We start from the raw sequence: 122,711 nt of genomic DNA on the forward strand, positions 1-122,711 counted from the left end.
GGCCCAGAAAGCCGGCATTTTAAATCGGCGCAGCTTTTTTCTTGCTACGGCTGAAAACCGAAAAGCATGTGTTTCAGCTTTTCACCAACACCGTTTAAGTGTTTTGTGGCAGGACCTCTTAATGAGCTGCAGGGTTTTGCAGCTGAAGCTGAGTCAGGAAGCCTCTCTTAGATGAGAGTGCTTGCTTGCTTCTAACAAGCAGAGGAGACCCGAGAAACTGCTGCTACCAAGAAAACATGCTTCACTCCATTCTTTCCCAAGCTTTTTCAGGCTTTTTGTGGATTCAGTTAGCCACACGTCTGGGCGCCACCTAAATATAATAAAGGTAATATACAGCAAGCTGGCAGCCAACGTCAACTTAAATGGAGAGAAACTGAAAGGAATTCCACTAAAATCAAGGATGGGACAAGGCTGCCCACTCTCTCCATATCTATTCAAGATAGCACATGAAGTTTTAGCTAGAACAGCAAGGCAACTGAAGGGGATCAAGGCGATACAAATTAGAAAGGGAGAAGTAAAAGTATTGTTATTCTCAGTTGATATGATCATATACATAAATTACCCCAAAAATTCTACCAAGGAAATCCTACAGCTGATAAACAACTTTAGTGAAGTGACTGGATACAAGATTAACTCAAAAAAATCGTAAGTCCTCCTATATACAAAAGGTAAACGGGCTGAGAAAGAAATTATGGAAACGACAACCTTCTTAATAACCTCAAACAATATAAGGTATCTTTGGGTAACTATAACCAAGCAAATGAAAGACTTGTATGTCAAAGAGACCAAGTCTTTGAAGAAAGAGATTGAAGAAGAAGGAAAGATCTCCCATGCTCATTGATCAGTAGAATCAGGATTAACATAATAAAACAACCATCTTACCAAAAGTAATCCACAGATTCAATGCAATCCCTAGTAAAATCCCAACACAATTCTTTACATACTTTGAAAGAACAATATTCAATTTCACATGGAAAAACGAAAGCCCAGAATAGCTAATACATTCCTGTAAAATAAAAGGACTTCTGGAAGTATCACTGTCCCTGATTTCAAGCTCTACTACAGTGCTATAATAATAAAAACCATATGATATTGGCATAAAAGTAGACAGGTGGATCAATGGAAACAAAGACCCAGATGTAAACCCCATGCCTATGGACATCTGATTTTTGACAAAGAAGCCAAAATTATACAATGAAAAAAAGAAAGCATCTTCAACAAATGGTGCTTGTCTAACTGGATGTCTGCATACAAAACAAGGCAAATAGATCCATATCTATCACCCTGCACAAAACTCAAGTCCAAATGGAACAAAGGCCTCAACATAAAACCAGATACACTGAACCTCACAGAAGAGAAAGTGGGAAATAGCCTTGAACTCATTGCTACAGGAGACAACTTCCTGAACAGAACACCTATAGCACAGGCACTAAGATCAACAGTCAATAAATGGGACCTCGTGAAAGTAAAAAGCTTCTATCCATTTGCCTTCAAATTTCATGGTGTCCTTGTTTTTAACAGTCGAGTAGTACTCCATTGTGTAAATATACCATGCTTTCTTTATCCATTCTTTGGTTGATGGACATCTAGGTTGTCTCCAGGTTCTAGCTATTACGAATAAATCTGCCTTGAACACAGTTGAGCAAGTGTCCCTGTGGTAGGATGGAGCATCCTTTGGGTATATGTCCAGAAGTGGTATAGCTGGGACTTGAGGTAGGTTGATTACCAATTTTCTGAGAAACTTCCATCTTGATTTTCAAAGTGGGCTGTACAAGTTTGCACTCTCACCAGCAGTGGAAGAGTGTTCCCCTTCCTTCAAATCCTCGCCAGAATGAGCTGGCATTTATGTTTTTGATCTTAGCTGTTCTGACAGCTCTGTTGATAATGATAATAATGATGATGATGACAAACAATGTACGTTTAAAAGTATGAGTATTTCTGAGTGTGATGACTTATGCCTGTAACCCCAACACTGAGAAGCATGAATCAGGGAGATTGTTGTGAGTTCAAGGCCATGTTGAACTACACGAGAAAACCTTGTCAATACACATATGTACGTACATACATACATACTAATATTGATATATTTCTCTAGAGTGATGGGCAGGAGAGCCACAGGATTGCCACAAGAAAGAGAAGAGTTTTCTGTCCCATGCTTCCCTCTCTTTCCCCTTTCTCCCTTTCCCATTAGGCCTTGCAATTCCCAGTGTGGCAGGGAGTTGAAAGCAGAACTTTGCCCGCTTGCTCAGCTTCCAGCCACAAGATGGCAGAAGAGGATCAGAAATTCAGGCACAGGGGCTGTCCCTGAGGAAATCCGTCTCAGCTAGCTGGACTGCTAGCTCTTAGGAAGGGGGGTGAAGGGGTGAGGGGTGTTGCCATGTAGGAAGATCCTCCCCTGCCCCGGCTTTCTTGGTAAAAGTCATCTGAGGGCAGGCTAAGGCAAGAGGGCGCTGCAAAGTTAGATCGTGAACGTTACCAACAGGAAACGGCTACTATGATGTCCTTTCTTCCCTTGCCACTCTGTCTACAAAGTTGGCGCCCTGCTGTGACCAGCCTCACTGTGTTAAAGCGAGTGAGATTGAGCTCGGGAGCTATGTATGTCTAAGAAAGAGATGTTGTGTGCCATGCTGCCTGTTCCTGCCCTCTACCACAGACGCAGAGATCCTGGCATCTCAGTACCAATGGACCTTGGGAGGAGTGCCAAGCATACCTGGAATCCCAATGTCATCCCTAGTATGGTAACCCAGTGTCAACACTCGGGCAAAGATGATCCTTGGCAGGTGCCAGTCAATTAAACGCTGTTTTACAGGGAGAGACATTGAAATCTTGGAGGTGTGATGGAGATTTCAGAGTGGTTTCCAAGTCTGGTCGTCTGGACCTCTCCAGTTCAGCAGGAAACTAGGCAATGTTGACCTGAGGGAACCACACTACAGGCTGTGGGTGGAGGGAGAAGCAGTCATTCATCTGAGGGGGCTTGTACATCGTTATGTGGAAATAATGGACTCCTTCGCCCTGGGGCATTGGAATGAATGTCACCCTGAGGGTCCCCATCAGGGCAACGTAGGGGTCCTATTTTAGAGTTGACTCACCACACTAGCTGAGAGGTGCTGCCTCTGGCCAACCGTAACATGTATCATGGTTTCTTGGTGTCTTGAGCTGTGCCATGTAACTGTATGTTTTCCTTTTATTCGGGCAGTTCTTGAGACTTCCCCAACGGTCTTTGAGTCCCCACTCGGCCCCTCCCAGGGCTTCATGGGTTGTGGCCAGGAGGTAAAAAGCCATAGAGTCACTGCTTACCAGGATGGACACTCGAGAGAAGGAGGCAGAGTGCTCAGAGTTGGTCTGGGGGAGCCAGGCTCCAGAGGCAGCTGTGCTGAGGTCTCAGGTGACTCCAGGACAGAGAACAAAACCTGGGGAGGTTTCTGGGCTGTGTATGTGGGAGCGGGAATCTAGGGCCAGCCTGATGCTTTATAAGAAAAGGACTTGAGAATGGAGGCAGGCCACTGGCAGAGCACTCTGGAACAAGTGAGGCATGTTCTGGAAGACTGCAATCAGACGCACAGACCAGCTGTTGCCTGCACAGAGATACCCTCAGGGTTGGCCGTTTTGCAAAGATCCAGAGGGCAGTGGCACTTGGCAGCAGCAAGAGTAGCACACAGCTAAGGGGTTAATGACGATCCACACCCACAGAGATGGAGGTCAAGCAACTCTCTGGATGCTCCCTGCAAGGATGGCAGGGCCCAGTGGCACTGGAAGTTTGAGGAACGCATTAGCTGCAGTTGCAAAGGAGACTAACCCACCCTAGGTAATTCCACGGTTCACACAGGCAAAGCAGCAGGGCAAACGCTTGCTGAGGCCTCCGCTGGCGGGCCCCATTTCACCTCCCAAGGTGGTTCTGAAGTTTTATGCTTTCAGGAGAGAAATATCCCAAATCGTGAGGCTCGTTCGTCCCTGGGGAGAGACACTGTTCAGTAACTATTCAGTTTCTTAAAGTTATGCAAGATTGGGATGGGGAGGTGGAGCTGGTGGTAAAGCCCAGAGGGGATGCTGGGGCCGTCATATAAAGCTCATCTGTTTCAGAAGGACATTCTGCCACGTGTGCTGGCACGTGTCTCTAAGCTTGGAGCTCGAGGGGGGCACTGCAGCAGGAGGTAGCAAGCTGAAAGTCAGCCCTGGCTGCATAGTGAGACCCAATCTCCAAAAATCAAAATAAATAAATAAATAATAAATAGGGATCTTCTTTAGCATATTCTTTTTAGTGACAATGGGTATAGTTCAGCTAAAGGTAACACATGGAGGCCAGTGTCTGCTAAGGCCAGTGGTCACTAAGGCAGATGCATAGTGGCTAGTGGCCACTAAGGCTAGTGTCCACTAAGACAGATGCTCTGAGACCAGTGGCTGCTAAGGCCAGTGGCCGCTAAGGCAGATGCACAGCGTCCAGTGTCCACTAAGGCTAGTGTCTGCTAAGGCAGAATTCCTTGCTAGTGAGGAGATGCCGACATGTTTTTCTTAGCTTTGTTTCTAATGAAAAGGAAGCAAGGAATGCAGGGACAGATAGATTTGGCAGTCAGATAGAAAATATCCTTTGGGATTTTTTCCAAGTCTTCTTACATTCAGGAACCCTTTTGGTGTTAAAGGTGCCAGTACTCTCAACACCGTGACTTTACTTTATTTCCATTGAGAGAGGGAAACAAGACGGGCTGTCCTGCAGCCAAGAGTTTTAAGAGTAGAAGTCACACTGAGTTCTGGTAACTCAGTTGTAGCATTTTCTCCCCTCTTTGCACAGAGGCACACTTGGTGAGTTTTCTCAGACTGCGATTGCATTAGGCCCTTGCCAAGGACTTCATACAAGTAATGCCACTTTCTGTGGCTCCTGCAATGCACTGATTTGATAAAAGGCCATACGTTGCTTTTAGTGGCTTACTAGTGGACAGCCATGCATCCAGTGAGATCACAGGTGTGGGGAGGGTCCAGGGATCAGCCCTCCCTCCTTTCTTCCTACCCTCGTCCTCTCATACTTCCTCGGCATCTGCTCTGTGAGTCTCACCAGGACTACCACACACTGTCTCTGCCTGCACAGAGCTTCCAGTTCACACCAGGATGACCATACTCTGTCTCTGCCTTCACAGAACTTCCAGTTCACACCAGGACGACCACACTCTGTCTCTGCCTGCACAGAGCTTCCAGTTCACACCAGGACGACCACACACTGTCTCTGCCTGCACAGAACTTCCAGTTCACACCAGAACAACCACACTCTGTCTCTGCCTGACAGAGCTTCCAGGTCACACCAGAACAACCACACACTGTCTCTGTCTGCACAGAGCTTCCAGTTCACACCAGGATGACCATACTCTGTCTCTGCCTGCACAGAGCTTCCAGTTCACACCAGGACAACCACACACTGTCTCTGCCTGCACAGAACTTCCAGTTCACACCAGGACGACCACAATCTGTCTCTTTCTGCACAGAGCTTCCAGTCCACACCAGAACGACTACACACTGTCTCTGTCTGCACAGAACTTCCAGGTCTTACCAGGACAACCACACATGTCTCTGCCTCCACAGAGCTTCCAAGTCACAGGGCAACAGCCAATATAGCGCTTATCAAAGAGACCTCAAGGTGCTGATTAGAAATAGTTAAAGCATGAAGAGCCAGTGAGGACCTAGGAGCTTGACAATGCTTGCTTAAGAAACTGACCAACCTAGCCCCAGATTACCAGGGCTGGGATCCTCTAGTTCACCCCCTAACTATTTTTTTCAGTCTTTATTTTTGAGAATTTCATACATGCATATAATGAAATATGATCACATCCACCCTCAATTTCTCCCTTTTTTCATTTATTTATTTTACATCCCAACCAGAGTTTCCCCTTCCTCCTTTCCTCCCATCCCCTCCCCCAATCTTCCCTCTGCCCTCCCCCATTCATGCCTTCTCTGTTTCTGTTCAGAAAGGGCAGCCCTCCTATGGATATCAACAAAACACGGCATATCAAGTTGCAGTAAGACTAAGAAGCTCCCTTGTATTAAGGCTGGACAAGGCGACCCAATATGAGGACTGGGCTCTCAAAAGTCAGCCAAAGAGTTAGAGACAGCCTCTGCTCCCACTGTTACTGGTCCTGCATGAAGACTATTCTACAGAACTGTCACATATGAGGGCCTAGGTCAGTCCCCAAAAGGCTCCCTGGTTGTCAGTTCAGTCTTTGTGAGCCACTATGAACCAGGTTAGTTGATTCTGTGGGTTTTCTTATGGTGTCCTTTGTCCCTCTGGCTCCTATAAATCCTTCATCCCTCTCCTCAGCAGGATTCCTAGAGCTTGGCCTAAAGTTTGGCTGTGGGTCTCTGCATCTGTTTCCATCAGTGACTGGATGAACCCTCTCTGATGACAGTTGGGGTAGGCACCAATCCATGAGTATAGCAGACTATCATCAATATGTTGACTTTTCCCCCTCCAGTTGTGTCTGGTTTCTGGGCCATTTAAACTCTGGGTCCAGGTCCCCCAGACAGTGTCAGGAGTGGGCTCACTCTTGTGGCATGGGTCTTAAGCTGAACCAGTCACTGGTTGGCCACTTCTACAATCTTTGAACACCCTTATCCTAGAAAATTCCATAGGCAGAACAGACTGTAGGTTGAAGGTTATGTGGCTGAGTTGGTGTCCACAATCTCTCCACTAGAAGTCTTGCCTAGTTACAGGAGATGACCAGTTTGGGTTATATATCTGCTATTGCTAAGACTCTTAGATGGGGTCATCCTTGTAGATTCCTGGGGGTTTTCCTTGCACCAGTTTTCTACCTGACCCTGAATGCCCCTGCTTTTCTAGTCGTCCCTTTCAGTACTTTCCTCCTCCACTCCCTTCCCCTCCTGCCCCCTTTTCACCCACAAAATCTCTTCTGTTTTTCCTTCCCAGGGAGATAATGAGAATCCCCCCTGAACCCTCTTTGTTACCCAGTCTCCCTGGGTCTTTTGATTGAGGCATGGTTATCCTTTACTTAGCAGTTAGTATCCACTTCTGAGCAAATGCATATCATGTACATCTTTCTGGGTCTGGGTTACCTCACTCAGGATGATTTTTTTTTCTCATTTCATCCATTTGCCTTCAAATTTCATGATGTCATTGTTTTTAACAGCTAGTAACACTACATTGTGTAAATGTACCACATTTCCTTTATCCGTTCTTTGGTTGGTGGGCATCTAGATTTGCTGTGGGATAATGATCTTGTACCCTGTAAAGATTTGTCACTCATATTGGTTTAATAAAATGCTGATTGATCAGTAGCTAGGTAGGAAGCATAGGTAGGGCAACCAGACTAGGAGAATTCTGGGAAGAGGAAAGATTCAGTCTACAGTTGCCACCCAGACACAGAGGAAGCAAGATGAAAATGCTGCCCTAAGAAAAGGTACTAAGTCACATGACTAAACATAAATAAGAATTAAGGGTTAATTTAAGTTGTAAGAGCTAGTTAATAATAAGCATGAGCTAGTAGGCCAAATAGTTTATAATTAATATAAGCCTCTGTGTGTTTCTTTGGGACTCAATGGCTGCAGGACCAGCCAGGAAAGAAACTTCTATTAACATAGGTTGTTTCCAGGTTCTGGCTATTACAAATAAAGCTGCTATGAACACAGTTGAGCAAGTATACCTGTGGTAGGATGGAGCATCCTTTGGGTATATGTCCAGGAGTGGTATAGCTGGGTCTTGAGGTAGGTTGATTACCAATTTTCTGAGAAACTTTCATCTTGATTTTCAAAGTGGGCTATTCAAGTTTGCACTCCTACCGGCACTGGAGGAGTGTTCCCCTTTCTTCAAATCCTCATCAGCATGAGCTCTACCTTATGTTTTTGACCTAAACTGTTCTGACAGCTATAAGATAGAATCTCAGTCATTTTGATCCCATTTCCCTGATGGCTAAGTATTTTGAACATTTCTTTAAGTGTATCTCTGCCATTTGAGATTCTTCTGTTGAGAATTCTTGGTTTAGATTTGTACCTCATTTTTAAATTGAATTATTTGGGATTTTTTTGATGTCTAGTTTCTTGAGTTCTTTATATATTTTGGAAATCGGCCCTCTGTCAGATTTCTGTGGGATTGGTGAAGATCTTTTCTCATTTTGTAGGCTGCTATTTTGTCTTGTTGACAGTATCCTTTGCCTTGCAGAAGCTTTTCAGTTTCACGAGGTTCCATTTATTGACTGTTGATCTTAGTGCCTGTGCTATAGGTGTTCTGTTCAGGAAGTTGTCTCCTGTAGCAATGAGTTCAAGGCTATTCCCCACTTTCTCTTCTGTGAGGTTTAGTGTATCTGGTTTTATGTTGAGGCCTTTGTTCCATTTGGACTTGAGTTTTGTGCAGGGTGATAGATATGGATCTATTTGCCTTGTTCTGTATGCAGACATCCAGTTAGACAAGCACCATTTGTTGAAGATGCTTTCTTTTTTTCATTGTATAATTTTGGCTTCTTTGTCAAAAATCAGATGGGAATGCCGATGGAGGAGTGGGATTCTGAGAATGTAAAGAAACAGAATCAACTGGTTTAAGTAAGAGGAAGCCCTTGGGAGAAAGCCTTTATGAGCAGAAAAGTGTGGCGGCCTAGGTAAAGCAGGGTGTAGATGAAGCCAGAGCCAGGCCCAGTCCTCCGGAAGGGGCTTGCTGGGCCACAAGCAACAAGTTTCAATGAAGAAATGAATGATGAAGAAAGAAGACAGGATGTAGTTTTGAGATGATGTGAGGACAATGTGGTCCAAATAGTTGGACAGACCTTTAGTTTCCTAAATGAGGAGACCTTTATCTTCTTTACAGGGATACAGGACTTCACCAAGAATGAAGACACACAGATGCTTCTTCTATAGGCTGAGTACATAATAGCTAAATGTGTACTGTGTCAACCCATTGTTACTAAGAGAAGAAAATACAAAAGCGAGACAATCCAATTTGTGTAGTTTGTGTATATGTGTGTGTTTGTGGTGTGTGTGTGTGTGTGTGTGTGTGTGTGAAAGAGCACAATTCCTAGTGCTGCTGAGGATGTGGACAAGAAGGATGCTCACATGGCACTAAGGAGCCGTAAACTGGCACAGCCTCCTTGAAGAAGAATCTGGCTCCAAGAAAAGTAGAAAATACACATGGCTACATCTAAATACATGATAAGCTCAGGCACACAAACCACGGAAAGCTCAGATCAACATTGTTTGCAGTTGTCATAATAATCCAATTATCCATTAATGTTAAAATAAACTCACCATGTATAGATCACTGGCAGACATTGTATGTATTATTCATACAATGGAGTACTAAAAGACAATGAAAATTAACACACTGCAGCCACATGAGTGAAACTCACAAATATAACTTAAGAGAAAGAAATAAGACTCAAAGGAGCATGTACAGAATGAAAATTCATATGAAAATCAAATACAGAAAGCTATAAAGAAAGCACAAAGGTTAAGAGAAAAGCTAGGAAAAGGTTTTGGGGATGCTCAGCTTGGGTGCTAGTGATAGTTCTCTGTCTTGGCTCAGGTGGTAGCTATACTTAAGGTTCTTAAAAATTTGTGTGTGAGGGGGCTGGAGAGATGGCTCAGTGGTTAAGAGCATTGCCTGCTCTTCCAAAGGTTCTGAGTTCAATTCCCAGCAACCACATGGTGGTTCACAACCATCTGTAATGAGGTCTGGTGCCCTCATCTGGCCTGCAGACATACACACAGACAGAATATTGTATACTAAATAAATATTTCTAAAAAAAATTGTGTGTGATGTGTATGTGCATGTGTGTAAATTTGTGTGTGCATGTGTTTGTGATGTGTGTGTGATGTGTTAGTATATTTGTGGGTGTGTGCATTGTGTAGTATATCTATATGTGATGTGTGTGTGGTGTGTGTCTATGTGTTTTTGATGTGTGTGATATGTGAGCATGTGTTTACATGGGTGTTTATGATGTGTATGATGTATGTTTGTGATGTGTGTGCATGTGTATGTGTTGTGCATGCTATCGCTGTGATGTGTGTGGTATATGTACATGTGTTTGTGTTGTGTGTGTGGTATGCTTGTGTGGTGTGTATTTGTGATGTGTATGGATGTGGTATGTATGGGAATATGTGTATGATGTGTGTGAATCGGACAACTTGGTGGAGCTGGTTTCCTCCTTCCACCTTCGTCCTGAGTCCCAGGCTTTGCAGCAAGGTCCTTTGCATGCTGTGTGCTCTCACAGGCCCCACTTACCTGTTCGCTTTGTAATCATTCACTAGGCTGAACCATTAACATAAACTGAAAACTGTTTCGCTATTTTCTATATATGTATATATATGTTCTATTTATTGATTAAAAAGTAGGGGAAAGTATATATTGATGAAGACAAGAGGACCTTCCTCAAATGTAAAAACAACTGAAAATGCATGTCTTAAAGATAGCTTGATATCTTTGATTTACATTGGGTAAGCTGTGATTTAAGGACAATAAACTTGTTTTATATCAAGAGAAAGAAATCTCCTTGGGAAGTATGGCAGTATGGATTTTAGGAGGAATTTTCCAAGCTGTCTCCCATTGCCATCTACTAAGTCTGCCATGGATATAAAGAACTATTGACATAAACTTTGGCCTGACCACTCTGATATAGACATACAGTTGTAACAGGGACGCAGGCCCTAGCTTAACACATATGCAGACTAGTGTCTACTCTTTTGAGAAAGAAGTGCTGTTCTAATTGTTTATTTAGAGGCACAATTTATCAATAATATTACATTTATGAGGTGGGGGGCCATGTGTCCTCCTTCAGACTGGACCTCTGGTTTCCTCCAAATCCAGTCTGAACATAGCAAAGGAACTGGATGTTGTCAGTTAATCCAGAGAGTTACCAGGTGTGGATGAAACATTGGTTTCCAAGGTCACTAGTTTGTCACTTTGGCTTTTTTTTCCCCTGCTGCTGTACACTGAAAAAAGTCAGTTTATGGAGCCCACACCTCTTTCCTTTCCAAATCCCATCTGTATCATGTGGGACCTTCGGATCAGAGTCGCCATGACAACCCACTCCCTCTTCAGTGATGTATTTTTGTGACCAACAAGTGAAGAAAATAAAAGACCCACTTGACTATTTATGGGTTGGCAAAATCCCTACATTCCAAGGGTTTTCCATTCTCAAGAGGGCAGCAAGACCTGATTCTGAGTGGCGCCACAGGACAGATGGCCAGTCCCTAAACACGCCAAGGCCTCTGGGAGTGCACCCACTTATGGAATTCGGCTTCACTGTCCATTTCAAATATAGAATTCAAAAGCCATCTTCAATGAAAACCGAGCCTTCCGGTAATACAGTTGAGGAGAGTCTACAGTGCCTCCAAAAGCCGTGGGAGTGTGGGCAGATGGGAGACTGTACTTTCATAAAGTATTGCCTCCAGTTTGGAGGGCCTGACACTTCCTCCTCATGTAATCCTACTTGGTGACTCTGCCATCCACCTCAATGGCCACTCTACTCCTCATACTTCTGTGCCAGGGTTTGCTATCACGTAGGCATGGGTTTTATCTGGCTAACAATTTAAACTGAAGTTAACATCGTACACACAGACTTGGCCAAACTTCATTTTTCCTCCATCACCTTCCTGTTTACAGGCTTATTCCATCTCAAGGTGTGGGTTACAGGCGAACCCCAAATCACACCCCATGGGAGCTTTAGTATCAGACAATTCCAGAAAACTTGGTATTAGTATACACACCAAATTGCACTGAAGAGACACAACTTATCCTAAGAGCAATGGTCTTGACATAAGGAGCACATAAAGTAATTTGTATTTAAGGTTACAACAGCCGGGCATTTAAATAGATCTAACAAGTGGACAGGAACACATGCTCGTTTCTCACATTTTCTTAAGATGAGAAATGGAACAGAAATGGACCACTTACTTACAAAGCCCACTGCCTGCTGGTCGGCTCCCGAAACATCACGTTATCGTTGGCCTCACATCTCAGCTCCTGTCTTACACAAAGTTTTTGACATTTTTATTTCTAAGATGTGCTTACAGACTCTGGATTTCAGAAGGAAACTTGAACACTTCCTTTCTTTACTCAAACGGTTACAAAACGTGTGGATCCTGGCTCTGTCTTCAAGGATCTAGACCCTAGCTGGGCAATGACAAGGAAAGCCAGAGCGGAGTGGGGTGGCCCAAGCTTTCATTCCAGCACTAGGAGGTTAAGTGAGGAGAATGGCAAGTCTGAGGCCAGCCTGGGCCACATAGCTAGACCCTGTCACAAAACAGGACAATTCAGTTTTTAAAAGAAACTTGCTCCTTTCTTGGACTTTCAAGCTTCTCTTTTATTTTAGGTTTTGGTTTTTCCAGACAGGGTTTCTATGTAACCCTGGCTTTCCTAGAATTCACTCTGTAGACCAGGCTTAGAGATCCACCTGCTTCTGCCCCCCAAGTGCTGGAATTGAAGGCAAGCACAACCACCACCAGGCCTCCCCACCCCCTTTAAAAAGAGAAGTACACTTGCTGTCTCTCCATTCCCATACCCACTTGGCTTGTTGACATGGCTTTTGTGTCTGCCAGCTCTTACACAGAGCTAAGTTTCCTTACTTCTTTTGTTTCTCCCTCTCCCTGTCCTTCTTCTCATTCCTCTCCTTCCTCTTCCTCCTCCTCCTCCTCCTTACTCCACCCTACAGAAGTACTTTAAACACAAGGCTAGATAATGCAGTCAGTTGCTAAGCAGAGTTTTTTTTTTGGGGGGGAGGTGCGGGGGAGGTTGGTTTTTTGAGATAGGGTTTCTCTGTGTAACAGCTCTAGCTGTCCTGGAACTCATTTTTGTAGATCAGGCTGGCCTCAAACTCACAGAGATCCACCTGCCTCTGCTTCCCAAGTAGTGGGATTAAAGGCATGTGCCACTACCACACAGGTTTTTTTAAGATTAAAAATATGATTGTTTTTAAAATTCCATGTAGGCATATGAGTCTGCGCATTACTGCAGATGCCTTTGGATGTCCAGGGTTTCAGATCCCTGGAGCTGGGTTGCTGTTATGAATAGCCTGATGTGGGTGCTGGGAACTGAACTTGGGTCCTCTTAACTGCTGAGCCATCTCTCCAGCCCCAATGTGTGGTTCTCAAAGTGTGCTTGTGTCCTTCAGTCTTGCCGCCCCCACCTACCCACCCAAGGGTCCAGCATGGCCTCCAACTATTGATCCTTCTGGCCCACCCCATGTTGTGATTACAGGCATGTGTCACTACAGCCAGCTCTTATCCTGTCCTGTCTATTGAGAACAAATTTCCAGTTCAGAATGCGAGACAGCGGCCAAAGACATCCTGGGTGTCAGTGCATCAGCTAAGGACCTAACAGAAAAGGAAGGAGGATGGGAAGGAGGCAGGCAGGCTGGATTTGCTGCATGTTGGGGTGTAAACAGCCCAGTGTCCATTCCAAACTACAGCACAACTGTCTGCATGAACTGCAATGTGCCAGGTCCACCCATAGCAGAATGTCAGGCACAAGATGGGGCGCAGATAAGTTAATGCTCGGTGACCAGGGAGGATGTACAAACGAGAGGAAAGGGCCTGACAGAGTGAGCTAGGAAGCAGAGGCAGCCATGGTGGGGAGTGTGGGATGCTACTGTTACTAGATTTTCTAATAACTCAAGAGTTGTAAAGCTGGCTTTCAAGTAAAATCTCTCTTCTTTAAAATACTGGCAGCAACATTAGAAAACACCCAGGAGAGGGCACCAAACAGCCACATGGGGGCAGATTTGGCCAGATAACCCACAGCTCTGGAAATGCTATGTGTGTGTGTGTGTGTGTGTGTGTGTGTGTGTGTGTGTGTGAAGTGTCCTATGATTCCTTTGGCTTCAGCTCACTTGGTCAAGGCCAAGTGGCTGGTCAGGCTGCAGCTCCTTTTCTCTGGGCCTGTGACTGGGGAAACAAAGCAAGGCTGAGAGAGACGGACCTGCCATGGGTTCTGACAGACCCTGAACAAGATTCTGAGGTGGCCACTCACTCTGTGACCTGAGGTAAATTTCTATATGACAGGGATGGTCTCTGCCCTGGCAGGTTGTTCTGGAGACAAACGGAGGTGGTTTGGGCATGGGCCTGCCGCCTTGAGTGGAATCAGATAATAGTCATGTTTGGTAGGAACCAGTCACTACTGTGAGTGCACATGAGACGGAGCGAGTGGCTCCTGCGTCAGGGGTTTCCAGCATGCCTTTGATCTGCCTAGCAAATGTTGAAAAACTTAAAAGCCAGACTCTGCTCTCAGAACATAAATGTAGTTGGTTCAAAAATGGAGCCTGGCTATCTTATAAGTTTCAAAAATAACTTTTAAACATGTATTTATTTAGTGTGTATATACATCTATGTGGGGGCACACGCCTTTCATGGTGGGCATGTGGAGGTCAGAGGTCGGACAAGGCGCAGAAGCCAGTTTTCTCCTTTCATCACGAGTCTAAGGGACCACAGGCCATCAGACTTGGCAGAAAGTGCCTCTCTAGGCTGAGCCATCTGTTGCCCCATCTTCATGCTGAAACACATTGAGTATGGTACCAATCGAACCCAAATGCTTCTGCTACAGTGTCACTTAGCTCAATCTTGAACTGGGACTTTACGGATGAAAAACGTCCCCAAAGTAAACAGGTGGTAAACAAAGGAGCCAGACTAAACTCAAGAGCTCGGGCTCTCAATCTTCTCATCATTTAGCACTATTGAACCAATCTCAGACCAACTCTGTGAGGCTTAACTTGCAAAGGGAGTGCCCGGCTCAGGGGCCAGAGCCCATTCAGTGACAAAAGGAGGTCAGCTGCTGTCACATCCTAATCCCAAAGCAGAACACAGCTCAACTTACCATCCTCCCAGTTTTATCTGAGGTGGACACTTGTTGATGGTGCCTGGGCTCCCTACCCTCTTCGGCCACATTTGCCCTCCAAATGAACTATAGGCAGTCACTGTCACAAGCAGGGAGGCTTTTGTCATCAGGTCAACCTGTGGCAGCAAATGGGAAGCGAGAAGGTAGGAGACGCAGGTGCTCTTGGAGAGCAAGTGATGACAAAGACTGCCTGGAATGACCCCACGGCACAACCACTGTGTGCTTTGGTCCATGATGTTCAACTAAGGCATTTGACTCTGACGGATTTGTTGAGAGAATACAGGAAGAGACAGGACTAGGGAGCAGCCATACACCCGAATGTTGGGGACTCGCTCCTTTTTAGCTGGGTCACATATTTGTTGAGATAGCAGAAGCGCAGAAGAAAAGTGAGCACTTTCTGGGGTGCAGCATGCTTAGCACTATGGATTTGAGCTTGGGGTTAGAGGAGCACCACAGCCTGCCTTTCGGGAGGACTCTGCTAAGCATACAACAGTGGTCCCCGAGGAAGCTGAGCCTGTACCTCTTCCCAGGCCCCTCAGAGAGGTGACCAAAGGCTTTTATTCACCTTACTCAGGTTAAATTTAAAATATTGTTCTTCTAGTAGTCGAGTTTCCAGGGCAAAGGATAATCACCACCTTAAATGGAAATACGAGGTGGGGAAAGTTTTGATTTTTTTTTTAACCTTAGCTGAGTATGGTGGCACTTATCTGTAATTGCCACTCAAGTTCAAGACCAGTCTGGACAAGGGACCCTGTCTTAAAAGCAAAACCGGAAGATATCTACCTTAAAGATAATGCCGGCACCCAACTGGGTCAATACCCACCATACTTCCTCAGCTTTCCTATAATAAAGTTTAGACGGAAACAAGGGTTGTAGGAGGAAATAGCGATAGGGTTAGGTTTGGGGTAGGAAGGTCTACAAGGTCAGGTGAAACAGAATATTTAACTATGCAAAGACATACATCCATAACTATGTGAAGATATACATGTGTAACTATGTAAAGATATACATGTACAACTATGCAAAGACATGCATGTATAACTATGTAAAGATATATGTATAACTATGTAAAGATATACATGTATAACTATGTAAAGACATACATGTGTAACTATGCAAAGACATTCATGTATAACTGAGTTATGTAAAGATATACATGTATAACTATGCAAAGATATACATGTATAACTATGTAAAGATGCTTTGCACTTGTTTAGTTATGTAAAGATATGTTGCTGGTTGCTGTGCCTGCCTAAGGCACCTGGTTGTTCTAATAAACTGAATGGCCAATAGCGAGGAAGGAGGTAAAGGTGCAACTTCTGGGCAGGAAGAATTAGTAGGAAGAGGAATTAAGGCTTTGAGAAGAAAAAGAGATGCCAGGGCCTAAGCAGACATGGAGGAAGCAGGAAAGCAGGGCATACAGAATGAAAAAAAGGTTTAAAAAAAAAAGTGAGGCAAAACATAGAGGAATGGAAACAGGTTAAATTAAGTTAAAAGACCTAATGGAACAAGCCTAAGCTAAGGCCGAGCTTTCATAATTAATAATAAGTCTTTGGATCTTTATTTGGGAGCTGGTTGATGGCCAAAAGAAAATTCCAACTACAGAAAGGCAATACAAGGGAAGGTTCAGGGTGTGTCGTCAAAGTTTTCCCATAGGAATAAACTCTCTGAATGAAGCACACACAGACACCCAACACTACATACAGGTCCTTGATTTGTCTTGCATTGATTTCAAACTCTTTGACATATTTAACTGATTATGGCACCAGTTAAGACCGCAAGTTTTTGAGATACATTGCATCGTATGCCTGGTCCCCATTCCCTACTCTTCAGGTCAAAATGCTCTCAGTGAGTCCAGACTCTTACAGCGTCCCAAATATTTGGATGCCCTTGGTTGTGCACTCTGTAAATGGACACTCATGTTCATGGTGAAAATCTAAGGGCTCAAGAGCCCAGCCAGTGTCAACACATTCTTTCTACTTTTGCAGGTGTGCACTCTAGTGGGACAGACTGCTTAGATTTACAGAAGGATTTATTTCATAGGATTTTTTTTTTTTTTTAAACAGTGAGATCTTTGGAGTTTGACCTGGGCACAGAGCCTAACACCGGACTCTGGATAATAACCCCTAACCTCTCCACGAATCCCCACCCCTATTTGCAGCACAGGCAATAGAAGCTGAATCTGGGATACCACGTCATCATCTACATTGCCAGGCTGAAAATTAAAATCAAGCTTGGGGCTTCTCGGTGGAGAGACCGGAAAGGCCAGGAGAGGATCCTAAGGTAGCTAGCAACCCTAGAAGGCAGAATCCCTTTCTTCACCTTCCCTTCCCCAGCCGAGGTGATGGAAATGCATTTATTTGTACGTGGGCCGAGTCACGCACCCGAAAACCTGTACTTAAGGACTGGGGATTTTCGGAGCAAGGGCACAGACCACGCAGGGTCCACCTCGTGGTCCAGGAGTGTGCAGCAGCGCGTCCCTAAGGCTGTGGCTTTGTTCTCGTGAAAGCAGGGGCCCGCCCGAAGAGCACACGCGAGGGCGGCAGCGTTTCCCGGCTGCTGCCTGTCGTCTCCGCAGCTGCCGGGGTAGCGCGGGAACCTCGTAGTCGCGACGCGCGGCCCGAGCCTCCGGCTATGCGGGAAGAGCAGACCCGGCCAGCCGGGCCTGCTTCGCCAAGCTGCGCTCGGGGAGGCCGCGGCGAGCGGGCCTCACCTCACCGCGTCCCTCCGCCGACGCGGGCGGCCCCACGCGCGCCAGCCGCGCCGCCAGTCCCACATTCCATCTCAAAAATAATACACACGTGTGCTGGTAAACAAGCGCGCGAGTCGCCGGGGCCGCGCGTCCCGGACCAGCCCATGCAGCGCGCCCCCTCCTCCCGCACGTGTCGCCCGGCTCCGCCTGCGGGCTTCTGCGCAGCTAGGCCCCGCCCCCGCCCTCCGGGCCCCGCCCAGTCCGCCCCCCCCCCCCCCCCCCCCGACCTGAGGCCCTAGCGCCCGCCGCACCGGCAGGCGCTTCTCCGCCGAGGTCCCGCAAGTTTCTTGCCCTGCCGGAGCGAGCCGCCCAGGTCCGCTCTCTTCCTCCTTTCCCTTCTCCCCGCACGATCCACCCTCTCTAGTCCTCCCGCCGTCTGCGCGCGCCGAAAGCTGTCTCCTGGAGCGTCTTCGTCCCCCCCCCCCCGTTCTTCCAATTTTACTCGATTGTTTATTATTTGCTGGGGGCGGGGGCGAGGGGTAGAGAGGGGCGTTTGGGGCCCGGAGACTTGCGGCGGCCAGTCAGCGCGCGGCGTGGCTTGACGAGGAAGAGGCGCAGCGAATGGCGACGCGGCGCAGGGGCTCCGGGGTCACGCGCGTGTAGAGACAATGACATCATCTGTTTGTACGCGTCGAACTAGCTTGGTGCAGGGGCGGGGCCGCACGTCACTGAGTGACGGGTCGCGCGCAAAACCTGGAGGCCGGAGTTCCAGGGTAGGCGGCCTTTGCAGGCGCTTCTCCGCTGGTTCCCCCCCCCCTCCCCCCGTGGACTGGGTTGTTACGGAGCCCCGACTTTTATCTGCAGTGACTTGAGAGGATTTTGTTTTGAAAGTGCACATGTATCAGAATGGGTAGACTTTTTGGTATGCATGTCGCATGTGGTGCGGGAAAGCACACGCGAACGGTCTAGAGGCACGGGCTTGCAAAAGTGCTAGTTGAAGCCTAAAGACTTAAAAAGTCAAGCCCGTAGTCAGCTGCTTTACCATAATAACACCGTAGCCCGCTTCCAGTTCGGTATCTGCTCCCGCTTTCAGGACTGGGGCGCACTGCACTTGTCTTCCTGAGTAGCACTTTGCCCGGTTTGCCTTGATATCCGTGAGAAGCGAAGCGCGACGGTGGTTGAACGTCCCAGGTGAGAGTCCAGCACACACCTTTCGGTGCCTATTGCCAGGCGCCGCTGGCCTCGCTAGCCAGTGTTTCCACGCCAAGGTAACCCTTGTCATCTACGGTTAGAGTCTTATCTCGGGTGTTACCGGGTGTCAGGTTCTAAGGAGGAACCCGATATCAGGGCGGGCTCCTAACCCGGTGTCCGACGCGCAGGCCAGGGACCCGCGAGTCAGATGCTGTCCCTGGAGCGGAAAAGCACGCGACTGCGCACCTCGGTGCGCTCTAACTTGCCCGTCCGTCCCGGGCCGGCGTGGTGCCGTGCTGTCGCTGAAGTTCCCGGGAGCGAGGAAGGCGGCGAGAGTCGGCCGAACCCCAGTTCGCGACGCGCGCCCGCCCCCCACTCCCGCAGCCCCGCGCAGGCGCGACTGAGCACACACGCGCACTCCCCCACGCACGCACCGCAGCACTCCCGGCCCCCGCCCCAGCCCTCCCCCTGGGCGGGGACCCGCCCCGCCGTCAGCCTAGGTTGAGGCTCCCTGCGTGTGTCTATAACTTTGTGCTGCTGCCGCGGCCGCCCTGCTCGGGGAAGGGAGGAGGAGGAATGTGGAAGGCGGCGGCGCGCAGGCTGACAGGAGGTTCCTCCGGCGGGCTGCTGCGGCGGCCCAAGCGCCCCCTCGTCGCCGTGCCCTGGGCTCGCTCGGAATCGTGCGTCCTCCCGCCTCGTCCCTGAAGGGAAGGAGCCGAGGTAGGCGCTGGAGCTGTGCAGTGGGGCAGCCGCGTTCCCAGTGACTCCGGATCTGTTTCCGAGCTGGGCCAGGCGCTTCCCTTTCCTTCCCCGTGACTCGGTGTATTCCCCCCATTCCCTCCCGCTAGTGTCTTTAAAGGACTTGAGGGAAGGGGGGAACTGTCAAGATGGCAGCAGCGGGAGCAAGGAGGTGATGAACGTGCTGGTCCGGGTTTTCTGGCAGCCCGGGAGATTTGGCGCTTCCCGACCTGTTGGAAGATTTATGTTCCCACTTGCTTCCTCCCTCCGTTTCTGACCGGGAAGGGGGCGGAGGGCCCCACGTCCCCAAGAAAAGACACCTCAGATCCTTTTGATGGTCGCTCCTGCGGGGTCGGCCCTCTCTCTCTCTTGTTGGAAGTGACCCTGGCCAGTTGGCGCCCAGACCCCCCACGCTTGCCCTGCTGGTCCTCGGGTCGAGAGGAAGAGACGGGAGTTGCCTGCGCCAGCCTTAGTCTCGGGCCACTCGTCTGGGAGGGGTGTGCGGGGGGGGGCAGTCCAGGGCCCTGGAGGCGGGGGAGAAGAGCTCAGGACTCCTGTGACTTGGGCTGCGCCTCCGCGGGAGGCACTTGAGCGGGTCGGTGCGAAACATAAACAAACGCACGCACGCTCGCCCGCCCTCCGATCGCTGCTGTGTTGCTGGGGTCTGGAGGTTGCCCACTTACAGGCGCGGGCGCCCCTCCCCCCGCCCCCTCTGTTCCTTCCCTTTCCCCCCCCACTACCCCCACCCCCCGCCACCTAGCCCGGCCGAGACCTGCAGATCTGGCGACGGCCGCGGGGGAGGGGGCTGCCCGGTGCGCGGCCGTCGATTCGCTCGCGTCTCCCGGGCGGCCTGGCCAGGGGGCGGCGTCTGCTGCGCCAGGTTCGCGGGACGCACGTCCCCAGGTCCGCCCGTTCTAGGAGGAGGAGGCGGTGGTGGCGGGCCAAGAGTCTCGGAGGACTAGGGTCCCGCACGGGATAACCAACTCTCTCTTGGCGCTTCCCTAGGCAGCCGGAGCCCGAGCCTTCGCGGCGCCCTGGTCTTCTCCCGCCGCGCCCAGCCTGGGCGCGAGAGGACAGCGCGAGAGCCCGAGCCGCGGGCGGCGGGCAGGCGGCGAAGATGGCAGAGGCATCAGCCTCCCAGGTCCCGCTCTCTCCGCTGGAAGTGGAGCTGGACCCAGAGTTCGAGCCCCAGAGTCGGCCGCGCTCCTGTACGTGGCCCCTGCAGAGGCCAGAGCTGCAGGCGAGCCCGGCCAAGCCCTCGGGGGAGACGGCCGCAGACTCCATGATCCCCGAGGAGGACGACGATGAAGACGACGAGGACAGTGGCGGCCGAGCCAGCTCGGCCATGGTGATCGGTGGCGGCCTGAGTAGCACGCTGGGCTCAGGGTTGCTCCTCGAGGACTCGACCAGGCTGCTGGCTCCCGGAGGGCAGGACCTCGGGTCCGGGCCTGCGTCCGCGGCAGGCGCCCTAAGCGGGGGCACGCAAACGCCACTGCAGACCCAGCAGCCACTGCCACCGCCGCAGCCGGGGGCGGCTGGGGGCTCCGGGCAGCCAAGAAAATGCTCTTCTCGGCGGAATGCGTGGGGGAACCTGTCCTACGCCGACCTGATCACCCGCGCCATCGAGAGCTCCCCGGACAAACGGCTCACTTTGTCCCAGATCTACGAGTGGATGGTGCGCTGTGTGCCCTACTTCAAGGATAAGGGCGACAGCAACAGCTCGGCGGGCTGGAAGGTGCGTACCTACCAGGGGCTGGCGGCCGGACCTGCCAGGCGCTTATTGAAGCGGAGAGGGTTGGCAGGGAAGCCTCTGTTGAGGCTTTTGACGGAGGGGGGTTCTTTTCGCCCCTGGAGGAGGAAAGCCTGGGGGTGGCCTCAGAGAGGGAAAGGAGGGTTCCGAACAAGCCTTGGGCATGCCTAGGTGAGGAGGCTGTGGGCAAGGGGCACACACTAACGAAGGAAGAACGGGGACATTTGTATTTGCTGGATTACCCCTACTGCGGGGAGGAGGTAGGTCGGCGGCCAACTTTGGAATGGAGGGAATTTAAGTGGGCTGTAGCGAGGACAGTGGGTGGAGGGAAGGGGCGTGTGTGGGGGAGTGTTTGGGACTGCGTTCAAGTCAGTGGCAGGAGCCTGATACTAGCAAACTGAATGTGGATCCTTGGGTCCAACTTGTGCTTGTGGGTGTTGACACCGACAGGCAAATCGATCCCATTAAGAAGGCAATGATGGCTGACCGTCCTGGCCGGCTCACTCGCCTTTCCTGCTCCCACCTGTATTCTTTAGAGCTGTCACTCCTGCAACCCTGCCAGCAGGCAGACTCTGAAGAATGCTCCGGGGCTTGGAACAGACTGGGTTTGTCACCCCAAAGCGTACTGGCTACACTTGCTGCCCCAGCGGAGGCCTATGCTGCTGCAGGCAGTATTTGAGGCTGGTGTCACGTGTTGGGGACTCGGGGCTGAGCTTTACCTATGTGGGAGGGAGGGGGGTTGATAGCTGGGTTGGGCCATAATGGCTTCTACTTATAAATGAGCCAGAGAGAGACTTCTGTTCCTTTTTAGCCTCTGGGGGCACCCACACGTGGTAGGGAGAGGTGAGGAAAGGCGATGCTGTAATGACTTCCTGCACTTGGGCATCCAATCCTGTGCCCTGCTGGGCTGCCCTGCTCTTCTGGCACCCTTCCCCTGAAAGCGGCAGCAGAGTCCCCACGTTACTGGAGTTGTCACATACCCCTTGCTTTTGCTTACAGTTTTCTTTTTTCCTTACTTGGCTCCCTTGTGGATCCCTGACTTCTGGGTCTAGGTTTTGAGGTGTATAAAGTAAGAACAGTTCCTCTCTGTGGAGAGCTGAAGTAGAGCTGTAAAAGCCTGGCAGATGAAGGTCTTCTAAGACGTGCACGGTCCTGAAGAGAGGCCTTGCTTAGACGGCTTAAAAGCAAAATGTTCTGCAGATCTGTCTGATTCCAGGTGATTCAGATGGTGATGGGACAGGGCTTACGTTTGATTGGATTCTATTGTTTTCCAAAGGAAAGACAGGAGTGTGAGGTGGGCGTTGTTCCCAGAAGGGATGGGCTTCTGATAGAGTCTTGCTGGTGTGATAGCTCTGAATGCTGCTTTGAAGTGGAGGGCAAGGGTTTGCTTCCCTGTACACTGGAAGGTGTGTGTGGAACTGAGCAAAATGCACTTGGGAGTTTAGAATATTTCTCAGAAAATTCATACTTGAAATTAAATCCTAAGTATTTGAATTAGCTATAGAGAATCTTTTAGGTGAAGGTTACTTAACCGTAAAAATTAACATAGGAAAGGGTTTTTAACCTTTTCTGATGAGTGTGTGTGTGTCTAAGTCCTCTAGAGGACAACTCTTGGGAGCAGTTTTCTGACCTTGTGTATCCTGGGAGTTGAGTTCAGGTCATTAGACTTGGTGGCAAGAGCCTGCACCTGCTGAGCCATCTTACAGCCCCTTTCCTCTGATTTTTAGGATTACAAAAGCAGTTTAATTCCATAAGTAGTGTTTCTTGCTATTGTGTTTATAAAAATACCAGTTTTGTATGTTTGAATTTTTGATTTTTCTAAGATTTATTTCAGAAAGTGATTACCAAAAGTAGCTATATTTTTATAAAGATTTGAGGATTTCAGTAGAGCCAAGGGGAACATAGTCATTTGTGGTTTTATAGCTGTTTATTTGTTTCAAAATCTTCTTTTCACTGCCATCTCTGACTAAAGCTGTATAAAATACTGCAGATAGAATATTTCAAAACTTATTATGTACTTTAGGGCATATGCTTTATAATTATTTTTACTTTAATCCTAATATGTATTAAGTAATCCTTCAAGACTTGAAGGAATTTAATTTAGGAAGTTTTTGCAAGTTGACCTTCATCAAAAGAAGCAGCCATAGGATTGTCCATATCTTTAATGACGGAGACAGAAGACCCTTAATGCAAGGCAGGCTTTATGAACTGGCTGTGACAGCCAGCCAGCTTTTTTTGTTTCTGGTTTAGTGGGGCTGGAAGAAGAGTGAAAGAGAGAGGGCAGCAGCTAACTGTGACCGGTTCCACACATTTGAGTTTAGGGACTGCCTCCTGTCATGAATAGTCACTTTGGAAACCTGCACTTCAAGCGCACTACTTTCCTTGGGAGTTATTCTTTAGAATGCTTAACTCCTAAAAATGTCTAGTATTCAGGTTAACTTGCAAACATTTGCATACAGGGAAGGTATACAGGGTTTTAAACTTACTTCCCTTGTGGCTTTTGGGGCTGAACATCATGTAACTCTGAAACCAGAATTATCATTTGAAAATTACAGAATAAAGCTGGGGCATAAGGGTGCTCACCTTTAATCACAGCACTCAGGAGGCAGAGGCAGGCAGTCTCTATGAGTTTGAGACCAGCCTGGTCTACATGGCAAGTTCCAAGAGGAAGACTTCTCCCAATTCCTAAGAAAGAAAGACCAGAAAAAATGAAAATTACAGAAATTACTGACAGAATTAGAGAATTAGAAAGAGGCCTTGAAAGTTGGAATTCAGACCAGTCGTTTCCAGCACTGGCTGGCTTTTTAGAATCACTGGGAACAATTGAAAACTACTAGCACTCCGAGAATTTGATGGGATTTGGCTCCTGTGTGGCAGCATCAGCACTCTTGCCTGGGTTCCTGGGTGATCCTAATGTATGGCCAGGATGAAGTTGCTGATGTTAGTTCGATCCTTTCATTGGAGAAGAACCTGGTATTTCAAGAGATTGAAAACTGTTCTCAGATCACAAGGAGTACACGGCTAATTAGTGGCTCTACAGGTCTAGAGGTCTTGGTCGTTGGGCTTTATCACACTGTTTTCTTTAAATTGGTCTTTTAAAAATTTGCTTTCCCGAGAAGCTCAATTGTCCGCTTCCCCCAGACACTTGTACAGACACTGGTGGTTACTTCAGCATCAGAAGGACGCAGGCCAACAAGGGTGTCATGTTGGGGTAGCTGCGTGATCTGTCGTCTGTCGATGTGGTTGCTTAGGAAGCCTGAAGTAGCACTAATGTCAAGAAAGCATTTTAACAAAAGAGGAAGCCCTTGCCCAATGCAGGCTGTGCCTGGGAGGGTGATGGCTATCAGCGGGGACAGTAGTGAACAACCAGAGTGGTAACTGGGAAGAGGTTACCGTTCCTCTGTCAGATTAGGTTTACCTCCAGGGCACTGTAGCGAGTTTCCTCAGTTCCCCTTGACGTGGGAGGCCCAAGGATTCACCAGGAACCCCTGTTCATCCTGTACTCCCTTTCCCAGATCTCCACACACTTTCATTTCTTAGGGTTAGCGCAGGACCCCACTGAACAGCCCTGGGTTTCTGTGGCTACCTACTGTGTGAGGACTTTGCTTTCATGCAGAGGGCGAGTCTTCACAGTCTGAGCCTCTCATGGGAAAGTGCTGCCAAGGTTAAAAAAAGAGAAAAAGATGAGGGTTGACCTGCCCAGAATGTCTCCAGGGAGGAACCCCAGACCTGGGGAGACTTCAACATACTGTATATTTTAAAAAAAAAAAGTTATTTTAATTGCAACTTGTTTTAAAATTTAGTTTTAGATTTCAGACTGCCGTAGCCAGAATTCCATGTTGGTTTATGATTTTGATAGTTGTCCCTTTTGGATGCCACAGGGCCAGCTGTGTGTGAAGAAGCTGTCTTCTGCTTGGCCCTGGCTGTTTTGTAATTTCCCCTGGCAGTGCTCTTGTCAGTGATTCTCGATAGCTGCTTCCTCTTTCTTCAGCGGCCCTGCACGGGGCACTGTTTTCCTCTTTTACAAAGCTGCGTCACTGACCTGTGGGTGAAGAAACTGGACCTTCCAGACTTTGATCTTTGAACCTCATGTAACAGAAAAGACACTTCAGAAGGAAGCCAAGTGTGTGTTTTCGTGTGTTTATCTCCTCAGAAAATGAAACTATAGCAGGCTTATTTTTAGGAGACTTTAGGAGGGTTCTATTTTAGGGAAATGATACCATAGAACATGTTGAAGATAAACTTTAGTGCTCTGCTTCTGATTTGTATTTAAACACACCAGATAGTTTTATCTGGAAGATAACGAAAAGGTTTTTGTCTACTAAGAAAATCATTTACTTGGACTGGGGGAAAAAGAACCAAACTTAGCAGACACCAGCCTCCCAAGCCCCTTGGTGACAATGCAGGGATCAGCCTCGTAGGCCCTGCATTTTGCTGAGTTTCCCACTTCTCTTTCACTGGTGCCCCAGAGTCCAGATTTCTAGGGCTGGGGAGAAAGTAGAATTTATTTTGTTTTGATATCTCTTTCCTTTGGGAGACAAACTTGATCCTTTTCCTGACTTATTTGTTTCCTTTATACTGTGTCACAAATGAGGAGTCTAGGGCCAGTGTGCCTTGTGGCTGCGTTAGGAGGGACCAGACATCCACAAGTGTGTTAGTATCAACTGACAGGACAGCTTGGCAGTAAGTGAAGGTGGCAGGATGAGAACACCTGTGCCCACTCCTATCGGTTCTCGTTCATTCAGCATGTATTTATTAAAAGCACACTGTACACAGGGCATTCTGCCCAGCCCCAGGGATGCTGTGGTAGTATGTGGCAGATAAAACTCCAGTTCACAGGCGTTTACGTTCCAGAGGGGAGAGACAGGCTGAGAACATGAAGTCTGCTCGGTGAACCCGTTCTTGTTCACTTTTGGCATTTTGCACATCTGTATTTCTAGACTTTTCTCCGTGCCTCACCTCTGCCGAGAGTCTATGACCAATGGCAAAGTAGGCATTGCCCTTGGGTGGCTGCTCTTCGGCTCTTGCAGCTCACTTTGAGCGTGCTATATGGATGCAAGGCTTCTGCAGCAGCATGAGGCCCAGAGTTGGAGTCTGTGAGAGAGACAGTCCACCTGTATTGGAGCCCACCTACAGCACTGCACGGACGTGCGCTCTTCACATCTGTTGGTGAGGCCTGGAGCGTGGATGCCAGGCCTCTGAGGGGTGGCACCTGATAGAGCTGACCCGTCTGCCGTGCTGTTCATTTACACTTGGAGCCAAAAGGGCTCTTAAGAGATCTGCTCCTTTTTTCTGTGAAGTGTGAGGCCAGGAGCTCATACGTGACCGGGTCAGAGTTTCACAGCTTGCTGGGGTGTGGTTAAAGTGTGCTCACAGGAGTTCAGGGCGCCACTGCTGTGGAGAGTCTGCTGCTAGCCATTGTGGCTTCACAGCTGCTCCTGACAGTACAGTTTGCTTCCAGTTCTGCAAGCTCCTACAGCATTCGCTCTCCCTGGCTCCTCCCCCTTCCTCGGCTGACTCACAGGAGGGACTGTTTTTTTTTTTTTTTTTCCACCACCGCCGCCACCACCAGCACTCTTAGTTCACCTTGCTGAAGAAGTCCTCTCAGGCTTCCTTGCCTGCTCATGCCATGACCCCTGCCTGGTTCTTCATATCCGCCTTTGATGCTCATATATTCCCAGTGTCAGAGATGGGCAAGGCTGTGCGCTGGCACTGGGGCATGGCTTTTGGTTCCTTGTTCCTCAGCCCACAGGGTGACCTTCTTCTGAGATTCTTGTTGCTGAAAGTTGAAACTGTGACTCAGGACTGAGCTGGCCAGGTGACCTGGATACTTGCAGGTGTGAAGGTGTCAGCAGCCTTAGTCCCCGTGGCTGTGATGTTGACATGATGTGGTGTGAAGGCGGAGTTTCTGGTAGTGTTTGTTTCTTACTATTAAAGTCCCTGAAAACTATAGTTCACACCAGAAATGGGAGGAAGAGTGATGGGTGACATTTCAAGAATGATGGGAAAAGATGAAGTCAGGTGTGCCCGTGGTCCCCAGCACCATCCGCATGCCCTGCCTGAAGCCAGGTGTGCCCTTGGTCCCCAGCATCATCCGCATGCCCTGCCAGAAGTCAGATGTGCCCGTGGTCCCCAGCACCATCCGCATGCCCTGCCAGAAGTCAGATGTGCCCGTGGTCCCCAGCACCATCTGCATGCCCTGCCTGAGAGCCTCTGAACGATTGTCAGCAGGTCGTGTCTACTTCTGCGCTCTCACGGGAGCACAGCTGGTCAGTGAAGTGAAGTTGTTGTGATCTTCTGTATTTGGGGACGTAGCCTTGGAATAATAAGTCACCTGTGAAGGAAGAGGGGATCTCAGTCAGTCAGCGTGACAAGTCACTTCAGCAGGGCCAGCCTGTCGCTTTTCTGAGTTGGATAGAAGACCCAGATTCTGATGACAGCCCTGCCAGAGAGTCTCAGTAACTTTGCTCATTGTACTCACGACCCAGCCCACTTTCCTCCCCTCCCCTGCTTAGGAAACCCAAAGGAACAGACAGTGCTGTGCTGGGTCTGTCCTGGTGGAGTGCAGTTGTCTGGCTGGAGGACACTGCAGGCTGCTTTAGGCTATGAGTGCCCTACTTCTCAAGGGTGCTTTGGGCTTCTAATCTTGAGATCTTTTTTTCTTTTCTCCTTCTCAGTGCCCAGTGACTGTTCTGAGATAACACTGTAGAGAAACAGACTAACTTCTCTGGTTGGCTGTGGGCAATCTAGCAGTTGTGCTATGCTTGGCCCGTGGTGAAGAGGCCAAGAGAAGCCGGGTTATCTTGGGGTTCCTCAGACCTGAGTTGTCATATGTACCCTAGTCTAGTGGTGAGGAAGTGCCTACAGGGCAAAGAAGGCACATGGACAGTTGGAGAGGGCCAGGCCAAGGCGGGAACTCTGCACCCCAGCCAGCAGCACAGACATCGGTTTCCCTCTAAAATGAGCCGGTGACAGAACCCACGGGGATGCGTGTCAGTGTCTAGCATTTGTTCTGAAGTTTATTGTTTGTTTCTTTGAAGGCCTGTGTGTGTGCCTGTGTAGGGAGGATCCATATTATATTTCTTCTGGCAGTTCACATGTCTCTTAAGATGGTAATTTAGTTCCTGAAGCCATCGAGAATCTAAATTCAGAGCCAGCAGAGGGAGTGCCCAGGTCTTCAAGCTGATTCGGAGTATCTTTCTCTGTCTTGGTTTAAAGAACTCTACTAAAGAGTGCTTTCGTGACCGAATGTCATCATTTGAAAAGGGTATTTTGAGGTGGAGACTAAGACCTAGTAACTTTTTAAAAGAAAGCCTTAGTTTTCTAAGACCCATGATCACTTCCTGTCTAAAATAGTTAAATGAGAGTTTTCTTAGAGTCTTGCTTTGTGTCCCAGGCTGTCCTTGAACTTGCCGTCTTCCTAACTCAGTTACTGAAGGCTAGGGTCACATGCCTGTCTGCTCTCTCCACTAGTATGCTTTCAATGAAAGTATTTTCATTGCCCTTTGCTCCTTAACATATCTGGTCCTGATATCTGTAGGAATAATCATTTATGCCTGATACCAAGGCACTAGAGAGATGGCTTAAATGGTGAAGTGTTTACCATGCAAGTTTGAAGACTTGAGCTTAAGCCCCAGAGTCCACGTAAAGCTGGCTTGGCGGCCTGGGGAGGTAGCATGGGTGAGAGCACTTGACTCAGAGCGTGAGGATCTGAGTTCAAATCCCAGTAAAGGCCAGGACATCACTGCCTGTGCCCCTAAAATTGTGAGGAGGAAGTAGAACTCCAAGAGCTTCCTGGCCAGCTTAGCCTCGAAAAGCAAGTGTCTGGTTCAGTGTCAGAGCCTGTCTTGAGACAGTAAGAGCCACCGTAGAAGACAGCTGCCGCGCGCGTCCCACCAGCCTTGACGTGCGTTCATGAGCACACGCGCCTGGTGCCCACTGGTGTGTGGTGGGCACTTGTAATCCCAGCCCTGGGAGGTAGAAACAGGTAGACCTAGAGCGATGTGGCTCAGCAGCCTGGCCCTAAGGGTCAGCCCAGACCACTTAGAGATCATGTCTCAGCAAGCAAGCAGGTAGAGCGAACCTAGAAAGCGACAAACTAGGTTGACTCTGGCCACCACATGCATGTGTACACACACACACTTATACACATGTGTTGAGATGTATACTTAATATGGATCTTTTATAGATCGTCTTAAAATCAGTAGACTACTCTGTTTTAGTGTTGTTTGCCTTGTGGTCCTTTGATATTTTCCAAGCCTTCCCAGAGTCCTGTGAGCCTGAACAGTCTCTCTAGTTGAGTTCTGTTAGTTGTGGTCCTGGGGAGACTGTTAACTCTGAACTTCTTAACAACACTGTGGTGCTGTAATCTGTCATCACTCTTTGCCCCCCCCCACCTTGCGATGATAATTTTATTTAAATTTGGTGATTGTAATGAGTTGAATCATGAATTTTCACAATTCACAGCTACCTGGAACCTCAGGAGTGTGACCTTATTGGAAACAAAGTAATTGTGACCTGCTGAGCACTCCTACCGTGTCCCAACCCATCAACTGTGTGATTTTGTTTCTGTTTATTTGCTTATGTTTAGCATTGATCTTAAGGGAAGGAAGTCCCGGAGAAGAAAATGGTTTAAGATCACTGAAAACAGCTTGGGATTAAAGCACAGCCCTTGCCCTTTCTTTTAGAAGCTCTTCTGCCTCCTGGAGTGCGTGTGGGACACAGTAATTTAAAAGTTAAGCAGCAACCGCTTAGAAGTTTCTGCATGCTGTTTGCTGCGCACTTTATGCTGCTTGCCAGTGGTGCTCACATTAATTCTGCAGAGTACTCCTGACCAGGGCTCTTTGGAGCTGTGGCTGATACCAGCTAATGCCTCTGTGAGCTGCTGTCAGGGTGACTTTTCCATTGCTGTGAAGAGGCCGTGGCCAAGGCAACTTACAGAATAAAGCCTTTAATGACTTGCAGTTTCAGAGAGCGGTTCATGCCCAGCGTGGCAGGAAGCATGGCAGCAGATAGGAAGGAATGGTGCTGGAGAACTTGTATTGCAAGACATAACTATAAGACAGAGAGCTGACTGGGGATGGCATGGCTTTTGAAGCCTCAAAGCCCACCTCAGTGACACACCCTTAGCAAGGCCACACCTCCTAATCCTTTTCAAACAGTTCCACCTGCTGGGAAGCAAGCATTCAAATATATGTGAGCCTATGGGGGCCATCCTCCTTCAAATCACCACAGCGAGTGAGGAGTGAAGATGGGCTGTGATTTAGCCTCTTTCCCTGGATATTTTCTTGGATTGAAAACTCAAGAAATCTGTACATGCCTGAGCCTTTAGTGGGAAAATAAGGGAACTTGAGACTTCTGCTTTAAGTCTGTAGATTTAGCAGTTCTGCCGTATGGTTTACTATGGTTACATACAGAAGGCACTGTGTAGAAACTGTAGGGTGACATGTAGTGTGTGGCCATTCTGTTTTCTCTGAGGTACTTCTGCTTCCAGACGACAGGACATCTCTGCATCTGCAGCAGGTAGACAGATGATGGCACAGTCCCAACGAAAAAGTACGTTTCAAGAGAAAAAAAATTTTTTTTTACAAGTTCCTGGCAGAAGTTTGGCTTCAGAATCAGATTTCATAATTAAAGGTATTAAAAATATTTTTCTGAGGTGCTTGACTCTTTGCAGCGCAGTTATTAGTGGGTTTAGCGGCAGGCTGCCAAGACAGACAGGGCTGTTGCATAATACGCGCTGCCAGCCAGGTTAGGTTTATCTTTACTGAGGGGCTGGCTGCTTTTGTCTTCAAGGTACTGTGGCTGAGCAGGTCCCAAAGTGCTAGTTTCAGTGGCCACAGAAATGGATTCGCCATGTCCTAATAGAATAGAATGGCAAGCAGAATGCTAACTGTAACATGTTATTCTGTGTATGCTGGGGAAAGCTGGGCTGTGGCCTTCCTAGTGAAGATAGGTCACTGATGCCTGGAGAGTTTCCAGACGATGCACTGAGCCCCTTTGATAGCGGCAGTGTGCAGGTTGCCTCTGCCTGATAACTTGAGCAGCCAGCATGCAGACAGGGCGGGGTGAAGGGCGGAGGGCAGATGAGATGGCAGGTGGCAGTGGCCACAGTAGCCTTTTAAAAGAGGGTATAACTCTGGGTGTAAACCTGGCGTTTAAAGGTCCCATGAAATTACATTGGCTTGAGTTTGCTGAGTGTCTCCTTGGAAACTGGTGTTGTGATCTAGTGGAGGGCTGGGGTCCATCCGTGCTGGAGTGCTTTCCTAGCCGACCAGAACAGTGTGCATAACACAGGCATTCATTCAGGCCACTCGGATCTCAACTGCTTTTCTCCAGAAGTAGTTTTATTAAACTTACAACTGGTGTCCTTTCATTATAAATTATTCAGAAAATTACCTTGGCTCTGTAGGTCAGAGCAAGCTCACACTGAGTGATGTTTAAAGCCTCCCGCTTGCCACCTTCTCTGGATTTTTTATTTTAGTTCTCCTTGATATTATTTAATATTCAGTTGTGTTCATTTTCTTCCTTGTCCTAACAGTTTTCCAAAGCAAAACCCTTTGTCCTGAATGTTTCCACTGGAACCTTCAGGATGTGTGTGTGTGTGTGTATGTGTGTGTGTGTGTGTGTGTGTGTGTGAGAGAGAGAGAGAGAGAGAGAGAGAGAGAGAGAGAGAGAGAGAGAGAGAGAGAGAGGGAGAGAGAGAGAGAGGGGGGCGGAGAGAGAGAGAGAGAGAGAGAGAGAGAGAGAGAGAGAGAGAGAGAGAGAGAGGTGGACAGAGAGAGAGGCGGGCAGAGAGAGAGGCAGACAGACAGACAAGCAGACAGGCAGACAGGGTCTTACTATGTAGTTCAATCTGGCCCAGAGTTGAATCCTCCTGACTGCTGAGATTTAGCATCAAGCCACCACTCCCCAACCTCTGTTTGAACTTTTCATCCCACTCCTTTAAATACGTCCACACGGTAAAAACTCCCCAGTTAGAAAGTCAGTGTTGCACGGTCCTTCCAGGACTCACACCTTCAGCTGGCTCTGGGCCTCCAAGCCAGTGTTCTTTTCCAAGTTAAGAACTTAATTTCTCTCAGGTTTCATACATTTTCATTGAGTTCTGTCTTTAGTTTTCTTGTTTCCCCGGTCATCTGTGCCTTTGGTCACTTGAGAAGGGCCGTCTCTCTTGACCGGTTCTTTTTCTGTGTAGCCCCATCAACAGCTTTGGTTTGCTGTTTACCAGTACACATATTGTACAAATAAATAGTAGCCCATTTATTTAATAAATAGTAGCTCAAACTAACACAGTTTGAGGCAAGTAATTTTTGAGCTGAATTGAAGCTATGAGTTCATGCATTCGTCCAAATTTCTTTAGGAAACACAAAAAGATCAGACCAGCTGCACTGTTTATGTAACCCAAGAAGCAGGCCTGGAACTGACGACTGGTCCTGATGTTGTGAGTGGTCTTCCTGCAGATGCTCTTGGTGCGCCTCTTTAGCGCACTGGGGCTCTTAGCTCAGGTTGCTCACTTCCTGGGTGAACTGGTCTACTGTTTCTTGAAATTAGTGTCCTAGATCAGGCCTTTCTATCTCCAACCCCATCCAGTAAAGATACGTTTACAGTCTTCTCTTTGAATGGGTGCATGTCCTCCACTGAACTGAACTCTCTCAGTCAGTCCTAGTTAGTTTCCTCCTTTCCAAGAACAATTCTTATTTCAGATGGAAAGACTCTGATTTTTGGCTTATTTTAGGCTTTAATCATGCACAGTTGCTGATTTGAACCTCGACTTGGGCAAGGGTTAGTAGGTGTTCTTTGACAGGTGGGAACGGATTTATTCCAATAATCTCATAAAATCAGAGCCTGCTTCCAATTATGGGATATAGTTATGAGTTTGAGAATTTTCTAGATATTTTTGGAAAAAAAATAGATCAGGTGTATCTTTTGTGTAGCTCAGAGAAACAAGCCTGAATTGACCACTGGAAATGTCCTTGGCCTGATTACTAAGACAGTCTTATATTATTATTAATAATCAGCAGATGCTGATGTGAGACTTGTGGGTACCCATCCTGTGTCAATGAGGCACCATGTGTTAAATTAGGGGGGCTCTATGTGTTAGTGGAAACCATTAACTTCTAAAATAGGTTTAAAAAGATTACCGAGTATATTTTTAAATAAACATTGCAATTTTCATTTGAAGATTTAAAGATCTCATTTGAAGATGTCTATATTCTATAATCAAATTTTAATTGACTAACCTGTTTAAATTTTTATGACGTAAAAATACACCTAGAATTTTGTTATTGGTCTTGGCTTTAAAGAGACAAGATCTAACTCTATTGGACTGGCCTTAAACTTGCTGGTGGTCCTCCTGCCTCAGCTTCCCAAAGGTGGGATTACAGGCGTGACTACACCTGGGGTTTTCCCTGTGGGCCTCCAGGATTTGTCCTATGGATGTGACTTGCTCTTAAAGTCCCTGCTCTTTCAGTTGACCTGGTGTCTTGTTTTTGGACTAACGTTATTTTTAGACTCATCATTCTGCCTCAGACAGGATCATAAAACTGACAAAAGATGTTTCCCTGCTTGTTACTGTGTGCATGGTTATTGCTCAAGAAGAAAATACGTTTATTTTTGGTGTTTGCATCACGTGGTTTTACAGCTTTGAAAACCCATTCATCAGAGTGTTGCTGGATGATCATTTGAACAACGGTTAGGTGCTTGCAGAGCTTTTAAATCTGTGTCCCTCCTTAAAAAACAAAACTATTCTGCCGAGGGAGGAATTTATTGTTCTGGCACATGGTTTCAAGGTTGAACTTGCAGATAATTTACACAGAGTTCAGCTCTTTGCCTCTAGTTGTGACTGTTAGCTCTTCTGGGGGAAGTACGCCTTGTTACAGAAGGTTTCTGATAGGCTCTTGGACTGTGACCAAGTCTTTGGCAAATGAGGGCACACTCTCACTGTGTTTAGAATCAGCTGGAGAGCCTTGGAAGCAGTGCCCGGGTCCCACTTAGGACATATGTCAGGATCTCCAGCTGCGGGGCCTCAGCATCTGTATTTACTAGGCTTCCCAGATGGCTATAATGTTATAGCCAAGGTTGAGAACCATCCTCTTAGAGAAATGAGAGAGACATTGTCTGTGGAAGTCATTGGACCCCTTTCCCCAACCAACCTCCCCATGGGAAGATTACCAGGTAGAGTTCACCCCTGGAGCTCTACGTGGAGGAGATGCGTGAGTCTAAGCTCTCAGACAAGCATTGCTCCCTAACAAGCTGTGTTTAACGCCAATCTCTTCTCTTTTCTTTTGTACAATTGTAAGTGGGTTATTTAAAGTTCCCACCTCCCGCTTGTTTTTCTAGTCTCTATTGGACCCTACTTTGGACCTTCTTAACTTATTGGAAGCCTTCAGAAATTTGTAAGGAGAGACGCTACTGTTTGAAGACATAGTGTAAGACTTGAAAACGGAGCCACCTTAAATTGTTTCTTTTGAGAAGCCTACTATGGTATGTTGAGCTGTTGACCGGCTTAGTGTAGTTCTCAGACAAACAGTGCTGACATCACGTGGGAACATGTGATGTGGCCCACTAAATCAGAAATTCTGGACAGCAGTCTGTGTTTTAACAAGACACAGACTGTGTAGTTCTGTTGTAAGCTGAGGTTTCAGAGCTAGGCTTTAAAAAAAATTTTTTTTTTAAGATTTATTTGTGAGTTTTGCTAGAATGTATGTATGGGCACCATGCGTGTTTCTGACAGGTGAGCGAGGGTTGTCAGATCGCCTAGAACTGGAGCTATGGATGGTTGTGAGCTGCCAGGTGGATCCTGGGAATCGAACCTAGGTCCTCTGGAGGAGCAGCCAACTCTGTTAATGGCTGAACATTTCTCCGCCCTAGGAACAGTCTTCTAAAGTCACTTGCTAAGTGCATGGGTTGCTTGTGATGACTGAAGAAGTCAGAATCATAATTCTCATGCCACTTTGATGCATGAATCCCGGCATAGGGGAAAATGAGCATACATCGTGTGACAGAGTCTGTGGATTGCAGCCCAGTCTGCTTCCCTTGAGCATTGTAGACCAATCTTTCTTTCCTCTTAGCTTTCTGCAAAAGGCAGGGACCACTCTCCTTCCAGGATGACAGTTAGGGGAACCAAAGATCCTACTAGGTTGTATAGAGAAAACCACTGTCTATCCTGAGATATATAGAATGTGCTAAAGGCTTGTTTTAGATTGGATTCTGGTTAGTTAATGGTCTTCCCTGTTTGTTTGTTTGTTTTCTTGCCTTTGGGGGAACGTCCCAGGTTTGAAGACCAGCATGAGGCCAGGGAGTAGCCTCTGACTCATGCCTAGACAGCCACGAGCCGAGCCGTGTGGGAGAGCGATAAGATTAAAATGTGCTGGTGTAACCAGGGAGAGGAGGGAAGAGTAGGGCCGCTCTAGCGATGAAGTCAGGGATGAGCAGGTGACATCTGCCTTGGCTCAGGATCCTAAATGGTGCCTGGCCTACTTCACAAGGTGAAGGCAGGGTGGATGGAATGATTGCTGCCTGCCAGTATCATTGGATTTGTAGTCCATTAAGCAGGGCCTCCTCGTCGGCTGCATCAGACATAGCTGATGGCTTTAGGGGTATAAATAGTGAGCCAGCAGTGGGGTAGGCAGGACGGGAAGTTCATTTCAGGATCTCTTTCTTAGCAGCTGCCTCAGAATGTTGCGTGGTGTTCATATACAATTTTACCTGTAGCTTAGATTGTGGATCCCTCTGTGACCGCAGTGTGCCAGGTCTCATGGCCCTGAGGATGCTGACCTTGAATGCTAACCTTCCAGGTGGCAGTGCTCTGGACTTTCACTCTCCTGACTTCCTCGGGGTCCTTGAGAGGAGGGACATGGTGTGGGAGAGGCTTTACTCTAGGCTAGAGTTTGAGGAGTCTTCAGAAGGTGTGATGAACACTACTGGCAGCGTTTACACCTGACTCCAGGAGAGTCCTAGGAACGTCTGAAGATCAGAAGGCAGCTGGACGTAGCTGGTGGGAACTGGAAGTGCTTGGAACAATGGTGCTTTCCTCCACAGCTACAGAAGAAATGCGTAAACATGGCTTCCATTTGGTTTCCCAAAACACAGACCTCTGTTGGTATGCCTTGAGAACAAGAAAATCAATGTGTTCTGAAAGGTCCTGGCACCAAGGATTCATTTACTGAGGAGTTAGGTTTCTTTAAAAATACCAGGCTCATAAGAGAAACCTGCCTAGCAGTCGTGTGGAAGGTTGGCTCCATCCCACTGGGACCCTGAGACCTTGGTTCCCGTGGACTTACCTGAAGATGGCAGTGAAGGAAATTATCTTCTCCCACCTCTCGGAAGCCTTGGTTTTGAGACTGTCTCCCAATCCCTACCTCTACATGCTCCAGTTGTAGAGAGTCACAGGTCCCCATAAAAAGGGGACAAAACCACTATAAACCTTCAACCTGGGTTGGTGTGAATGGGTGTGAACGCACAGTCGCAGCCTTTGGTTCCTCCATCATCTGTGTGACTGTAGCTCAGAGGACCCGTTGTCCAGCACCTCATAGTGCGCCAGTGGTAAGAGCTTAACCGCTCCTCTTCCAGAAGAGGCCTGGGGAAGACAAGGGAAGCAGGTGAGAGACGGAGGTGGGGTGTCAGCACACTGTCTTCCTGCTTTGACAAAACTCCAATGTCAATAATTTATCCAAGCTTCAGAGTTTTTGATTTCTTAAATATTGATCTTATGCTCACTGCCCGAGACCTCAGTGGGTGATCTTTTCTACCTTAATCTTCTTGGTTTACAGAGGAGAGGAAGGAGGAGTCTGCAGGGTCTGCTGGGGTGGAGACAGATGGTCTCACCTTGCCTGTCCGTTTCAGAACCCATCCTGAGAAGAGTCTTGAGTGTTGGTGTAGACAAGTGTCCGCATGGAGCCCAAACGGCTTTTCAGACATGTCACCTGGTGATGTGTGGTTGGTGACTCTTAGGCGTGGTGCTCTCCAACATCCCCATTTTGCTTGAGGCTGCAGTGCAAACATAAATGTTAAAGAGTGGCCTGGTCATCTCTGCAGGTTCAGAAATGAGCCACAGAGATACCTTTACTCCAGATTGCAGCAGAACTTGCCTTTGGTAACTTTTCCCTCATTCTCTCCTTTGGTTTCCCTCATTTTCCACCTTCCCTCACCTTCCCCCACCTCCCCACCTCCCCACCTCCCCCACCTTCCCTGTAGTTGAGGCCTGTGTGCCGTCTGTGATGACAGGACACACTGCACTAAAGGCCGCGGGAATTGAGAGCCATTAGATCTGGCTCTCCTTCACACTGTAGTCCAGGACATGGTGGTGATGGTTTACAAAGGTGACTAGAGTGAGCCAAGGTGCCTGCTGAACAGACGTCCAGGAGCATGGAAGATGGGCCAGTGTAATAAATTCCTGGGTCGAGGCTGGAGGGTTAGAGCTGTGTGACTTTAACAAAGTATTAGGGGCAGTGGTTGGGTTTAGGAGAGTTAAACTACTATATAATCTCTCAGATTTCACTATCAAATGCATTTCCCCGTGTACTTACAGTTAGGTGTTATCATTAACGACCCCACGTTGTAATTAAAGCACAGGTAGAGAGAACTTCAGCCTCAGTTGTGGGAGCATTTAGCATGGAGGAATGCGAACTATTGTGCTTCCGCCGTGCTGGAAAGAAGCGGAAGCTGAGTTCTCCTGTGGTTCGGGAATAGATAAGAGCAGTGCGGTCTGTTTTCAGGATTGCCTTCCAAGGAGTTCAGAGTCGTGAGTCATTTCTTCTTTGTCAAGGTAGGAAGAGCGTTCTTTCTACAAACTAAATCTCAAAGTCCTTGGTGCTGGGTAGATGCCGAGATGCGAGGAAGGAAATGGGAAATTGTGTGCGCCATCTTTCCTCCGCTATCCTCCTCCAGTGAAAAATGAACTACTGCTCACTTCCAACACTTTGTTAAAAGAACATGGCGGTCTGGGGTTTCTCCTCTGGGTGAAAAAAAATGAGTATCTCTATTTTTCTGAGATTGAAGGAGAAATCTTCCTCAATATAATATATAGGTCCAAAGAAAAGCCCTAAAACATTGCAGACTGTTTTTGGAATGTTACATAAATAAGAGTTTGAACAGTGATGTAGGGGCAAGTACATTTTGTAGCATCCTGCCAACCCTCTCGGGAGAAAAGAGAAACAACCTCTTTTTCTCTCGGGTGAGCAGGGGAGCAGGCGCCTGCCAGTGACCTCTCCCTCAGATGTTGGGGTCCTGGCATCTTGCTTTTCTGAGGGAGTCAGGCCCCCACAAGCTTGAGTGCAGGAGAAGGTGAAGCCTGCACCAGGACGCAGTCAGGATTTGTGTGAGGCCCCTCCTATCGGTCTTCAGAACCATCTCTTTCCTTAGCCACAGACTCGTAGCGGTTTCAGAAGTACCTGAACTTTTTTTTTTTGGGTTTTTCAAGACTAGATTTCTCTGTAGCTTTGGTGCCTGTCCTGAAACTAGCTCTTGTAAACCAGACTGGCCTCAAACTCACAGAGATCTTCCTGCCTCTGCCTCCTGAGTGCTGGGATTAAAGGCGTGCACCACCACTGCCCGGCTGAACTTTTTAAAATAAAAAATGATGTGTTCCTTGTAAGTAAAGCAGATGCCCTAAAGAGAAAGCAAACAGCCATTTGTCAAATAATACATCCATCCTGCTTAGCTTCTCCCTTTGCGTCTGGTTCAGAGGTGAGTGACCCTCTAGAGGGCATTAGCCGTGAGTTCTTTATAGTTTTTGAGATGTTTTTTTAGGGCAACCTTGGTGTTTTTCTTTCTTGTGATACCTTACAGCCATCTAGGAAGTCGGGAAGCCCAACCTGTCCCAGAAAGTCGCTTTTGGCCAGCCTCTCGTTCAACTGGCCAGAGAGGTCACTGTTAAATGTGCCGGCCAGGGCCATTCTCCTGACTCTCAGGGCGCAAGCTTCTTCACACCTTGTGTTCCTGGCATCCCATCCATCCTACCTGGCCCTGTCCTGAGAGGGTTTCTGGGAGGGCTGATCTGAAAAGCAAATTATCCTAAATTAACGATGAAACCCTGAGCTGTGGTATGGGAGCCATCAACTACCCCCCCACACACACACACTTTAATTTAGGAAATTAAGGCTCAGATGTGAAGACCTTATTTGAAACCACACAGTGAGGCCGCTCTTAACTATTCATTGATTAGCTGGGCACCAGCCCTAGTAAACCCTATTTAAGATAGTGCCTCACATGGTCTTGAGGAGATAGTTCACCTGTCTCATGAAGATGTGTGACGTAACTGTGCCTGTCAGGACACCATTCCCATTGCAGACATCACCATCCTGTTCCCTAGGGAAGAACAAGACAGTTTACTGTGCCCCTTGTGGAGGCTAAGGAAGACTTTGTCCTGGTAGCCCACGTGCTAGCTCTAGACCTGTTAGACTCTGAGGAATTCTTGTCTGTAGTCCAGGATGATGGGGCCTGAATTTCTAAGTGACTGGATCTTCAGGATTATGACTGAGAGAATTTCTGAGTGTCGTGTCTGCAAGAGTACTGTACCTAAGGTGTGGGCACAATGACTCGGATTGATAGCCTTTGCCACAGAGGAAATTTACAGTTCCTCTGGTCTTGGTCCTGGGTAGCCAGTGTAGTAAAATTTAGGGGAGCTTGGGTATCTTGAAGAATTTGACCCCCAGAAACAACATAAGTCTGATTGCTGAGGCTGAGCTCTTCTTAGACACCGGGGAGTTTGGTGTTTCTCGAACTGAGGGACTTCTTTTGCTGTTTGCCTGGGAGCAGCATCGCCAGTTCTCGTCACTTAGGCGGGAATTTCGGGCTCAGCACTGACTGTTAAGAGGTGGTGGCAGACAAGATGGCCAATGCTGCAGCGAGTTAAATCTGTGCGTGCTTTGAGGATGATGACCGTATCTCAGATTGTCAGACTAACTCCTGTGAGCTGTTTGTTAGACCCACACATGTCCGAATGGCCTAGTTCCTCGGTGGTAACTGGCGGCATTGGTCTTGGCTTCTGCAGCCTGGCCGGGCTCTCATGAGTTGGTCGCTGGGGACAGGATTTGGAACTGGACCACAGCTCTGAGCATTCACCTAGTCACTCCATTTACCTGACGTGCAGTAAGGTATGGGATGGGTACGGGCTCAGAAATAGGCATTGCTTCTTTTTAGTCTGCTTGTTTTTCCATTCACTGTTGTCCAGGCAGCCCGTAGCCTCCTGCATTCAAGGGATGCTCCCACCTCAGCCTCCTGAGTAGCTGGAGCCGCCCTGTCCAGCTTTGCCTCTTTAAAATCCAGACTCGCATCTACCGTATCCAGCCTGCTTTATGTTCTGGCTGGCGCAGTCTTGTGAATGGCAGGTCTCCGCGGCGTTTCTTGGGAGACTGCTCTCACCTTAGCTAGAAAGGGCAGTCGTGTTGAGTTTTCCATTGTGACATGTTTCTCTGCCTTCATTCATTATTTTCCCCTCTGGTAATACGACTCCTGCCAGCATAATGCAGTGTTTTCCTTTTGTTGATGAGAGCATTACAGTAACCGGAAAGTTCCCGCAGAACTGTTGCAGCTCCCAGGGAAATGGCGCTAGAGCGCAGACCTGCATGGTGACTGGGGCCCTGGGAGTGGGTGTTGCCCTCCGTTCACTCTGGCTCTTCTATTAAATTGTGTAACCGTGAAAGAATACCAAATCTGCTTCCTTAAACAGAGATAACCGGCTCATCCCTAACAGTTTATTAGGTGGATCAAGGAGTGGAAGGCGTATCAACACCAGACATTGTAGTACTTTGGGAAGTTCGCCTATAGTCTTGCTATCTAAACTCGCATTTATCAGGATGCCGAGCCAGTTTTGAATGATCCCAAGTCCAGTATATATGTACAGTGGTTTAGATTTTCATCTGCTAAAGCTCAGAGGTTGTAGACTAGTAGAAGAATAGCGATAACTTTTCCAAGGAACCCTGGATGACTGGAGAAGCTCTCTAATGGGAGGCAGAGGGCACAGGCCTTGCTCTGGTTCACAGGGATGAAGTTGAAACATAGTCTCTGACAGAGTTCCTAAGCCAGGCCCTTTTGAAATGAGAAGTTGGGTCCCTGATCTGTGTTATGGTTCTTGTTTGGCAGTTGTCATTGCCAGAATGTTCAAACCCTGAAGAATCTTGGCTAGGTTACTGTCCCAAGCTTTTGGAGAACAGAAGTTTTTCTCTCTGGATTTACATTCTGCTGGAAAACCTTACAACCCAAGCCTCAAAGGTTTCAAAATAACCCAGTGCAGGGGTTTTGGGGCCACTTGACCTGTGCGCATGAACACATGCACGTGCGAGTGCGCACACACACGCACACAGACATACGCACACAATGCTGTTTAGAACCAGGTGGCAGTAGGGGCAGTAGGGGCTTGGCCCCTTTGCTCTGTAAGAGACGCTATGCCCCCTCTTTGGCACTTGAGCAGAATGAGGCGGACTGCTTTTCCCGAGACAGCCGGGAGCCTCTCAAGGTGTGCCCCATGCATTTCTCCATCCAGAGATGTCTTTCACCTCCTATTAGAGTGCTTAGTGGCTACTCAGGCCACATTAAGAAAAGCTATCATTGTTATTCTGTTAGCCTGCAGCCTCTCTGGTTTTAGACAGATGAAAATCCAAACCACTTTAAGTACACATCTAAACTCCAGAGGCTGCTGTGGAGCAGGGCTGTGTTAGCCCAGGCTTCAGTACCCTCTGAGCAGCTGCTGCCCTCCGGTGTCCTTGGGGGGTGCGTAGCAGGAAGATGAGGGACAGATGTCTGGCTTCCATCCCTTCCCCTCCCCATTTTCCTAGCCGCTTGCCTCAAACCCCAGCAGAGATCTGCCGTTCCTGGGTGACTTAACCCATGAAAAAAGCAAAGATGGTTTTCCAAGGTTGTGTTGATTTTATACTTAATTTGCTGGAGCTCCTTCTTGTGCCGTGTGGCAACTTGGAAAAATATTTGCTGCTAAGTGACAAAGCCATCGGCTAGTTAAGGACTATAGAGTGTTAGGCTAGCAGGCTTGTCTGACAGGATCAAAGCAGCGTCTGCTTTGAGTGAGAGTTCCCCAGCGGCCGCGCGGCCTTCTCTTGCAGTTTGTTTTAAGATATCATGAGGAAGAGGTAATAGATCTAATTCTCGTTTTAAAAATTTGGTTTTCTAAGGTAGTGATCCAGTTCATTTGCATATTCACTCCTCTGTGGTTTACATATTTTCCTTGCCGTTTCTTTCCTGGCATCCCAGGAATTCGATTGGGTGTGTATGGATCCTGACAGCTGTGGCTCAGGGAGAAGACTGTTAACAGGTGGGAAAACTGAGGAGCTAGAAGAGTCTGGGGGAACAGAGACACACACCACGCACACACACACATGCACACACACACACAGAGTTGTCCTTTTGCTCTTAAAGTGAAGGCTATGCTTGGCCTGAGCCGTGATTTTTCTGCTCTCTGTTTTAGATCAGAATGTTTCTGCAGACAGACAAGGCATTGTTTAAAGTCGTGCGCTCGCCAGCTTTTGCCTTGTCATCAGAAACCCTTGGTGAAATGTTTCATTTCTCTCTGAGGCTGTCTGTGCTTAGTTGACTTGCTGATCGTACATTTGGTTCTGGAACCTGGAACTTCCCTTTTGCCCACCTGTGTTGTATTGTCCGTGGGGCACTCACGATATTTTCATGGTGAACTTAAGGGTTCCTGAAGTGTGACTCAGACCAGTGTTTCCAAATTCACAGGAGGCTCCTACTCTCCTTTTCTCCCCTCCAGCCTTCTCAGTGTCGCTGCCCTTGCTAAGGGCTGCTGTGTACAGTGAGGCAGAGGATGTGTCTCATAATCTAAGATTTCAAAGCTGCTTTAACAGAGAGAAAGGCTCTAAATTCTGCCACAGTCTTCTCACCCATTGCATTGCTGTGGCCCCATTTAAGAATATGATGTGTTATTTTTAAAGGGATAAATTCAATAAGGCAAATGCCTTTTAAAACAAATTATTTGTAACTATTAATATTCATTATATGTTCTATCTGGTGGCCAGTATCTACCCCAACACTCAGGAGGCTGAGGCAGAAGGTCTGTGAGTTCAAGGCCAGCCTAAGCTACATAAGTCAGTGTCTAGTCAGTCTAGGCTACAGTGTGAGATTTTTGTCTCAAAGGGAAAAAAACTTCACTTTGTAAACTACCTGGGCTTGTTCCTCTGGCTAGTGTGTTTATTCATTTGCATTGAATGGATGTCGGTGGTGTTTTTTCCTCATAAACTATGTGAAAAACTAAGATCTACAAAATGATAAGTTGAGGTTGTTGAACAATTAGCTGTCTTTAATGAGCCATTACGTTTTATAACTTTTAATGAATGGTTTATCTTACTCTTTCAGAAATTCAATTATAGATAACTTTAGAAGCATGAATTTGTTGCATGCACGCACACACACACACATGAAATGAAGTGTGTGCCTAGACACAGACCTTGTCTTCTCCTTTCTTCTGGTCAGTTCTGCTTCTGTTTTAGATTCCCTTTGCTTTGCCCCCCTCAGGGGCTAAGAGGAAGCTTTGACTGTCAGGACAAACTGCCTCTGTGGCACTGGGCTGCAGCACCCTGCTGGCTGCCAACAGTAGGGTGGAGAGACAGGGCAGCTTGTCTGGGTCCTGCCCTCAGCCCAGGGCCTCAGCGGGATGGCAGGGCTTAGCGGGCTTTCTGCTGTTCTGGGGGCTGGGGAGGGAAGGTACTCCGCTGCTCGCTGTAGTTTGTTCTGGTGTGGGTGTGGGAGAGAGTGTAGGGTACTAGCATCTGGGTGGACCGTGAGGAAGATACTTCAGTCCCTTAAGGTTTATTAGGTAAACAGATCACTGTGGGCTTTGGCACGTGCATGTTCCCCAGGGCCTTTCCTGCGCCTGCTTTGAGTTTGGGGAGACTGGAGGGTTCACCACAGCTCTGATCTGAGGAGAAGTAGATGACTTGAATCCACTGTGGCCCCATTCCACATGAAACTCTTCTCTAATGCAGCTTTATTTCAGAAAATGGTTGTTTTAATTTTTTTTTTTTTAAAAAGCCAACTAAATGGCAGGGAGAAATACAGGCTATACTTTTTGTAATTTTTCTTGGTCACAGGCAGCCCACATTTGAGAGCTTAGTGATGTAAGCAGGCTCTCCTTGCCTGGGTGCTGGAAGTCTTGTCCAGGCCAGGCCTTGGCTGCCCTGGGCTACATAGACACAGGCATGACCTGGATCTTTGTTTACTTCCTTTCCGAGTACCGGGGACATTCAGTTCTAAGAAGGACCATGTGCGTGCACAAGCGCTCCTGCCAGCACCTCTTAGGCCTTGGTTCCTGCCTGTCTTGGAAAGCGCCACATCCCTTAGGCAGCCTTTGCTCTTAGAGTGCACGCCTCGCTCCTGCAGTGCGCTCTGTTCCAGGAGTCCAGTGCAGGCTTGCAAGCTTCTCCCAGCCCCCAGTCCAGGCTGGAACCAGGCAGGGCTCGCTGCTCCTCAGTGTGGGCTTCTGTGAGTCACTTCTGGAGAGCAGGGCTTTCCTCACATGCTGCTGAGAAACTTAAAGGGCCCTTGGGTTGTCCAGTGCTGCCTGCTCCTACAGTCTCTCCCAGAGGCTGGTTGGTACTGGTGGGATTTCAGAGGGATTCTTTGCCATTTCATAATAATTTAAACAAAAGCAGTGGTTGTTGCCAGGATGCTGTTGCAAAAGCAAGCAGGATTTTTTTGTTTGTTTTTGAAACTTTCATTCTCTCTTGTGTTATTGGCATTTTGAGTTTTCTTCTTAATCAAAGGCTATCATGTTCTGTAGTGTCATAAGCCTCAAATATTTGCATTCACACAGAATGAGTACATAGATGCATAAAGTCACTACAAAGGCTGAGATTTGTGGTCAGGATTTAATTTCTTTTTGAGGAATAGTAATTATTTGGGGGGGGGGGGAGTACATGTATGTAGTGAATACAGCGACCAGGAGTTATGAGTGAAGAATCAAGACATATTTTGTCAGAATTTTAGGTTGCTTACAGATTCAAGCATGCTTTAAATACCCTACAGCCTTTCTCAGTTTGATATTGGAACTGCGGCTCACTTATGACTATCATGTTACAGTGGTTAGCCTGCTGGGAACCGTGGAGCTCATTCTAACTCCGTTTTCATTGACAGAATGGTAGGCTGGTCCCCCACATAACTGTTAGAAAGGAAGGCCTGTTTGGGTAAGGCTAGGGCATGGGCATAGGGCATGCAGACTTCCTCTGGAGCCCGGGGGTATTAGATTGTCCTATTTAAAAACCTCAGTGTAGTTGGGACTCATGTTTAGAGTCAGTAGGGCTCTTTCAAATAAAATTTATTATCTTGTTGATGTTGTAATACTTACAAATAAGATATAAATTATAAGAAAGGGTTTGGAAGAGAAAAAGGAAGAGTCACATTAAGTTAAAGGTGGCCCATCTCCCTCGAGGGTCGTGGTGCCTGCTTGTCCAGGCAGCCATCCTAACACTAAGTATTGTGAGGTATATGGAGTATCTTGTCTCCTTGGAAATCTCAGGGCCCTGCATGATACAGCAGCTGGATTAAACAGACTTTACACAGTTGTTTATTTTCTTTATTAAACAGGACTTCTCAGGGCAGTCCTGACTCAAAAGAAAGTCCATCCCGTCCTTCTGTTGGTAATACAGTGAAATCCAAATCCTGAGGGGTCAGGAGGAGTGGGAGGACCAGAACCCACGCTCAGCTGAAATCCCCAAGTTCACTTTTCGGTCAGGCATTCAGGAGCAGCCCATGAAATTACTTGGCTACAGTTTCCTCCTAGTTCTTCTGCAGCTTGAAATAGCATCTTGAGTTGGCAGTAAACTATCAGGTTATCGAGATTTTTCCTATGACTGAGCAGATTATTCTTTAGGGAGGCAAAGCAGAATCAAGCTGTGTTCCCGAAGCCCAGGTCGGATTTGGCATTTATGCAGAGTTCCTTTTGGCTTCAGGGACCTTGAAAGAAAAACATAATGGTACACTTAGAAACTTGTATGCACACCTTCTAAAGCACTGTCTTCATTTTATTTAAAAAAAAAAACAGTTTGGGGTAATTATGGTATGTTAATATAAAGAGAGCAGTCTCAGCAGAGCAATAAGGGAACAGGTCACCGGTGCGGAGTGGACAGATCTCAGAAGTGTGCTGAGAGACACGCCTGGTTCAGTGGAACACATGCTCCTGGCTCTGTTTCTGCGAGAGTCTAGAAAGGCAACACCAACTATGGTGAGAGCAGATCTCAGTGACTGCAGGGGTTGGGGTGGGAGGGGGTTGATTGCAGAAAAGGCATCTGTGGGGAGAAACGAGAGTCTGGTGTTATTGTCACGTGTGCACTTGCTGCCGTGGTCTAACTACAGGTCCACAGTGCCTTCACTTTCTGTTCCCGTGAGTTAGACCTAATAACGCCTATTTAAAATGAAAAAAAAAAAAACCTTTAGAAATGGCTGGATTTCTTTGCGTAACTTCAGAAGTAGTCCGTGTGAACTATTGTGCAGCGAGACACTCAGCACTGTCCTGCAGGGGCAGCTCGCTCGTGCCCAGAGTTATTCTTTATTGTTGTTGTGAGACACTTTCCATCCCTCCTTTCGTCTTCACTCCATGGTTTAAATAGTAGAAGCTCTTTGCTGCATACATTTGCAGTCCTTAGTAATAAGCAAGAGTGTAGCCTTTTGTAAACTGACATCCCCCCCCTTTAAGGATAGCGTTGGGGATGTACTGGGGAGGGACAAGTAGTGGAGAGAGGGTGTGTGTTCTTCAGATCGCTGTGCTGTGGTCACACACCTGTCTAAGCAACCGTGCGTATTGAAAGAAAGTGTCATGAGTTTCGCTGCTGGCACCTGTGTGCCACAGCTGGGGTCTCAGTCTTGGAGAAGCCAGTTGTTAAGGCGTTGAGTCGGCCTGGCATGGCAGTGACAGTGACGGAGAGAGCAGGAGAATGCTCGTGTAGGAGACTCGCCAGTGTTTAGTCTCCTTCTTCATACCATTAGAACTGAAGAGTGTTTCTCCAGTGTGTCCACAGAGAAATGGATGTGTGCTTAGGAGTGTATAATTTAGCGGCCACTTTGAACATCTAGGTATTGGGACTATTACCACGGAGTGTTCAATTTAAAGTTCGGGTCTGCTGTGTCCAGTCAGCAAAGAACTAGCTTGCTCCTAATGGGACGTGCTAGCTGGGCTCAGAGCAGGGCTTTTTCTCAGAAGAGAGGATTATACATTACAGTCACAAGATGTTCTTTTATTTCCTAGTTTATCAAAAGATGTTGATTGTGAAATCGGCCGTGTGGATAATTTAGATCCTACTGGTGTTAAATAGAGGCGTGTGAGAGGAGCTTGTTAGGAGGGTAGCCGGCCTTAAGGAAAGTTAAATATTGCCATGAGTTGGAAAAGTAAACAGCTTTCCCTCGCTGTCACATTTCTTCTGCAGGGAGAGCTCCAAGGAGAGATGGCAGCCCTCCTCTTTCTTGTTTCTTTCTGTCCCCACACTTGTTGAAAAGGTAGTTCTAAGTGTGACCAGAGAGCAGCTCGTGCTTTCCAGTTTAAGTAGAATATTTGTTTACAGAAAGATGAAAACAGGTGCGCTTTAAAAGACTGCCGAGAGAGGAAAAGAGAGATCTTTGCCTCTGCCTCAGGAGAGCTGTGGAATGTGAAGCTAAGTATGGAAACAAGCTGTCAAGATGCTATGGTCCCTCCTTTCGTTACAATAGGGGAGGCCACAGGCACTTGCGTTGGCCTCTTCCTGATTTTAGTCCTTTGGGTGTAGGCTATATTGTCTCCATCTTACTGCTTTCTGAACTCGAAAGCTATAGATGGAGGATCCTGTGGGTCTGGCGTGTCTCAGTTGACTAAATTGGGGAAGGGCTAGGGCAGGACTGCTAGGCACTAGCATGCCTGTTTGTCCCCACGTCAGCCTTTGTTGAATCTGGCAGGGCACTAGCTCTTTCCAAACATGACTGCTGCCAGCCCTATGCTGTGTGATAAGGATTGGCTATACCAGAGCCAAGTTTTGTAGGGCCGGTTCTTTCCGATTCTGTTTCTTTATGTCCTTATAAAACCTTCAAAGCACATGTGTGGGACTCTGTGTCAGGAATGTGTGTTTGTTACAGACACTTGTAACCTTAGGTGTTTTCATGGTGATTCTCCAGACAGCACTAGCAAGAGCAGCCTATTCCTTTGATGGTTTAAGGTTGTGCTCAGGGGTTGACATCTTTTTCCTGGGCCACACCTCTGCCATTCTCCTTCACTCTCCCCCAAGCAGCTGGGATTTGCAGATCTTTGTCAAGCCACAAGCTGATGAGTCCAAAATTGTCGGCCCATTTCTGTTCAGTTCATGTGAAGTATGAGCAAAGTAATGTTTTAGGTAGCGTTGTGCAATGCGAGTTGGTTTACAGGAACACTGGAAGTATTTCTAAAGGAGGGTCACCTCCCCACTCTTGAACTTGAGCTAAATTTAAATAACCATATTTAAAGAGTTGGTGCTTATCATATCGCATTGCTTCTTTTCCCCCCAAGGACGTCCATTGTTTCTCATGAACACAAGCTAAGGTTTTGTTTTCTAAGAACCCAGTGAAAACCAGTGGGTGCCAAAGACTCTCTTACCCTTTCTGAAGCGGTTTAAGTATGGTTTTTGTAGTTCTCCGACTCTCACCATTTGGTTTGCTGTGCTCCCTTTCTCACAGAAGCCTGTTTTCCTAGAGGAAAGGTAGTTTATTAGAAAATCCTAGTGATGGAGCCCTTGCCCTGGTCAAGAAGCACTAACTGTGCCGCCAATGCCTTCCTGTCTGTACGTCCCCACAAAGCATGTCCTTCGGTCAGAGCCGCATCCCAGCACCACAGTGGCCCGTTTGCACATGGCTGTGAGAGGTCTTCTAGTAGTGGCAAAACATCATGCTACCTCCTGGCTTATCCTCCTCCACCCCGTCTCCACCCCCAGCCCTTGCAGACAGATCTTTCTATGTGGCCATGCCCACTTCAGAGTCTTGAACTCTTGCCTCCAGAGTGCCAGATTATAGCCATAGCCTGCTGTGCTTGGCTTTTGTTGACTGTGCTAGGGATGGGTCATGGTGTCTGCCTCCTGCTGTTTTAGATTGTTAGTGATGAGCATCATAATTTTGCTAGAAATTGGTTTTGCATTAATGGGGCAAGCACTTGAAGATTCATGTAAGAATCTCTGTGGTGGCAGTCCTGGGTCCTTTCGTGTGTCAGGCTGCTTCCCTCCTTTTTGTTGACTTTCCTGTGATGTTCCTTCAGGCGATGAAGAATGCCTTCCAAGTTTGCAATCTGATTGCTTACTGTCTCAGCTCTAAAGGCCAGTGCCTTATTCTCTGTATCTCTCCTTTCTGTTCTGTTACCCCTCAGCATGGAAGTATTTATAACACTATTTTTGCTATTACTTGCCAATGATTTTGAAGAATAATGGACCCATTCAAGAAAGTTGTACTGGCTATGCCTTAAAACAGTTTTTAAAAGCAATGTGCCCACAAGCCCATTTTGTATATAATATGCCTATGATTCCAAGGACTCCTGGTTAGTACAAAATTTAAAAGAAAAACGTTCAAAGCAAAAGCAGGACTGTGGACTCCTGAACTAGAATAGAAAGTGTCCAGATGACTTAGGAATTAGGAATTGATGAATGAACAGCCCATCAAGTGTATTTTGTTAGCAGAGATGAAAAATGAAAAGAGGATTGGCGCATTTAAGGTGTGCTAAGAAGGGCATTCAGAGGAAAGAGGAAGATAAATGTGCTTCTCTCTGTAGGTGCAGTAATGGGGATTTAGAGGGAATGTCTAAGATTGCTAGCCCAATTACACATTTTATTTAAAAAGTGATCTGTGTTTGTATGAGTTTGAAAAATAACGCCCAGCCATGCTGTAGGAGCTATGAGATGTGTGGCAGCACCGAAGCCATGGCAGGTCCTGCAGCTCTGTTTCTGCAAAATTTACAATAGCATATTCCAAACAGCTTCAGAGGATTTGAGGGTGGGCTAGGGCAGAAAAGTAGCAGAACCCACTTTGGGAAATGAAATGCCGGGCCAGAAAACCCAGAGTCCTTCCCAACTGGAAGACCCATCCAGAAGTGTTAGTGATGCCCTGACACCACAAGAAAAAAGCCCAGGACTGTAGGGGTGTGAGTGGTGCCAGACACATCCGAGTGGTGTGAGCTCCTTCTGTGCACAGAGGTAACCAAAGAGAACCAAACCGTAGTATGTTCCGTTGAGCAGATAGAAGCCTCGTCAGTTTCTCCCTCCCATTAAATCCAGAGGCGTAGGCCCAAAGCAACTGTCTGAGACTGAACCTGGAGCGCACTTTTCACGTCAGGGATGCTCACTTCAGAGACCTGCCGCCATAAACAACATGCTGTGCTGCTGTTAATTGTTTGTGAGTTTGTGTTGCTCATACCACTTTTGATGATGGCTGTGTGCCATTGTGGAGTTCCCTGGCTAAACTTAAGCTACTAAGACAAGGCGAAGGGTGCTTGGGTTCCAACGTGTCTTGTGTCACTAGGCTCCTGAGCCCCCAGCAGTGTTTTGATTATGCACCCAATTTTTCATATATTTGAAGTTTTTTTTTTTTTAAAAAAATACAGATATCCTGTAGGCTTTCGTGACTGACACTATAGACCTGTGTGTAGCAAGTCCCGCTGCAGCAGTGTAAGGTAGCCAATGAGCTATTTTAAGATCAAATCTCGTGTTTCTCTAATTTTTAATAAGCTCTTATGGCTGCCTCACTCTTGATATATCACACCTCATTGCATGCCTTCTACTGGAGCGCTAAGGAGCGACCCAAATTAGAATTCATACCTTAGTTGTTTTTAAACAGTTATTTCTTCTTTGCTAACAATAAGAAGTTATTTATTAAATAACCTCTCCTCAACCCATCATCACTAGAGCAAATTTATGAGTATTTAGCCTAAAACAAGCAAGTTGAATTTACTTAAAAAATAAAACCCGTGCTGTGGTTTGGGGCAGTGCTCCTCTTATGGGAGTCAGTCCTGTCTGGCTCCTGCTTTCCCCCACCTGACTCCCTCTGGAGTCCCCCCTCCCCCAGAGTGGGGCAGGAATCCTCTGTCTTCCTGTCTTAGGACAACCTCAGAAGTGTGAGTCACCCAGCAGGAGGTCTGGGTTGGCCAGATTCTGCCAAGGCATTGCTACCCAGCTCTGCTGATAGGACATTTGCAGCATGGGGATGAGAGGGGATTACCAAGCAGTTTGCTAAGTGATAAACTCAGCTGAGGTCCCCCCCCCAAAAAAAAAAAGAATGACTGGGACTCTGCACCCGCTGTCTGTGCTGAGGGTTGCCGGAAAGTAGGGATAAAAACAGCCTTGAGTTCTCTCCCGAACAAAGTTTAACATAGCTTGGCTTAGAAGTATAATTTCAAAATGTTTGGGGCCGTACAGATTTGGGGGTGCACACTACACATTCTCTGGTGATCGACTTACTGGAAATTCACTGTGGAAAGAGATTTAGGGAAGGGGCTCCAAATGTGTTTTGGGAAAGCTCCCATTTATGGAATTGGCTCAGTAGGCACATAGCTTCCAGGAATGCCCAGCTGGATTTATATATGAAGTGTGTCTGGTTGACCGTCTTGTCCAGATGCTACAGTCTATGTAGTGGTTGAGGACATAGCCTATGGCAAGCGCTCTCCCCACTACCGTGCTTGATAGCTATGCACTCAGCTTGTCCTGGTGGCCGGCAAGAGCAAACTCACTTCCACTCATGCATGCTCTTCTCTTTCTATTTTTCTTCTTCTCTACTTTCGGTGCCGTATTAAGAGGGATCAAGCTGATTTCGGGAATGGTCATCACTCTAACAGGAGGTGGGAGACTTTAGGGGAGAGTGTGCTTAAACCAATTCTAGAAAAGTCATTCTTCCAAATAAAGCAACAGGAAAAATTTAGCATTTCTCCTCTTTCAAGTTTTTGAGACAGGATCTCATAGTCCAATCTGGCCTCAATCTCTCTATGTAGCCAAAAATAAATAAATAAACAAACAAACAAATAAATAAATAAAGCCCTTAATCCTTCTGCCTTCACTTCCCTAGTGGTAGGATTGCAGGCATGCAGCGCACGCACGCGCGCACACACACACACACACACACACACACACACACACACACGACCAGCTCAGCGACATTCCCAGCTTCCCTCTGAAGGTTTATCACAAACTCTTCGTTCTCCCAGACATCCATTCATGATTGCAGTGATGTGGGCAGATGAAGTGACTATAATCCACAAAAACTGTTCGCTTGCTCAGGGACATCATTTTCAGTCTTTTCATGACTTTCTTAACGGCACTGGTTGATTTGAACATTCCAGTGTCCAGAACATTGTCTCACAGTTTTGGCCTGGAAAAGAAAATATGCATTGCATATTAAGACGGTCATTCTTGAGTCTGGTTTCCAAAACGTTCCTTTGGCTGTGAAGAGGATGCTACCGGGCTGAGGAATGGCCGTTTTAGTGGTTTAAGATGGTGCATTTCTGTGAGCCTGGCCCGAACAGTCTCTCTCTGACCTGCTGTTCAATCGTTTCTTCAGCGCAATGGATTAGCCTTTCATGATTAACTTTGAGGTTTATATTTAGTCTTGATTTTGAAATAAAAATTATCTGCGTTATACATTATAGTTTTTTATGTCTTTAAAAGAAGTATTTTTGCAATGATTTGAGAAATGCCCGAGTCCAAGAACTTGAGGGGCTAGGGTCTTAAGCTACTATGGAAGGATGCAGTACTGAGGATGGCTGTGTGGTTGGGTTTTGTTTACTAGACACAGGGAACCTAGACATAACTGAAAGAAAAGTCTGTAAGATTGACCTGTGGAGCATTTTCTTAATCAGTGATTGATGTGGGAGGACTTACTCTGCTGTAGGTGGGCTCACACCAGGGCAGGTCCTGGGTGCTAGAAGAAAGCAGGTGCTCCACAAGCCATGAGGAGCAAGGCAGTGAGCAGCAATCCTCCATGGCCTCTGCATCAGCTCCTGTCCTACGTTCCTGCCCTGCTTGAGTCCCTGCCCTGCTTCCTTTTAAGATGGACTGCAATGCGAAGTGTAAGCAAAACAAACTTTTCCTCTCCAAGTTGCTCTTGGTCCTGGTGTTTTGTTACAGCTGTAGAAACCCTGATTAAGACAATGATCGAACACAAGTGACAGCAGCCTTAAAACAGGATGAATCCTGTTTCTGCGTGATTACTAGGAGTCAGGTCAGCATCTTACAGAATTATTGAGACAAGGACGAAAGCTAGGAAAGTACTTTTTCTTCAGGTAAGAATTATTACATAATTTAAGAAAGATTTGCCTATAAAATAGAAAATTATGATGGATGTTAAGAAAGGATCACCAAGTCTGATTCTTGGTGAACAACTGAAGATTACTTTGCCCTCTGCACGGTGGTAAATGAAGCGATTGTGGATTACTCTATACCTTTGTGTTCTTTGTGAGTTTGGGTGATACTCGGTGGGTACACTTTTGCTGAGGTGACTTGACTATGTTAAAGTGTAGAAACTTCCTATGACTTAATGTAATCTACTATGCAGTCATACACTAAACATGTATAGACTTTCTTTTTCTTGTTGTTTCCTAAGCAGGCCAGTATAAAAACTATTCACATAGAATGTACATTAGACACAAAAATCTAGAGATGATTAGCGTGTACAGGAGGATGTATGCAAGATTACATGTAAATAGTGTGTTAATTTCTGTAAGAGGCTCGAGTGTCTGCAGTTTTGTTTGCCTAGGGGTGGGGGGTCTCAGAACTGATAGACGACTGTATTAAATGCTACAGTTTTAGAGTCTGTACTGGAACAAAAGTTGAGCAGCAGCTTGGTTCCCGTAGCCAAAGAAACAGTTACTCTGGCTGCCTTAGGCCCTTCAGGTTTTGAACGTTGGTCTTGTTGCCATTGTTCAGCTGGTTTGATCTGAGCCAGATTTGGTTCCATCCCTATGGAGATGCCCTTATTTGCCAGATCTTAATGCCGGGAGTGGGCGGTGTTTATAAGCCCTTTCCCCTGCTGTGCCTGGCTTACCTGTGATATGATGGTGGAAGAGAGCCAAACACACTCCAGTCAGATGGTCCTGTTTTTGTTTGATTTCCTTACCCTGCTCCACTACCATAAGACATGGCCTCTGACTTTGCTCATTATTTAATTTTTAGCTTGTTTTTTGGCCAAAGTAAACTCTTTAGTTGAAATCAGTGAAGTTTGTGGTCATAATTACAGGATCCTTTTGTTTATATTTGTAACGGGCTGGGAACGACACTCTGTGTGGTCTGCACCTGGAGAGCTGAGCATTTCTCAGGAAGGAATGTTCTAGGCTACACTGCGACTGTATGACGCTTGCTGATTTCTGCATTGCAAGTTGTTATTGGTAAAAGCTTTGTTGGGCAGCGGGGAGGGGGGCTTATGAAGAAATTAAAGAAAATTAAGATAGTGGGTCTCAAAGAAATTCTTGTGAAATACAACCGTTACACATCTAAAAAGAGAGAGCAGATGAGTAAAGAACCAATGTGTTTTGCTGAGTTTGAAGACTGGAGTTGTGTGCTCGATACTTCTCAGTTCTCACTCATGCTCTTGGTGGTGACCAGTTGCTGGTCCTGTCTACAAACCCAGAAACTGGAGGTGAGGAATTGCCTTTGACACGCTCTGCACACCACCTCACATCTGTGTTCACTGCTGCACACCTTTCCACACCTCATCCCCTCTGTTCACTATTGCACACTGCCCTGGCTCCTCTTTGCAAAGACAGTCTGCTGGCAAGGCTGCTGAGAGGACGGTGTTCTCTTCCTAGTAATCAGACCCTGCAGCTGTGATATTCCTGCTCTCTCTCTCTCTGGATTCTCGACACAGTAGCATTGGCACTGGTAGAGCAGCGCTGGGGAGAGGAAAGCCATCTAGAATTTCACCAGCCTGTCCTACTTTAAGACTTCGTGACCAGTTGCAAATTGAAAATTGTGGAAAAGTGTATTTTAACTACCTTCAGCACGTGATAATTTAAAAGCTCGTCTCTACTGGCTAGTTGACAGTTGCGGACAGTTTTCATTTATGCTGGGGTTGGGTCGAGTTTTGGACTGAGGATGTTGCCCCGTCGGAAGAGGACTTAGCAACACACATTAAGCTCTGGGTTCGAGCCACAGCGCCACATTAATTTGGGCGTGGTGTCACACACCGGAGTAGGGGCAGAAGGATTAGAAATTCAAGGTCATCCTTGGCTACCTAGAGGACCTTACGGGACCCAGAGACCTGCAGGACTTAAAAGAAGTTGAAGTCCTTGTAGAAGGCAAAAGTGGTCTCATCAACAGGTGTCTGTGTTGATTTTTTAAAATTTGCTTTGTTCTTAAAAACAAAGCCAAACCAGTTGCATCTGGGGGGCTATTGGAGTTTTCAGAAGCCAGGAGGCATTGTCATTGGTTCTCAAAGTCACAGAGCTTAGAATTCATGGACATTTTGTCTTTTGTTCCTAATGGGCTTAAGTAATTGGGTATATGTCTATTTTTATGGAGTTCCTAAGCTGTCTGCCCTCCTTCCTTTCTGGAGATGCTTGCCTGTTTGGGACTGTGTTTTCTGACAGTGGAAAGGCTACATCTAGTTTAGCTGGTCTCTATTTGGATGCTTAGGTGGTTACGAGTAAACTACTCAGTTTGTAAAGTACAGGGTGTGGTCTCTACTTTTCTGTTATCTGACAAAGTGGTATATATATAAGCACACTCTCTTTAGGGTCTTCACCTTAGGAGCTAGTTAAAAAATCTGTGTACTTAATATCCACTATTAGGCCAGGCAGTGGTGGCACACACCTTTAATCCCAGCACTCAGGAAGCAGAGGCAGGCAGATTTCTGTGAGTTCAAGGCCAGCCTGGTTTAAAGAGTGAATTCTAGGATGGCCAGGGCCATACAGAGAAACCCAGTCTCAAAACATACAAGCAAAAAACCAAACCATAAAGAGAAGGAAGGAAGGACGGTAAGAAGGAAGGAAGGGAGGGAGAGGAAAGCCAATTTCCTACAAGCTAGCCCAACACATTGTGTTTGTAAGTGGAAACAACTTACAGCCTCTTTTGGGCCTTGGTGCTTTGATAGGTTAGCTTTTTTTTTCTTTCTTTCTTTTTTTCGAGACAGGGTTTCTCTGTAGTTTTTGGTTCCTGTCCTGGAACTAGCTCTTCTAGACCAGGCTGGCCTCGAACTCACAGAGATCCACCTACCTCTGCCTCCCAAGTGCTGGGATTAAAGGCGTGTGCCACCACCGCCCGGCTAGGTTAGCATTTCTAATAGTAAACTTTTTGACGAGAAATACAATCAATCTCTCCCCTCTCGTTCGTTGCTGGAGTAGTTTATGCACAACAGTATTGAGCATGGCTTTTTGTTAAAACTGAGGTAGTCAGGGGTTGGAGAGATGGCTCAGTAGTTGAAAGTGATTGTTCTTACAAAGGACCCAGGTTCAGTTCCCAGCACCTACCCACATGATGACCCACAACCTGCTGTAATCCCAGTGCCTCCTTCTGACCTTTGTGGGCACTATGGATGCACACGGTGAACATACATACAAAGCACTCACACACATAAAATAAAACCTAAAACAAGAAGCAGAAGACTGAGGTATAGGCAGTGGCTGTGACCTAGACTTTGGTCTATGGAGAATCTCTTTGGTTGGTCTCACTTTAACCCAAACGGACAGCTACATGATGCAGAAGAGGTTACTGGAGATTAATTCTTAAATGTCTTTAAGATCAGCTGGTTGACAGCCACGTTCTATAGAGCTGTGCTTGATAACTGGTAAGCAGAGTAAATGGATTATCTCTAAGCCTTGCTATTTTTAGTCTTACTCCTCCCAAAGTGAATGGTGAATCTTCAAAACACTTCTAAAAGGCTTTGACCCCCCAGCCCCCAGTGCCAATTTAGAGACTAACAGACTTTCAGGAGTTGTTCCTAGGAAATGACAGAGGGTTCAGGGGGCATTGGTGGCCACAGGAGCACTGGCTACCATGGATGGAGAAGCACCAAGGATCTGATGGGTTCTAGTCCAGTTTTGGCTGTTTTGTAGTGTCCCTGGGTCAAGTTCCAAAGTACTAATTGCTTTAACTGTTGTTTTTCAAGGTGTGGGTGAAAAAGCCTAGAGACTTCAGGTGGTGGTAAGAAGGGAGGTGGCCTGGCTGTTACCAGATGGCAAGTGGGTTCAAATCTTTCCACATCACCATAGTGCTGTGGATCACCTGCCCAAAGGCATTGGTGTTTCTGGGTCAGCTGCATGGCCAACAGTGACCTTTCTTGAACTGAAATGAAGTTTGATCTTTTTCACCCGCTTGCTTCAGATCACACTTTTCTCTTGTGGACATGTTGTTTCTGGTCCTTCATCTCTAGCTTTTGGGCTTATCCACATGTGGATAAGCTCCTAACATGATCACCCTAGGGGCCTTTTTAGTGTTAACCCAGGCTAGATGTTGCTAACTGCCCTTTGCTGTGTGTGTCCTTCCCTTACAAGACAATAACAGGATATTTTTTTCTTTTCGAGACAGGGTTTCTCTGTAGCTTTGGATCCTGTCCTGGAACTAGCTCTTGTAGACCAGGCTGGCCTGGAACTCACAGAGATCCCCCTGCTTCTGCCTCCCAAGTACTGGTGGGACACCACCACTGTCTGGCTAATACTGGATATTTTAAATTAATTGCTTTAATAGGCAAGGATTAGATGGATTTGTGATTTTTCGGTTATCTTATTGGGGAGCTCATTATTCTTTAATAATCTTTACTATCATAGTTTCTAGATACATAAGATATGCACGGTTTTACAATAAAAGGGGTGAATCCAAGAGACCTGTTAAGTGGCTTTCATTGTAACTGCACTCCAGTCCAGGAATTCAGTGAGTGACTCCAGTAAACCTGCCGTACAAGAGGCTCAAGGGAATCAGCAGTGTTCTTGAGTATAAAGGAGAACATGAGACTGGTCCTCTTAGCTTAGTGGGCTGAGCCTCCTCACCTTTGTGCTCTGCGCCAGGGGCAAAGAATGGGGGCTGTGTGTGGTGGTTGTTTTGAAAGAAAGAATACAGTCTCTGTTTTTGCAAGGAGGCATCAGTGGAGTGGCTTCTGAAGTCGTAGGTGCGCTTTAAAGAACTGAGAGCCCAACACGTGGCCAGTGCTTGGATGTGCCCTTGCTTCTCTTCCCCCACCTTAGGGAAAGGTCAAAGGTTTCCTCTACTACCCTGCCGTCTTTTGGATAAGGTTATGGTGAAATAAAATTGCCTTTCTTGTTTAAAGACAGGAGTCTGTTTGGAAGTCCACCTGCAGCAAAAATCTTAATCAAATTATTAAGTTATAATTTGAAAGAAACCAATTCAAGAATACAATTTATTGTGAGTTTTGTTTTGTTTTTGTTTTTTGAGACAAAGTTTTTTCTCTGTGTAGCCCTGGTTGTTCTGGAACTCTGTAGACCAGGCAGGGGTGGAACTCAGAGAGAGATCTGCCTGCCTCTGCCTCCCAGGTGCTGGGATTAAAGGCGTGGGCCATCACACACAGCTACCATCTGAGTATTTAGAAGTAGGCAGTGTTGTAACTAAGGTACAGATAATGTCATATTCAGCACACACATTTATCTCTGCCTGGCTATTTACTGTCAGTCTCCTCCCTGACCCTGGCAGCTACCGAGCTGCTGTGGCACCTTTCCAGAATTTCACACAAATGGAGCCACACTCTGTGTAGCTGTTTGTGGTAACAGCTTTCACTTAGCAGAGAGCTGTTGAGACTCACCCATGCCTTTTATCAGTAGATCATTCTTCTTAATGGCTAAGGAGTATGCCCTCTTATGGCTATTCCATCGTATAACCCACCACAGTGTTGTGTCTGCTCGTCAGTAGATGGACACTGGACTGGTTCCTAGCTTTTTATTGTCATTAGTAAGTTGCCATGAGTACTTAAGGATATTACTTCATCTCGGGGAACAAGGCTCTGTAACTGTAAGTTGGCTGAGCCATAGGCACAGGATGTGTTCTTAGGTTATCCCCAGATGCTTGCAGAGTGGATGTCCTTTCTGTCTTTTACTTGCACCAGCAATGCAGAGTTCTGTTTACCCTCCAATCTTTTCTGCATTTGCCATCCCCAGCGCAGTTCCTTGTTGATTGCAGTGTTTGAAATGGTAGACACCTTGCTGTAGTTTTAGCTTGCATTTACTTAATGTCTATTAAAGTATCTTTTAAATTTACTTATTTATTTGTTTATTGTGTGTGCATTTATGGAAGTCTGAAGACAATTTGTGGGAGTTGGTTCTCTCCTCCAGAGGTCAAGTTCGGGGAGCAGCCTTGGCAGCAAGCAACTTTATCCACTGAGTCATCTCAGTGGCCCCACTTTTTATATCCTTTTTTGAAATTTATGGGTCTCCTTTACAATGAAGAGCTTGTTGAGGCGTTTTACTTTTTTGTTGTTATTTTTTCTCTTTCTTTCTCCTCCTCCTCCTTCTTATTCTTTTTTTAATGTGCATTAGTGTTTTTGCCTGCATGCATGTCAGTGTGAGGGTGTCAGACCACTTGGAGTTGGATTACAGACAGTTGTGAGCTGCCATGTGGGTACTGGGGACTGAACCCAGGTCCTCTGGAAGAGTAGCCAGTGCTCTTAACCCCTGAGCCATCTGTCCAAACACTGTTGTTATTTTTATGAGGAAGGGTCTCACTAAGTGGCTCAGACTGTTATTGAACTTGATTCCTCATGGCTTGGATTATGTAACTCTAAAGACTTTTAAAAATGGTATTAGTTCACAGATTTTTGTTGATTAGGAATTCTTATTCCTTATTCTGAACCCAAATTATTTTTGCCAAAAGTAAATTTTTTGTCCTCTTTGGTCTGGATGGCCTGTTTTGTTGTTACAGATTTTGAAATAGGGTCTCATGTCACCCAGGTATCCAGAGAATAGCTTGAATTCCTGATCCTTCTACCCCCAACCTCCACCTCCCAAGTGCTAGGATCACAGGCTTGTACTGGCACACCTAACCTGCTTATTCATTTTAAGAAGTACTTTTTTTGAAGAACAAATTTAAAGTTTTGTCCAGTTTGTGCTTTCTTGTTCTGTTTCAGAAGTCTTTGACAATCTTTGATCATAAATTTCTTTTCCCTCTGCTTTTACCTCTTAAATGTAAGTCTCTGTTCCCTGTGGAGCTAATTTTAGTATTAAATATAAGTATAGATTCACTTATCAAGTGAACTGTTTTTATATATATAAGATGTGTACAAAGACTATTGTACTGGTTATTGTTTGTGTATATATATAGGCCTGCAGATGAAGGTCAGAGTAACTTTTGGGTTCTGGTTCTCTCTTTTTACCATAGATGGAAGTTTCTGTCCTGCTTGGTCCTGCAGCTGTTCAGTTTCAAAGAAACACACAGAGGCTTATATTAATTATAAACTGTTTGACCTATTAGCTCAGGCTTATTAATAATTAGCTCTTACAACTTAAATTAAGCACAAATCTTGTCTATGCTTAGCCACATGGCTTGGTACCTTTCCTCAGTAGGGCATTCTTATCTGGCTTTCTCTGTATCTGACTCTCTGCCTTTTCTCTTTCTAGAGTTTTCTTAGTCTGCTTGCCCTGCCTATACTTCCTACCTGGCTATTGATCAATTAGTGTTTTATTAAACCAATATGAGTGACAAATCTTCACAGTGTACAAGAGCATTATCCCACAGCATTCCACCATGCAGGTCTGGGGAGTAGAACCATCTCACTGGCCCAGAACTTTGTTTACATCTTCAGGCTGTTGTACATGTTACTTGAAAATTATAGTTTCCAGTCACTTAACTGCTCCTAGGCAGCAGGAAGAGACACTGGGCTTGGCTTGAGCATTTGAAACCCCAAAGTCCACCCACAGTGACTTATTTCTTTCAAAAGACCCATACCTACCCCAGTAAGGCCCATACTTCCTGGTGCCATACTCCCTAAGCATTCAAATAAGAGAGTCTGTGGGGCCATCACCATTAATACCAGTATTGTCAGACTGGACCTTACTTTGTAATTCAAGCTGGCCTCAAACTCTCACTCTCCTGCCTCAGCCTCCTAGTATTTCAGGTGCTAGTATTTCAGGTTTGTACCACACCTACTCTCTGTCCTAGGCTTGAAATGCCAGAGGATCCAACTCAGCCCTTGTAAATGCTGAGCCAGCTCCTTTGTCACCAAGCCACACCCTCAGCAATTTTTTGCATCAGTTCAAAACAACTTATAACTTACTGTGATTTTCTTTAATTAATTTTCTTTAATTCATGAATTTTTCTCTGAAGTGAATTATTAAATTTCTATTTGGAGGATTTTTCCAATACCTTTTGTTTATGTTTTCTAGGTTAATTCTTTTGTGGTTAAAGAGCCTATTTATGTGGTATTTCAGTGTTTTCAAATTTATGGCGATTTGTTTGGTGGATTAGGACGTGGTCTGTCATGTTGGGATGTCCAGGTTCATTGCTGAGTACATTTGTCATTAACTGCAGATACTGCTGTTTTATCTCTTAGACTTTTATCTGTTTGTGTCTCTGTCAAAGTGGGTGATGACTGAGTCCGCTTGTTTTTATTGTTGCCATTTGTACAGTTGACAGTCTGCCTTCCTTGGAGGTGCTACATGTTCAGTACTTCATACCCTGTAGTTGGCGTTTGTCTGGGCCCCTTCATCTCGCTACTAGTTTGCTGCTCTGCCTGTGTGGTCCTGTGCTCTTCCCCCTTTCCTGCTTTCTTTTGAATTATTTTTGTTTTATTTCATTTTAATGAGTTCCTGCTGTCCACCCCCAAGTCCCAGCTTTTGATACATTTCTGCTATTTTTTTTAATGGTTATTCCAAGGTTTACATGTCTGTAACAAGCTTCAGATAACTGAGTGAGATCCCTGAGACCATATCTATGGCTCTCTCCCTTTTTTCTACTGTGCCTTTATAGCTTATGTCACTATATTATTTTAAATAGTCATTATATCTTCAAAAGATTAAAAACGAGGAAAGGTTTCACTACCCTTACATTGAATGTTTCTAGTTCTTCATTCCTTTGTTTAAAGTTTGTGTTGTCGTATTTTCTGTCTATTTGATAAGCATTTTTTCTTTTGGTCTCTTCAAGACAGGGTCTCCTGTAGCCCATGCTGGCCCTAAATGTGCCATGTGGCTAAGTCTGGCGTGCAGCCTACTGATTCTTGTGCTTCTACTTGCAGAGTGTTAGGGTTATAGATAGCTACGGGCTGCGACCCCTGGTGCTGAGTTATCAGCTTCCTGCTTGACAGAAGAGGCTGGCCTCAGGCCCACTCTGGTCCTCCTCCCTGTGCCCCTGAGCATGGGGATTACATGCACGGTTATCTTCATTTTTGCTTCATATACATATCTAATTTGATAGCTTTAGGGATGTGCTTCTGTTGTCCTTTCAGCTTACACACTCTGCTAGTTTGTTTGTTTTCTGATGCTTCTGTGATAGGTATCTATAATTTTCCTTATTGTTTTGTCTGGGAGTTACTGACTTTTCCTGGATCTGAACATGTATAGTTTGTGCAAAATTTTAAAATGTAGGCATATTTTTAAATCTGTTTGGGGACTGAAACAATGGCTCAGCAGTTAAGAGTCCATGTAGCTCTGGCAGAGACCTGGGTCCAGTTCCCAGAACCCTTATGATAGCTCAGAACCACCCATGACTCCTGTTCCAGGGGGGATCTGATGCCCTCTTCTGACCTCTTCAAGTACCAGGCCTGCCCTTAGTGAGTGCACAGGCATACAAACAGGCAAGATGCTCATACGCATTTTCTTAAAAATCCATTTTATAGTTGGTGGATATGTACACTGTTTTCCACATTTTTTTTGACTGTGAATGAATATTATTGTGAACACTGCTGCTGTCAAATTGGCTACAACTCTGTACATGGCTGAGGTTCTGAGGCTGTACGCGGAATTGCTAGTTGATATGAAAACACTCTGTATTCCTCTTCTTGAAGTAGTTCTGGCCAACAGAAGACTTGCTTCATTGTCATCTGTCTTCTAGGAATCAGGTTCTGCGTCGCCCGATTGATGTACAATGTAAAAACAGTTGTTTTATGTGGTTTTGTCTCATTTTTCTATTCTTAGTCCATGATGGGTAGAACCTGTCCTAAGTGTGAGGCCAATATTAAATTCTGCAACTATACTAATTCTTCACAGCAGGAAAGTTCTGCCTGCAGAGCATCATGGTCGGTTTGCTTTCTGACTGAGGGTGTTTGTGATCTGAAAAAAACGACACCTGAGTTTTCTGTATTGATTGATTGCTCCATCCCATTTGTTTAATCATCCAAGAAATGTTTATTAAACACTCGGGAGTGCTTCAAGTCCGGGCAGACATCACTTCTCTTTATTGCTATTTTTAGCAATTGGAATATGCTAAACAAATACAATAAAAATAGTTTTGCTTTTCTAGTTACAAGGTTGGATTCTTAGACTCTTCAACATTCAGAAATGGAAAGTAGAGAACAGAATATAAGTTGATCTCATTCCTGTCACTGGCCGTCTGTTTGTGGTCAAGAATAACAAAACTTTCAGTCATTTGTATTGAAAAGCTTTTTTAAAAGTTAAAGTTTAAGATGAATTTTTGTGTGTATGTGTGTGGGTGCGCATGCCATGGTGCGCATGTAACTTCCGAAGACAGCCTGCACGAGTCGGTTCTTCTACTGTCGAGTCCTAGAGACTGAGTTCAGGTCAGCACTCTTGACAACAACTGCCTGTATCTGCTGAGCCATCTTGCCAGACCAGTTTTTTTTCTTCTTCTAATTACTAAAAATAATTAATGGGCAGAAACATACTTGCCCCATTTTTGAGACAAATCTTCCTGTAGTCTGTGACAGTAGGAAGCTAATACCCCTGATTAAGAAGGAAGAACGAGACCTACATAAGCATACGCTGTATTGCCATGTCCGAAGTCATGAGGGTGTGATTAATAGTCCCTAGGAGTTTTGATTTGGCGTGTCTTACTCTTAGGTTTCCCATAAGCTTGGTTTCAGAGCCTAACAAAGAGTCTTCTGTGGATCAAGCTCAGACTGCCTTCTCCAGGCTTCACTTTCTAAGCTTGCCCAGGATCTTACAGACTAGATTTGCAGGAAGGGGCTAGCGTGCCTTGTGTCAAAGGGGAGCCTCCACGGGTCTTTGGATCTTTTTTCGTGTCCAGTTAAATAATGCGTGCTGGCTGGGAATCATTTTAAACAGGGGACTCTGTTAGACCTTTAAGTTAATAAAGCCTTTGATTATAATTTTTGGGTCAGAAAAACAGGCCATTGGTTTGGAAACTCAAATATGCTGGCCACTATGTACGCCTGCCTTAAAGGCCTGGGTTTCACGGTATTTTTATTTTTATATAGGGAGTATTTGTCCTTAACATCTTAATAGTAGGTAGTAGTAGTTGTTTTTTTTTTTTTTAACCTTTTCCTTAAAAAGGAGAATTTCTTCAGAAGGAAAATACGTTGATAATGACATCATTTTACTCTGTGCAGGATACAGAGATTTTTTTCAAAAAAAAAAAAAAGCTTTAAGTTACCCGCTTTGTGTAATACATTTCTGTTGTGTGCCTCTCTCCTGCCATGGGTGTTTTTTGGTGAACTGGGGTCATTTATGGTAGGAAGCCACATTTCTCTCTGTGTCTGAGGATGAGAACATTTATTGTGGAAAGAACGCATAATTGGTGTCTAGTAATAATAACATTTTTCTTCTTCTCAGTCAATAGCAGCTTACTGCTAAAAGACTTCAAGTTGTAGTTTTTAATCTGGGCGGGAGTAGATTAGAGCCAAGTCAATGTTTTTTTAGTTGACATAGTAGTTTTATTTGATTCAGGCCTACTTGGATACCCTTCTCATGTGGTGACCCTAGTACTCTGTGCCTACAGTCTTCCCCATTGTCTAAAATGTAGGCCCTTCTTGGATGTTCAAATGAATGGCAACCAAAATAGATTAAAATGCCTCTTGAAATTTTTTTTCGTATTTTCACTTCCAAAAGGAGTTTTGAGGATAACCAGTGTTTTAATTGTTAAAGTTGGGTTGTTTTGTTTGGATAGAGAATCTATGTTCTTGTGAAATTGGGTTTATGAAATTGGATTGGAAAAAAATAGAGTATATAATTGGGCACATCCTGTACTGGTTAATGAATCACCAACTGGTGGAATGGCCATCAGTGCTTCGGAAGCCAGGCTGTGTGCCCTGGCTCTGCCTGTGAGACACAGCAGTTCATCTGGATGCTCGTCATTCTTTGACTGGGGAGCTCCTTGCTCATGGGCTGCCTTGCTGGCTGCTTGCTGTTTTGTGTCACAGAGGCCTCAGATGTCATCAGGTCAAACCAAGGACTTCTTTGGTCATCCTTAAGGCAATGACAGAAGGCATAGTTCAAAATATAATTCACAAGGAAGCATCCAGAATACATTGATTCTACATACAGTACAGGTATACACCAGCTCCTGCAGCTCCAGCACAGACCTCTTAGAAGTAAATGGTAGAATCAAAATGCTGGGCAAAGGAAAACCCAAGTCTAGGGTCAAAGTTGGGATTCACATGGGCCTGACCTCTTAAAATGTGGAAGTCCACAGGTTGGCCTCCAACTTCACAGAGACCCACCTGCCTCTGCCTCTCAGGGGTGGAGACTAAAGGCCTGATCCGCTACACCCGGCTTCATAAACACATTTACCTCTCTACCCATCCTGATCTTTAGCTTTGCTTTGAGGTCCAGCCTCAGCTCTCGGTCATCTGCGCTGCCAGCTCTGATGTCTCTTATGTAATGCTGCACAGTGGCCATTGGCGTGGAATTAAAGTGTCGCTTATCAGCTGTGACCTTGGATAAGTCAGTCTCTTTGACACCCTCCCCCCTTTAAATAGCACAGGGATAGGGCTAACTCCTATATTAGGAGGTTGATGGGAGGATTAAAAGAAGATCATGGTTATAAAGTGTGTGGCATAAAGCCTGGCAAATTATAACCTTCTCATAAACTTCAGCTGCTGCTATTAGGTGATGAGTGTGCCATTAACCTCTTCTCCTCCAGCTTGATGGGCAGCAGCCGAGGGCAAGAATGCCTTAACCCTTTGTGTATCGGTCAGATCTCGGCTAACAATTGATGGGTGTAGATGTGATGCAGTCCTTACAAGGCTGCCAGCAGAGTCTCTTCACCTCGGGGGAGAGGGGTGTTACTGCAAGCTTGGTCTTTCTGTGTGAGGCACCAAGCGGCTTCCCCGGGTGCCCTAAGGACCTGCCTCAGCAGAAATGTTGGGGTTCACAGCTTCGTCTCATTTCTGAGGTGCAGTTTGACCTTCTGGCTTCAGGTGTTTGGTAGGTATGGCACTTGGAGGCTCTGTTAGCTCCGAGTGTCGAGTTTCTAGTCTGATTCAGACAGTCTTGGAGTCCAGTCTTCCCCATCAGATCTGAACGGGATCTGCCGAGTTTTCTCCTGTCCCGGCTCTCCATTCTCCTCGCCCACCATAGCCCTACCCAGACAGCAACCTCACTTTACTCCTGTTCTTGAAGGTCGTTTATTCACACCAACGACTGGCTAGTTAGAGGTACAGGTCTTCCTTCTGTAGGAATCTTAACAGAGGCTATTTGGAGTCCTGAGCCAGTGACTCTCGGGCCGCAGCTTTGCCCCCAGGGAACACTGGGCACTTTTGAAGAGGTGATGTCAGTGAAGTGCAGTGTGGGGAGGCTGGGGATCTGCTGATTACGATAGTCTAACAGCAGAGTTACTGGACTCAGCGGTCTGCACATCAGGTTCCAGGCCAACCAAGGCTGCATGACAAGGCTGTCTCAAAAATAAATAGGCAAATGCCGGCACCTTATGGCAGTTTCACAGTATGTGGGGGAGAATGATGGAGGTGGAGGTTTGTGACTCTTGACTTCCCTCTCAGTGCGTTCAGGCAGGCAGTGCCCCGGGTACAATGGGAAGAGGTCCCCAGAATCTCGCTGTAGGCTTCACGCAGGCCTGTCTTTGCTGGGGGAGGGGGGCACCTGATGCAGTTGAGGAGTAAATCACCTGCTCTGCGTTGGCCTTGCAGCTAGATGCTGGGAGATTGCAGGTGCCCATAGTCTTCGAGAGGAGGCTGTGCTGTGAAGGCTGCTCTGTGCCCGAGCGGATAGGGAACGGAGATGAAGCTCCTCCACAGCGGTGTCCCTAGGGCTCACACCAGGGGAAGGAGCCTGTCCCCAGAGAATCATTATGAGAGTTTGATTGGGCTGCGCTTTAACCCCACCAGGTTTTTCCTTTTAACATCTCCGCGTCTTTTGAGTCTATATTACTCCGTTGTTCCCACTTGCCTCTCTCACTCCCTACCTGCTCCCACACACTAAGGGGGAGCCTAAGAGGCTCCTTGTCTCCCCTCCTGTTGCCGAGAGAATCTTACACACCCAGTCACCTCAGATCTCATGTGGATCCATGTGTCCTACTTGCTTTCTCTGAGCAAGAGTGGCAGCGGCAGCAGCAGGCACAGATTCAGTGGCTCACATTGCCTGATGTCTGGGAGAGCAGGGACACCTGTGAGCTGTCGCTCTCACTTGGGCAGTCTTTAGAAGCTTGACCATAAGATCCCTTTAACAAGATTGGAAGTGTCCCCCTCCCCTCCGCTTGAGTGGCAGTGGAATCAGCAGGAGGAAGGAGGCACAAGCAGTCTAAGTTGAGGTGGGTGTGGTTTGTCTACCCCAGTTCTCTGGCTGTCTTGGATGTCTCCGAGGACTGGAGCATGCTCAGAAACCTACCAGAATATGCCTCACTACTTTGTGTTCATGTGTGTGTGCACATGTGTGTGCATGCTGACAGGTCAGAGGGCAATTGGGCAGTTGCCTTTTTTCCTCCCCTGTGGGTCCCTCTGGGTCCCAAGGATCTGAGTTTGTTGGGCTTGCCAGCCAGTACCTGTACCCACTGAGCCATCTTGTCAGCACCAGGATCTCTTTTTAGCATCTGATATTGGGAGGGCTCTGCTGGAACTCTAGGCTAGCCCTTGGGAAGGGGCAGGGCAGACATGGAAGAGCCCTGCATGTCTGTGGAGCCTTCTCTGATAAACTTGTGAGCTGGCCTCCTCTCGATTTCTGGGTCACTGGTGACTAGGTTGGAGCTACAGGGTATTTTGTGAGTAAGAAAATACTTTGGCAGATTGATTTTTAGGGACTCCCACTTGCACGAGCATGTCCCCCTTCTTGGTTTGATGACCTTCTCCATCTGTCCCACATTGTCCCAGGCTCAAGACTGACCAGTCACGGTGTGACTTCTCCTCCAGCACTGGAAAAGCTTACCTTTTCCCTGCAGAGAGCTTTATCACGTTTCTGTCCTTATGGGGTTCTTCTTCTGTCCTGAAATCACACTCTTCCTTCAGGAAAGGAGACAAAAAATACACGGCCTGTGATCTGCATAGGCAATGAGAAGTTGTCTCAAAGTAACTGCCATTCATATGTCTGTTTCCCTAAGAAGTAAATCATCTCGGCTATCAGAGTGGAGGGGAGGAAAGGGATTGAGCCATATGTTGGTTACACCTGGGCTTCACAGCAAGTAGCTTCCTCTTTTGCTTGATGCCAGTTATTTTCAGTTGTTTCCTTCATCAGTTGACATAGAGTTTCTTTCCCTAGTCTAAAAAATAAAGAACCTAGAAGGTTTTGTTCTCTGTTAGCTAGATTTAGAAGTGATAGAGAAAAATAATATCCTTGGGTGAAAATAGCTAAAGCTGTTGGATAGGTTGCAGCAATTGCTGGTGCCAAGGTTCTGGCATCTGGATTATATAGACTTAAGAAAAGGTCATAAAGTAGTGTGCACAGTGGACAACTGTGTTCTCTGTGAATCCAGCAGGAGAGTTCTGTGTTCTCCAAGACCCCAGTGATGGAGACCCATGTTCTTCATAAACCCAGCTGATATTTTGAGAGTGTTCTAGCAGATAAATTATTTCACTGCCTTGGTGAGAAAAGTCCAAGTTTGTATACCCAAGCCATGAGAAGTGAGCCAGGAAACAGCACCCCTTCGTGGCCTCTGTATCAGCTCCTGCCTCCAGGTGCTTGCCCTGTCTGAGTTACTGTCCTGACTTCTATGGTGAACAGTGATGTGGAAGTGTAAGCCACATAAACCCTTTCCTTCCCAAGTTGCTTTTAGTCGTGATGTTTCATTGCAGCAATAGTAACCCTAACTGCAGGACCTTTAGGTGAAGAAGGTGGGTGAACTTCATAAGGTCAGAGATTTTATCTTTATTTTGCCCTGTATTTCTAGTCCCCAAAAAAGAGCCCGGGATTTGACATTCAGATATTTGTTAAGTAAGTGACAAGAGAGGGAGCAGGTGAGAGCGAAGAGTGGAGGAAGAGCCTGTGTCTGCGAGGGTAGACAGCCCAGGAGAGGTTACCAAGAGTTTGTTCCGTATCTTGCAGAACAGGGATGGATACAGATGGTCAGTCTTTCTGTTTGCTGCCTGCTGAGGGCTTCTCAGTTGCTTCCGGAGCAGGGAGGCCTTCTAGCCTGTGAACGCTGGGCAGGTGTGTCTTAGTCTCGTTGCTGTGAGTGCTACGGAAGAGCAAAGGAATTTGAGCTTCCTGGTCATCAGTTTTCAGTCTGACAGTTTTTCAGACTGAAACACAGACACCCAACACAGACAGGCCCACCCTGATCCCTGTTCTCTTGTGGCTCTGCTGTGGTTTCGGCCGGTGGCCTGGGCAGAAGAAGCAAGGGCAGACACTAAATAGTTCATGGAAGTTGGGTCACTAGAGGTTTGGGGAAAAGGGACCAGGAACAGAAATATGGTGTCTTGCTATTGAGTTCAATCTTTGTTCAGTCACACCTCCTTCAAGCCCTTTTGCTGCAGTTAGGACATGAAGGAGGCTACATCACCGTGCTAAGCAGACCAGTGAAGTTGAGTGAGCTCACACTACAGCCAAGGAGGGAGGGCCGGCACCCTGCCCAGGGTAGGTGGAAAGGACACCTCTTTCCTCCCTCGTGTGGCATTGACAGCGAGAGATGAAGTGGGATGAGCCTTGAGTTCCACTGCTCCTTTGGTATCTGGTCGCCTTTGGACTAGGGAAGTACTATGGCTTGAGGTCAGATAGTGGTGAAGAATTTGGCCTTTGGATTTTGACCTAGACTGCCATATGAACTTGGTACCCTTCAGGAGGACCTCGAACATGTACTATAACTTGCTTTCTGCCTCCATTTCTCACTGGTAACGTCTGAATTAAGGCTTATGGGGAGGTCATGCACAGTTAAGAAAAAGGGCCGTATTATTTTCTGGTACCTTCTTCCTGTGGGTTTAAGATAAGCCACAGGGAGAGGTTTGGTGGTTGGGTTCAGTTGCAGGGAGATTTCTTGGTCTCTTGTTTCTTTTTAGCTGTCACAGGTAGCCTGTTGCACTTTGTTGGATTCATAAGTCAGAGATGATGGAAGGGTTAGGAGGAAGCAGAAGCATTAGTTAGGTAATACTTTGTCAGAGCAGAACACTTCTCTTTTAGGATTATTGTTTCATAATCTTCAAACGCCCCTTCTCTTTGCAGGCGGCATTAAATAAGTGGGTATCCGCTTTTGAGTGTGGTTTGCTCAGCTTTTTTTTTTTTTAAAAAAAAAAAAAAACGATTAAAGTAGCACTTGTCTTTAAATACCTCTGATAGGAATTTAGTTAATAAACCAGTAAAAGGCTTTCTCATACACACATTTCTGTGGGAATTTGGATTCAGATATATTTATATCAAAGACCCCTCTGAGATTTCTGGGGGACAGAACTCCATAGTCCCTTGACTTCCTTTTCCCCACCTTGCCACCAAAATCGTTATATTCTTTCTCAAGGAATGATTACACAAGACTCCTGTTCACTGGCTAGAGAGCAGAAAGCAGTCTTGACTTGTGTGTGATGTTATGGTTTCATGAGATAGGGAGTTTTGTTGTTGATTTTACACACACACACACACACACACACACACACACACTGGTTGGTTGGTTGGTTGGTTGGTTGGTTGGTTGGTTGGTTGATTACAGGATCTCATCAAGTTGACCCTTAAATTTTCAATCCTTCTGCCTCTAACTCCTGAGTGGTAGAATTACAGGTATGAACCACCATGTCTGATTTAGACATTTTAATGGCATTCTGATAAAATTATAATAGATGGTGTGACTTCCTTAAAGTAATCTGGATCCTAGTTTAGTGTCACGAGCCTTCAACATTTTCTAAACATTTGCCTTCCAGAAGGCTGGGGTTCCTCATGCCCGTCCGTTTGGGCTGTGGCTGGCTAGGGTAGAATATTGCTTTCTTTAGGCCCTTAAAGGGTTTTCCACTTCTGACCTACAAATGCCAAGCCCCACAAACCAAGTGCAGTTTGGAGTTTTGTTTTATCAGTGGGTTGCCGAGGAGGAAGAGACTTAGGAATGAGCACACACTGATTAACATGAAGATGGGATAGCCTTAGTCTCGGATTTTTCTACTTTTGTAATATTTATTTTATAATCTTTTAAAGGAAGCATTTTCCCCCACCCCCGACAAAAGGCGCAAGGTGTGTGAGAAGCCAGCCCTTTTATGTGGTTTCCTCAGGCTTTAAAAAAAAGTAAGTAGCACTTGTCTTTAAGAAGAATTCAGATAATCAGCCTGCGAAGCCTGGAGCTCTGCCTAGAGTAAAGAACCTTCCAGACCCTCTTATCCTGCAGGGTTTCCTTCGCTGTTGCTACAGCATTTCTCTTTTAGGCTTGCCTGAAGGGACCGGGGTCTAATTGCTGTCTTTCCTGCCAGACTTCTGCAGAAGAAATAGCAATGGCTTTTGAAGAGTAGAACCCTACCTGATGGAGTCACTGTTTACCTGACATTGTGTAAAATGGCGTGTCCTTGTGAAAAATTTGTAGTGGAGACAGAAAAGAAAGTTTGATTTTTATCGTTTCTCTAGTGAGCTGGCCCTGAAGCAAATGCTGTGTCATTTTGTAGTGACTTTTCTTTTTTAGCAGTGCACCCTTCTCCCAGTGCTAACTCGGCCTCTGACTGGCTCTGTGGTTGCCAGGTCTCAGAAGCAAGGTGTCATGGTATGAGCTCCTTGCTGATCTTAATCTACGCCACTGATGAAATGAGTGTGTGGTCAGCTCTGAAAGAGTGCGCTAGCCTCTGTATGAGTATTTCTCAGCTTCCTTGAAACATTCAAACAGAATGTAAACTCAAACAGCTGTCAAGAGTTTGTCCTGTGGGCTTTAATCCCCCACCTCTTGTTGTTTTAGCTTTATTGGGGATTTTAAAGTAAACATTAGCCAAATTACTTTACCTCTATATGTACACCTTGAAAAAACATGGTTGTATTTTTTAATGGCTACATTGCCATTACATAACTGGCCATAGTTACTTTTTTTATTGGTATAATTTAGTACTTAATGTATAATTTTTTTTAAATGTCAAATTTGGGCTAGGTGTGGTAACATGTGCCTTTATTCCAGTGTGCAGGAAGCAGAGGCAAGTGGATCTCTGAGTTCAAGGCGAGCATGGTCTGTGGCCTACATAGTGACTTCCAGGATAGCCAGGACTAGATAGTGAGACCCTGTCTCAAGAAGTAATATAATTTTTTGTTGTTGTTGTTTTGTGTTTTTGAGACAGTCTCACTATGTAGCTCTGGCTATCCTGGAAGTCATTAGACCAGGTTGGCCTCAGACTCAGAGATTGACCTCTATCTGCCTCCTGTACCACTGTACCTGGCCTAGAAATACTCTAAAATTTTTTAAATCAAAACTGTTTAAAGACAAAGGATTACTCAAAGGCTACTTTTGTTGTGAGATATTGTACATCTTCTAATCAAGAACAGCTCCCCCTTCTTTGACACATCGCTGACTAGTTTCAGAAACCAGGTGAGTTGTCCCGCAGAGTGCCCCACATTCTGGATGTATCTGTTTCCTTGTGGTATCATGTTCCTCTCTCACCGGAATTTCCTGAAACTGGAAATGAACTCTGGAAGCCTGATTACATTCAAGTTCAGCCTTTCAATCCCAAGTGCAGTGTGTCACCCATTGTATGGCAGGAGGAAAAAGCTCCTTGGTTTACTTAAATAAAAGTAACAAATATTCCCGAACGCTGAACTCTTCGACCCAGTGCTGCACACTGGGATACAAAGACAAGCTGTAGTCCTAGCTGCCTTGGGGGCAGCCTCACAGAGGGACAGCGAGATAGAGTGGGGCAGTGGCTCAGGGGCTAAGCAGCAGCCAGGGGACCTTGGTATCAAGAGCGGCTTCCCGAAAAGCCTTGGGAAGTTCTCAGTCTGAAAAAGTTGGTGAAGAATTGTACTTTCCAGACCACAGCATGCTGCTGCTTGACTGCAGCCGGCTTTATCACATGCAGTGCTTTGTTGAGTAATCCTCTCTTTACCCCTGGGTGTCTTCTAAGTAAGCCCCAGTTAGTGCCCTTAGGTCAGTCTCAAGTGAGGCTCGAGGCAGAAGAGGCAGCTAGAACCTCTGCTGAACTAGCTACCGTTCTCACCCTCCAGCCCTGATGTCCTGTTCTGACAGCCTTCTAAGCAGATAGCTTCAGGCAGGCAGGGAACTTGAGCATCCTGGCGGACAGGACACCTCATGGGTTTTCTTTGGAAGTAATGATCTGGAGAAGGAGTCCATATCTTACCAGGAATGAAGCTGGAATTTTAAATTGGTTGTGGGTGGGTGCCTTATTAAAGTAGTTTGAAACACTTTTGAAAAGGTATGTTAGTGTGTAGAGCTTTTTCCTCGCGTCTCTTCCCTACCCAGTTAGCGTCTCCTGGGAATCACCTCTGCCCACAAGAAGGGAGAATGGTCTCTCGAGGTCATCAGCCGGGTGTTTAAACAAGGGAAGGGTGGGGGGATTTCTCGGTGTTTTATGGATGCAGCGTCCGCTGAGCACGGTGTCCACTGCTGCACTTCAGGCTGACCGTGGTCTGTGTGCTCTGTGTGCACAAAGCTGACGAAAGAAGCAGCGAGTCGTTGCCGTGCTGTTTATTAGTGTTGGGAGATAGAAGTAAAACAAGGAATCACAGCAAATAATCCTGAGCCTGACTTTGTAAGAAACCAGTTCAAGTGCAAGAGATGGGGAGAGAAGAGGAATTAGGAATTTGTCTTATTAGCTGGTTTGTAAAAAATATTGTTTACGGTAAGTGAACAAGATAGTACTTAAGATATATAGAGTGTAGGAGATGCTGAGCAAACTGGGTTTTGTTTAAAAGGAAAGATATTCCATTTTTTCTATAAAAAACAATTTCTACTGTAATGAGAATTATTAGGGCAACAAGTGCTGCACTAGCTGCCGAAGGTCACATACTTACATCACTCTAACTCTGCCCCTTTTGTGCACGCGGCACAATGCACTCTTTGATATAGAGCACCACACTGTCATGTAGAGGACAGTCACGTGTTGCTCTTTCTTTTCTCAGACATTAAGAACATGATCCTTTCTCTGTTTCCAGTTTTAAATGGCTGTTGAGGGGAGAGATTAGGCTAATGAATGGCTTTTGTCTATACCTTTGTGCTATTTTTTGCTTTTCTTACAGGGGAGTCAATTTGGTGGCAGCCTCTTAAGAGGAAAAACTGAATGTCATAGATCTGAGAAGCAGCTGGGCAGAGCAGACTGTACACAGCCTTCCATCTCACTAGGTCACTCAGTTTTATCGCATAAGGGAATTTTGACTACCAGGAAACCTGTGGCTTTTTTATGTACCACTGGAGTGGGCCCTGCTGCTACATTGCTGTGTGGGCCTTGGAACAAATACACCCAGGCTCAACACGTTGCTCTTTTTATTAGCCATTTGACCTTGGGGGAACAATGTCATTCCTGTGTGCCACAGTTTCTTCCTCAATAAAATAGTTAATAATGCAGTAATGAGACATGGGGGAAAAACTGAATGGTGGCAACTTTTATTGTAAGTTCATTTAGAGGCACAGTTGGGTTGAGGGTGGAGAATGGGCAGACAGTTCTTTCTGGGTGAGAAGAATCCAGAGAGGATGTGAAGTTTACAATGTCTAACAAGCACCTGTTTCCTAGCTTTCTGAACCTCTACATCGGGGCTGAAGGGAGAAGTCAGTGGTTAGGAGGACTGACTCCTCTTGCAGAAGACCTGGGTTCAATCCCCATCCTTACATCCAGGTTCTCTACTGTCTGCAACTCCAGTTCTGACTCTGCAGGCACCAGGCAAATGCAAGCAAAGCACCCATAACACAGAAAATGGATATCTTAATAGTAAAAAGATTTTTAAAAAGAACTGTGTCCTTTCCCTTCTGAATCCAAAGACACCAAGTCATAATGATGTCAACAGATTTTTTTTAGAATCTCTTTCCATGCATGGTTTGGTGGTACATGCCTTTAATCTGTATGAATTCTAGACCAGCCTGGTCAACATTGGGTACCAAGGCTACACAGCGAGACCCTGTCTCAAAACAAAACAGATTCTCATTTCCCCCAATATTTTGGCAGTCTGTCTAGTAATGGTCTAGGAATTCTGCTCCATTCCAGGTTTTTATTCCACAGCGCAATTCCACAGAGTACAACCAGTTTTAGCTCATTCTTGCAATGCTATTTTGTAAACAATAATAAGTTCTTCATTCCCTAGCCAGCTTGGCCTTTCCAGATTTAATGTAAATTCAGCTGGCCACAGGGAGAATGGACTGGACCAGGTCCTTAGTTTACTGATGTACTTGTTTCGGAGATTTGAGATCCCCCCAAAGCCAGTGCCCAGTCTCCAGCATGCCGAACAACTGTGCTTCGCTCGGCATGAAGCCAGGGAGACTGCTGGATTAGCAGAGCTCATAAGAAGCCAGTCACCATTGTGTTGGTTCCTGTTTGCCTTTTGTTTGTATCCCTGCCTGTGACCTCAAGATATGCCAAGTCTGTCTTAGTGGCTTCCCTGTCAGAACTTGTGGCGCTCTTGGGCCACCTCTAGGATTACAGCACAACCTTCTGCTTGTCTCATTGGCAGATGACAGTGTTCAGCACGTACGCAATTATTTCTTCAAGGCCACTTTTGTTCATTTTTAAGTTTGTTTACTTAAATTTTTATGTGTTTTGCCTGTGTGTGTGTGTGTGTGTGTACCTGGTGCCTATGGAGGGCACTTGATCCCCTGGAGCTGGAGTTTAAGGAGTAGCATGTGGGTGCTGGGAACCAAGCCAGGGTCTTCTGCAAGAGCAACAAGTACTCTTCACTACCGAGCCGTCAGCTGAGCCGTGAATGTGCCTGGTGTGTAGGTGGGAGTTCGGCCAGAAAGGCCTTTTCTACTCGGTGTCTCTATTGTGTTATCTTAATGTGAACACAAACCTCCAATCACTGTTAAACACTTAGGCTTTTATAATTAACTATTTTATTAATGTAATGTCTTTGCAAGAGAATATGCACAGAGAAAGAAATTATATATATATACATATATATGTATGTATGTCACGTGCAGAAGTATGTCAGTATGATTAACTCCTAAGAGTGAAGTTGCTAGGCCTGTCAATTAGGATTAGGTTTGGGCATGTACTTTTGCTTTTTCATCTTATTTTGTATGTGTTCATGCATGTGGAGTCCAGAGGTCAACCTTAGATGTCATTCTTCAGGAATTATCCTTTTGTTTTTTTGAGACACGGTGTCTCATCAGAGAGCTGGGACTCACCAGTTAGGTTAGGCAAGCTGGCCAGTGGGTCCTAGAGGTCCCGCCTCTGCCTTCTGCACCAGGATTACAGGAGAGTGTGTCCAACAACTGTCTTCTTACATAGTGCTGGGGGTCAAATTCAAGACCTGATGCTCACACAGCAAGTATTATTACTGAGCTCTCTACAGCCCCAGACTAACCCACTATAGTAGTGAATTCCTCTTACACGAAAGGTTAGTTTAGATTGGAAGTGGTAGAACATAGCTTCAGTTTCAGCTACTCAGAAGGCTGAGGCAAAAGGCTCACTTGAATCTGCCTGGGCAACACAACCAAATCCCATCTGAAAAATTAAGAAGTGATTGGAAACTCTTTATATAGTGCCCTTCCATCTCAGCAAGTGGCTTCCTCCCTATATAAATACAGGTCAAAAAGAGGAAGATATGTAGGTCAAAGGGGATTTGACTGTGGGACAAGTTGACTCTTCTACTTCCTTCTTGACAAGTTCCACAGACTCTTCCACATCTAGAATTCAAGTAGATGGTTACATCTCACTTCAGAGAAAGCTGGAGAACAAGATGTCTCTGGGCCCAGCATAGAATCAACATTCTGTTAGTAAAGAAAGGGTGTAACTGGAGGTTTCTTTCCTGCCTACCGGTTCCCGAATAACCACTCTGAGGCTTAATATTATTATAAACTGTTTGGCCTATTAGCTCAGGCTTATTAACTAGCTCTTACAACTTAACCCATTTCTGTTATTTTATACCCGGAGGCTCGAGGCTTATTACCTCAACATCTTCCTTCTCTGGTGTCTCCCTGTATTCAGTTTGAGTTTCCCACCTGACTATATTCTGCCCTGCCATAGGCCAAAGTAGCTTCTTTATTAGCAATAGTAATTTAAAAAAAAAAAAAACAAAACCTATTCACAGCATACAGAGGAGCATCCCACTTCATCAAGGAGAATGGAGTGGTCTGTTCTACGGAAAGCGATTGTTTGTTTTTTTTTTTTTTTCAATATTTCTGATGAAATGGTCCCCCAAAGGATTTGCACCCACTTAACCCTCTTATCATCCAATCCAGTGCTCTCTTTATTAGTTATCAGAAAATTCTCAGTCTTAACTAAAAACACTTCTTTCATTGTATTTGGATTGTGTGGTTGGCTTGAAGCAGGAGAATGGCCTGTAAGTATGCATTCACATACTTCAAGTGTTTAGAGGCCAACGGTCTATGTTAGGTGTTTTTGGGTTTTTTTTTTTGTTTGTTTGTTTTTTGTTTTTTGTTACCACCTAATTTTTGAGACAGGATCTCCTATTGGACATGTAGCTTGCTAGTGAGGTCCAGGGCTTCTTGTCTCTATCTCCCCTGCACTGTAGCCCCCAGGTTTTACATGGGTGCTGAGGATCAAACTGCAGGCTTTATTCATGGTTGGGTAATGGCACTCTACTGACTGAGCCTATCTCCCCGGCTCCCATAATACCATGTAAAAGAATTTGCAAGTAGGATGTGGAAAAGCCACAGCATTCCATAAAAGTTCAAATGATATCTCCCCCCCCCCAATTTTTATATCTCATATAAACATAAAAATGGAATGAAAGCTCTTTGCCCCGTTGTGGTGTAATTTGGTGCTGTTGCCACATTCTTTTGGTAGTTACCTAGGCTGGAAGCACTAAAAATTGATGGCTTGCTTGTAGTTGCTGGGTTTTCTCTGTCTGCAGCCTTTTGTGTAGTTACTGGTTATTCTCCATCTGCAGCCTTTTGCCACCCAGCCTAGGCTGCTCTCTGGATGCTGTTGTGTCTGGAATGCTGTGCTCTGACCTGCTGCTGAAGTCCAGTGGGCTAAGCCTAGTTTCTCCTTTTCCATGCATGTCCACAAATAGCATCACAGCAAATTAAAGTAATTTTCTGATTGATGTAAGGAGTAACCAAAGGAAGCCTGTACTTGGTGCCAAAATATCTCACAGTACAAGCGGACTGCAAGTACTGGCCCATTTTATGGCATTTTAGTTGATAATTATTTCTCCAAGAGCACATTATTTGGCTATCTGGCAGCAATCCAGTGTCATTCCAGAGGCATTGGACAAGCAGATGCGAGCAATCACTATAGTAAATGCACTCTTCCATTTGCCAAGTGGAAGTAGGCTATTCAGGAGGAAAGGGAAGGGGAGAGAAAATGCCAGTTTTCTTGAACCAGAACACGTCTGGCTTCAGTGAACAGTTTTCATGAGGTTTTTCTCTGTGTAGCAAAGGCTCCTGGTTCATAGTTACTATGCTAGAAAATGATCTTTAGAAACTTGCAGTTGAGTGTATACTGTATATTACATGGGTTTGTTAGCAGTTTATAGAAATTTCCTTGTGCATTTTTCTTTAGATCCCAGACTGCTAAATTCTATCAGAGGAATGGAAAGGAATTTTATGGGAGATGGAACGATGTGGAGGGAGAAGGGAGTCCTAGGTTTTCACATTCATGACATGTCCTAGGAACTGGTCACCGCACCTGAGGGAAAGGTGTGTGTTAATTCGAGAGCAGCCCACGGACAAATCAAGAATAAAAGATTCCCTTCAGAATGGCCAGTGCTCCAGGATGGACATGGGGCCCCTACAGAAACTTGGTAAATGTTCGGGTGATGTGGTGGTTTAAATAAGAAGAGGTCCCATAAGCTCATTTACTTGAATGCTTAGTCACAGGAAATGGTACTATTTAAAAGGATTAGAAGGTTTTAGAAGGGCAAAAAGGTGTGGCCTTGTTGGAGGAAATGTGCACTGGGAGTGGCTTTGAGGTTTCAAAAGCCCATGCCAAGCCCAGAGTCTCTCTCTCTCTCAGCATCCTGATCAGCACCATGTGCGCTGCCATGCTTCCTGCCATGATGATAATGGACAAACCCTCTGAAACTAAGCCAGCCCCAGCTAAATGCTTTCCTTTAAAAGAGTTGCTTTGATCATGGTGTCTCTTCATAGCAATAGAACAATGACTAAGGAGGGTGAGAATTTCCCTGAGATGGAGTGCCCAGTGTTCCGGACAAGGGTGGGCTGCTCCCATGTCCTGTAGCAGGGAACACGGGTGGGCTGCTCCTTGTCCCGTAGCAGGGGACACGGGTGGGCTGCTCCTGTGTCTTGTAGCAGGGGACACGAGTGGACTGCTCCGTGTCCTGTAGTGGGTAGGAAGGTAAGGAGTGAATTCTACTGGTGTGTCTGTACAGAGGACTACAGCATTGAGCAGCAGCCAACTGAGCTGGTGAGCAGTGTGGGTTAAGTGCAGCAACAGGATGGTATCTGAGGGTTCTTCTCTTTCTCCTGCCCTTTATTCATAACTTACTGTCACAGAGCCTGAAGTGTCCTCAGGAGAGCCAGGCTAGAGGATCACAAATTACTTGAGCCATGGCTGTCTCCTTCTGCATCTGATTATTGGGATTTTGCTTCATGAAAAGGTAGAGAGGAAAGCTGGCTGGAAACGTTCTGTCCGGTGCCATCTCTTGCAGTTAAGCATCTGCAAGTAGTTTATTATCTGAAATAGTGGGCTGTGGAGAACTGCAGGAACCTTAGGTGGGGCTTTCTCATCCATAAACCTCTGGAATCAGAGGTTTGGGAACTCCCATTCCTGCAGCAGCAGGAGCAGCAGCAGCAGCAGCACCAACAGCAGCAGACGCTCTCCTTTGTCTACCCTACTAGATGGGGTGTTGCTTATAGCTGTGGCTGCTCTGGAATCCATTACATAACCCAGCCTAGCCATGAACTCCTGGTCCTTCTGCTTTAGCTCCCCAAGTGCTGTGGTTACTGCCTGGCAACAGTGTGTTTTGCACCAGTTCCCTCTTTGTGCCTTGTTTCCCTAGTGGGAGCAGGAGGAGTACAGGGTGCTGCTGAAACCAACAGGCTCAAGTTAATGGCTACACATTTGGTAGGCTGTCCAGAAACCCTGAGGTAGAGCTCCTAAGGCTTTTGTCGTAGGCAATAAGCTATTGAAGGAGACCCACTCAGTCATCTCTCAAGCTGTTTCCTTGGGTGATGATCCAGAACAGAGTCCTTGCAGAGACAAGACAACTGGGGAGTGGCGGGAGGACAACATTGGATCTTCTAGACTAGGTTGTTACATTTTTAAGAGGTTGGTACCCTTGCATCTTTCTGTCCACAAATTACTATTACCAGGGCTTGGTCATCTTTCTTACTTGGGAAGACACATATGTACTCCAAGGTCTTAGCTGTTTAGGAGAAACTGATAGACTTGTTTCTGCAGAAATAGCTAATACTGCGGGGTGATACTGTTTCACATGATGCCTCAGAGCTGAAAGTGCATTGCTTGAAGAAATACCATGGAGCCCAAAAAACACCTTGGCAGTATCTATTTCTGGGTATTTTTCTTCCTTTGTTTTTGATGTAAAGGGGTTAACCTTATCTTTCCATACATGCAGTAATTTGTTAAAATCTTAATTAAAGATCCAGGATTTGGTTGGACTATGAGTTCAATGCATTTCCCATTAGCAAGTGAGCAACCTCACCAGAAAGAGCCGGAATGCCAGGTGACCCAGAAAGAGCTGGAAAGTCAGGTGGCCCAGATAATGGGCTTTAAGGAAGCTGAAGACTCTCCCGGCTGAGCTGCCAAGTTAGATTCTACCATGGCAGTTGTTGTATGGCCAGGGGTCTCCGGTGTCAGCCCATGTGTGGGACCAGTGAACCCTGGTGAACTGGAAGACATGCTGACTGAGCCGTGGATCCATTCCACAGCTCCTGTGATCTGTCCTCTTGTCTTGGACTCATATTTCATGTTCAGTAACTGGCAGGATCTGAGAAAAGCTTCCTAAATCCCTTCAGCCTTTCAAGGAAGAACCCGGTCACAGGAATTTTCCATTCACACTACGTGTTTACCTTTCTTTAAAAAGAAAATATTTTTTGAGATTGTAATTACATCGTTCCCCCTCCATTTCCTCCCTCTAAACCTTCCCATGTATCCCCCATCCATAGTGTCTTTTTAAACAATTGTGTTGCATATGTGTACGCTCGTGTGCATGTGGGGGTACTAAATTCCTAAATACATAAATACAACCCGCTCAGTCTGTATAATGTTACGTGTGTATATATGTTTTCAAGGCTGACCGTTTGATATTAGATAATCATTCGGTCTGCCCTTTTCTGGAGAAGACTATTTCTGCTCTCACTATTCCTTAGCTGCCTGTAGTTCTTTGTGTATAGTTGAGGCCTAGCGGGCTTCCCCTGCCACATTCAGTTCATGTTTAGGCAGCCATCTTGGCGAGACTTAATGGGTGTAGTGCCTGACATAGTATCACAGCAAACTCCCCGTTCTGCTGGCTCTTAGAGTCTTTCTGCCACCTCTTCTGTAGTGATCCCTGAACCTTGAGTGCAGGAGATCTGTCATTTGGGCCTGGGCTTTACAACTCCGCATTTTGATTGGTTGTGGTTTTTTGTCAGGGACTTCATCTGTCCCAAAGAGACATTTCCTTGGTGAGGGATGAGAACTGTACTTAGCCAGGTAGATCCTAGAGAAGGGTGCACAGGATCATGTTTAGCTTTCATAGATTCTCATATGACTGTCCTAGTTTCCCTTTGGGCTCCTTTGGGCAATTCGTATTACACTACTACTGATTTTGCTTTAGGGGTTTCAGGTTTACTGTGCAGTATGTGAAGTGGCTTAGAACGCAGTGTATATTGGTACTGAAATAACACACTCCTGTTGTATGTAGTCTTTAGAGAAGCTGATTTAGCCTGTGCGGATTCAACCTCCTTAGCTCGTCATAGCTCAGGGAGTGATCTGATATTATACATTCTAGATTTTAAGTATGAATGAGCAGACCAGTAGAAGCTTTTCCAGAAACTGAAATGTTAGTGTGTGCTTGTTTAGTCTTTGGAAGTACCCTTTTCTCATTGGGTCATTTTATGTGGATTTTGGGAGCTGTCTGGTGCTCATCTGTCGGTATAATTGGTACCCAGCCAGTGTCCTGGAATCATTAATTATTTCATTTCAATATTTAGTGATATTATTGTGTTGGTTGTCAGCCGCTTTTGCATGCTGTGAAACCTTGTGTATACAGTGTTGGGTAGCTGCACACGCAGGTGAGGCTGTTGTGTAGATGGTGTCTGGAGAGACAGCAGGGGAGGCCGCTCCCCAGAGGCTCCAGGTCGCTGAGCTTGAGTGTTGTGTAGAGACGGGGGTCTGTTGGCCTTCGTTCCTACGGAGGAAAAGTCAGCAGCTTTTTGTTCGCAGTTGCCAACATTAGCTACTTTGGTGTGTGGTGCTGGTTTCCTTTCATGGCTTCTTTAACCTTGACTCATGGTGTTAGAATAATTAACACAGACACTTGAAAGATCGCCTGTTTCCAGATGCACACACTTGTCTGCTGTGTGAGTACTTGCCCAAACTTTTTCCTTTAGCTCAGAAAGGTGTCTTCTCCCTTCCCAGTCTTCCAGTGCGTGTCACTGTTTGATTGTGCCTACGCACTGGCGTCTGCTTCAGAGCTACTGAAAACACATGTTATTTTTGAAATAACAAGACAACAGAGAACAGGTTTTCTGAGTTGTAGCATCCAAAGAGCTGGAAACAGTTGTGTTTATGTGATGTTTCACGGGAAGGGGGTGATTGTGAACTTGAGCAGAAGGATGGATTGCCACTGTTGGGCTGTCAGGTTGATCCCACCCACCACACCTCCACAGATTCCTTTGTTATGCTTGCACTGTCGTGGTTTCTGTTGCTGCAGGTTTTGATGCCAAAGGGGGAGCAGTTCCATTTGCAACACTAATGGAGTTTTCTCCCGGAGTTTTTGGTTAAGGTTAAACAGAAGCGTCCTGACTGTTGTCACTTGGCAGGCAAAGGACATCATATTTTCAGATTCACGTAATTTTAAAGCAGGCTGATCCTTTTCTGGCTTAATAATAGGCTAATTACATGTTTTAATAGTCTAAAGTGGAGTCCCTGTTTAGTCCAGGGCACCAGCAGACATTTGCCTGGGGTGTCTGCTTGAGGATCTGTGGTACGGTGCCGGTTCTTTGAGGACCTGGTTTAAGGCCTCCCAAGGACAGCCAGGTAGCACTGCCTTGACTCGGTCAGGGGCTAGTTTTCAGCACAGAAGCTCCCAAACATGAAAAGTATTCATTCTTCAAGTTCCTTGGTCGCTCCTCAGCTGGCTTGGGAACTTACTTGAGAAAACACGTGGTAGAAGAGCTTTGGAGGCAGCCAGCAGGCTGGGCTTGTGGCGGCCAACCTTTCTACAGCTCTGCTTCCTGTGTGTGGCCGAGAGAAAGCGAGATGAGATTGGCCAGGCCCAGGGCGGAGGTCCTGGTGCTCAGCAGACACTTCATTTCTTGCAGATTGCAGGTGAAGTAGACACTGTGCTGAATTCCCTGGGTGTTGCTTGGAGCAGTCTTGGAACTGTGGTTCGTTATCTGTGACTTCGAGTGAGTGCCTCTGAGGAGTGAAGGCCCCGTAGCCTCCCAAGATAAGACAGCGCTTATCCCAGATGGATCTCAGCTGCCATCCGCCAAGGCCTTGATCCGTGTGTAGATCCATGTGTGTAGATGACAGTCTGCACACCGTCATCCTGCTGTGTTTCCGTCCCTTCATGCATCGCCATGTCTACATACCCTGGCTGGGACTTGTGAACTGGAAGCAGTCTAAGTGCTGCTCCAGCCTTGCTGGTGGAAACCTACTCCTGGCCCCTGGGAGGCCCTGGCCTTGTCATCGGCATGTCTCATCCGGCCCCCTTCCCACTAGTGCAGTAATTAAGGGGGGGGGGGTGTTTGGAGCACTCACTATAAACCAGGCCCTGTATCAGGGTATGTGCCTGCGTGAGTGTCTGTCTGTCTGTCTTGGGCTTTCTCTGTTTCCTACACCCTGTACTTTATTCCTTCAGCTGGTGTGGGTATCCACACACTGACCCTATGTTGTGTTTCTGGGTGCCATAACCTTTATGCCTCAAGGCCTGGAGGTCTGAATTTGCCTCGGCCCTGTCACCGCTTACAGGCTGGTTGAATTTAGGTGTGGCCTATGGTTTTGTCCGCCTTTTCCTTCGCTATAGAGTTATGGCTCCTGTTTCCCAGCCCCACATTTTCCCCATTGCCCCTTTACATCAAGCTTCCTGTTCTGACTGCTTGCCTAATGTAACGAAGGTGATTCTAGATGTTCTGGCATTTTCCCGCATCCTGGGTGTTTCTATATGAAAGAGGTTTCCAAACTGGAAAAGGATGCAGCCTTCTTTTTCAAATCTCAGATAAAGATTGGGTTGATAAAATTATTTTGTTGTACATTGCAAAATAAATTTCAGGAATGTTCTGTAATTCTTTGACTTTTCATTCTTTGACACACTGATTTTATATGGCTAGATAAGTGTGGTTTTGAAGGAGAATTTCAGCAGCTTGTATTTATCACGTCCCTCATGGGAGAGGGAGACAGTGTGAAAATCTCAGGGGAGAGGCGCGTGGAAGAGAAGAGTTGACCAATGCTGCCGCTTCACCTACTTTGTGGGGACTTACGGGCTGTGTGTACCTGGGGCTGCTTCCTACATCTGGGGCCTGGACTGTGGAGTGGGAAGTAGGAGGCCTTGGGGGTGGGGATGGTAATACAGGGAGTGGGTGTGGGCAGTGGTTGCAAGGCTGCCAGGGAAGTGCAAGTTTGGCTGGGAGGAATGGAATGTTCCCTCTTGCCCTCCAAGAGCAGAAACAGCTGTGGAATAGCTTGAAAAGACAATTGCTCAGTGAAAAAGTAATGTATACTATTTTGATATTAAAATGTGATCTACACTAGAAACCCACCCACACTGTGCGGTGGCGTCCCGGCTCTCCACAAGTCCGTGGAGGGCTCACTTCTCCAGCCAGCCCTTCACCTGAAAGGCCTGGGGGTGTGGAGAGCGGAAATGGGCTGTGCCTCTTCTCATTGGACGGCTGTTCTGGCCCACTGAGCAAAGACTTAGACTGTTTCCAGAGGACAGCTGTGGGGAGAGAATTACTGTCAGCAAATTGAACGGGAAATCTTGTTTCTAGCTGGAAATACAACCCTTCGGCCAAGTTCCCAACAATATTTATTTTAGAACATCTTTGTTTTTTAAGGTCCTTTAATGGCTTAAACTTTTAAGACTTTTAGTTAGACAAGAGCAAGAGTAGAAACAGGCATACTTGTCTTACACATCAGAGTTGATTGCACAACCCTTTTAATGAAGGTTTATTTATGTCTTTATCAAGCCAAAAGGCTTATGGTTTTTTTTTTTTTTTTGGCCACTATAGAGAGAACATATGAAATAATAGTTTTCTATTTTCAGGCCTGGTACCACACTTGAGGTTTATGCCCTGAGATTTGGGTTTGCTTTTCCTCATCATGTCCCCATAGACAGACCTGGAGAGTAGTCAGCTGAAGGGTGCTCCCCAGCAGTGGCTGCGACAGTCCGGGGCTTCCCTCTGCTTGCTGCCAGGTGCTGGGCAGAAGGGAAGCTGTCCACACAGAATGAGGCCGAAGATCCTTCCCCACACCCAGTCTTGTAACAGAGAGCTGATCTGGACCTCGGTTTTCAAATAATTACCTTAACCGCCTTTACTCTCTGACCTCAGTTCTTGCCCAGAACTTGGTCTTGGAAACTTGGACACAAAGGAGCTCACTGCACTGTTACCAGACCCGGGCGGGGCACCGGGAGGCTAAATCAGTCAGTGAAATGCTAAAAGGGGAAGTTCCAGTGTCTTGGTCCTGATTACAAAGTGGGATAGCTGGGGGTGGGGGTGGGGGATAGAATGTCCAGGGCTCACCACAGCTACTGAGTCAGAGCTCTGGGCCATGGGTGAGGAAGGTCTCCTTGGGAGAGTCGAATAGGCAGCCAGAGTGGAGAGTTGCTACTGAGTGAGACCAAGAGTCTTGTCCGAAACTACCTTTGAGAGGCCCACTCAGCCCAGCCATGGGCACTTCCCAGGCACCTTGTCCTGTAGCTGACCCTGCTGCTCTGTTGTGGCCCTGGGTGACTCGCCATTAGCAATGAACTATCCTTGCAACTTTAGTCACACAAGGCTCACCAGGAGCAAGCATTGGAATCCAGACAGTGAACAAGTTACTTCTAGATCGTCAGCGCCCGCAAGACAAGCCCTGAGACAAAACACATGCTCCACACGAGGGGCAGATGAGCACTTCTGGAAACCAGCCATTCGCTGTGTCTCCCGAGTCCCTCCTAAAGAGCAGTGGGCTCCTAAGTTGACAACTGTAACACGTTCTTTTTCTCTGTGTGCAGCCCAGAAAAGGGAGAGAGGGAGGAGGAGAAACTGTCTTCTTTGCGAAAAAACAGGGCTTTTAAGAGTTAAATTACACAACCTTTTTATTTTTAAAGCAAGTAGATTTCCCTTCGTTGTTGCTGAGAAAGATAAATTGATCCCACATGTTGCTTCCAGACAAGCCCTCTCTGTTCCAGGGGAAGCACATGCAGCTGGTGTCTGGGTTAGTAGAGTCTCCACAAGGTAAACATGGTGTGGAAAGAGCCGAAGCAGAGGCAGAGTAGTCGTAGTTAAGAAATGTCCAGTTACTGGCACACCTTAACAACTGTTAAAAGTCTGTAAAGGGTTTGTAACTCTTTCTTGGAGGACACCACCGTGTCCCGTTTTGACTTAAAGCACACGTAAATAGGTAAGCTAAGGTTCCGTGTGTGGCTTCTGTCAGTTGTTGAGAGCGGTGCTTGGCATGAAGAGTGTTGCATGCTGAGCTTCCTGTAATCCTCACAAGGATCCTGGAGGAAGGGCGAGTACCTCTGATCCTGGCTTCTCCACTGGTGCAGCTGAGGTTCAGACTGCAGGCAAGACAGGCTGAGCTCGGAGCACTGGGGCCTGTCAGCAGCATCGCTGTCTTCCTCCACGACTGCCTTTCCTCGCTTGCTGTTTTACCCGCCCACTCTGTAAGTGAGTGGTAGATACTCCGCAGCGCTAGGCTGCTTCTTGCTCTCGTTCTGTTTTGAGTCCACCTGTCTTCTAATGGTTTAGCATATATTTAAGGGTCATGGACACCTTCGCATCAGCAGTGAGTGTACTCTGCAACAGAAAACTGCTCATTGTATCAAGAGAATAACGATCAGATTCTACTCAGTGCAGTCATCTTGTACTAATGTCTTTTAGGTGGGCCGGGCCAAGGGATCTTTAGGCAGTAGCCCACATAGTACAGTCAGCATGACTGTGAAATGCCAATCCCAACAGGTTGCCTCCTCCACACACCTCTGGAACAGTATGCCACTAATTGTAGCCACAATCAAGGGACCTGGTTTGCCAGCTCGATGACTAGTTAACTACATCTAGTAGGGGTTTGACCTACTAGTAGGTCTAGTAGGCCTGTTCAGTGTAAGCTATTTCATAGACATGAAGGTTGGCACAAAATGAGATGGCTGTTATTCTTAGCTTTGCTCCCAAACTATAGACATCTCTTAAGGTTTTATAAATCTCAGTGTTCAAACTGAGGAAGAGCTGGTGTCTTTGCCCATGAAGCAGCAGTTCTTCTAGGGATACTTATGGCATTCTTTTAATTCATCAGAAGCTTTATCTTTCAGTAACTGGAGATGCTCACAAGGTTTTGTGTGAGGTTACTTCTGAGCATCTTTGGTCAATGTGGTGATGGGATGACCAACGAAAACATATCCCTAGTTTTCTGGCCAAGTGAACTTCATAGTGTACTTAACTTGTATATGGAAGTAGGATTAGGAAAATCATACTTGAGAGAACTCGAGTTTTATCAAGACATTTATTCATTAGCTTCGGCTACCATTCTCCACGCTAATGTAAAACCTTAGAAATTGAAATTATTTCTTATAAGGATACATAAATTAATGGAAAATCATAGTTTGGTGGTGGTGGTGTGATTTGGGTTTCGGTGTTTTCTTTTGTTTTATCAAGACAGGCTTTCTCTGCGTAGCCCTGGCTATCCTGGAACACTCTATAGACTAGGCTGGCTTTGAATTTTTGAGATTTGCCTGCCTCTGCCTCCTGAATACAGGGATTAAAGGTGTGCGCCCACTGCTCCTACACAGTAGGATATTTTTAATGGGGTGGGAAATCTTACAGAACTGAGGTTTTCACCTTTGTTACCAAGGAAGGTGTAAGAAAAAAAAAAATCTTGGTCCTGATGCTTTCACCCAGCCATTTTCTGTTTGTTTGTTTGTTTGTTTCTTTCTTTCTTTCTTTCTTTCCTTTTTTTTTTTTTTTTTTTTTGCTTTAATCTTTCTTGTTTCAATAAAACTGAGGTGGAAAGCTAATCAGACTTCTAACTCTGAGGAAAATATGTCTGTAGCGTCTAGCCGGCTGGGCAAGGGCATTTGAACAGTAATGGACAGGTGAGCTGCGTTTATTGGCTTTTGTTGGTGTCCTCCTTCAGATTATGGATTTTATAAATGGAAGGTGGCCAGTCTGCAAGGGAGAGAAGCTGCTGGGATTGGCCTATCTGGGCGGTGTGGCCCAGTTTTGTTTGTGTTGTCTTAGTAATAAAGTAGCTGGAAAAACCTGCCTGGGCATTTAGATAATGAGCCTCGGGGAATGTGTTCTGCCATTAGTAACCCTCTAAACTGAGAGCCCAGTGAAGACTGGCCACTAAAGCCAGCTCTAACTGAGGTGGGCTTTGTGTAGGAACCCGGGTGGTCCCGTTTGCTGGTGTGGACATACATACTGCCTCTCCTCAGGAAGGGACGCCAGAACAACCAAATGCCTTTTTACAAAGATTAGGGAGAGGCCTCTAAATTTCAAAGTATTCCGTAAATAAAATCACAGATTATATTTTTATGTTTCTCCTTTCTCTCCAAGCAGAGTTGTTTTAGGTGCTTCTCTTGAACTGCTGCCGCAAGCACATTAAATGGTGACTTACCATGAGCCTTCTGGTAGGCCCGGGGAAAAGGGGGCCATGGGAAAGGCATTACATTTTTGCAAGTAGGTTGACAAACCTGCTTCCAGTTTTGGTTTCTGCGCACTGGCTAGTGGGCTCTAATAGTTCATATCTCAGAGGCTGAGCCTTCATGTGCAGAATTGGGGTACTGCTACACTGCCTCGGCCCTGTGGTGAGGATTTGGAGGCAGGAACTAACTCTAAGACTCAGGTTCAGTAGCCAGCGGTGCTGTGATCTGGTAGGCCTTCAGATCTCCACTTTGTAATTAGGGACCAGTCTTCATGACCCATCCCTGCTCTGTCACCCTGTGGTGCTGGCCTTCCAAGCCAGGCTCCAGGCCCTTCCATAAGTTTGATACCTCTAATTTCAGCCACTTGTGATTGCAGCAAATTATACATATACGTCATTAGGGGTTAGAGTCATAGATGACTATCAGAAAATCTATAAAATGTTTCATTGGCCTTTTGGTAGGTTTTAGAATTGGTAACAGTAAAAGACATTTAACAAATATCGTCTCCTATTATAGAGGATCACTGACTGTCCAAGATTGCTCGTTTTTGTAAACATTTGGTGTTCATGTGAACTCTTCCCAGAATTTACAGCAAAGGAGGATGACAGGTTGGAAGAGTTAGGGGTATGTCTACGTTGCGCCCCTAAAGCCTCAGGACCAGCTCTCTTTTCACCCTGAAGTTTGTGTTGATGCTTTTTTTGAATGCATTGAATTACCCATGTACTCAGAAAGAGGGACTGCCTTGCTCTCTGCAAGTGCACGTCAGGAGTGTTACCCACTTCATAAAGTATCCGGCTTCAAAGAAATAAAATTTCTGAACCGTTAGTACACATGCCATTACTCTTTTAAAAAATTGAATGTGAAAAGAGCAGGGTATGTGGTCTCCCGGGCAACACCTGCCTCGTTGGGCCCTGCAGGTGCTGCCTGTTACCGTACCCATCTTGATGCAGTTGTGGAAATGGCAGCCATGACCATAATTGCTGGTGTGCTTTGCCCAGCATGAACTGCAGTCCCTTCTTGGATAGGAATGTACATTAGAAATCGTGTGTATTTTGAGTTATTTACTTATGACAAAATCCCGTTGACTTTCTGTGTTTTAAAAACAATCTGGTAGAACACATGTATTTGTATCTTCTACATAAATACAGTTGATGGTTGCCAATTCTTTTTAAATGTGACTTCTAGAATTGTTCATATTTAATATGCAGTATTAGGCAGTGTCTTTCGTCTTTAAAAGTAAAAGCTCATCTGGCCTGCAGGTGCTATTCCAGCTGTAGGGAACACCATCAACTCTTTTTCCGGCTGCATGCACATAAGGCATTTTGCAGATTAGAATGGGCTTTCCTGGGCTCTGAACAGCCTTCACTATGGACCTGCACTTCATAAGAGGAGTAAAAGCCTGCCTGCATGGCGTAACTGGTGTCTGAAGTGCACTATCGTCTATCACGGTTACGTCATCCAGGGAGGGAGGGCTGGCTGGATGTTATCATGGCCATGATGAAGATGGCAACCTGCTGTTGTTGCAGACAGAAAAAAATGATTTGTTTGAGATCACGTGGTCGGCCAATGGCAGAGATATGGCTGGGCCTGATTATCCTTGACAACTGGGTGTATCCACTAAGCCAGAAGGAAGTTCTTCACTACATTCCCTGGGAGTACTAAACTGGCTTTTGTAATTGTCCATGAAGTGGGATTCACATTTTCCTTATGATTAGTCTGGGGTTTAGGTTTTGGAGAAGCTGTCCTTTTCGGTGCATTTTATCTAGGATGTACACTAGCAATGTGCTAGGCCCTGCTGCTGTAGCCCTGGCCACCCAGCTGACACAGCGTCTGTCAGGTTTCTCCGCTGCAGACTACTCTTCCCCTTTCATGCAGTCCCTGAGGGTGCAGAATGTCTAAATGATGTCAATTCTTCCAGATGAGAGACTTACTCTTTCGTGGTCCCTGAAAACCCGCCCCGCCCTTTCCATAGCTGCATAGTTGTACAGTGAATTGTGAAATTGTGGCAGGATGGACCCTAGAGGGGACAAGTAAAATTTCACACTCTGATAGCAGTGTTTAAGAAGGAACCGCTGGCCCTGTTCTTGTGGCGCCAAGGACTGTAAGAGAACAGAATAACCATCAAGGCGACTTGTTTCTCGGAGAGCTGGAGGTTTATTGCAAAGCATGGAGAGGGAGTGGCATGGTAATAAACTATCAGTGTGAACTATAGTAATGAGAAATAGAATTAACAGGCTGGGCATGATAGCACACACCTTTATTTCTATTACTCTGGTGGAGGCAGAGGCAGGCAGGTCTCCGAGCTCGAGGCCAGCCTGGTTTACAGAGCTAGTTATGGGACAGCCATGACTAAACGGAGAAACACCGACTCCAGAAAAGAAAGGAAAAAATATATATAATTACAGAAAGTACAACAAAACTTGGGAATTTGGAAAAGCAGTGTCAGTGAGCTCCTGTGTTTCCAGTGTCCCCGCCTTCTTAGCCTGAAGCTTCCTGTTTAACCCGGCGCTTTGTTCCAAGTCACAGAGTTGTTTGCTATTTAAAATAAAAAATAAAAATTAAAATGCTGGCCTATAAAATTGAAGCTGACCTGGCAAGATTGCTTAGTGGGTAAAACTTTTCCTGTTAAACCTGACGACCTAAATTCGGTTCTAAGTGCTCACATGGAGGAAGGAAAGAACCTGCTCCACAGGTGTCCTCTGATGTCTGCGCACATATGTGATGCCCTCCTATTCCCCCCAAAATGATGGGTTTTTTAAAGAATCTTTTTTTGGATGTCTGTTTTGGACTGAACCATCCTGGCTCACACTTTGCGTTTTGCCTTCTCTCTCTGCAGAACTCTATCCGGCACAACCTGTCACTGCACAGCCGATTCATGCGGGTTCAGAATGAGGGGACCGGCAAGAGCTCCTGGTGGATCATCAACCCTGATGGGGGGAAGAGTGGGAAGGCCCCCCGCCGACGGGCTGTCTCTATGGACAACAGCAACAAGTACACCAAGAGCCGTGGCCGAGCAGCCAAGAAGAAGGCGGCCCTGCAGGCTGCCCCAGAGTCAACAGACGACAGCCCTTCCCAGCTCTCCAAGTGGCCCGGCAGCCCCACATCCCGCAGCAGCGACGAGCTGGACGCGTGGACAGACTTCCGCTCACGAACCAATTCGAACGCCAGCACAGTTAGTGGCCGCCTGTCGCCCATCCTGGCAAGCACAGAGTTGGATGATGTCCAGGACGACGATGCTCCCCTCTCCCCCATGCTCTACAGCAACTCTGCCAGCCTGTCACCCTCTGTGAGCAAGCCGTGTACTGTGGAGCTCCCGCGGCTGACTGACATGGCAGGCACCATGAATCTGAATGACGGGCTGGCTGACAACCTCATGGATGACCTGCTCGATAACATCGCGCTCCCACCGTCCCAGCAGTCACCTCCTGGGGGGCTTATGCAGCGGAGCTCCAGCTTCCCATACACCGCCAAGAGCTCTGGCCTAGGTTCCCCCACCAGCTCCTTCAACAGCACCGTGTTCGGGCCCTCGTCTCTGAACTCCTTGCGCCAGTCACCCATGCAGACCATCCAAGAGAACAAGGCAGCCACCTTTTCTTCCATGTCACACTATGGCAACCAGACACTCCAAGACCTGCTCACTTCGGACTCACTCAGCCACAGCGATGTCATGATGACCCAGTCAGACCCCTTGATGTCTCAGGCCAGCACTGCTGTGTCTGCCCAGAACGCCCGCCGGAATGTGATGCTTCGCAATGACCCGATGATGTCCTTTGCTGCCCAGCCTACCCAGGGGAGTTTGGTCAATCAGAACTTGCTCCACCACCAGCACCAAACCCAGGGTGCTCTTGGTGGCAGCCGTGCCTTGTCAAGTTCTGTCAGCAACCTGGGCTTGAGTGACTCCAGCAGCCTCGGGTCAGCCAAACACCAGCAGCCATCTCACGTCAGCCAGTCTATGCAAACCCTCTCGGACTCTCTCTCAGGCTCCTCACTGTACTCGGCTAATGCAAACCTTCCTGTCATGGGCCATGATAAGTTCCCCAGTGACTTGGACCTGGACATGTTCAATGGGAGCTTGGAATGTGACATGGAGTCCATTATCCGTAGTGAACTCATGGACGCCGATGGGTTGGATTTTAACTTTGACTCCCTCATCTCCACACAGAGCGTTGTTGGTTTGAACGTGGGGAACTTCACTGGTGCTAAGCAGGCCTCATCTCAGAGCTGGGTGCCAGGCTGAAGGATCACTGAGGAAAGGGGAAGTGGGCAAAGCAGGTCAGTGCCCAGTGCCATGCATAAGAGCAGCAGGTGGGGGTGGCAAGGGCAGCTGTGACGTCAGCAGTCTTAACTGCAGGCTAGACAGGGCACACAGCTGTCCTCGGTTAAAGAACAACCGTACAGTCAAAGAGTTCACTCTATATCCTCTGCCTTCGGAGCTAAGGCAGGCTTCCCTCCCTCTGTGGGTGGAGGGATGAAGGGAGACATGTATGTCATAGGTCAAGGTGAAACATACCAGTTCAGGGAGTTTCTTAGAAAAACTCCGGACCAGCTTCAGCGTTTTCTTTTGCGTGCTGGTTCTTCACGCCCTAGAAAAGTCATGTTTCGCATGACTGCCAATTAACTGTAGGTGTTTGTGGACTCGGCGGCATATGGAGCTGGATCTGTTAGATTAGTCTTCACAGTGCAAGACTTCATTATTGCTCAGAATTAAATCATTTTAAAAAAGCAAATCAGGTTGAAAATACATGTTTTTATAGGGGCGTTTTATGCATCTCTGTTTCTGAACCTATACGTGATATCAGGTTCTGGATGACATAGTTGTGGATAGTGGCAACTCTTTTCATATTTCGGTTTTTTTTTTTTTCCAGGTTATTTTTATGTTGTTCGCCGTATTTGACACTCACTTAGTTCTCATCAGCATTGACTGATGTTAATTTTTAATGTTGTTAACAGAGATACAGGTTACCACAAAGTACATGCTGCAGCGTACACAGATAAGATGTCCCCATGGCTCAGACGGCTTTGTTGAGCAGGTGTCTATCGGGGCTCGCATCTGGAGCCCCGTCTCATTCATGGCAAGTGTCTTTCTCTGGTACGCAGCCCACTCACTGCATGGATGCACATGAGAGCATTCACGGTGTGTCCTTAGGTCACACCTCACAGGGAGGAGTATGGCCGTTTCCCTTACTTAAATGGCCGTGTCTTAATGCTGTTGTAATAGAAGCAACAGGCTCTGTGACTAGGAGAAAAGCGATGGACTTTGGCAGGTGGGACATATCTGCAGTCCCAGCCCTTGGGAAGCAGAGAAGGGAGGAGCGCATTTGAAGCTAGCCCAGGCTGTATCATGAGGCCATGAGGGTCCAGCCCAGTCTACATTCATGGACTTGTTGCTTAACTCCTGAAGATAGGGGCCTGCTATTCCACAGGGCTGCTGCCAGAATGGACCGCACAGAAGAGTGTGATTGTGGAACTGCTCCAGGTTGAAGTGTTGTGCTCGGTGCAGGCGGCAAGCATGCTGACTGACAAGTGAACAGGCAGGGAGCCACAGGGCTTAATCACTTTGCTCGGGTCATAGAGTTAATCCATAGTTCATAGATCCATAATAGTTCTTAGTGTTTGTAAATGGTTAAAAAAAAAAAAAAAAAAAAAAACAAAGGATCGCTAGACTGGGGGCCAGAGTGTGAATAATGGACAGACTTTCCCGGGAGCTCTTCTCCTGGATTAGGGAGGGGCATCTGGCTCTTTCTGCCAACTGGCTTGTGCCCAGTGTTAAAGGGCTCTGTATCCTCAGCTCCCTGTCTTCTTCTTCTTCTTCTTCTTTTTTTAAATTTCAATCTCAGCAAGCTACTTAGCACCTCCTTCAAATGGTACAAAAGAGAAAAGAGCTCAAATCCCCAACCCCAGTCTTGTTAACCCTCCTCCCTGGGGCAGGAATTACAAGGGTCTCCCATGGTGAGCTCACTGAAGCCCTCCCCGGGTAGCTGTCAAGGGGGACGTCTAAAGCGGCTCCGTTTTCCCAGGCACAAGCAGGCTCCTGCTAGAAACCCAGCCATCTGCTATGGTCATTTAATAGCCCCGAGCTGGTAAGAACACTGCAATGGAAGCTAAGGGGAAGGACACTGCCAGCCCGTGACCGCCAGACCTAAACTGGACTTTAGAAATGTATATATTCAGATTTTGGAAGAACAAATGGTTTGTCTTCCTTGAAGAAGAATGCGATTGTGGTTTCTGAAGACATGAAGTTTAATTTGTTCATCATTATAAGAAGGTTACTTCCTAGCTTACTAGAAAGAGTTTATAAGAAAACATGTTTTTAGTTTTTGTCTGTTTCCAGTGTAGATTTCCCTTCTAGTTGAATAGCATGCTGTGTGTGTTTATAAAAAGTTGTCTGAAAATCTGTTAAGGGAGATTTAAATATATTATGGACTTTGATTAGTGATAAATTTCTATTTTGGACACAGTACTTTTCATCATTATACCCCAATGAAACTTGAAGTTGTTATATAGCTTTTTAGAACATTTTAAGGGAGGTAGATTTGAGGGTTTGGTTTTGTTATTCTTTTTCCCTGTTAAAAATAAAGTGAGAGCTGGCAATATGGCTTAGCTGGTTAAGAGGCCTTGCCCAACAAGCTGAGAGCTGAGCTGGAGCCTCCAGTTCCACAGAAGGAGAGAACCAACTCCTGAAAGTTGTCCTCTGACTTTCACATGCCCACACCTGCACACATTATTCACTCAGTAATAAAGGCAAGGCTACCACTATGCACACACCAGTGAGCTCAGCACTGGAGAGGCTAAGGCGAGGAAGATCAAGAGTTTAAAGTCAGCATGGGATGTACATAGCGAGACCCTTTCTAAAAACAGAACAAAACAAACCGTAGAAAAAAATTGCTCAGTTCTCCTGAAAACAGTCTATCTTGAGATGTCCCTAGGACAAGAGAAGAAATACCCTAAGTGGGGGGTAAAGGGAAAGGACTTGGGGGAGTCTGCTTTTCTGGTAGAGAATTTCCATCCTGTTTTAGAAAGAATTCTGTCAATCATCAGGAGCATGGTGTGACCCCAAAAGTACTGGGGGTTGATTTTTGCTTTGTTCTTTAACTTTTAAGTTTGTTTCCACTTTCTTAAAGGTTTCTCTTGAATTTTGGAAGCAGGCCTAAAGGCAGGCTCTCAGCTTCACTTTTCCCATCAGTCATCCCAAGCCCCCTTCTTCCTGGCTTGCCTCTGCTTTGTTACTTCTCCAGGCTGGTGTGCAGTGCGCCCACACCAGGTTACGTGGCCCCCGCTGGGCCAATGGAGCAGCTCTGGCCAGGTGACATCTTACTGGAGAACCTCTGTGACAGGAATCTCTGGAGAGCTTGAGTCTCCCATGTAGCATTTGTTTTAGGGCTTGGAGAAAAGCCTTCATCTCCTGAGCACTCTGCAAAGAAACATGGTTGTGTTCTGAGTGCCGCTCCTGGGTGGGGAGAGCGGCCTCTCCCAGGTGCTTGCAGACTTGGCGTATGTGCATGAGAAGGTGGCGTGGGGGCTCTCGTCAGAGTCTGACAAGCATCTTCTCCACAAGAAACCTGCTTAAATCTCACCATTGTCTTAAAATCGACTTCCAAATTAACAAGATCTTTTGCTATTCTTCCTTTAGTATTTGGAGACCCCTGTGGGAGAATTCAGAATGTAGTTTCATATGTAAACTACTTTGTGATTAAAAAACTGGAAAACATCCACTAGGGGAAGCTAGATAGAGATGGGAGGAATTGCTCCCTTTCCTGTCGTTAGCTACACGAGTGATAAGTCTGAGGATACTGGTTTTCGGTCTGTCAATGGGAAACAGAATCGGAGCCTTTTAAATGTGTGTAACATGCGTGGCTTAAACTTGAAACCTAACCAGTCTGTAAAGCAGTCCCGCAGGGATGATGAGTGAGGGACAGAACTGGAAAGATCTGGTGGTATACATGTGTAGAATTAGAACTTAGGAATGATGTTTAGACTGCTTGCCCAAAGAGACAAATCTGTGATGCCAGTTTGACTGTTTGATTATTGTATTTCTATCATGTCTTTAAAGTTTATGTTGGGAGATAATTCTAACAAAATACAGGTAATAGTGGCTATCAATGTTACATCTTTCTTGATATTGATCACTTCCTTTGAGGGAATGTGAACAGATTGTACTGTGCTGTGTGGAGAATGAACCCTGCTGTCCCCTGTGGTTACAGCAACCCCAGCACACAGAGTTCTGCCTCTCGGTTTTCTAAAAAGCTGCTCTGTCATCCATGGTGAGACCAAACTGGCTCCTTTTTTTTTTTTTTCTTCTTGTTTTGGTTTGCTTTTTTTGTTTTGTTTTGTTTTGAGAGAGGGCTTCTCTGTGTAGCCCTTGGCTGTCCTGGAACTTGCTCTGTAGATCAGGTTGGTCTGGTAACTCTGGATCCGCCTGCTTCTCCTCCTAGAGTGCTGAAGGCTTGAGCCACCATCCGCCTCTGACTGGATCTTTTTAGTGTTGATGACAGTAAAGGAAAATTGATAAACATTTCCTAAGTTTCTTCAATATCTTGAATCAAATCTTTTTTCCTTGAGAACCAGACCCCCTACCCCGGGTGTTTGTGATCGTCAGCAGCTCTCTGGATGCCGGGGAACTTTCCTGGGCACTTAGCGAGCACTTCGCAGCCCTGCAGTGTGGCTGGCCCCATGAGGGTGGAAATGCTCAACAGCCAGGATTCAGTGAATGAAGGAGGGAGGTGACAGTGGCAGCAAGTGTTTGTCCTGTTATAGGAGTGCCTTCCCTGGGAATCTGAGCCATAGACCCATGCAGTATGACTGCCTTAGCATGCTGGAGTTTCTCCTCCATCACCCTGCAGACGATTCCATTGTTACATGTTTTCCACTTATTCTCCTGTGAGCATAAAAATAAAGGCTCTATTCTACGGGCGCTCCATGCAGATAGGTCAAAGTGCAGGCCCAGCCCAGGGGCTGGCTTTCCCTTTCCTGAGTGCTTGGTTTCTAGGCCAGTTTCTCGGATTGGACATGAGCACCCACTGTAGTGCATCGTCGTCGTCATCCCCCCCCCCCCCCCCCGGCTCCGTGGTTCTAGATTTTCTGTTTGCTTAGTGACCTTTAAGCCCATGGTGTTCGTTTGGTCATGAAGTCGCATGGTAATTGCAGTGTTTCCAAAGGACAGGCTCTACTTGCCAGTCTTGATTTGATTGAAGGTTTGTGTGCCGCCGTGTCCCCTCTTTCTCTCCTCCCTTTTCTCCTGTGCTAGTCTTCCACCCTCTTCCCTCTGGTGAAAGCAGTCCAGGCCTTGTTTTCTTTTTTCAGAGAAATATTTGTATCCCTGTGGAATGTTTGATTTAGTTCCTTAGGGAAGTTAATGCCAAGGAGACCCCAGCCAGATGCTTTTTTAGACTTCTTATGTTCAAAGTCACGATCCTTACCCTTTCTGTCGGTCCTCCAATTATAAACATGGCCCAGTGGCTCAATGGGACATCTGTTGATCATTTGTAAGTTCAGGAAATGACCAGAAAGCCATACATACCAAGTTATAAATAACCAAAAATGTGGCGATAAACCTGTTAGAAGGTGGAGCTTAAACGCTGCCTGCCGCCAAGTGCCTCAACCAAAGCACACCTTGCCAGGGGCAGCTGAGTTCCCGTCAGGCTGCCCTGTGTGGTGCAGGTGGACAGTACGGTGCCCTGAGATGAGGGCGTGAGTTCAAGACTCGCCTCCTGCTGGAATCAGCACACGTGGCCCGGCTGCCAACCTGTCTCCTGCAGACTTGGCATCAGCTCCCTTCTTTCTGCTCCCTCTTGGTTTCCCTCCTCTGCTGGTTCATGGCCACTGTCTGCGTCACCTGCAAGTCCTGGTCGAACCTCGCAGGTGGATGTATACTTTGAATTGTGCGGAAACTGGTTTGTTGTTGCTTATGTCTGACATAGGAAGAGGACTTTGGTGAACCCTGTCCTCTGTGCCTGGCACCTGGACCCTCAGGTCCACCCACCCTCAAGAAATCTCGAGCACCCCCAACCTGGATACTGCCGAAATTCACCCCACCTCACCCCAGGGTCACACCCGGTGGAGGTCAATGCGACTCTTCAGGTCATGGTTTATGTCTGTAAGCATTTCTTTGGGGCTCCTGTTCCGTCTGTAAACGGTGGATCTCTTCATTGTGACAGCAGCCTCAGACCGAGTAGCGAGACTCTTCATGTAGGGAGCTGAGGTCTTTCTATGGTGGGGTGTACAGAAACATTACATAGCTGAGAATCCATTGAATGTTAAAACATGCCTTGAATTCAACTTTACCTTAGAAGAAACAGGAATTTTAAAAGCTTCATAAAAACCCTCCTCCCCAGGAAGCATTACAAATCTTAGATTCTGTTCTTCCAGCAGTAGATTCTGCCTGCATGCCAGCGAGCCTCGCTCTTGGCCTGTCTGAAGAGGTCCCAGAAGCAGCAGAGTCAGAGGACGCTGGGGGGCAGTGGGCAGGAAGGAAAGGCCACTCCAGCTTACTCAGAAGCTTTCCAGGCTACTTGGGACATCGGGACAATTTATTCCGCTCACAGGAATTGCTGCTGCTTGAGGGCAAATACTGTGTCTAAGATGGCGCTCTTAAAATAGCAGGTGTTCCCTGGAGCTTGAGTCATTGTTAAGACTGTGGCCCGCTTTCAAGGAATTCAGTGTATTGGGAGCTGGGGGTGTGGGGAGGCTTTCTGGACACTGGATACTGAAGTGACAGATGCCAGGCAGAGCGGTGAAACGGCAAGCATCTGGGGAAGGCACAGTGCAGCCGGCTGGTGATTCACCTGGGTGGGAGGAGAGCAGGCTGGGCCAAGTGTCCCCGAGGTGACTGGCAGGTGAGTGTGTGGCCTATCTCAGCACACTGGTGGAGGGCGTGGAAGATGGTGAGCTTGATCCCACAGGTCTTTGCCAGTGAAACTTCGGGGTTTTATAGTTGAGGGTAATCAGCCACAAATCAGGAGAGGATCTTAACCGCCACCCCCAAAAAAGTGGTTCTTTTTGTCTGGTTGGTTTGGGTTTTTTTTTGATTGGTTGATTTGGGGCTTTTTGTTTGTTTGTTTGGTTGGTTGCTTCTTCGTTTTGTTTTCTGAGACAGGATCTTGTTATGTAGCCCTGGATGGCCTGGAACTTGCTTTGTAGACCAGGCTGGCTTTGAACTCACTGTAATCTGTATTCCACTCTCTCCCTAGTGTTGGGATTAAAGCCTTGTGTCACCTTGGCAAAAGTGGTTCTTTTGAAAAAATCGAATCCCAAACTTTGCATATTCTATGAGTCAGAAGACTCCAGAGCATACAGGAGAGCATGGAGTTTCTCACCTTCCTTCGAGGCGGCGACAGGCTGTTGTCTGCTGTCCTTAGCCATCAGTAATCCTTGGCGCCATTTTTGTCCTCAGCTGTGAAGTTCCAAGATTGTTCCTTCTCTTGGTCTCCCTGCATTTTGTCAGCACAGCACAAAGGCTGGCCAAGAGGGCAGACAGAGAAGTCCAGGCGTCAAAATGTCCTGAAAACAAAAGGCTCTTGAGGATGCTGTCTCCAGCCCTCCAGCCAGGCCTTGGAGGCTTTCCCTGACACCTGAGAGGCTTCAGCATGCTCCTGAGGAGACAGCAGTCCCGGCCCAGCCCTGCATGTCACAGGCTCACCCGCTTTTCTGCAAGCTGAGCTTTTCGTTTTTAAGTAGCGTGTGTAGGTTGCTGCCTGTCCACGCTACCCCGAGTGTTATCTCCTCCGTGTTTACTCACCTCGTAGGAAGAGCTCGTATTAGCCGATGGGGCCGCAGCCCGGTTCAGCCACCTGTCTGCAATAACCGGTTAAAGGAGACAAGAGTAAGAAGCAGAAAGGGGGACTTATTTTCCGTGGCCATGTTGGGCAGAGGGACCCAGGGCATGGGGAATCGTGGCCTGTGGCGGCAGGGTTCAAATAGGAAGAGGTGCTTTGCTGGGCAGCCCAGGTAACAGTGCTCCCTGCCCACCACTGGCTCACTGCCAAGTGTCCCCTGCCAGGTCATCTGGCTAGTTGTAAATTTTTCTCCTGGAGTTAAGTTCCTCCCCTGACCAACCTCAGTGACATCAGCCTTCCTCTCCTGCAGGAGCTTCCCTGGGAAGATCGTTATTTCTTGGGGACCATTCTTTAGGTAGAGCACAAACCTCTCTTTAGAACACAGTCATTCCTCCAGACGGGTTGGTTACACAGAGTTCAGGTTTCCTGCTGGAAGGCTTTGCCACCAAATAGAAACTTGCCTTCCAGTGTGATTAGAAGCTCCTTACCTGTCTGTCCCTCATAAAGTCTCCAGTGCCTACCACAGCTCCAAACCACGGTTGCCTAGGTGGGTTTTATTCAGATGGATCCTCCCCACCCCCTCTCTGGACAACACTGTGTAGCCAGCCATAGGCCCAGCGGCAGATGTGCATAGGCAAAGTGCTGATGCCACCACCTACTTTTAGACCCCCTCACCTGTTCCAACCTAGAAGGAAAAGAAAAATCAGCAAGGTTCCCTCTTCCCTGTGATACACAAGTTTACCTTTGCAGGGGACGTCTCGGATGTTTCAAAGGGGCACAGCATTTCAGTGTGGCCACAGGCATCTACAACTCTAGGCTTTGGGAGGTGGGGAAGGGAGCCTAAGTTCAAGGCCATCCTGGGCTACGAGATGTGGCTGCCTTACTTACGACTCACAAAAATGGGCTAGAGAGATGGCTCAATGGCTAAGAATGGTGACTGCTCTTCCAGAGGACCCAGGATCAATTCTCAGCACCCAGAGTATCTCACAACTGTGTGTAGCTCCAGTTTCAGGAGATCTGATGCCCTCACACAGACATACATGCACGCTAAATACCAGTGTACATAAAATAAAAATAAATCTTTTTTTTTTTTTTGACTCAGCCAGACAGTGGTAGGGCACACCCAGCCAGCACTCGGGAAGCAGAGGCAGGCAGATCTTTTTGAGTTCGAAGCCAGCCTCGACAGAGCGAGTTCCAGGACAGGCTCCAAAGTTACACAGAGAAACCATCTACAAACAAACAGACAGACAAAAAGGTTCACAAAAGTGGTTTGCCTAGGGTGGCCAGCATGGAAGGCTTGGTTGAGTGTCGCGGGTCACTGATGAGGGGAACAGGCAGGCATTTCTTTGCTTTGTGCTCCAGCAAAAGTACCGAACCTTGGAAACCCACAGCTGTTCCCTGAACTGTGAGCGCCTGCCCTGTCCATGAAAGGATCCCGTCCTTCTCTGTCCTGAGTGTTCCATCCTTGGCCCCCAGCTAAGCATGAGGGTCCCCGTGCTTCCTTCACCTTTGCTTCCAGACAGTGAGAATTCTTGCCAGGAGATGGCTGCTAGCTAGCCTTCATGGGTTTGTGGACCTGAGAGTCTGTCTCATCCAACTCTCCTTTCCCTCATGGCGTATTTGGTTATTGGGGTTTTCCTTTCCTCTCTGCCAACAAGATAAAAAGGCTGCCGGCACATGCAGGCTTGTCACCGTGGAGTCGGCTGTGAGAGGACAGTTATGCTCCGTGCCCAAATTCAAGTTGATTGGGTGGTTCTGTTTGGCGTCATTTTGGAGGCATCTCCCTTTCTTAGAACATCGTGTGGCGTGTTGGTGATGATTAGGCGAACCCTGTCTTCCCTGTGGATGCCAGGATCACTGAGGGACTACCTCTCAGCAGACACCTTAGAGTGCACCGCTTCAGGCGTTTCTGAATTGCTAACTGGCGTATTGCTTAGTAACTGCTGAGTAGTGGCTGTAAAGTTTCTCAGCTGTCTGCTTCCTTCTCCAGTCTGAGTTTGTTTTTTTTAGCTACAGGGGCATCAACACGTACACAAGCCCCAAAGCTAGCTAAATCAGCGGAAACTCCCACCAATCCAATCCAGGCATGGTTGAACCCCCAGTTAGTGGTGGTCCTGTCACTTTGCCCCCTTCCTTTTCAGTTCCTCTTTGATGGACAAGTGCCAAGCTGCAGAAGCTGTTCTGACATTCAAGTGCCCGTCTCCTTAGGATTCCTTTGTTCTCCTGCTTCCTCAAGGCCTTCCCTATTGGGATGGTTGTGTTTCTCTTCGGCATGTGTCTGGCTCTTTTGCACCGTTTTCCCTCTACCACAGAAAAGAAAAGCTAAACAGAGCCGTGGCCTCCCAGAGGGGTGTAGTGAGGGTTTTTTGTGAGCCGTGCCCTCTGTAGGAGCTGTCTCTGGCCCTCCTGGCTCAGCCCACAGACACCAAGGCAGCTTCCTGCGTAGACCTCCCCAGGAGGCCTTGCTTGAGACCCTGGAGGGAACTCCAGCACATAGTGTCACAGGTGGCACCGCCCATTCTGCAGAAAGGGGTGAGTGGTGATTAGTGCCTCTTCTTCTTAATGATGACATTCTCAGAGGATGCTGGGCCTTTGCGGAGGGAGCTGGGGGGGGGGGGTGTCTGGGGGCGATTGCTGTGACTCTGTACTGCTATGGTATGGCTCATGTCCTAGTTTCAGGGCCCATGGCCAGTCTTAACTAGATGATGACATACTGGGTGCTTAGGTACACTCTGGGTACCTCCTCCCAAGTTGTTCAGGCCATGTGCTCAGCCTCTGTTCTTGGGGAATGAAGTATGTCATCTTCCCATCATGCACTAGCTTTCACAGCAGAATAATTAACACCAAGGGGGACCAGGGAGGGGTCTGAATTAGGTAATACCCTGCCACTTGTCCCCAGGTACTTACAGAAAGTCAGGATTGGGACTTGGGGAACTTAGTCCCCCGATGATTAATGTCATAGTGATGTTAGACTGTGATTCTTAGCTCGCATTGCAAAGGGAAATGCCTGACCCTTTTCAAAGGGCTCATCTGTGTGTTCGTGCTGGATCCCGCCTTCGGGAGCCACATAGAGGACATAGAACAGTGTCTCTACCTGGCCATGGTCCTCGCAGATCACGGGTCTGGGGTTTATTTTAGCTTTTCATCCCTCTGGACCTAACAGACCATTATTTTATAGGCCAAAGTACAAGTGTCCAGTGGCTTCACAAAGCAGAATACTGCCAGAAAAAGTCCTCGGCCAAACCAGGCTCCACAGAAAGATGGGGATCTTCTTTTCCTCAGTTACTGTCTTTGCCTCTGACAAAAACATCCTTCCTTCTGCTCCTCAGAGCTGTCCCCAGGGAAAATATGATGAGGGTGCTCAGTCCGGCAGAGGAAGATTGTCCTAGTGACAGTCCCGAAAGGGCTGAAGCCACAGAGCAGTCTCACAAGGGGGGAGGGGTGGATACCCCACCCTGTGTGACAGTTTATGAGATTCTCTTACTCAGTCACATGCCTGCTGGGAAGATGGCTGAGTCCTGAGCTATGGTGCCAAGTTTCTACTGCCGTGTCCTGCTCTGCTTCCCAGGACAACCAGCAGTGTCTCCATGGACAACAGAGTTTTCTGTTGTCTGAGGCCTGTCATGTTGATTTCCTTTAACTTCATCTCTGAGGATCCTTTTTTCTTTTTTTTAAAGATTTATTTATTTTTATTGTATTGTTAGGAGTGTTGGCACACATGTGTGGTTTATCACATGTGTGGTTTATCACATGTGTGGTTCCAGAGGAGGGCATCCGAGCCTCTGGAACTGGAGTTACAGACAGTTGTGAGCTGCCATGTGGGTGCTGAGAAGTGAGCCCCAGTCCTTCTGAAGAGCAACCAGTGCTCTTAATTGGGTTCCCTGGACTCCGGTGCTCTGGGAAGACCTCCACGGATGACTGTGGAGACAGAGTAATAATTATGTTAACAAGATATTCTGTGGGAGGCCAGGCGGTGGTGGCGCACGCCAGTAATAATAGTACTTAGGAGGCAGAAGCAAGCGGATCTTTGTGAGTTCGAGGCCAACCTGGCCTACAAAGCAAGTTCCAGGACAGCCAGGGCCACACAAAGAAACCCTGTCTTGAGGGGGAAGAAAAATGGTGTTCTGTGGGAATTTGTTTTTGTACATGTTGTTGTTTCAAAAAAGTTTGAAGTCTAAACCAGAGCTGTTACACAGAGAAACCCTGTCTTGGGAAAACAAACAAAAACAAAAACAAAAAAAGTAGAATTCCTAAGATAGCTCACTTGGCATGACTTGGTCCTCCACCATGGGATCTCCCTAAGCCTTGGCTGCCAAGTAAGATGAGTTCACCCCTGGGCTGATCAGGAGAACCGCAGAAGTACTGCCGTCTCGGGGTGACCAGCTTGCTCGTCCAAAACCTAGACCAGAGCCCCATCCACACCGTGGCTGCCCCTAACTTAACAAGACCCACGAAAAACACCCCTGTGTGCCTTTGTTGGGGTCATTCCAGAGTACAAGATACCAGCTCCTTTGGGCTTGTTAGCCTTAGGGTGCTGTGATAAGAACTAAGGTAAGAGCTGATCTCGATTTCAGACCTGGGAGGCTTAGCCTGGGCTCTGCGCTCAGGCGAGCAGGGGGTGATGCAGCACCCCTCAGCTTGCTTCCTGTCAGTTTCAGAACACCCTTAAGAACTCTGGCTTTCTTTTCTCTTCTAGACCCTCACACTGACAGAAGACCTACAGAGAAAACCCTTTGCCAAATCTGCTCCCAGCAAGTGGACAGTGATACCGTTTACAGCTTGACACCTTCGTGAATCCCACGCCATTTTCCTAACCCAGCAGAGACTGTTAGCAGCCCTGGCCCTGGGTGAAGCCCTTACCCGTGGAACAGAACTCTATAATGTATGCAAAATCTAACTCTGAGTGACCTGCCAGCGAGGACAGCACCCTTCAGCACCCCCCGTTTTCCTTCCGAGCTCAGCGGGCGCCCCAAAGGCCATTCTCCATTGCTCCACTGTCATGGTGGTTTCTGGGATAGGTTAAGCTTTGTTTTGTGTTGGTTTCCCTTGGACCCTCTGAGTTTTTTACACATGGTAACTTGCAATATTTTTCTGTTGAGAAGGCTAACCACCCCTCCCCTAGCACACTTAAAAGCAGGAAAGCGCCAGAACCAGTTCTCAGGCTGGCTTGGAGCATCACAAGCTTTTGAGCCCGTGGAACTCCACAAACTTAACGCATTACATAAACTAAAGGGGGTTTTCTTTTTTCTTTTGTTTGGTAGAAAATTATCTTTTTTTAAAAAAAAAAACTGAACAATGGCACAATTGTTTGCTCTGCGCACCCGTCCAGAACTGAACTACGCGTAGGCAAAGCAAATGGAGGCAGGCATCTGACCCAGGAGTTTCCCGTTCTGAGTCGGGGTGGTCTGTGGACGGGGACCCCAGGGCCCACCCTACAGCTGCCTGGTCAGTGTAGGGCTTCTGGTCCCGTCCTTCGCCGCAGCTAATGCAGTAGACAGTGTCTGCTCTTAGGAACCAGGACCTCTTCAGGAAGGTTCAGCTACTGCTCATTGCCAAATGCCACTAGGGGCTTAGTTTCAAGGAGAAGAGAGAAAAGGAATGTGAGCTGGTTTGCTTCATAGAAGGTAGGGGATTACTGGTGAGCCATTGGGTCATGCCATGAGGAACGTACGAAATAGGCAAGCCAAGTCTGCACCGAGGCAAGCCCGACTTCACTGTTTTTGAAACATGCACATCTTTTGATTACTTTCAGCCTTGCTGTGTAGACTCTGATCTTTCTAGAAGTGTGTGAGTGACAGGCAATAACATACAAGGTGATATATATATAAGCTTAGGTTGTAATTGCACAGGTGACACTTGGAAATACAAGATAAGGCCATTTAAACTTTTTTTCCCAAACTTTCTGCTTCTATGGATCTCATTTTTTGTTTTGTTTTCAAAAAGTTATGGTGCTGTATAGGTGCTTTCTGTTTAACCTGCAAAGTGTGAGTGTACTCGTGACACCTTTGGTGGACAGTTGGGGACACCTTTGGTACGTAAGAAACTGGTGTGGTGATGCCCTGGTTAGCACAGCATACACGCACTTCTCCAAAGTGATATACGAAGACTCTTTTCTTGCATAAAAAGCATTAGGCATATATAAGTGTATAAATATATTTTATCATGTACAGTACAAAAATGGAACTTTCTGCATGGTGTTAGGAATGTGGGCTAATGTTCCAGCACGGTTTCCCTGCTCGAGTTCTCGCTGTTGCTCGCACTGTGGCAGTGGGCACCAACACAGGGGTGCCACCCAGTCTCTCGCACCCACCACCAGCCCCCTTGTGCACCTCTGCTTTCTAACTCCCCTGGGGGTGACGTCGGTGGCAGTCACAGCCCCTAGCATAATGAGAGTTCCATTTGGTATTGTCACACGTCTTTTCTGCCTCGCCTGGATCATCACGTCTGAGCGATGGCCCTGTCCACTTCAGTCCGCCTTCTCCGGAATCCGTACATTGTCACGCAGTTGTGGCTCTACTAGACCTCTAGCGCATTGCTTTATCCAAACTGCTCCGCGTTTATAGTCTTCATTTTTAAAGTCTGATTTTGAAAATGTGTGTAGTAGTCACGTGGTCTGCTTGCCAGCGGGCCGTACCTGCTTATTTCATTCCTTTACGGTGATGTTAGCCACTCCCTGACTCTTCAGGAGTCTGCTGTCCACGCGACCTGTGTCATTTCAGGCAGAAGGCTGGTGGCCTCGCTTCCCAGGGTGCTGATTCCTTGGTGGGGTGCATGGGGGTGGCAGCTGAGGGAGCAGAGAGAGCTCAGGTACAAGGGAGAACCCCAAGTGCTTCCAACAGGAGGGCCCTGAGAATTCTCTCCCGAGCTTAAAGAAGATAGCTGCTGGGCTGTGCAGTTTATGGGCGCTGGGAGTGAGAGAGGCAGCCCTCCAGTGTGTGCCCCTAGTTTGAAGACGCTGAAGTCCTTTTAGACACGTGGCTTCTCATTTATTTTCTTTGCCAGTGTTCGTTGGATGTCAGGCACCAAGTTTCATAGAATGTCCTAGAAAGATTATAAGTTGAAGCAAGGGCAGTGTGAGGCCAGGGCAGGCTCGGCAGATCAGAAGAGCAGAGGCAAAATGCTTGGCTATAATTTCCTTTGTAAAATAATACAGAGTCTACACAGGGGCTGTGTGGAGAGCTGAGGCCTGCCAGGCCCAGGACCCTTGCATACCCCCCTCAGGGGACCCCCCACAGACAGGCCATGCTCCCCTGAGAAGCCCAATTCTATGGCAGTCAGAATCCACAGAGGTGAAGCTCGGGTCCTCTGCACCTGCTGTGAGAACCCTGCTTTCATTGTCTGCCGAGTAGCAAAGAATCTGAGCAGATGAGCGTGTGACCTCCCAGGCTGGGCCAGCTGCCGTGATGGCATCCTGATGAGAAATGGCTGTGTGAACCTTCGTAGGGAGTCCGGTTCACTGGTGACAGGCAGTAGACAGCGGGGTGCCGACTGTTGAAGACTAAAGCACTCTCGGGCTCCGTGGCTCTCTTCGTCACCACCAAAGCTAGAGACGAGCATATGCAAGCCCTCTCCATCCTGGCGCTGGGCTCCTTACTGAGTGCATCTGAGGTGGGCTTCCCCGGGTCCTCTGCACGGAATGGCTGCTGAAGCCCATGGGATTTTGTTCCTAAGTCTCCTGCTAATGGAGGACCATGCACACAGGGAGAGCACAAAACCTTGTTTTTAGGTTGACGATCAGCATCGTGTGTGCTGCTGTCTCAGCCAGAGGAGAGGACATCTTGGCTCACTCCCCAGGAGAGGCTATGTCCCCTCTCAGGTGTGACTTCAACCTACTTCCAACCCGCGTACAGGTTCAAAGTCACAGGGACAGCAACTTTGCCTTTTCCTAAGGAGCACCAGCCACTGAACGAATAAGGAGCACCAGCCACTGAACGAACAAGCAGCATTTGAGTCTTTTGGAAAAGCCCTTCAAGAGTAAAGCAGAGAGAGAGCAAGCAAGCCTTGCACCTGTCCCTTGGACTGAGGGGACACAGAGACAGTTCCTTTTTCTCTCTAAAAAACCAAAGGTGATACAGAATGGGTTCCCTTTTTCTTGATGTTTCTGGGGGACAGCATATGATCAGGCACAATAATGTTCTTTCATCAACTAAAAGCAGACCTTTTGTAGAAAAGCAGTCACGGGTACAGGGGTACAGTGAAGTCAGCTGTGGGAGCGGGGACAGCAGGGGCCCCGGCCATGAGGTGGGAAGGATGGCTTGTGGGATCCTGGCTGTCAAACATGACCTGAGAGCCCGGGTTGCTGACAGAGTGTGTGGCGTTTTAACTAAATCCTCAGTGCATAACAGGCAGATTCGAGGAATGAAGCATTTTCTCTTGCTGAGTTTTATGCATTTGTATATTTCTTTCATGAGTTACGATTACAGGGCCTATGCCACACTCCAGGAATACTTGTGCAGCTGGTTTAAAAAAATGTATGTGTCTGGTCACTTATTTCTCTAAAATTATCTCCTTGCCTGGCAATCAGCCTTGTATACTTGTCCTAGCACATCATGTATGTGGGAAGCGTGCACAGATGTGAAGGAGACCAGAAGAATTGTGTGAAATGTCTTGTGCATTCGGGCTTCACATGTTTAACTTTTTTTTTTTTAAGAAAAAAAAAGTTGCATGAATGAAAAAATAATTCTGTATACAGTTTCTGTAAAAATGGCTTATCTGTTTTGATTTCTTGCTTCCTCCCCCGCACAAACTAGAATTTAGTGTGGCGTGTGGCCATATCCAAACACCTAAGAAGCAGTTCGTCGTGTTGGGTTCGAAGCAGCTCACCCTCGCAACGCTACCACTATCGTGCTGCGTTCTGAGTCCTGAGGACCTTGTCTCATACATTGCCATGAATTAGCCCTACCGCCTTTCTTCTCAAGGATCAACCAGTTTGATTTGCAAAACCGCCCCTTTCCAGAGATGCTTACTTCCCTGGTGTCTGTAGATATTGCCTGTGTATTCCATTTACAACCATAATCTAGTTTGTAAAAGCAATGGTGACGCATGTAAATAAAGCATTGATGACACTCTGCTCCCTGCCCAGCTGTCTCTGTCGTCCTCACTGCCCGTGGCAGTCTCCCTGTGAGATCACTTCCCAGGCTAGGAGTCCCAGAGAAGCTGTGAAGTGTGAAGGCAGGAGTCAGGCTCTGCTTAAAGGAATGACGGAAGAATTTCTCCTCCCGTGAGTCAAGTGAGTAACCACTGGTCATCCTCAGGGCCCTCCTGCACATGGAGGCGAACCTCCAGACTGGTAGCAGCAGAACCAACACTGTCTATGCTCACTCCTGGTTTTGTCAGTGCTGCTGGGAGGAACAGAACATTGCAAGACTATCCTTAGTTGTCTCTATCTTTTCTTTAATTAATAATGCATGTTATAAAAATTACAGCACTTGGAGAAACCCCCAGGAACTAGTTTAAAGGTCCTAAGATATAGCCTGGTTCATATCTTGGTTTAAGGAGGTGGAAGGTTTGCAAGTTGGGCTCTTGGGGTAAGCCCTGCCTCCGGTCTGTTTCCCTCCTGTTACTGAACCTTTTACAAAGGGAAAGAAAGCCCTTGTAGCCTCTGGCATCCAAGTGGGGAAGGCATAGCATCCCTGATTGTGTTCCCAAAAGATGAAAGAGACCTCTAATGGCAGTTGCTACAAGACTTAAGTTCTCAAAGCCAACAAACAGTTAAAATCCCTTCAGTGATCACTAAGTTTCTGTGTGGCAGTAGCCAAACCTTGTGACACCCTCAGGAAAGCTCTATGGCCTGGCCCAGCCTTGCCTGTGATAGGCACTAGGTGTGTTGTGTCCCTGCTGTGCCCCCAAATCAGCCAGGGCCGGGTGATGGGCCCTGCTTCCACATCTGATGTAAAAGAAAAGTCCCTATGAATCTGATTCATACTCAGGTGGTCTGGGCAAGGCTTTGAGCCATCAAAGGCTCTGTGGACACACACCATCCAAATCATTCCACAGCTGCAAGTCAGTGGGCCGACAGCAGGGAAAAGCGGCATTCCTAGCCAGTAACCAAAATCGCGAACACAGCCACTCCTGAAAGCAGGGGGAGTAGGGAGGCAGCTTGTGGTGGAGGAGCTGCCCACAGAGCTCTGGGTATCTCTCACCTCCGGGTGGTGGGCACGAACAGGCATAGGGGTGAAGAGGGAACACTCGTGGGACATGCCCCATTGGAGAGAGCAATGGTCCTGGCCCAGAAGCCCACTTTCAGGACTGGAGGAACAGTTTCTTCTAGATTTCCCTTATCAAGAACAGAAGTTGAGGGCTGAAGAGATGGCTCAGGAGTTAAGAGCACTGGCTGCTCATCCAGGGGACCTGCTTTGAGTCCCAGCACCCACATGGTAATTCCTGTTCCGGGGGTTCTAACACCTGGCCTCTTGAGGTACATGCATATACATAGTGCACAGTCAGGCATGCAGGGAAAGCATCCATACACAAATAAAAATAACCATTTAAAGAGAATGCAGAAGGGTAATGCTGTCAGCATGAAAACCTGAAGAATAAGTTGTGTGCATATGAGGTTCTGCCTAGGGGCTGGCATGTGGTAATAGCTCAGCTGTTTCTCCTCATCCTCTGAAGATTTAGTGCAGGAAGCATGTCCCCATGCTCCTGAAGAGAAGATCTCGGTGCCTTTCTTGGGTTGGCACAGACTCTGTGGTTCATTCATCTGCAGCACCTACTAAGTGCCGGGCATCCTGCTTTCCATAGTAAGATGAACTAAAGGGGCCAAGCTGAAATGTTCACCCTGGCTGAGTCCCTAAAGGAATGAATTCCACAAGTGATACAGAAGACGGGGACACAATGGCCTGAGAGCTGGACCAGCCGAGGAAGGACATGGCTGGAAAGACAGACGGCTGGGCTCTCTGACATCAGAACTCAGGCGACAAGGGAAGGTTAAGACTGGCTCAGGAGAGAGTGACTAGTGGGCATACTTGGGACTTGGTGTACTCCATGAAACAGGAACTCCAGCGAGAAAAAAATAGGCTGCCAGAAATTCCAGACCAAGGAGCTCCGCCTCTTCAATAGAGCGGGAGCCAGCAGGGCAGTGACCTGAACAGAGTTGACCTTTAGAAAGGCAGAGAGCCCAGGGTGTGCTCTGGTGGAGTCTAGGAGGGTGAAGAAAAGGAGAAGCCATAATAACTGGAGAGCTGTTTCAGCGTGGCCCCCACAGGTCTCAAGTGACTGCAGCGTCGCTCTCTCACGTCCCTCTTCCTAGCCCCGCTCAACAGCCATGGCGGAGTAAGTAGACTCAATGCAAAGGCGGGGAGGGAGGGGACAAAAAGAGTTTTACTTTCAATGGTTCTTTTTGAGGAGGGGGTGGCTCGAGACAGGGTTTCTCTATGTAACAGTCCTGGCTGTCCTGGAACTCTGTGGACCAGGCTGGCCTTGAACTCAGAGACCCCCGTGCCTCTGCCTCCCAAGTGCTGGAATCAGAGGCGCGCACCCGCCACCACCGCGGTCAGCCCTGCTTCCAGCAGTTCTTGTATTCTAGTGTGACTTATCCGAGGAGGAGTGTGTCATTACTTGTATGAAGATAGCAACAAAGGCATGGGGGTGAAGCTGGCTTTGACTCCAGGACTGGAGCAGATGTGTGAGTGGGTGGAGGGTGCTGGGGACTAGAAGACAGTGGGATAGATAACTCCACTGTTTCCGTGCTGTGTGACTGGCCGCCAGGTGACTGGTGCAGTTGCAACCCTGTGTCCTCATAGCCTGGTTCCCTTACCTCCTGCCCACATCTTAGATACTACAATAAGGAAGTACCTGATCAGAACAAAGGAATATTATACAGCCATTAAAACAATCATGGAAGCTATCCATCTACACAGGAAAATGTTCCTATCAAGTACTCTTAGAAATGTGTGTTTATAACCTTACATATTTATATAAGAAAAATAAAATGCAGAATTCAGGTAGTATGTACTGATATATAAAACTGGCTGGAGAGAAAAAAATGCAAGGTAAAATATAAAAATGGAAATAATTTCTGTCGCCTTGGGCCATGGTGGTCTATGCCTTTAATCATAGCACTCAGGAGCCAGAGGCAGGCGAATCTCTGTGTGTTCAAGGCCAGCCTGGTCTACAAGAGCTAGTGCCAGGACAGGCTTAAAGCTATAGAGAAACCCTATCTTGAACCCCCCCCCCCCCCCACCCAGGAAAAAAAAAAAAAGAAAGACAGAAAAGAAATAATTCCTGTCCCGGCTTGTGAGCCACGGCACCTAGTAGGATTCTGCTGTAGTAGTACCATAACTGATTTAAACCAGGCTCCCCCCGTGGGTAGACATGATACTGGATTGCCCCCAGCCATTCCTTGTTCTCAACAGCATTGCAACAAATAATTTTATACATATGTTACGTCACACATGTTCCAGGAATCCTGGAGGACTAATGCCCAAATGTGAAATTTCTGAGCCAAAAGATATATGGATAGTAATTGTGACAGAAGTTGGCCCAACTACCCTCCAGTGGACCAGCCAGTTCCCAGCACACAGTGAGAATCTGTTTCCTCACCAACTCATAATTTTAGTATTTTAAAAATATAGTTGTGAACTGTGTCATGCCCCCCTCCACTGGAAACTTCTTAAGGCCACACCTAGGCAAGGCAAGAGTCAAATGGGTCTCAAGGGACAAGTGAGAATAAGGGTGGCTGTCTCAAGGGATGCTCCTGAGCCACCTGACAAAGCTAGGAAGGGGGAGGGAAACTGTCCTGAACACTCGGTGGGTGATTTCCGTGCCACACTGGGAAGTCTCTAGCTGCCAACCTGTCCATCCAGTCTGGCCACAGTCTCCTCCCCTCACGCCACCAGCTTGGACTACATTGCCTCAGGGTCAGCAGCCTAACCTCCCAGCTGGCTTCCCTCATCTCCCAGAATTCCAGAGGGACACCATCACCCAAGAGAAACAAGTCTGGTCTCTTTGACTGCAAACAGCACGCGCGGACTTATTTGCAGTGAGATTGCACAAGCAGTTGGAAGATTGCACTGCCATGTTTGAGAGATGAGCGCTGCTGGGGGCCGGCCTGCCAACCTCTGAGAAAACCTATTTCCAAAGGTTCTGCAAGGTGTTCTAAGGCTAGGAGCCCTCAAGCGCTCACTGGTTGCTCTTCCCAGTAGGAGGGGGCGTTGTTATCCAAAGGAGACATTCTCACACCTTCCCACTGCCAGTCCTGTGGGTTGGTGACACAGACAGGGACAAGATGCTGGGGTAGGAATACGCCACACATACCTCTGCAGATGGCAAAGCTAGAGTCAGCAGGGAGGTCTGCCTTGAAATAGGACCACATCCTTTTCAGCCTTGCCCTACCAAGCTCCAACAAAAAAATGATTAATGTCCTTAGTGAAATGGAAGCAAGGCTGAAGGGCCATGCAGATGACATCTGTGTGCCCAGATGTGTCTACATACCCTTCAAGCAAGTTCTGAGCAAACACTTCATCCAAGTCTCCAGACCCACTCTCCATGAGTGACTGATCATTTTTACCATATAAATACATTCAAGGCAGAGGCAGGCAGATCTCTATGAGTTCAAGGCCAGCCTGGTCTACAGATCGAGTTCCTGGACAGCCAGGACTACACAGAGAAACCCTGTCTTGAAAAACAAAAAGCAAACAAAAACCATACAGCAAAATGAATCAGACATTAATGAATCCATTCAAATAATTTGATTACATGCTAATGAAGAATGAGAGGTGGCTAGTTTTAAGATCTCTCCGCTCCCCTTTACTGGGATGTTCTCTGGGATGTTGGTGAGAGCCACATTCACAGTAGTGAATTCCTTCCTCCATGCTGTGTGCTGTCGAATCATAGTCAAGATCCAAGACTCCAACGTCCTGGAAAAGAACATCAAATGATATATTTCTCGTCCTGGCTCTGCCTCCACAACCATGTTTTTTTCAATGTGCTGGACAATTTTATGTCAACCTGACACAAGTCACTGGAGAGGAGAAAGTCTCAGTTGAGAAAATGATCGATAAGATCAGGCTGTCGGCAAGCTGTAGAAAATTTTCTTAATTAGTGATTGATGGGGAGTGCCCAGCCCATTGTAGGTGGTGCCACTCCAGGCTGGTGGTCCTGAGTTTTATAAGAAAGCGTGCTGAGCAAGTCATGAGGAGCAAGCAAGTAAGCAGCACCCCTCCACGGTCTCTGCATCAGCTCCTGGCTGCAGGTTCCTGCCCTGTTTGAATTCATGCCACCTTCAATGGTGAACAATGACGTGGAAGGGTAAGCCAAGTCAACCCTTTTCTCCCCAGTTGTTTTGTTCATGGTGCTTCATCATAGCACTAGTCATGCTAAGACACTGAGTAATCAATACAACGTCCCCATCAGTCAGTCTCTCCATCTGCAAAGTCTACTCCATGAGCGTCTCTTACTTCATAAGGAGGCCATGGTGAGCCACAAATGGAGCACAAGCGTGTGGAGCACACACACAAATGAAGCGCGCACACACACACATGTTGAGCACATACACAAATGGAGCACATATAGATGAACACACACAGGTGGAGCACACACACAGATGGAGCACACACACACGGAGCACACACAAATAAATGGAGCACACAGATGGAGCACACACAAACAAATGAGCACACACACAAATGGAGCACACACAAATAAATGGAGCACACAGATGGAGCACACATAGATGAACACACACAGGTGGAGCACACACACACACGGAGCACACACATAAATGGAGCACACAGATGGAGCACACACACACGTGGAGCACACAGGTGGAACGCACACAGAGGTGGAACGCACACAGATGGAGCGCACAGACTATTCAGCTCTTTGACTGAGGAAGTTGTTGAATGACATTAAATTTCCAGAAGGAAAACTGGGCAGAGATGGAAAGGGGGATGAAGTCGAGGATGGGAACAAAGATGAAGACGAGGGTAGCAGAGATAGAACTGGGAAGGATAGAGGAAATGGAGATGGGGCAAAGAAAGAGATGGAGACAGGAGGATAGAGGAGCCGGAAATAGAAATAGAGAGGCTATGAGGATGAGAATAGAGAAAACGGGGACACAGAGGTGAGGGTAGAGAAGACAGGATGGAGGTAAGGAGGAGGACAGAGGAGATGGAGGTGGGGAGATGGGGACAGAAGTAGAGATGAAATGGGGTGAGCAGAGCATGTGTGTTGTCAAGAATGGGCGAGAGCTTGTCCATGGTGTCTGTTTGAGAAGAGGTGGTGCACTCTGCCCCGATACCAAGCCCTGTACTCTGCTTGTCACTGCATGAAAGCTTTCCAGCTTCAGTTCCAAAGAAGTTAAATAAGATAGGGCCCCATGGCAGCTATATTTGTCTTTTCATCGCGGAGATAAAATACTTCGCAAAAGCAATCGAATGGGAACAGTGTCGATTTCGGCTCACAGTTTAGGCATGGCGACAGGACCGTGATGGTCGGGTCCCATCTGCAGTGGGAAGCAGATAAAGGTACTCAGCTCACTCTCTCTTTTATTAGTCATTTAGGATGGGTCTTCCCACCTCAGTTTACCCGATCTAGATAACCCTTCGTAGACACGTTCAGAGTTTATCTGCTAGGTGACGCAGGGTCCTGTCAAGCTGACAATATATTAATCATCACAGTGGCCCAAATGGATTATCTGCCTGATGCAGAGATGAAGTCAGAGAGATTTGTTTACTAGTGTGAGGGAGGCAAAGAAGGGCACAGACTGAAACACACACATGTAATGAAGGGAAACTGTCCTCGTGTGTGTGTGTGTGTGTGTGTGTGTGTCCCCGTCCCTCTGATGTTGCTGTCTCCAGGATGGGCCCTGATGGACCACTTCCTGCCCACAGCACAGTTGGCCCTGCTGGTGTTTAGGGAAGATTGTAATTAAAGAGGACTACTTGGGTAGCTTAAGCTTTAATTGCTATGTTTATGCCTCCCTGAGCAAAGGGTTCAGGCCTCCTCCCTGAGGCCTGGCTGTGCCCAAGGCTGGCTCCACCTCTGGAGGAATACAGCCATCTTCCCCGAGTGCTGCAGGTCATCCCTGCCTGGCTTAGTCCAAGTGGGTTCTTCACGGTGCAAGCATCTGCTAACTAGAGAATTCCAGCCAAAGGAAGTGGTCTGCTGGTGAGCGGTCTGTGAATGGAAAAACAGCCAGCCCTTGGTGAGGACATGTGGCCTCAACCTGGGGGCCCATGCTGCTGTGAGACGCAAGGGGACTCAGTTATAGCTGAGCTTTTGCTCCTTCCAGTTGAAGGCTTTTGTCTGTGTCCTGAGGGAAAAGGATGCCTTGCTTGAGGAGTCTGACGAGAGTTAGGGCTAGTGTGTTCAGCTCACCTATGTAACTACTGACCCTGTCAGTCAACGTGGGTTCCTGAGGACCTACTGTGTGCCGGTGTTAGAATCAGTGAGGAGAGCTTAAGCGGTTTTTTTGTTTGTTTGTTTGTTTTTGCTTTTTTAAATAGTTCGAACTCTGAGAAAAGAAAAGAAAAGAAAGGCAACAGATGAGCAGCAGACGCTGTGTGGTCTCAGGCAGGCTACTTAAACCCTGAGCTTCCATTATCTGAAACATAGAGGTAGGCATTTTATCCTGTCTCATGTTATTGTGAGGATTACAAGAGACGTTGCAAGGGTGGCCTTCGAGCTTGGCACATAGTAGGGGGTTAGTGAAATCAGCACTATTTCTGAGTCCAGAAGGACTTCTCAGTCAGCCCCTCATCACAAACCGTGGCATCGAGTATCTAAAATGTTTTCGCTCTCCCTGCCCCAGAGACAAAAGAAAGCAGAGTCTTCAGTGTGTAGTGTCTAGATGGTGCGTGCCAGGGAGGCGTGAAGGCAGCTAAGAAGACAGCAAACTTGGGCCATAAGGAATAAAGCAGAATCCAACAGAGGCCAATGCCAACATCTGAGGGCATTGCCTGCCACAATTCCGACAAACCCTGGAGTTTAGATATCTCAGTCAAAGGTGGAAATGCCAGCTCATTTTAGGCTTCTGTAGAACAAAATGTCCGCGTCTTAAACCTGGAACCTATAAATGTTTGGTCATGCATCAAGGGGAGATTAAGAGTTTCTTATTTTGTTTTCAGGATGGTGGGAGATTAAGAGTTAACCACACAGCCTTATTCAAAATAAGATGATCTCGGTGGGCTCCTCCCAGAAACCCAGGTAAGGGGAAAGGGCTCTTCCAGGAGCCTTCCCACTAGAATAGGATGCCTCCCCAAACCCATGCCAGCTAGGAAGGAACACACAGAACAGGCCCATATCTCCTCCCAAGGAAGCATGGCCCAGGCAAGGCCACATGCTTAGAGTCATACCGTAAGTTCCCTTTTTGACCTGGTTTCTCTCAGTTGGCATAAAGGATGCAGGTGGCAGTCATGATGAACCAACCCTGAAATCACTAAAAAATAAAATAAAAAAAAAAGCTTGAGTTCACAGAAGGCCATAGAGCCTGCTTCTTACAAAGGAAATGAAAGACTTCCAAGGTCATGGGATACTGTTGCCTTCTTGAGGACATGCCGTGTTACAGTGCTTTTCCTAGTTGAATCTCTTTAGCTTTCAAATAACTTCAAGAGAAAAAAGCCTGTCTTCTCCCTTCGTTTCTTCCTTCCTCCCTCCCTTTCTCCCTTCCTCCCTCCCTCTCTCCCTTCCTTCTTTCATTTCATCCTTCCCTTTCCTCCCTCCCTTGCTTCCTTTTTACCTTCCTTCCTATCTATCTTGGGCATGGAATTTGGGGCCATGAATGCTAGGACAAGCGTTTACTGCTGAGCTACATCTCCGCATGAGAAGCAGGTACTTGCTCTTGACGATTAAGGTGGCCAAAGTTCAAAGACAGCGGTATAGGTCCAAAGTCAATTCGTCCCCTTTAGCTAGATCATTCCTATTTTCAACCAAGATTCTGTTTTTCAAGTTTACAGACATCTATAAGTGCACGGTGTGAGGGTGTTGATCTTCATAATCTACACATTGAAAATTTTATTTTACCCAAACGAGTGATAGGGTAGCCAAAAAGAGCCCAGGTCCAAGTTTAAATCCTGCCTTCCCTTGCGGCTGCATGGCCTGCGAGGGTGGAATTTTATACTCCTGGTGTTCAGGAGAGGTCGTGCTGATCTAGAGAACACAGTGGATCATTTCCGACTCTTCCTAGGAGCTATTTAATGCACCCCATTGACTGGACGGTGGGTGAGCCCTTTGTAGAATTTGATGACAGGGAGGAAAGCAAGGGGTTAACAATGCCAGCAGAAGCTGGCACAGCTGGGCATCATTAGCTCCTAATAAGGGGGTCAGTCCAGGAGGGAGGAACTCTCCCAGATGTGAGGAGGAAGGCTGCCCAGAGCATCTCCCTTGGAGGAAACTTGGGCTTTAAATATTGTTTTCCTTCTCCACCCAGTCCCCAACTATGGTGACTTTCCTCTCCAGGGGAAGTTCCTGTCTGTGAGTTTGGTTTGTGAGCCCTGGTACCGGTGTTCCCACAGGCAGTGGCTTGCTGCTGGTGGGGCAATATTGCTATTGATGTTGGGCCAGAGAACGGGATCTTCCAAATGAGGACTCTGTGGCTGGGTTTGGCCACACTGAGCCTCATCCCCACAGTAGAGCCAGGCCTGGGACAGTCACCCACAGGGCAGGACTCAAGGGTGCAGCACTTTCCACAGCCACTGCCTCTTCATCTACAGGCACTATTTTTTTTCCAATCACATTTTAAAATTATTTAACAGTCTTTTCATACAATATATTCTTATCATATCCCTTTCCCTCTCCCAAGTCCTCCCAGATCCTCCCCTGTAGAAATAGGTGCGGTGGGCCGCTTCCCACCACCTGGCTAGCTTTACCGAAATAATTACACGGAAACTGTATTCTTTTAAACACTGTTTGGCCCATTAGCTCTAGCCTCTTACTGGCTAACTCTCACATCTTGATTCACCCATTTCTATTAATGAGTGTAGCACCACGAGGTGGTAGCTTACCGGGAAGGATCTTACCTGCGTCTATCTTGGATAGGAGAGCTATAGCATCTGCTCATTCCCTTCTTCCCAGCATTCTGTTCTGTCTACTCCGCCTATCTAAGCTGCTGTCCTCCAAAGGCCAAGCAGTTTCTTTATTAATTAACCAATGAAAGCAACAGATAGACAGATGACCCACCTACATCACTACCCCACCGCCCTCCCCTCCCCCCTCAAAATCATGCTCTTTCTCTCTCTTTCTCAAAAAGAAACAAAAAACTAAGACTGAAAAAGACAAAAGTCACCAAACCATAACAAGCCCCCCCACACACACACCAAAAACAACAAAAATAGAAACCAAAATCATGGTGTCTGTTGTGTGCTGATTAAGTACTCTTGAGCTGAGACCTGCCCGAGTGGTGGATAGCCCCTGTATCACACCACTGGAAAAAAAAATGGATTTTCCCCATCCCAGCAGGTACCCTTCGCACACGCTTCTTGCTCAGGGTTAGACTTTGTAGGCCACTTCCCCTTTTCTGTGCTGGGACTTGGAGGCTTGAATTTGCGCAGGTCTGTGCGTGCTGGCGTTCTATACTGTGGGCCTGTTGCGGCTTATGTTCTGGCCCCAGACTTTGTTCTGGGTGCCGCAGTACCCTTCATACCATGACCCCAGCTACCTCAGGAGGCTGAGGCAGGAGGGGCACAAGCTCAAGCTAAGACTCACAGTGTGGAAGATGTTAGGATCAGGTGGAAAGCTCTAGAGGGCAAGCGGAGGATACCTGAGGCCAGGTGCTTTAGGCACTGTAGGGAGTGACTAGCGTCCCCACAGCCTCTGTCCCCCACAGCACCACTAGGGCAGCTGGAGCTGTGAGGAAGAAGAAAGCAGAAGGGAGAGGGAGCCCCCCTCCCCCAGGCCAAAAGCCTCTCTTTGAAGTACCTTATCCTAAACAGCTGTGGGTTTTCTGGCCTGATCTCTGTCCTCTCAGCCCTGGCTTGGAGCCTCTCAGTCCTGGCTCAGAGCCCCTCAGTAGCACCTTGATGAGCTGTCTGACAGGCAGGGCTTTCACTGTCCTTACTGCAGGCAGCTGTAGCAGCAGCTCAAGCCCAGGCCAAAGTGTAATTTAACAGACCTGAAGAAAAGTCAGAAACCTGGTGTCTCCGGGAAAGAAACTTTGGGACAGGGATCTGCCCACTAGACAACCCGGCCAATCTGGATAGGATCTTGCAAAGCCATGGTAGGAAGAGCCCTGACCCCCATGCCCTCTGACTTTCTCCCCATTCTAACAGTTCCCCAGGGGCAGTGAACACGGGGTTGTAGGCACATAGGAAATTTTCCTCACAGCCACTGGGAACTCAAGGGGCCTTTCCTCTGACCAGCACCAACTCTGCACACTCAGGAGTGTACGTGGAAGCCTGGACCAGTTTCTCCACCGAGCTCAGTTGGTTCACTCTGCATTGTGCCCTCCCCCACGATGCTGCAAGCAGCTCGTGGCAAGGTAGATGCTGGATAGCGCACCAGCCAGACACCATGTATTGGGGAGCGGAGGAGCCAGTGAAGTCCAAGTGACTGGGTATTGTTGATATGGGCAGAGTCATGCCAAAGACCAAAGCCTCAGCCCCATGGGAGTAGCGGCCTCCTCTGGGTAAAGCTCAGAGACATGGCGAAGCCTTCGCCAATCCAGCTGCTAATGCCGACAGTGTGTGTCGAAACCGTCCACCATTGCTTTCTTCTCCCCCGATGTCCGGAGTTTTGCTTTCTTCTCCCCTGATGTCTGGAGTTTACTCCCCTACCTTTGCTCCTGCCTGCCTCCTTCTTTAGCTGTATATAAGGAATATCCAGAGCTTCTGGGATGCTGCAGCTTCGCCGTCATAGAACCCAGCCTACCAGACCCCAGCTTTTCTGTGTCTGTATGTCTGTCTTGTCTTATTTACTTACTGCCTGTTAACTCAGTCCAGAAGCTGCGCGAACACACAGCAGAGGAGAAATACTTCCAACCGAGCCCCTGTGCTGTGGCAACCGAGCCCCGTTGTCCAATGAGGGAGGCGGGAGTTCATGCCCATGTGGAAGGAGCTAAAAGGGGCCGAGTGGTCAATAGTTAATTACACCCCCTTCCCACTTCAAACGTGCGTGAATTTGTATGGTGACTTGTTTCCATGCCGGGATCTCCCCACAAGTTGACTTCTTTCCATTCAAGGGAAGAGGGGGACCGGAAGATGCTAGCAAGGCTAACATCTGAGTGGGCCAGGGCCAGCTAGAAGCTCAGCTGACTTGCAGGAGCTTTCTTCTCTATACATCCGTCTGTTGGTAGCTGTCCTCACGCTCAGGAGGACCAGCTGTGGACAGAACTGTGACATACGCTGCTAGCTTCTCAGAGACTTGCCTCAGCTTTGACCAGAGCTTAGCTTTCACAACTCCAGCATTCCAGGATCAGGGTGGGGATGCCAAGCTGAGCATAGGAAGTAGTCGTGCCTTCCCCTAGGGCTTGGGTTTGGGTCTCTCTCTCTTCTCTCTCTCTCTCTCTCTCTCTCTCTCTCTCTCTCTCTCTCTCTCTCTCTCTCTCTCTCTCTCCCTCCCCCTCTCTC

At 47.0% G+C, this 122,711-nt stretch overlaps 1 protein-coding gene across 2 annotated transcripts; it reads left to right on the forward strand.

The window, feature by feature from the left end:
- The first annotated feature begins 17,821 nt into the window (after window positions 1-17,821).
- Foxo3 (forkhead box O3) lies at window positions 17,822-110,278 on the forward strand. Of its 2 annotated transcripts, none has more exons than XM_050120493.1 (4): window positions 17,822-17,877; window positions 20,439-21,168; window positions 92,274-93,709; window positions 105,905-110,278. In XM_050120493.1, the coding sequence occupies exons 2-3, from the start codon at window positions 20,551-20,553 to the stop codon at window positions 93,672-93,674; spliced, it is 2,019 nt and encodes a 672-aa protein (XP_049976450.1). In that variant the 5' UTR covers window positions 17,822-17,877; window positions 20,439-20,550; the 3' UTR covers window positions 93,675-93,709; window positions 105,905-110,278. The 2 variants fall into 2 exon arrangements, with proteins under 2 accessions (XP_049976450.1, XP_049976449.1); XM_050120492.1 differs by lacking the exon at window positions 17,822-17,877 and adding an exon at window positions 19,247-19,415.
- Window positions 110,279-122,711: the final 12,433 nt, after the last annotated feature.

This window comes from Alexandromys fortis, unplaced genomic scaffold (assembly GCF_014885135.2).
Source record: "Alexandromys fortis isolate MF-2015 unplaced genomic scaffold, M_Fortis_MF-2015_v1.1 scaffold_175, whole genome shotgun sequence".
NCBI classification, from domain to species: Eukaryota; Metazoa; Chordata; class Mammalia; order Rodentia; family Cricetidae; genus Alexandromys; species Alexandromys fortis.

What these genes read in the sequence shown, in the direction of transcription:
- Foxo3 (XM_050120493.1), top strand. Translation starts at nt 20,551, where the DNA reads ATGGCAGAGGCATCAGCCTCCCAGGTCCCGCTCTCTCCGCTGGAAGTG. An exon ending in ACAGCTCGGCGGGCTGGAAG is followed by an intron (nt 21,169 to 92,273) that starts GTGCGTACCTAC and finishes CTCTCTCTGCAG; the next exon opens with AACTCTATCCGGCACAACCT.